The sequence below is a fragment of the Mytilus edulis genome, chromosome 1 (genome assembly GCF_963676685.1).
Source record: "Mytilus edulis chromosome 1, xbMytEdul2.2, whole genome shotgun sequence".
Classification (NCBI taxonomy): domain Eukaryota; kingdom Metazoa; phylum Mollusca; class Bivalvia; order Mytilida; family Mytilidae; genus Mytilus; species Mytilus edulis.
Window position 1 is genome coordinate 15,127,925 of NC_092344.1, and position 125,687 is coordinate 15,253,611.

At 32.5% G+C, this 125,687-nt stretch overlaps 2 protein-coding genes across 5 annotated transcripts; both read right to left on the reverse strand.

Annotated features, from left to right (window-relative positions):
• Positions 1 to 1,278: 1,278 nt before the first annotated feature.
• LOC139510762 (microphthalmia-associated transcription factor-like) lies at positions 1,279 to 64,002 on the reverse strand. 4 transcript variants are annotated; one of them, XM_071297292.1, is made up of 9 exons: positions 63,936 to 64,002; positions 53,027 to 53,411; positions 14,893 to 15,103; positions 11,057 to 11,290; positions 10,610 to 10,711; positions 9,882 to 10,050; positions 8,653 to 8,728; positions 5,001 to 5,148; positions 1,279 to 4,574 (listed from the first exon to the last, which is right to left on the reverse strand). In XM_071297292.1, exons 2-9 carry the CDS (start codon positions 53,314 to 53,316, stop codon positions 4,305 to 4,307), a joined length of 1,500 nt encoding a protein of 499 aa, XP_071153393.1. In that variant the 5' UTR covers positions 53,317 to 53,411; positions 63,936 to 64,002; the 3' UTR covers positions 1,279 to 4,304. The 4 variants fall into 4 exon arrangements, with proteins under 4 accessions (XP_071153393.1, XP_071153398.1, XP_071153400.1 ...); XM_071297297.1 differs by lacking the exon at positions 63,936 to 64,002 and adding an exon at positions 54,414 to 54,518; XM_071297299.1 differs by lacking the exons at positions 53,027 to 53,411; positions 63,936 to 64,002 and adding an exon at positions 22,252 to 22,500.
• Positions 64,003 to 88,515: 24,513 nt separating this feature from the next.
• Positions 88,516 to 112,956, reverse strand: LOC139524819 (electroneutral sodium bicarbonate exchanger 1-like). The gene is made up of 19 exons (XM_071319926.1): positions 112,846 to 112,956; positions 109,107 to 109,272; positions 108,022 to 108,182; positions 107,088 to 107,246; positions 106,518 to 106,651; positions 105,602 to 105,847; positions 105,015 to 105,161; positions 103,981 to 104,081; positions 103,348 to 103,522; positions 102,510 to 102,643; positions 101,650 to 102,187; positions 97,078 to 97,191; positions 95,572 to 95,736; positions 95,148 to 95,326; positions 94,364 to 94,436; positions 93,284 to 93,352; positions 91,632 to 91,808; positions 91,128 to 91,238; positions 88,516 to 90,219 (listed from the first exon to the last, which is right to left on the reverse strand). The coding sequence occupies exons 1-19, from the start codon at positions 112,898 to 112,900 to the stop codon at positions 90,058 to 90,060; spliced, it is 3,066 nt and encodes a 1,021-aa protein (XP_071176027.1). The 5' UTR covers positions 112,901 to 112,956; the 3' UTR covers positions 88,516 to 90,057.
• Between the last annotated feature and the right edge of the window lie 12,731 nt (positions 112,957 to 125,687).

Sequence of the window (125,687 nt, forward strand, 5' to 3'; positions counted from 1 at the left end):
TTTTCAACAGACTATCGGATTCCAATGGGAACCAATTGTGCCCCTCTTCTTCCAGACTTGTTTCTTTATCTTTATGAGGCTGACTTCATACAGAAACTTCTTAGGAAGAAAGATAAGAAGTTAACAATATCATTTAACTTTACTTTCCAAAATATAGATGAGGTTGTCTAATTAAATAATTCCAAATTTGGTGACTATGTGAACACATCTATCCCATCGAACTACAACTGATAAGTTGAGTCTGCCTCATATCTTGACTTAAATTTAGAAATTGACAATGAGGGTCGGTTGAAAACAAAACTTAACGACAAAAGAGGTGATTTCAGCTTCCCAATTGTGAACTTTCCATTTCTATGTAGCAACATTCAGCAGCGCCTGCATACGTAGTATACATCTCCCAATTGATAAAATATATTGATATGATATTCCCGGGCTTGTATTTCCTATAATGATTCCCTTGATAGAGTGTTGCTGCTCACAAGACGGCTATTACACCAAGAGTTCCAAATGGTGAAATTGAAATCATCCCTTCGTAAATTTTACAGGCGCCATTATGTGTTGGTTGAGCGTTATGAAATGACTGTTTCACAGATGATATTCAATATATTCCTTATGTCGTAACTACAATGCACTTTTCTTTTCCCCACAAATGTGACCTATCAAATTTAAACTATTTACTGTGCTTGTAATAACATGTGCAACACGACGGGTGCCACATATGGAGCAGTATTTGCTTACCCTTCCGGCGCACCTGAGATCACCCCCCGTTTTTGGTTTGGTTCGTGTTGCTTAGTCCTTTGTTTTCTATGTTGTGTTTTGTGTACTATAATTTGTCTGGTTTTTGTTTTAGGCATGGCTTGTCAGTTTATTTTCAATTTATGAGTTTGACTCCCTTTGGTATCTTTCACCCCTCTTTCAATGGTAATCTACTGTCATCCAAAATTTAAACCCGATCTTTAAAATACTAACAGATACACAGATGGAAAATACATTGCCTCCTGTTATAGCTGGCAAGACATTTCCTTGAAATGTCCATTGGATAATCACTAAAACATAAAGGATGTTGCATCATATTACAAATTACCTCTCACTTTTATTAACTGGTTCACTGCATAAAAGAACTCCATTCTTAAGTGAAACTAGATTAGCTTATAAGCCATATTGAGTTCAACATGATAAGCACTTATTATATTGTGAAAAGGCCTACCTAAGAAGACATTGTAACTTTGATTAAATTCTACCAAATATTTCTACATTTGTCAACTAAATTAAAACAAGTTTTATGTTTAATCTTTTATTCCATTCAAGTAATATCAACAGTTGTAGTATAAAATCTAAAAAAATTAAGACTCTAACTCATTAACAAACAACAGGAGGTTAGAATTGATCACACCATGTATCTAATATTCACATGTTTCATCTCTATGTTATCTCTATACAATTAGCACCAGCAATTGTCTCCCTTTCATCATCTGTAAATCAAATACAAATTGTCTCCCTTTTCTTCTAATGTAAATCAATACAAATTGTCAAATGATTACATACCTTGGAATAAAACTTACATTTAAAAGAAATATTCAAATAAAACTTGACATTAAATGCAATGTTCAACTAAAATTTTACATTTAAAAGTGTTCTTCTTCTATAATATAAAACCATCAAATGAAACATGGTGGTGTCAATTCTACCCCTTTCTTTATCAATAACAGTTTTTCAATTTTTGTATAATTCAACATCATATTTACATGTAAAATACAATCATTTTGTAACAACATAAACCTTTTCCATGATAATTTGTGTCCTTTTCTAACAAATCATAATTTTGAATGAAAAAAAATTAATTGTTCCATAAAACTTTGGTTTCATATAAATGTGAAAATTATAAAATTTACATACATTCATATGAAATATTTAACATTGTAAACATTTTCACTTGTATTTTCTGTTACATTGCAGTTATTTTAATCATAATTGATGTATACAACCATTTAACTGTATCAACGAAATGCTGATAAGTAATAAAAGCTACACTTTTTGTTAATCTTTTTGTCTATGTAGATCTTTGACTCTTTCAAACTATCTAACCAATAAAATTTGTTCTGAAGTTACTCTGAGTATTTCGAGAAGATTTTGTGATAAGAGTTGCATTAACATCAATTAATAACTGAACATTTACATTCTACAACCACTCTCTGAACTCAAAGGCCATTAAATTTGAAACCATTCATCCAAACCATAATATGTCCCTTAAACGGGCACATAAAAACTAAAATACTTAAAAATTTAAAGCAAAAATACTTCTTGCTGTCCCATTGCTTTTGGTAAATACAAATTTTTAGTTTCATTTTTTTCCAAAAGTATTAATGGCCTTTTGATGAACAGTACTACAACAGATCTACTTATTCCTCTGCAAAATATATTGTGGGCAGTGAAAAGTTGAGGTTTAAATGGTTACCATGTAAAGTCCACTTGCATATAATTGAAAACAACAGAATGACTTATGATTAAATTAATAGTTTAATCTAGACAAAAGCAAACGTTTACTTTCACTAAAACCTGCTGATTTTTTTAATTCTTTAGTCCTTTTTCTGAATGATATTCATTACAGTATAAAAATCTCCCATCCGAAAAAGAAAAAAAAAATTGTCAGATGGTTAAATTTGAAGTAAGAAGTCAAACATAGATAGTTCTTTTGAACAGTATGACAATAGTTCTTTTGAACAGTATGACAACAGTAAAAGTATTGTGAACTCATACAAAATTAAAAAGAAAATTATTACAATAAAACCACAAATCATAAACATGATTAAACCTAAATAAGTTGTTGATAATTGGATATAACATACAATCATCTAAATGAAATTACTTATATATTCTCAACTGAATTGAAATTATATACAAATGGTGTCCATCTTTAGTATGATGGACATTTTGATTTTCCAATATTTGCCTCTAACCTTTTCTCACAGACCATTGACGGTACGGCTACCTTGGTTTCAACACCTACTATTATAAATGTCAAACTATATGACACAGCATTCAATTCAAACATTTTTTTTTATCAATTTAGCCTAATTATACTATATCCAGTTAAAAGCTGTCTGTTCAAATTAAGTTAAACCAATTTTAGCAATTTTTTTCAATAACTATATAGAAAGTGAAGTTTAATAGAGTTAAAGAAAACAAAAGCAGTTGATATCTTTCTGATTTCCACTACTGTAATGAAATGAAACTTTACAATCAGTTCATTTATGGCCGACACATTGATGCATCTACATAATGACATATACAATAGCAAAGTGTATTTTAATCTGGAATGACTATTATTTTGATTTGATTAACAGTACTAATATGCAGTAAATTCATATGAAACTGAATAATAAATGGTGATCAAGCTTAATACATTCAAATTTAGTTTGAATATGTTTTTATGTCTATATAGTACATGGAGATCATAACAGAAAAACCTGTTCAAAGTAGATTTTTTAACACCAGGTCCTCATTTCAAAGCAAATCTTACATTTAAAATTGATCGTAAGTCATGAACAATTCAGTATCCTTAAGATCAATTTAAGACATAAGATTTTTTGAAAAAGGCAAGATTGAGGATTAATTCATTGTGTTTAATGGTAAAACTTGTCGAAACAACCACAATCTCAAAGAGGTTCGGTCTGAACAGGTTTCACTATATTTATTTTATGTACAAATTCAGCAACAATTCAAAAATATCTGATAACAAGTAATGATGACAATAACAATCTTTGAATATTTCTGTGTAGTATTGCACTATCCCTAAGTCTATTGAATGATGACTAAATGATAAAGACTTGTCATTAGGTCATAATTTAGCACTGCCAGAAATCATCATCTATTTAACAATAATTACATCATAACAATCTGATTATATACATATTTACATCTGAACCAACTTCAAACAGTTTAAAGAAACAATGTTAACAAATTTTTACAGCCAGGATTTAATTGGGTTTTGGAAAATTCTGCATTGTAGATGTAGAGTGGTAGATACTTTACTTTACATTTTGGTAGTCGATGCTGATTTATCCTAACCATTGAAGGCACTATAGACCAACAGGTCAGCTTTATAATTCTGGGCTAGCCCAAACTATAACTTAAGTACTTCAAATACTGAAGAATAAGTAATTTTGTGTACAAGTTTTAAGACAGGTCTAAATTTAGCACTTGAAAAACACTGTACAAAAACAGAACAAATCGTAATGAGTCTACTGATTAACGATATGCTCATGTAAGAGAGCTTACACATGATCTCCAATCATATCTCCTCATCAGTTAAATAAATCACTAGCATTGTTTACAGAATTAGGACTGACTGGGTTTGATGATAACATAGGATCTCCACTAACAGGAGAACTATCATCCATATAGTCTTCAAACGATCCATGAGAGGACGTCACTATCACAGCAGGTGCTTGTTCTATTTCTTGTTCAAAGGAATGAGGTTGGAAGGCATTTTGTGCTGACAAGTTGGCTAATTGATCTATATCATCCTTCATACCACTTGTCATTCCATTGGCGTTTAATACTAACTCAAGTTGCTGAAATAAAAATATAATTATTAACTAGAGTTTCTTCTCTTGGACCTAACCAAAGAATTGTATCACAAAAAAATTAAACAGTAACTACTCCACTCTGTAAGTTTTTGGTGGTTTTTTTTATAAATTTTTAAAAGGGACATTTACCTTTTTTTTTTAAATTAGGAAATGGACAATAAAAGTTCTAAACCACCACTTCTGTTGAAAAAAAAATCAAATTCTTAATTTCCTAATCAGAAAGGATCCTATTATAAACGAGGGAATATAAGTATTTATGTATTGTATAGTTTATGATGCTCAAACTGTATGCATACTAGACTATTGTTGTTTCTTTTTGTTATTGTCTTAATTATGTCTTATATTGTACTATGGTTTTTGTGAGCCCATTTAATGGAAATAAACATCTTCTTCTTATAAACTTTGTATTACCTGCATCCTCAGCATCATCTTTCTGTTAGCTGATTCCATCTTCCTCTGTCTATCTTCCACATATTTCAGTCTTTCTTGGTCTCTCCTGAGTTTTCTGATGTAATCTACTGATGCTTTCAATATACTGCCCTTGTTTTGTCTCATGTCTCTGCAAAAAATAACACAGAAAATAAGTATGAGATAATACATAAACATCATTTAAAACTATACTATATCTTTATTATTCTTATCAATGCCTTTGATTGGATGCACCCAATATTATTTGATCAAACTATGGATTCATAAAATTATGCTTTTTCATACCTCAAGCTACCAGAAATTATTACACCTTTCTATGTCATAAAACTTAACTCAGTACTTGAAGGATAAAATTTGTGCCCGAAACAACAAATCCAGTGTTTTGATTGGTTGATTCCTTAGTCTGTGTACAATTATCATACATAAATTTTATGATGGCAAGGCCTGATCTTAAAAGAAGCCAATGATAAAATAATGATAGTAACCTCAAAACAGCATCACTTTTTAAAGCCATGACAATTGTGTCAACAGTAAACCAAACCAAACTTTCACAATTAGGATGTATGCTCATTTACGCTTATTAAATGTTTCTAAGACAAACATTAGAGAATTTATATCTCATTCTGAATTGAAGACATTTTTTGCAAAAAACATATTTTAAACATTAGCCGGTCTACAATTTATGACAGATCTATCAAATTACTTTTGGTTTATGACAACAGATATTATCTCCCTTAATATAACTGCAATGTAGTACACTTAGAAACATAATCCAATGAAAGAATCACATAGTTATCACTAGGACAGTGAACTTTTCATGAATCATTCTCTCAAAAACACATGTTACCATTGTTTACAAAACAACCTGTTCCTACTGTAGGACAAATAGTAAATAGGACATATAACTATTGATTTGACATATATCCTTAGACTGTTTACTAATTTTTTAGAGCTTCTGTTGCTAAGAAACTCTATTTGACCTCAATGTTTTTGTTTACAAACATATTTATGACAGCTTGGCTTCTACTGTTATTAAATACGAAATATGAATCATATATAAAAGCACTTAAAACCCAGATGAAATATATCCCAAATTTTGGCTTTACATCCATCTTACTCTCGTAAGTCTCTTTGGGCTTGATTTTTTAATATTTTATATATCAAAACTGTCCACTTCATTAAAGAGAGTCTGTAGAAGTTGAAGATTGGGGAAGGGTGTCTTTATTCCTCTATTCTTTTACTTTTAAGGCCCTATTCTTCTACTTTAGACTCTTGTTGCCCATTCTCCAATATTCTTTCTTATTCCATTATTCCTGTTCTGTAATCCCTATCCCTCCCTACCTCTAGTCTAGATTCTACATGTACATGTGCATTTCTCATATTTTAAATCTTTTCCAAAAAATGTGTATGTTAACATCTATAACTTAGAGATGCCCCTTACTTTTATTCAATTTTAATTTTAATATGCTAACCTACTAAATCAGGAAATAACAATACACACAGTTACATATTAAAACTTTGTGCAAAGATCAAGGGTTAAATAAATCAAAGTTCTCAATATAATTTGATCAAAATTTATCATTTGATTGATTAGGAAATCTTAAGTGTAAACATGATAAATAAAGTGGTGTGAGGAATTCTGCTTTGTCCTACTTTAATAAAATATCAGAAGGAAATAACCCTGAATTATTTCTTTTGCCACAAGGACTTGAGGAATTTTCATTCATCACAAGACTTCAAACATTGCTTATAATCTAGAGCTTACAATGTAAGTGTAAACAAATTAAAAATTGACAAAATGTCACCTGATTCAAGTGGCTTGTTTTTTAACCTATCTGATAGCATTATGCCATACAGAAAATGTTACAACACTTGCCTCTGTGAAGAGATTTTTTTTTTTGGCACAATAAATTTATAGTTCCTTTTTATCGTTACATTTTATGACAATTTCATCATGTTGACCACCAAGCTTTTGTGTCAGTATATATTTAAATTCTCTCACAATTACACTTTTTATGTAGCTAAATTTCCTGCTATATTTCTGGTGTAATTTTTTTTAATGATCATTTATTTTAAAATGTAAAATACATAATTGCATGATGACCATGTCACTATATAGAATGTCATTAACATTTTATCGGAGAAATTAAAGTATTTTCTCATTCACAGCAAGTCAATATTGATTTTACATGTAAACAATCTTACTAAGCTTAATACTGTGACTTCTTCAATATTTGATTTTGGGGTTTTAAAAAAACCCTGCATACAAGCTTATAAAAAATGTGAACTTCTTTGAACATCTAAATTTATGGTTCACCTGTATCCACAAAATCAGTTGGTATACCACATGATTTGATTTTTGGTGTTTTATTTTTAAAGCACCACATTTAGGCTATTTTGTGACGACCAGTTTTTATTGTTGGAAGAAGCCAGAGTGCCGGAGAAAACCACGACCTTTGATAGAAAAACTGACAATCCTAGTCAATTAAGATTGGAGTCGAACTCACAACCTCAGTGTTGACAGGCTAGTGATTACAGTAGTAGCTACTTAGACCACTTGGCCACCAAGGCCCCTCCTCTAGATGATCAGAACTAGAAATCAGGTCCAGAAATCTATACTTCAATCCATCAATAGGCCAATATAATAAGGTACATGTACAATAATGTATAGGTGTACCAAAAGATTTATATCGATAAAAATAAAATGTTGAGGGATCTTAAAACCTCTTAGTCAGTATGGCATATGATTTATAGGTGCTGAGAAAAATGCAACAGGCCAAGTAAAAACTGGAGCTGTCTGTATAGCAAGATTTAAACCACCCATACATGCATTTAATTTAATGTCTTGATATAAAGTATTGAGACAATGACATTATGTTATTTTGTCCATATTTATTTCAATATTTGTTTGACATTCCACTTCCATTTTAGCTGATATCAATGTTAGAAGGCAATCAACTTTTTTGGGGTCATAGGTCAAAGGAACAATTATGATAATCTTACTGACAGAGCACCTTCCAATAATGAATCTGTACACTGACTTAAATTAACTTAGCGTAGTTATACTGCGATCTCCTGAGAATGGTTATGAACCAAACAGAAATAAGTAGATGTGAAGGGTTAAGTTCAAGGTTGGCATGACCTGATTTTGTAATGAGAGGCATTTCTATGATGCTTCTACATACAAAGTTTTACAAATCTTAGTACTGTGGTACAAAAGTAATGCACCATAAACAAAGCAGACAATATTTGATCATAGCTTTGAAGGTCTAAGTTAAGGTCAGCATGCCCGTAGCCAGGGGGGTTCGGACATCCCCCCCCTTTGAAAAAAAAGTACTGTTAAAGTCAACAATCTGTTCGAATAGACACTGTTAAAGTTGAGTTCGTGAGTCCAAATACTCTCCCCCCTTGGAAATTCCTGGCTATGGGCCTGGTCAGTATCATATTTCTGCATACAAAATTAGAAACCAGACAAAGTAAGTCAACAGCATGCAATCTGATTCTTTTAGAAATGATCAATATTTGAGCACAATTTTTATAACCCTGATACCTTGAGTACCGTAAATGTATCAACCAGTTTATATTGGATCTCTTCAATATGCATTCTCCTTTAAACCTATAAAATGATACTTACGGATCTATAGTCTTTGGTAACAAAGTTCCTAGTTCTTTAATTCTATCATTTATATTAAACCTCCTTCGTCTTTCAACTATAAAAGAGAGAAAAAAAAGAAATAACTTAGTGAATTTATGTTATTCTGAAATCTGAATAGTCAATTTACATGAAAAAAGAAACTACTCTGAATTCAATATTTTATGTGGTGTGATAATTTACTTTGGGTTAACCACAAAAATTAGAGTTAAACAAAATACAAATTTAATATAGGGTTTTATATAGAATTTGTTAAAACCCAAAAGTCCACCACAAAAAAAATACAATTTTTCTTTCATCCTCTTAAATTTATACCCACACAATACATGAATCCACAGTATTCAAGAAGTAAGATTAAACAAAACAAGTGTGGGGTGTGTGTCTAGGCAGTAACAAAAATATTCAAGATAACTAGTTGATATCTTAATGCTCTCAACAAGTGTTTTTATATAACCTGTCAAGGTCTAAATTGCCCCAAGTCGAGAAAAATTGTGAATAAATTCAAATATCAACAATCAGCAATCAGATATGCATGGGGGCATATTAAAGAATCCTTCTTCTTAAGATATTTCATTTGGTTATAAACCACTTTAGTCTTTATTGCAATAGATTTGTCACATTAGGTTAAGGATGCACAATTTTGAAAAAACAGATTATCATATAGTGAAATTTCCTTACTTAGATGACTTCCTGTCGTACGGTTATTAAAATGAACGGATGCCTCTACTTTGTCATTCAACTGATATAACACTTATTTGAAGAGAAACTTCTATCTTTATGAAATGTAATCTTAAATATGTACACCTGGTCTAAAAATACCAAATTTGTAAATGACAAAAAAGCATTGTGGCATTAATAAAAGGGTACTGCATAAGTTATTGGAAAATAAGTAAAAGAAAATATACAGCTTTTCATAAATGTATAATTGAATTTCCTAAAATTGTGTTTTTTTTATCTATATCAACAGGAAATGTGGAAAACTGTCATTATCCTACTGACAAAATATATGTAACAACACCACCACATGATATCTTACCATATATATAGTAGTTTCAAGATTTTCCTTTTATCGCTACAAATTTTTAGAAATCTATTATTTTTTTAAGCATAACTTTGAAATTGATGCAGCGATTACCAAAAGAAATCTCATTTTAGGTGTTGTCCTTTTTTTGTCTATCTTTCTGCCACATTATGTCTTGTAAATGACTTACTTTGATTGTGATTGTCTTTCTTTTGTCTGTCTTTCTGCCACATTCTAGCTTCTTCATCTGTCATAAAATCTGGAGTTGTGGCAGGCTGAAATTTGGCAGGGCAAGAGGATGGCTGGTTAGAATTTTCTCTTGGTACTTCATATATGTCAAATAAGTTGGCATGTGGCAACTGCAATTATAATTATCATTTTTAAACAAACAAAATCTAGTACTAGGGTTGTTTCTATGATCTAGCTTTTACAAGTACCCATTGGAATCCCATATCCAATACCCCCTTCCATTATTTATAGTAGATGATAATATAGAACCCCATGAAATTGAAAGAAGACCTAGAGTAATATTCTATTTAACGGGGGGTTAAAATATTTCAAAATTTCATTGGTTTTTAAAAAGACTGCTAAATGATTTAAGTAATTCAAATTGTTTTTCAAATCGTGATGACTAATTTTCAAGGGTCCATGTCATAAGTCAAGGTTAAAATTTCAAAGCACTTTTTGTAAATAGAAATCAGAAAACTCCTTTAAAATTTGGATAAGTTTGAATCATGTGTTATATATTTTTTTTTATCTGTTTACGACCAAAAACATAGTATTTGAATCAGAGTAAGACATATTACTCAGGCTAAAATATATGAGTAACAATTAGTAATATGCATTTCAACTGCATGACTATGATATAACACACGTCAACAGGAAAAATACAATAGTGAATGTAAGTGGTCCACTTACAGTAGATGAGAGATGGTCAAGAGTTGGTTCTATAAGGCTGAGATCACTGTCCAGATGAGGATCAACGGTTTGCAAACTAATTAATTCATTAATCAGTTCCATCTGGAAAAAAACAATGAATAAAATAAGATATTTTTAAAAGATACAAGATTTCCATCTTATTTTAATTATCATAATTTAAACATGTTAAAGTCATATGAGAAGAGTTTCTATATACTAAGCTGAAGAAAAATGCATTTTTGTGGATATTGATTTTATGATTTTGTCTGCATACTTTTGAATAGAAAATTTGAAATTTGTTGACATTACTATGGAAAAGTTAAAATTCTTTGAAAAATTTAATTCTGGGTTACCCTATAGACACTAAATCCACAATCATTGGTATCCAATGATTAATAATGAATTCACAGTATAAGATAATGACGGCATCACTCAACATATACTTACATCTGCCATTTCTGAGGACATGGCTGAACTGCTAAGGTCTGCCGACAAATTACTGTCCTGGTCCAATGGGACACTACCACTGAGTGTATGTAGAGGCTCTTGTGAGTGAGTTGAGACAGGTAGAGACTGTACGGATGTAACTTTGCCATGAGGATTACTAAGGAACATATGAATTTGTCGTTTCTTGCTCTCTTGGACATGGAACTGAGTGGGGTTTTGTAACTTTGACTCGACCTGCAAAATAAATGAATTCTTAGATAAAATTATATACATATATATATATTTTTTTTACTTTACTTTTCCTGATACTGAAGTTAAATTGATTTTCTTGCTTTCAAATTTTCATGATTAAATGAAACCTTAAATCTTATAAAAATATTAGTGACAGCTGGTTCTTACCCAAGATTTCTGTAGCTTGACTTCCATAATTTTTCCATATTTACTTATTTTAGAAGCTGTCTCTACACTTGACAAAACCACAATTTTCATTGTACATGGATATATGTATTTCCATAAATACACCTCCTTTAACCAAACTGGTACAAATTATCTATTCAATGGGACACCAGTGAATAACCTCATCGAGCAGTGTGCAGTGGGACAAAAGTTCATACACAGTTAAGAGGTTGCCTTGATGTACCATTAGGAGTTTAAAACAATCAACATTTGTTAATAGTCTTTAAAATGTTGACAATATATTTCCTGATTTAAATTTCCTCCTTCCTGTTTTAACCTTTTCATCTGTAAATAATTAGACCTTATATTTGAGGTGGCCATGAGGATAGCAATATTGAATTGCTGCAAATAATGATTAACTTTTGACTTACTAGGAATATATAAATACTATATGAAAATTTATATATATTATACTGTATATCTTTCAGGGTACAATTTATTTTAAGTAACAATAGGGATCAGGCAAACAGGGACATTAAATTTTTAACCAATCAAGTGTGAAAGATGGGTATGAAAGTAAGATGCCAACTAACTGTACATGTATCTGGTGCTGCCATAGAACAAGATAAGTAAAATCAGACAAGTTCATATGAAAACAAATAAAAATTAAATATCAAGTTAGAATTTTTTCATTTTTTGTACAGAGTGAGGGGAGCTTCTAGGACTACATTTGTTCTGTAAGATTCTTCAAATTTTAAATAAAAATAAATGATTTTTTTGTTGTTCAAGATGTTGCCAGCATTGTCATGATTAGACTACCTGTTTATACACTGTATATATATATACATAAACAGAACATATTTTGGGTCTGATTTTATACATCAGACCCACAGGTAATTAAAAAAAAAAAATTTAACAGAAATTCAATGCCAAGAATTCTACACAAAAAAATAATATTTTCCTGATCTTATGTTCTTACCTTTAAGCCCATGATAACTAAAAATATTTCCCATACAAAGTGTCTTAAATTTGATGAAGGACACCACCCCCTCATTAATGATACTTGATAGTCAGGACAGTTTATCCAAGGCTAACAACCTAATTACTATACAAGTCCACACTACATAAGCCTTGACATTCAAATTACAACAGGTTAATCAAAACCTTTTATCTCCAGCCACCTTTCTTCCCATCCCTAGGTTTATGCATGTCAATCATTTTATTGGTTGCTTTTTTTGTTGTTGTTGTGGATAATTTTTACATGGGAACTTGTCTACAAACCAGATATATAAAGCCATTTAAAATCTACAGGCATTTCTGACCTTTGCAGTCATATTATTCAGGCCTTGCGGTCATAAAACTTTTGAGCACTATTTTTGTACTCAGACTCAAGAATCAACCAATCAAAATGCTGGATTTCATGTTTCGACCATGATTTTTGTGCTCCGAGCACTGAGCAAAGTTTTATGACTTCAACCCATGAAATCATGTAACTGGGTACAGTGTATAAACCATTATTTCATTTTATTTTTATTTATCTTTTTGGGGGAGGGTTGTTGCCACATATATTTGTTTATTTGCATTAGCCATGAGGAGGACTTAACTCAAAAGAAGTTATTTCAGCCTTGATATGAAGATTTCCCTGATGTATGGCTAAAAAACACTGAATATTATGAACATTTGGGTTATAGTTATTGACATGTTTTATCTCTTTTATTATCTACACTATAAATGTGTTGTGTACTAAACATTGTACTGAGTTTGCCCATTAAGGGTCTTTATTGGAAAACCAAAAGTTATCTATCTTATCTGTATAAATTTGCACTGCGACTCTTTTCACAAAAAAAATCTTATGATGAAAATTTATTGTAACCTCATTAAAACAAAACAAAGATGACGTTGGGATTTTTTGTGTTGTCATTTCAATTGAAAAATAAAATGTTTGCATTGAGAACCCCCCTTCGCACAAAAGACCAATGCATTCAGGCAAAGAGTATAGCCCAGCAAAAAAAAATCTGAGAGCAAAATTCAACACCATTTATGTGTTACTTTTATGTAGGCCTATATCTTTAAAACATTGGATTGTTCCCAAGTCTGATGATGTCAATCAGTCAAAAGCTAGAAATTTAAGGATCCATCAAAAGGAACAAATACATGTACATGTAGTTATAACATAAAACAAGAAAACAGTACTTTTGTGAAGAAAATAATCCCATAATTACCCTGTCATTGGTAAGAGGTATAACATATTATTTCCTGTAGCCTTTGTCATGGACCATAGTGTACACAGAAAGGAAATTCATATGCACTTAATACATGTAGCTTTTCTATTCATCAAAGGAGTTTTTAAATGTCACTTCTTAAAATTCACAAAAATTGGCTATAAAAAGTATTTTTGAAGGATATAAAGGATGTTAAATATAAATTATACAAGTAAAATGTATAAATATGAGTTTTTTAATAGTGTTAATAAACTTTCGAATATGGCAAGAGTTAAGTCCATTCACTTAATGCACTCATTTAACATACACAATATGAAAAGTTACCCCATGGGTATAAATATAAGCATAGCCTAGGTCTTGGTACATTTGTAATATTCCTGTTGATTTGTAGCAGAAAAAAAACCATAGTTTTGATCATTTAGTGTGACAGGTACCGTCTTTTTTCTGGGGATGAAGACTGTAAAGTACATATATGCTGACAATTTATGTCAAAAGATGGAGAATAAAAAATTTGACAACAAATTTCAGTCCTAAAACTGCTTCTGAGACTTTGACCATTTACCAAGAACTCTAAGTCTAGTGTCTTTTCCACCCTGACCCATGATATCCACCACACGTTGGTTACCATCTGATTTATTGCTTAAAATATATTGTCTGGAATAAATTTTCAGTCTATTTATAGGTACTGAGACCTTGACCTTTTACCTACTACCTCTAACATTTTAAATGCAGATGTTATTTCATCAAGTGTCATTATCAAAATTAGTTTGGTGAAGATTGGACATATCCTTCAAAAGATAACTTCTGCAAATCAAAATTTTGTATAAGCTTAGTCTTATATTTCAGTTACTGTTGTGACATTGACCTTGACCTAATTACCCTAAAAACTGAAAATTGCAATGTCTCGAGTTTTACTGTTAAAAGAGCATTGGTAAATATGAACCCCCACAAAATGACAAAAAGATCAAGACATGTCTACTATATATTTCTGATATATTTGCTACTGAACATTAAGCCATCAACAGTTAATCGAATCAAGCTAATTCAACCCCACAATAAAACATGAGTATTTCCTTTAAAATGAAAGAACTAATCCAGTGTTAAATCCTGGATGTCCTGCTTCATTAATTGTCCAATAAAATGATTGGTAACTTTGTGTACAAAACCTGTATGTTGTTGTAGGCCTAGGGTTGCTACACCTTACTGTAAAACACTTACTTTAAGTATCTGCGGTGCTACATTTAAGTCGACATTTGAGACTGATGATGAGATAGGAAACTGTATGATCTTTGGTTGTGAAGGGGGAGGTTTGTATGACTGTGACATGGACTGGTTTCTTTTCTCCTCCGCCTCAATCTGCTGTCTCTGTAACTGTAACTTCATATTGGCTCGTAGAGGCATGTTTGAGTGTTTGATATCAACTTTTGGACTGCAAAGATAACAATATTGAAATAATTTCTTACACTTTAGATAATCTTTTGAATTATTGATTTAAATATTTGGTATATGCATACATCATTGTTACTTTGTACATGACAATATATCAATAAAACATATTGTTATCTAATTCATTCAGTCTTACATATTCATGTATAGAATTAAAATATGACCCCTATGAACTTAACAAGAACAATGTCAATGAGAAATCAATACAGTGTACTGAGAAACAATATAACTAAGTATATGACATGCTGTTTCCTGTTTATTCAGTACTGTACAAACTTTCTTTTTGAAAGTGAGCAGTTCCCTGGGGAAATTTCATGTAAATTTAAAAACTACCAGCATTTCACTAGTTTGACATTGTATGTCTTATTTGTCTGAAGCGGGCCTCTCTTTGGCAGTCAGTGTGCCCCCTTATGTAAACATGTTCAACAGCATCTATGTATTGAACCATAAATGCAAGTACGAGAACAAAGTTCAATTTTAATTTTAGAATGCTATATATATTAAACCGGAAACTACATGTATCAGGGAGGAAATTCTTAATATTACATACTAAAGATAAGATGAACGATCAAAAGATATGAATCTTTTATTCCTTAAATTTCAGCATATCATATGTAATATTTATAGCAAAATATGTGAACTTTGAAGTATTATGATAGTATCACTTGATGTCAATTGAAGTATTTTATAAGGTAATGTCTTTTGCAACAATCTACAATCATGACAATAAAACAAAGAACAAGCCGAGGATGTGAAAAACTAGATATATTACCTTATAGCCGGTTATTTTCATTGAAAGAGGCGGTTATTATTTTGGCAGATTCAAAACTATTATCAATACCTTTGCATGTACAGAAATTTATTTTGGCCATTTTTTCTGTCCTCGAAAATAAGCAAAAATTTACACCCTCCAAAAATAACCCGCTATACATTATATTCAAATATATATATAAGTTCTTAATGTCAGCTGACAAAATAAGAAATGACTACCTTGTAACTGGTAACTTCATTTTGACGAGTCTTAGCCTATACTTCCCTTTTGTACGGGACTTCCAGTTGGTACAATGCATCAACTACCACAGTATTTGATAGATGAATTTATCATTTGATTACATCTAGTTACGATGTAAACAAACCTATTTTGTATTGTGATAAGATGACTTGTGACCTTTGAAAGGGCCATCTTCCAAGTGAGAAGATAAATGTGTTATCGGTTACAGAGGGCCACCATCATGTCTGCTCACGTTTCAGTGAAATCAGTGCGTTATTGATTACAGAGGGCCACTAACAAGTCTGCTCACATTTCGGTGAAATCTATCACTTTCTAATAACCCATATACTGAGCACTTTTTACTTTTTTACTATGGACATACTAAAGTTAATAAACTTTGCATAAAATCATGTTCGTTGATGCATAAAATATTCAATTTTGTTTCTAAATGTGATCAATGAAACCAGACATTCATTACCAGATAATATTTGATAAAATTTATGCAAGTCATGTATCCATTTCACATTTTAATCTCATTAGAATTAAATCCATAAATTGCTCCCATTCTGATGCATCTCACATTATAAGGATGTGCGATATATCAGAACGGGAGCATTTGAAGTATTTAATTCTAATAAGAGTGTTACCCATTTCAATATATACCTAATATTTTAAAAAAAGAAAGAAAATTTTAGGACACTGATAGATGTCAACTTTTCAAACTTCAAGGTGATGTTGTCCATCCAAGAAACATTTATGATGGATATTTGAATAAATTCCCATTTCATGTTAGGCTTAAATTAAAATATTGTTTGTTTGCCCTTTACCGACCGACCCTATCAATTCGTTCCGCCTGAAAATCTTTTATTTGTATTTACCAGCAAGATTTTATTTTATTTTATTTTTTCGTTCCTACCAAAAATCTTATATTTGTATTTCCCGCTCAAAACTTTTTTACCGGAATCCTCGGGTTTTATCTTTACGTATAAGGTCCAGTCCGTTTGGTATCACCTGAGCGTTTGACATGAACACTTTCATTTGAAGTTTCAAAGCATTTGTTTGAAATCGATGTTGAACGCTTTCTGAAATCATGATATAAAGTACGTTACTCTGTACCTTTAAACTTAAAGAGCAGGGTTCATTTACAAAAAAGTTCGTTTGATACAAAAGTATTTACGTGTGTACAAACTAATTTGTAAACGGACGTTGTATTCTATGTAGGGATGGCCTTTTGTGATCGCATATCAGAATGATTATGTTAACGATGCCGCTAAATTATTTATATCTGACATGAACCAAAAGTTACAAAACCCTGTAAAATGGAGAATATCTGGCAGTAAAATCGCCAAGTTTTCCATACAGATCATTTATAAATGTGATGCAAAATACGTGACAATTGAGTTTTAAGTCTTATAGCATTTTTATTGGAAAAAAAGGCACACACGAAATTTGTAACACTCTAGGGACTTTTTCTACTAGTAATTTATGTCTGCCCGGACATTATCTTACCAGTACAAAGTTATCTCTTATATATTTTTTTTTCAAAACTAATAGTCCCAGCGGAAAACTTATTTGCAAAAACAAAGGGACAAAAAAATGACATTATGCAGATTTTGTATCTATAAAATAAAATATTTTACCTACCTGCCTACCCATGACAAATAATATACCGAGCCAAGTTATTTTTTTGGGGAAAAAAATAAAATATTTTATCTACCTACCTACCCTGTTTCAAAACATAGGGTCGGAAAAGGGCAAACAAACAATATTTTAATTTAGGCCTTATTTTCCCTTTATTTAAGTTAAGTCAATGATGTTTAATTTTTCTTTTAAATCAATATTCAATTGAATTTAACTGCTAGGTACATTTGTATATTAATCAGGTCTCACAACATGTCTGGTATATTGTGAAATCTAAAATTATGTGTGTGTGGAGGGGGGGGGGGGATTTTAAAGGGAAAACAATTCAAAAATTGGAGATTTGACCTCCTTATAAAACATCTTTCAGGAGAAAGGGATTTAAAAAGTGGTGCTCCATAGGTTTTGACCACCAAAATTTTATAGAGCCTTCACTATTTTAGTATTTTGCAATAGAACTTATAGCATGTATAGTGAGGTCCAACAAATTCGTTTCAAGGACGACCAGAGAAAAAAAAAGATGATGAGAATTCTGAAGAAGAAACTAGTCTTTAGATTTAGTTTAGAGAGAGATTTTCTAAACTTTTAAACTTTTAGAGAAAAAGATATTGTTAGGACTCCAACCAATATCCTAAGAGTTTGCACATACATGTACAATGCATCTAGTGCATAAGATATGCTTATATTTAAATTTAGTACACAATTAACAGTATTACAATCATTATAATCTACAGTGTATACCAACAAAATATAGATAACATTATAAATCAAATTAGTGAGTATTCAAAGAACAAGTGCAATAAAATATTTCTCCCATATTGCAAATGAAAAATCACAATATGCATGATAAGACTTCCAGAAAAAAACCCATATCAGACAAGAAAACATCATGACAGTCTTTTTTTCATGCATATGCTCCATCATGTACATGTACATTTTGTACATGTATGTACATTTTGTACATGTATCACATTTTAGCTAGTCTATCATTTATTTTTTGTACCATGAATGTGTACTGTAACTTGTCCTCACATCTATCTTTTCAAAACTCTAAATGGTTTGTAACTTTGCATTGTTTAAAATTAATCGATTTTGTGCTTTGTGTTGTAAATTTATAAATAAACATGAAAAATATTGAAACTTTTCAATGAATCAAAATTTATTTACTAAAAATACATTATAAGTGGGTTTATAAGAGCCTCAGCCTTTAAGCCATCTTTATAAATAAATTTACACAACTATACCCCACATGTAAGAGAATTGATGTTGAGGCAAAGAAGGGGCATTTTTGTACTAAGGGGAACACACTTTTTTCTTGAATTCTTTCATCATTCAAGTATTAGGTTATAAGCAAATTTGTTTATTCCAACTGGTATTTACAGTTTGTTCTTATGTTGAGCTGTCACATCGGTTTTCTTGGTTAGGGAGAGGGTACAGGGCTTATACACATGTTTAAAGATGCAATATTCTGTATGTAACAGTGCCAAGCCAGGAACCTGTATTTCAAGGATTGTCATTAGCTGGATATTTATTGTAAATGTTTTTTGTTTGTTGCTGTCATAAATTATTTTTATGTTGCACATTTTTTTATGTCAGGACCTGTAATATATAGTTGACTGTATGGTATGGGTCTTGCTCATTGTTGATGGCCTTAGAGTGACCTATAATTGCTCAATGTTGATGGCCTTAGAGTGACCTATAATTGCTCAATGTTGATGGCCTTAGAGTGACCTATAATTGCTCAATGTTGAGGGTCTTAGAGTGACCTATAATTGCTCAATGTTGATGGCCTTATAGTGACCTATAATTGCTCAATTCAATGTTCTTTGGACTCTGTTGGAGAAGTGTCTCATTGACAATCATACCAAATCTCCTTACTTGAGAATGTTATGCTTTTTTTTTGCCTTCAAATAATTGTTAGGCAACAGTTAGGGCAAATCTGATCAGTTTGTATTGTTCAAACAAGCTTGCCATTATCATGACCATCATGACAAAAGGTTTGATTTATCAGAAGTTACAAGTGTACATGTACCAGTTCTTATCAAAATCTGTGTTACATCTATCTATCAAGCAGAAATCACAAATTTCATTCCTTTTGAGAACATTCAAGGCACCAAAACAGTAAATTTTTATATGTGATAACATGATTGATTGTTGGTTGCTTTACGCCGCATGAGCACAAAAAGGTTATATCGCGGCGAGTATAGATGTGATAATAATTATGATTTATATTCTTTTTCATATCAGCAAGATGTCAATAATTGGAACTTAACCAAACTCAGTGTGACATTGAAACAAAAAAAAAATCAGAAATTTCATTTTATAAAATGCTTTAAATACTGATACATTGTGTATGTCATGTATGTTTTCCAAGTTTTCAAAGAATGAAATAATTTATGTTTTTCAATTTCAAATGTAGTCGATTCTTCATAAGGTAAAATTATGGAGAAGGTAGAAGAGTTTTATAGAAGAATGTCAATGTGTTTGTTCATTTTGCACATTTTCTTTTCTTCTTACCACACAATAGCAACATTTTTTGGTATGATTTGCCATACACATTTTTCATGCTGGATAGATAGTTTACCCAGATTGAAAGTTCTTCTGAGTGAAGGTAAACACACAAACCCAAATATAAAATACATTTATCAACTATCTAGCATGATTGGCTACATCCATATTCAACATGTTTAAATTGTATATACTAGATAAAAGAAGATGTGGTATGAGTGCCAATGAGACAACTTTCCATTTAATTTGCGACTGGACATTAAACAGACACCCATTTGATCACCAGAAAGATCAGAAGATCAATCAGTTATTGTGTGTTAAAGTGCACATGTACATGTATGTTAATGTGCATTGCAAATGATAACTGGTTAAAGACACTCCACTTTACTGAAGAATAAATGTAAGGACAGTGTAACAGTTTCTTGATGATTTAATTGTTTACTAAAGCCCTGTAACATACAGGACCTTAAGTGTCTGAACAAGTTACAACACAAATGGTCTTGTTATGGGATTTGCTCATTGATGAAGGCCATTCAGTGACATAATGTGGTGGTAAAGTTGTTAATTTCTGTGTCATAATGTCACTTGTGAAGAGTTGTGTCATTGGCAATCTCATTCTACCACAGGTTCATTGTTTAAAAAATAGAAATGTTCAATTCCAAAAGCACATTATATCAGCAAACATCAACCGCGTAAAACAACATGCCATTGAAGACTTGTATGCTAAAAATAAATGACAGAATAACTTAATGACAGACAAGTGTAAGACTATATGGCCCAAGCCAGCTGCCATCTAGTAGTACCATAAAAATGCAAAGACATATGTTACATTATCAACACATCATTGTCATCAATATATCACAGGTGCTTGAGGACAGGATCCTGTATGAGCCCCAAATAGTCCCTCCCCCTTTTTTTTATATATTTTTTTTTAATCATAAATCTCAGATTTTTCTATATATATCCCTTATTTGTACTTATTTGTACCATATATATACTAATATACCATATTTATACTCTAAATATGCATGTTTACTATCAACGTGAATCTCGACTATAGAGCGCTCTATAGTCGAGATTCACGTTGATAGTAAACATGCATATTTAGAGTATAAATATGGTATATTAGTATATATATGGTACAAATAAGTACAAATAAGGGATATATATAGAAAAATCTGAGATTTATGATTAAAAAAAAATATATAAAAAAAAGGGGGAGGGACTATATATATCCCTTATTTGTACTTATTTGTACCATATATATACTAATATACCATATTTATACTCTAAATATGCATGTTTACTATCAACGTGAATCTCGACTATAGAGCGCTCTATAGTCGAGATTCACGTTGATAGTAAACATGCATATTTAGAGTATAAATATGGTATATATTATGGCATCATTCTCACACCTTCAGACATATTTATACATCAAAAGACTCGTACAGATTTTCATTCTTCCCATACACAATAACTCAATGGAATCTTTTACCAACCACAGTAGTAAATACACAGACAGTCGACTCTTTCAGAGATCAGCTAACATATGCTGTTCTCTCCACTATTATTTAAAAAACTTCATCTCATGTACATAGTTTTAATCACTACATCTGTTCTTTGCACTGTTTGTAAATATAACTTAATTTTAATAAATAGGCCACGTATGCACCAGTTATTAATCATCTTTATTCAGATGGAAAACTGGAAAACTTAAAGAAGAAAGAAGACTATTTGGGGCTCATACAGGATCCTGTCCTCAAGCACCTGTGCAATATATTTACCTCCGATAAATAAAGATAAAAGTTCAAATATAGTCTAGGTCAACGCGCCCCCTTTTGTGGGATTGTAATTTTTCGTTCTACATGCAATAATCAATCATTAAAAAATCCGGGATTGAAATTTGAATAACTTGTTTTCCAGGTAATAAAATTTATGAAGTGAGGCCTGACATCACCTGAAATTATTTTTGTCATGTCCTAAAAAATTACCTTCCAATTATGGCCTTGCTCTGCAGTTTATAAAAATTGTCATCGTTATCCTGCTCAACAGACTCAAACAAAGAGTTGATATCTGTAACAATTCCAGAATCTCCCATCTAAGAATTCAATGCTTAAACAAATTTCTCACTAAATAATATTTATCTACAAACAAAATGTCGCCTTCCCGTTTCAGTTTAGTTCATTCGGAGCAAGGTCGTGTTCACGTCAGGTTTTTTATCCAATGAAAATTAATACTGTAAATTGTCGTCTATTTTTAGAAAATAACGTCAGGAAGGGAAAAACCAAAATTTGAGAGGTACCTTATGGGAAAAACGAGGTTTACCGCTAAATTTTGTTTCGCAGAAGTTTTAAGTTTTAAGTTAAGTCTTTTAAAACCTAACAGGTAGTTGCTTCCAAAAACTAATGTTTGGAAAAAACGAGTACTTATACACATTTAGGTAAGAATAAGAATAAGAATATTTTATTTCCAATTAAAGGGCCCTATAAAGAGCTTTCATGACATTACATACAAGTACGTAAGATTAGACATAAATTAGAGACATATAATATAGGAAAACAACATTGTTTAATACTATTATAAATGCTATAAAAGGCCAGGACAGAACCAGATAATACAATTTACATCTTTAAATTATACCATTTAAAATTATATACCACTCAAAATATGTATATTTGTGGCTAATTTGCATTTATTATTTTTGAACTTCTCCTTATCTCTAAATTTTGAGATAAATACTTTCCTAAACATTTATACACATTTAAATTTTCTTGTGTAAATAGCCATAAAAACTTTGAAAAATTGTCTAAAGATTGAAAATTATTACAATTTAGAGAAATTTCAGTAAAAAACTCGTTTCTGTTATCAATATATAGTGGACATTTAGTTACAAAGTGTATCTCATCTTCAACTTTATTTAAAGTACAGTATAAACATTTTCTCAGTGTCCTATTCACATAAAGTTTAGCATATCTATCAGTCTCAATCCTTAATGGATGTGCGCTTATTCTAATTTTACAGATTGATTGTCTCAATCTAAAATCTTTTAGATCCAAATATTTTTCAAAACAAAATAGAGTTTTAAAGGAAAATAGGTAGTAGGTTTACCTTGATCTGATTGTAAAACTTTATTTCTATTTTCCTTCCAGAAATGGAGATAGTTTTTATATAGCTTATCTTTGATAAATTTTGTGAAAGAGTAGATACTGGTTTTTAAATTACATGTTTGTATGCCCAACTTTTTTAAAATACAGTCTATACTTGAAAACCATGTATTCACTTTATTATTGTGAAGTTCTTTACTACATAAATATGCATCATATAATAACATGTTCTTAGAATTATCGAGTCGATGATAATATTTCAACATTGCTAATATAATATAAAAATACATTGGGTCTCTTCCTAGTTCAGAAGTCCGGGGAAAAAAAGGGGGGGGGGTCATCTATGATTGGGCCTCTGATCTCATACCTCCCAATTTAGTTTTTTTCACCAATTTTGTTGTACTTTTTTTTTCTTTTCTGTAATCGAGTATGCCAAAAAACAGAAATTACTGGTTGTCACAAATTGTGTTTTCTTAAATTTTAAAGTAATGGATTTCATCAACGAAAATTAGTAATGGCCAAGCTCTGGAAACACCAAATACAGTCCCTCACCTGGGAATTGAGCGGGGTAATAGATAAAAAAAAATTGGCAACAAAGAAGTTGTATCTGTTTGAATATAAACAACGCGAACAATTGTTTTTTGCAGTCCATGGGTTCAAGCTTCATAGTCTTAATGATACTAATCTAAAGTGTCTCTCCATCTTGTTAACTTCTATGTTATCTCTAGTTTGCTTTTTGGGCTTTGTTTAATATAAAAATACGAAAAAAACTGAACTCATGGAACAAATTCTGCATTTACGGCCAGAGTGAACTGCCATTGCTGGTTCTCTTCTGAATGCTATATATGTACTTTCCAAAAATTCATATCAAGGAAAAGAGGTTTGTGTTTTAAATTGTGGAAATTGCTAACACGAATACGAACTAACATCTTCTTATGAAGCATTATACCCTCCTTACGCAAACAAAAGAAAAACATGGTCTCAATTACTATTAACTTCTTTTGGCTGGAAAAGCTAAAGAAAATGATGCCAAAAAATCAACTCTTAAACTATACTTAATATATATTGAGAACACAATTATCGGCAAAACTCGATATTCGGTAAAGTCATGGTTAAGTCTCATTTGCTGCCACACGATTAAACATTAAATCTGATAGCAATTTTGTAAAGGTCTCACTTTATGCATCGATGTATTTTTCAATTTCTCGATGGTTTACACTTTATCTATTTCTGAGCTGAATGACATATCTCAATATTTTAGACATATAGTTGAAAACTTCAGATTTTCATTGAATAAACCGGATATAATCACACAAAAGCCGTTTTAAGGGCAAACAATTTTTACTTTGGTTTTTGAATTATAAGCCAAAAACTGCATTTAACCCTATGTTCTATTTTTAGCCATGACAGCCATCTTGGTTAGTTGGCCAGGTCATCGGACACATTTTTTAAACTAGATACCCCAATGATGATTGTGGCCAAGTTTGGTTTAATTTGGCCCAGTAGTTTCAGAGGAGAAGATTTTTGTAAAAGTTAACGACGACGGACGCAAAGTGATGTGAAAAGCTCACTTGGACCTTCGGGCCAGGTGAGCTAATAATAATTTAAATTCTTTATTTAAAGAGGGTAAACTCAGTTAGTTACAATAAACTCATCTTCCCTGAGGCTCTCACATACAAATTACAATACAATCAAAACAGATATTTACACATAGTTAAATTACAGTCATGTAGTTCAATGTATTGTTATGACTGAACACAAGATATGCTGTTTAAGATGTACATGTAGTCAAAAAATCAAATGAAAATAAAAAATATACAAATACATTGTAGCAAACATTTCTTTGCATGTAATATTTGACACTGGACGTTAAATACTCATCAATATACCCCTTAAATCATTTTATAAGAAAGTTGCAGGACATGAAATTCAGTTATCAACAATAATATCACTTTCGTCAGTATTTTAGTAGTTTGAGAGATACAGAATATTTACTAATTTCACGTGACTTTCTAGAACAGATGAGCAAGATATGTATCTCTGTGCTTTTACATGTGCAGGCTTGAAATAGTCCCGTACATTTTAACTTGAGTCGTCGTGGCAAATACTCTGTAATGTCAACCAATTAACGACCCAAAGGAATCCCCATGAAGAAAAGGAAACTAATAATAGCAGAAGAAACTCTTTGTCATACATTTTATCGAACTTTATCGATGTTATATAGATTATCTACATGTTTTCAATCGTTCAAAATCAATTGTAAACCATACAAACTTAACTTGTGCAAAGAGGGAATATAAAGTTATGGCACGTCGTCTTAAGCGAGAATACCAACGTATAGAGGGTAATGCATTGGACTTTTTGAAATATAGTAACCCAAAACTGTTTTATTCTAAATTTAGGAAAAGGACCGAAAAGAAAAATAATGTACCGTTACAATCTTTCTATGAACACTTTAAAAAATTGTCTTCTGTGAATATAGACAATACATGTGACGAAGATTTATTTAATAACACTGATGGCGATTGTGTATATCCTGAACTTGATGAAGTGATTACAGAGGAGGAGATTTTAAAAGCCATCCGCAATTTAAAGCGCAATAAAAGTCATGGAGAAGACGGTATTTTGAATGAATATTTTATAGAGTATAAAGATGTTTTTATGCCAATATTAGTCAAGGTTTTCAATGGTATTTTACAATCCGGTATATTTCCTACTAGCTGGGCCATTGCTATACTTGTGCCTATTTTCAAGAAAGGAAACGAAGACGATCCAAATAACTATAGAGGTATAAGTCTTGTAAGTAATTTCGCAAAATCATTTACTTCCGTATTAAATCAACGTTTGATGGAGTGGTCCGATTCTTTTGATGTCATTACTGACGCCCAGTTCGGCTTTCGCCCAGGTTTTGGAACTGTAGATGCAATTTTTGCCCTAATTTCTGTAATTTTTAAGTCCCTATCAGCAAACAAACGTCTTTCTTGTTGTTTTGTTGATTACACAAAAGCATTCGATACTGTTCAAAGGCTAATGCTATGGTATAAATTATCAAAAATTGGTATTCAAGGTAAACTTTTAACTGTTATTAAATCTATGTATACTAATGTGTCTACTTGTGTATGTGTTGATGGTTTTAATTCTGAATATTTTTCCAATGAATTGGGCTTGATGCAGGGAGAGGTGTTATCTCCCATACTTTTTTCATTATATGTTAACGATTGTGAAATGGCTTTCATTAATAGTAATGCCATACCACAGTGTAGATACTATTCTGTACGCTATCCGGAAGTCGCGATTTTCGAAGCGATGATTTCCAACTGGCTAACAGGACGGTTTTGCCTACGGTAACTTTTCTCATCATTTGTTTACTCCTATATCTACAAAGTGCTTTGAATATCTTCAAGGTATATATAGCATCATAAATATGAGTTACTGTAACAAAAACATGAATTAGAATATAAAATATTCGTGTGCATCACATCAACTTGGTAGAAAAAAGTGAAATCGATGAACAATTTTGCTCTCGTAGTACAAAGCAAATAATCTTTTATTGCAAATATTTGCATCAGTTTACAGTTAAATATATACTGTTTCAATATTCTTCTCGTATTTAAGTAGAATATTCGTATTTCCCATAAAAATATGTTTTCCTTGAGGATCCCAAAATAAATTACTGTACGATCAGTCTAGAACTGACTGTATTCTAGAAGTGATTTCAGATTTTTTGACTGTATGACCAGTCGTGATTTTGAAGAAAAAACAACAGCAATTTGAAGGTATATACGTGTATATGTGATATTATGAACTATCCAGGGAACTATAACGTGTAATTTCTTTCATTTTTAGACAATACAAATATATTTCTGATGATTTTTTTAGATGGCAAAATAACTGTATTTTTGTTCCATCAGTCTTATCTAAAATCAAATGCCTAAAAAGTAATACATGATTCGTTGGTGGACTTTGTAATAGTGTATCGATACAGTTTTCTGTTTATAGCTATTACATTTTTAAAGATTATTTAATGCATTAATCGAGTAAAAAATGGAGCAGTTTCAGAAAACTTTAATGATTGGTTTAAGAGGTGTTGGAATTACCTGATGGGTGCCCCCGTATAATGCAATGTTCAAGTCCGTATCTTATATAAAGTAACCCCATAAAAGATTTTTACTAAAATTCGAAATAGACGGTGCACAATACAGTCATTAAACGGGAAACTCCACACTAAAATTTACGACAAATGAGACGATTTTTCGTTCCCTATTGTTAATTTTTCATTTTTAGATGGTGATGTTCCTTTGGCACCATCTTACGGTGTTTATATTTCACAACTTGTTCGCTATGCCCGTGTCTGTTGTGACGTTTTTGATTTTGACGAACGCAACCTATGTATTACTGGTAAATTAATAAACCAGGGATATCGTTACCATAAATTACTTAAAACCTTTACTAAATTTGTCCATAGACATTTAAAGATTTGGTTTTGAAGTTTGATTGTACCTGTAGAAAACTTATTTCAAACGGGATAGCACATCCTCATTTTTATGGAAATGTTGTAAACCGTGCCCGGAAATTTAGAAATGATCCATGTAAACTTGTCGCTCCTTTAAATAAACTTATTCTAAAAGGTTACCTATTCAACACTGTAATAAGATCATTGAATATTGTTTTTATTGGTATAAATATTGATTTTGTTATCAGTAAATTAAAAGCTAACTAAATATTACTAGTATGTTATATACATATACATATTCATGGATCTACAATCTGTCGATACTTGTAACTTGGCATTGCACAAGGTCATGTTTTTCTCTGGCTGTTTATGACGTCTTTACACTAAATCCATTGGATGTTGGATGTGTATGGATTGATAGTTTAGTCTTAGATGCATGATTTTTTTATAAGTTGTTAGTGGCTTTGAACTAGCTGTCAGATAACTGCGAGTACTCTCATTTCTGTTCATTGCGTCTTTTTGTGTCGGGATGTATAAGTACCCGGCCACGTCCACTTGTATTTTTGTCCATCTGATGAGTTAAGCCTTTTTCAACTGGTTTTTATAGTTCATTCTTGTGTTGTACTGTTATATCACTATCCCAGGTTAGGGGGAGGGTTGGGATCCCGCTAACATGTTTAACCCCGCCACATTATTTATGTATGTGCCTGTCCCAAGTCAGGAGCCTGTAATTCAGTGGTTGTCGTTTGTTTATGTGTTACCTATTTGTTTTTCGTTCATTTTTGTACATAAATAAGGCCGTTAGTTTTCTCGTTTGAATTGTTTTACATTGTCTTATCGGGGCCTATTATAGCTGACTATGCGGTATGGGCTTTGCTCATTGTTGAAGGCCGTACGGTGACCTATAGTTGTTAATGTCTGTGTCATTTTGGTCTTTTGTGGATAGTTGTCTCATTGGCAATCATACCACATCTTCTTTTTTATATTATCATTTATGATAAGGAATCCGAATAAGATTAATTAATATTATAGTTATATCAGTGACGGATTCAAAAAAAGGGGATCCGGCAGTTTGAAACCATTTTTTAACTATTAATGCATTTGTATGGGAACATATATTTGAAATTCCCTTTTCTCCTGGATTGGACCCCCTCTCCATTTAAAAATGGCCGGAACCCCAATGTATATAAAGTGGTTTATGAGGAGAGGCGCTTACAAAACCGGCGGAACATATTGTACCGGTCCAACGGACGAACGGAAAGACGGACTTCTTTATCACTATAACCCCCGCTTGACAAAGTGGTGTACAATTGAGTGTCAAAGAGACAGCTCTACATCTTGTGAAGGAACTGTGATCTATTATAGGCTACAGTACGGCGTCGAATGTGTGTAAATACATGCATTTTTATATAACAACTAAATCTGTGTGTTTGTACACTTTTAAGTATAACGGAGGACATTTCTGAAACTTATATACTAGTATACATCAAACCTTCCTCTTATTTTAGCAACATTTAAACATCCTTATACTTAATGTAGTAAGTCGAGTACACCCTATTTAGCTAAAAAATGTTTCATAAGTTTTCAGGATGTGAATGTATTGAAATGTATTTGTGTTATTTAGAAAAATGCCACCTCCTAATGTATCGTAAATAACTTTGAAATCACTACTAGAATACAGTGGCATAAAGACTGATCATACAGTTTTAAAATATACAAGCGAGACTGATCGTACAGTGAGAAATTCAAACAAGTGTAATTTTCTTATTTCTGGCTTCAAAGATCTGGTTGAAACTTTTACCACCACTTGAAATATACTTCATTTAGTTAATTAAGTCTGGTTTTTACGTTAATTTGTACACTAAGAGGGTAAAAAGATTGTTTTAAAGTTCGCCGACTGATTTTTCTTAGTGATGCATTTGAAAATCTCTTGATTAAGGCAAAGATACGAATAATGAATGTGCGGAATTTAATTCTAAACCATTTGAGAATATCGATGTCGGCTGAATTAATCATTAAGCAATGTATAGATGATCAACTTACCGTTTAATTCAGTATACCCATCAAATTTAAAATGTGATCCAAAAAGTTCTCGCTTCGAAAATCGCGACTTCCGGATAGCGTACAGAATAGTATCTACACTGTGCATACCATATGAGATGAAAGAATTGAATTTATTTTTACTTATGTATGCTGATGATATGGTTATTTTCTCAGAATCTGTTTTGGGGTTACAAAATATGCTTGATACATTATATGAGTATACATCAAAATGGTCATTGAGTGTTAATATTGATAAAACTAAAATTGTTGTATTTAGGAAAGGTGGAAGAGTTCATGTTGATGAGAAATGGTATTATGATAATAAGGAAATTGAAGTTGTTGATAATTTTACTTATCTTGGTGTACTTTTAAATTTTAATGGCAAATATAATATGTTACAACAGAAAGTGTCAGAACAAGGTAGAAAAGCAATGTTTGCTTTAAGAAGAAATGTGAAAAGTATGTGTTTAAACTATGTCACTTTGTTATCACTGTTTGATACTTATATAAATTCTTTATTGAGTTATGCAAGCGAAATATGGGGTGCACATAAAGCCCCGGCAATAGAGAGAGTCCACATGAACTATTGTAAAAATATACTTGGTGTTAAGTTTTCTACTAACAATGTTATGATATATCAAGAACTAGGTAGATTGCCTCTTATTTTCGCAAGAAAATGTGAGATTTTCAAATATTGGTTTAAATTGCTAAATACTTCAAACTGTATATTGAAAAATTGTTATAACTACTTGTATTGTGAATTAGAGAGATGTCCAAATAATAAGTGTAACTGGTTGTATTTTATAAAGAACGAACTTTTTCTTATTGGTTTAGGTGATGTATGGTATAGCCAAAACCTTATGTGTGACTTGCCTGATGTATATGTTGCTGTCATAAAGCAACGTTTATACGATTGTCTAAAACAAGAACTTGATGCTCAGTTACATATGTCTCCAAAATGTTCTAATTATATATATATGTTAGATAATTTTTGTCTGCAATTTTATTTATGCAAACCAATTCCAAATGTTTACAAAAAATGTATAACAAAAATAAGATTAAGTAGCCACAACTTAGCTATAGAAAATGGAAGATTTTATGGTATAACAAGAAATAATAGAATATGTACTTTTTGTAAAAATGATATAGAGGATGAGTTTCATTTCATCCTCAAATGTCCACGTTTTCAAGGTTGTAGAACAATTTATATTAAGCCATTTTATTGGAAAAAACCGTCGATGTACAAATTTATTAAACTGATGAGTACTAATAATGTAAAAGAATTGTGTAATTTAGGTAAATTTATTTTTAGATCTTTTAAGCTTAGATCCGAAATGTTAAAATAATGTTTGTTTATCATTACAACACCTTCTGCTGTCACATGGTCTGTGCTTATGTATGTATTATATGTTTTATTGATGTTGATATAATTGTATACCTATAGTTTATATAGACTTTGGTAATAAAGATATATATTTGGTAGGAAATTCTTATAACTTGGCAAGGAGGAGAAAGACAACGTCTTCGTTTATAGTCAGATTTCGTAAAAGTAAGTTCGGATCGATAAAAAATTACATAAAGATAAAATTGAGGTTATATAAAAGAAGATGTTGTACTGATTATTGCCATTGAGAAACTCTCCAATATAGACCTGTCTAATGTTGTGTGCATGACTCGATATGTATGTTTTGTTTTACTTGTTGTTATGTCGGTTTTAAAAGCTCTTCAGAGCTTATGTTTGTAATTGCTTGCTTATACCGACTCTAAATAAAGCTTTATGTCTTATTATTATGACCAAATGGCACAGATGTTAAAAACTATATGTCATCGTATGGCCTTCAACAATGAGCAAAACTATGTCTAAGTACATGTATAAGTATCTGCAGGTAATGTTGACAATATATGTAAATATTTCGTCGTGTTTCGCTGGATCTTTTATAAAGTCTAGCACATAATTAATGAATGAATAATTCAGTGATTAGATGAGTACAATTTTCAAACTTAAATACAGATTACTTCAACTTTATATATATATGGTCGCTTTATTTTTTTCAGACTTTGACATTATCGAACACACCACCTACTCACTTCCACAATCATTTTTTTTGTGCCCCCTATGGACCAGCCTTTGATAATGTTTAATATATTTAATCAATTTGAAATAATTACTTTAAAATGTCTTTATCAGTATAAAATAACCCATTTCCCGGTGGTAATATGTTGTCTGGGTTCAACTTGTTCATAGTCAACATTACAATAATTAAGACTCTATTTTAGTGTTATGTTTAAGCAGCACATTTTTCAAAATTGTGTAAGCATTAGGAGTGGTCACTGTAAATGGGCCATAATGAGAGAAAACATTGTAAATTAGCAACTATAATGAGATAGTAAAATAAAAATAGGCCATACAAAACACTCAACCAGGTTCGCAAAGAGAGATAACTCTATTTGCATTTCAAATAGATTTACTACATTTTTACACTTTAAAGAAGTTATAGATATTTAATTTTTGTGATGTGATATCCTATAGAAGAACATTAAAGAGTGTCTTTCAGAGTAGTTTTTGTCAAAATTATGTGTAAAACATATAAAAACACACTTACACATTGAATATTTTAATAGTGTTGTTGTTTGAAAATGGATGTAATTTTTATTTCAAAGAATATGATACAGAATTGTTTATTTGTTTACGTATCCGACAATTAGTCACCATGTTGATGCCGATCGAAAACTTAAAAACTAAATTTCATTTGGTACTACCTATATATAGATCTGATTATCACAATGATTAACTGACCTTAATATTGAAACAATTGTAAGTAGTGTTCTAACTTATTCACAATATGCAAAGGAAGGTCGAACCGCTTGCTATGTTGGCAATCCGTTATAAAAATACTGCTAATCTTTCGAAATATTTTTGTATGCAGTATTTGTAAAATATACTTAGACTTATCCTAGTAAGAGTGAAAAATGTATCATGACATCGTTTTAATCTTTTTCTCTAAGAATATCAATATTCCTCTATCTGACTTGTGATCAGAGTATTTCGAAATAAATTCCTTGTCTTATATGACCTTGACATGCTATCATAGAATCCTTCAAATTTCAATACTTGAGAAAGTTCATCCGATTGTTTACAGTTATCTTGTGCTCTCAACAAACACTGATTTGAAGATGGTATCCCAGTAAGCCAAGAATTTTGTTTATCTACATAATGATTTCTTGTTTAAAAACCACACAAATTATCATTTCTATGTGAAATATATTATTTATACTCATCTCAAAATTACTTTACCAAAGTTTAAAGTTTAAAAGTAGTTTAGTTGAAATCTTTATTATGTAATTTTGAAATCAAAACTATAGAAGACTTTCGAATAAATACTTCAAATATTATAAAATTTAAAAATGATCTTTTTCTCAATGGAGTTATCAGCTTGTCTGTGCATAATAGCCCACCTGGTAAATATAAATTAAGTTCATGTTGATGGCTTTTATGTGTTTAGATGATAAAAAATCTCAAAAAGAAAGAAATATATATATATGTATATTAACTAACACAAATTGAATTATATTCTGTACTGGTCTCATCTTGAAATCAAGATCCCCATGGATTAAAAACAAAACACAATATGAATGACCACTGTTACATTATTCATGAAAAATGTTCCTCAATTTCGTGACACAGTGATCATAAACGGTTTTATAAGATTTTTTTAGAGCATGGACATTATTCTTAATTTCAATGAGAAACGAAAACCTAAAATTCGTTTGAACATCACATAAGGAATATTTCTCGTGCAATTATTTTATTTGATTTTGAACTCAAAAGGTTCTGACTGGAAAATTAATGTACATAAAATATCCTGCGGAGGCAGATATTCGTTACCAAGACGGATTCTAATAGTATTGCATATGCCATACAATATTCCCTACCGACAGATTGACGGTGTGCAGACATATAGTTCATTCTGCACCGATTGTTGGTGACCATATAGACATATTGTTAATCTATCTAGACATACCTTTTTGTCAACTGATGTTAAGAGACAGATCGAAAACGCGATATATTCCCTACATCTAAAATGACACAGACTAGAAACTAAGATTACTTATAACTGAAATGACAGATACAAGAACCTAAGATACCCAACATATGATAAGACAGATACTAGAACCTAACACTCTCTACATTTGAAATGACAGATACTAGAACCTAAGATTCCCTATAACTGAAATGACAGATACTAGAACCTAAGATTCCCTACATCTGAAAAGACAGATACTAGAACCTAAGATACCCAACATCTGAAATGATAGATACTAGAACCTAAGACCCCCTATATCTGAAATGACAGATACTAGAACCTAAGATTCCCTATATCTGAAATGACAGATACTAGAACCTAAGATCCCCTACATCTGAAATGACAGATACTAGAACCTAAGATTCTCTATAACTGAAATGACAGATACAAGAACCTAAGACCCCCTATATCTGAAATGACAGATACTTGAACCTAAGATTCCCTACATCTGAAATGACAGATACTTGAACCTAAGATCCCCTACATCTGAAATGACAGATACTAGAACCTAAGATTCCCTATATCTGAAATGACAGATACTAGAACCTAAGATCCCCTACATCTGAAATGACAGATACTAGAACCTAAGATTCCCTACATCTGAAATGACAGATACTAGAACCTAATATTTCCTACATCTGAAATGACAGATACTAGAACCTAAGATTCCCTATATCTGAAATGACAGATACTAGAACCTAAGATCCCCTACATCTGAAATGACAGATACTAGAACCTAAGATTCTCTATAACTGAAATGACAGATACAAGAACCTAAGACCCCCTATATCTGAAATGACAGATACTTGAACCTAAGATTCCCTACATCTGAAATGACAGATACTTGAACCTAAGATCCCCTACATCTGAAATGACAGATACTAGAACCTAAGATTCCCTATATCTGAAATGACAGATACTAGAACCTAAGATCCCCTACATCTGAAATGACAGATACTAGAACCTAAGATTCCCTACATCTGAAATGACAGATACTAGAACCTAAGATTCCCTACATCTGAAATGACAGATACTAGAACATGAGATTCCCTACATCTGAAATGACAGATACTAGAACCTAAGATTCTCTACATCTGAAATGACAGATACTTGAACCTAAGATTCCCTACATTTGAAATAACAGATACTAGAACCTAAGACCCCCTATATCTGAAATGACAGATACTAGAACCTAAGATTCCCTATATCTGAAATGACAGATACTTGAACCTAAGATTCCCTACATTTGAAATAACAGATACTAGAACCTAAGACCCCCTATATCTGAAATGACAGATACTAGAACCTAAGATTCTCTATAACTGAAATGACAGATACAAGAACCTAAGACCCCCTATATCTGAAATGACAGATACTTGAACCTAAGATTCCCTACATCTGAAATGACAGATACTTGAACCTAAGATCCCCTACATCTGAAATGACAGATACTAGAACCTAAGATTCCCTATATCTGAAATGACAGATACTAGAACCTAAGATCCCCTACATCTGAAATGACAGATACTAGAACCTAAGATTCCCTACATCTAAAATGACAGATACTAGAACCTAATATTTCCTACATCTGAAATGACAGATACTAGAACCTAAGATTCCCTACATCTGAAATGACAGATACTAGAACCTAAGATTCTCTACATCTGAAATGACAGATACTTGAACCAAAGATTCCCTACATCTGAAATGACAGATACTAGAACCTAAAATCCCCGATATCTGAAATGACAGATACTAGAACATGAGATTCCCTACATCTGAAATGCAAGATACTAAAACCTAAGATCCCCTACATCTGAAATGACAGATACTAGAACCTAAGATTCCCTACATCTGAAATGACAGATACTAGAACCTAATATTTCCTACATCTGAAATGACAGATACTAGAACCTAAGATTCCCTACATCTGAAATGACAGATACTAGAACATGAGATTCCCTACATCTGAAATGACAGATACTAGAACCTAAGATTCTCTACATCTGAAATGACAGATACTTGAACCTAAGATTCCCTACATTTGAAATAACAGATACTAGAACCTAAGACCCCCTATATCTGAAATGACAGATACAAGAACCTAAGACCCCCTATATCTGAAATGACAGATACTTGAACCTAAGATTCCCTACCTCTGAAATGACAGATACTTGAACCTAAGATCCCCTACATCTGAAATGACAGATACTAAAACCTAGGATTCCCTATATCTGAAATGACAGATACTAGAACCTAAGATCCCCTATAACTGAAATGATAGATACCAGAACCTAAGATTCCCTACATCTGAAATGACAGATACTAGAACCTAAGATCCCCTACATCTGAAATGACAGATACTAGAACCTAAGATTCCCTACATCTAAAATGACAGATACTAGAACCTAATATTTCCTACATCTGAAATGACAGATACTAGAACCTAAGATTCCCTACATCTGAAATGACAGATACTAGAACATGAGATTCCCTACATCTGAAATGACAGATACTAGAACCTAAGATTCTCTACATCTGAAATGACAGATACTTGAACCTAAGATTCCCTACATTTGAAATAACAGATACTAGAACCTAAGACCCCCTATATCTGAAATGACAGATACAAGAACCTAAGATCCCTTACATCTGAAATGACAGATACTAGAACCTAAGATCCCCTACATCTGAAATGACAGATACTAGAACCTAAGATTCCCTACATCTGAAATGACAGATACTAGAACCTAATATTTCCTACATCTGAAATGACAGATACTAGAACCTAAGATCCCCTATATCTGAAATGACAGATACTAGAACCTAAGATTCTCTACATCTGAAATGACAGATACTTGAACCTAAGATTCCCTACATCTGAAATGACAGATACTAGAACCTAAAATCCCCGATATCTAAAATGACAGATACTAGAACATGAGATTCCCTCCATCTGAAATGCAAGATACTAAAACCTAAGATCCCCTACATCTGAAATGACAGATACTAGAACCTAAGATTCCCTACATCTAAAATGACAGATACTAGAACCTAATATTTCCTACATCTGAAATGACAGATACTAGAACCTAAGATTCCCTACATCTGAAATGACAGATACTAGAACATGAGATTCCCTACATCTGAAATGACAGATACTAGAACCTAAGATTCTCTACATCTGAAATGACAGATACTTGAACCTAAGATTCCCTACATTTGAAATAACAGATACTAGAACCTAAGACCCCCTATATCTGAAATGACAGATACTAGAACCTAAGATTCCCTATATCTGAAATGACAGATACTAGAACCTAAGATCCCCTACATCTGAAATGACAGATACTAGAACCTAAAATTCTCTATAACTGAAATGACAGATACAAGAACCTAAGACCCCCTATATCTGAAATGACAGATACTTGAACCTAAGATTCCCTACATCTGAAATGACAGATACTTGAACCTAAGATCCCCTACATCTGAAATGACAGATACTAGAACCTAAGATTCCCTATATCTGAAATGACAGATACTAGAACCTAAGATCCCCTACATCTGAAATGACAGATACTAGAACCTAAGATTCCCTACATCTAAAATGACAGATACTAGAACCTAATATTTCCTACATCTGAAATGACAGATACTAGAACCTAAGATTCCCTACATCTGAAATGACAGATACTAGAACCTAAGATTCTCTACATCTGAAATGACAGATACTTGAACCTAAGATTCCCTACATCTGAAATGACAGATACTAGAACCTAAAATCCCCGATATCTGAAATGACAGATACTAGAACATGAGATTCCCTACATCTGAAATGCAAGATACTAAAACCTAAGATCCCCTACATCTGAAATGACAGATACTAGAACCTAAGATTCCCTACATCTAAAATGACAGATACTAGAACCTAATATTTCCTACATCTGAAATGACAGATACTAGAACCTAAGATTCCCTACATCTGAAATGACAGATACTAGAACATGAGATTCCCTACATCTGAAATGACAGATACTAGAACCTAAGATTCTCTACATCTGAAATGACAGATACTTGAACCTAAGATTCCCTACATTTGAAATAACAGATACTAGAACCTAAGACCCCCTATATCTGAAATGACAGATACAAGAACCTAAGATCCCCTACATCTGAAATGACAGATACTAGAACCTAAGATCCCCTACATCTGAAATGACAGATACTAGAACCTAAGATTCCCTACATCTGAAATGACAGATACTAGAACCTAATATTTCCTACATCTGAAATGACAGATACTAGAACCTAAGATCCCCTATATCTGAAATGACAGATACTAGAACCTAAGATTCTCTACATCTGAAATGACAGATACTTGAACCTAAGATTCCCTACATCTGAAATGACAGATACTAGAACCTAAAATCCCCGATATCGAAAATGACAGATACTAGAACATGAGATTCCCTACATCTGAAATGCAAGATACTAAAACCTAAGATTCCCTACATCTGAAAAGCAAGATACTAAACCTTAAGATTCTCTACATCTGAAATGACAGATACTAGAACCTGAGATTCCCTACATCTGAAATGACAGATACTAGAACCTAAGATTCCCTATAACTGAAATGATAGATACTAGAACCTAAGATTCTCTATAACTGAAATGACAGATACAAGAACCTAAGACCCCCTATATCTGAAATGACAGATACTTGAACCTAAGATTCCCTACATCTGAAATGACAGATACTTGAACCTAAGATCCCCTACATCTGAAATGACAGATACTAGAACCTAATATTTCCTACATCTGAAATGACAGATACTAGAACCTAAGATTCCCTACATCTGAAATGACAGATACTAGAACATGAGATTCCCTACATCTGAAATGACAGATACTAGAACCTAAGATTCTCTACATCTGAAATGACAGATACTTGAACCTAAGATTCCCTACATTTGAAATAACAGATACTAGAACCTAAGACCCCCTATATCTGAAATGACAGATACTAGAACCTAAGATTCCCTATATCTGAAATGACAGATACTAGAACCTAAGATCCCCTACATCTGAAATGACAGATACTAGAACCTAAAATTCTCTATAACTGAAATGACAGATACAAGAACCTAAGACCCCCTATATCTGAAATGACAGATACTTGAACCTAAGATTCCCTACATCTGAAATGACAGATACTTGAACCTAAGATCCCCTACATCTGAAATGACAGATACTAGAACCTAAGATTCCCTATATCTGAAATGACAGATACTAGAACCTAAGATCCCCTACATCTGAAATGACAGATACTAGAACCTAAGATTCCCTACATCTAAAATGACAGATACTAGAACCGTATATTTCCTACATCTGAAATGACAGATACTAGAACCTAAGATTCCCTACATCTGAAATGACAGATACTAGAACCTAAGATTCTCTACATCTGAAATGACAGATACTTGAACCAAAGATTCCCTACATCTGAAATGACAGATACTAGAACCTAAAATCCCCGATATCTGAAATGACAGATACTAGAACATGAGATTCCCTACATCTGAAATGCAAGATACTAAAACCTAAGATCCCCTACATCTGAAATGACAGATACTAGAACCTAAGATTCCCTACATCTGAAATGACAGATACTAGAACCTAATATTTCCTACATCTGAAATGACAGATACTAGAACCTAAGATTCCCTACATCTGAAATGACAGATACTAGAACATGAGATTCCCTACATCTGAAATGACAGATACTAGAACCTAAGATTCCCTATAACTGAAATGATAGATACTAGAACCTAAGATTCTCTACATCTGAAATGACAGATACTAGAACCTAAGATTCCCTATAACTGAAATGATAGATACTAGAACCTAAGATTCTCTATAACTGAAATGACAGATACAAGAACCTAAGACCCCCTATATCTGAAATGACAGATACTTGAACCTAAGATTCCCTACATCGGAAATGACAGATACTTGAACCTAAGATCCCCTACATCTGAAATGACAGATACTAGAACCAAAGACCCCCTATATCTGAAATGACAGATACTAGAACCTAAGATTCCCTATATCTGAAATGACAGATACTAGAACCTAAGATCCCCTACATCTGAAATGACAGATACTAGAACCTAAGATTCCCTATAACTGAAATGATAGATACTAGAACCTAAGATTCTCTATAACTGAAATGACAGATACAAGAACCTAAGACCCCCTATATCTGAAATGACAGATACTTGAACCTAAGATTCCCTACATCTGAAATGACAGATACTTGAACCTAAGATCCCCTACATCTGAAATGACAGATACTAGAACCTAAGATTCCCTATATCTGAAATGACAGATACTAGAACCTAAGATCCCCTATAACTGAAATGATAGATACCAGAACCTAAGATTCCCTACATCTGAAATGACAGATACTAGAACCTTAGATCCCCTACATCTGAAATGACAGATACTAGAACCTAAGATTCCCTACATCTGAAATGACAGATACTTGAACCTAAGATTCCCTACATCTGAAATGACAGATACTAGAACCTAAAATCCCCGATATCTGAAATGACAGATACTAGAACATGAGATTCCCTACATCTGAAATGCAAGATACTAAAACCTAAGATCCCCTACATCTGAAATGACAGATACTAGAACCTAAGATTCCCTACATCTGAAATGACAGATACTAGAACCTAATATATCCTACATCTGAAATGACAGATACTAGAACCTAAGATTCCCTACATCTGAAATGACAGATACTAGAACATGAGATTCCCTACATCTGAAATGACAGATACTAGAACCTAAGATTCTCTACATCTGAAATGACAGATACTTGAACCTAAGATTCCCTACATTTGAAATAACAGATACTAGAACCTAAGACCCCCTATATCTGAAATGACAGATACAAGAACCTAAGACCCCCTATATCTGAAATGACAGATACTTGAACCTAAGATTCCCTACATCTGAAATGACAGATACTTGAACCTAAGATCCCCTACATCTGAAATGACAGATACTAGAACCTAAGATTCCCTATATCTGAAATGACAGATACTAGAACCTAAGATCCCCTATAACTGAAATGATAGATACCAGAACCTAAGATTCCCTACATCTGAAATGACAGATACTAGAACCTAAGATCCCCTTTATCTGAAATGACAGATACTAGAACCTAAGATTCCCTACATCTGAAATGACAGATACTTGAACCTAAGATTCCCTACATCTGAAATGACAGATACTAGAACCTAAAATCCCCGATATCTGAAATGACAGATACTAGAACATGAGATTCCCTACATCTGAAATGCAAGATACTAAAACCTAAGATCCCCTACATCTGAAATGACAGATACTAGAACCTAAGATTCCCTACATCTAAAATGACAGATACTAGAACCTAATATTTCCTACATCTGAAATGACAGATACTAGAACCTAAGATTCCCTACATCTGAAATGACAGATACTAGAACATGAGATTCCCTACATCTGAAATGACAGATACTAGAACCTAAGATTCTCTACATCTGAAATGACAGATACTTGAACCTAAGATTCCCTACATTTGAAATAACAGATACTAGAACCTAAGACCCCCTATATCTGAAATGACAGATACAAGAACCTAAGATCCCCTACATCTGAAATGACAGATACTAGAACCTAAGATCCCCTACATCTGAAATGACAGATACTAGAACCTAAGATTCCCTACATCTGAAATGACAGATACTAGGACCTAATATTTCCTACATCTGAAATGACAGATACTAGAACCTAAGATCCCCTATATCTGAAATGACAGATACTAGAACCTAAGATTCTCTACATCTGAAATGACAGATACTTGAACCTAAGATTCCCTACATCTGAAATGACAGATACTAGAACCTAAAATCCCCGATATCGAAAATGACAGATACTAGAACATGAGATTCCCTACATCTGAAATGCAAGATACTAAAACCTAAGATTCCCTACATCTGAAAAGCAAGATACTAAACCTTAAGATTCTCTACATCTGAAATGATAGATACTAGAACCTGAGATTCCCTACATCTGAAATGACAGATACTAGAACCTAAGATTCCCTATAACTGAAATGATAGATACTAGAACCTAAGATTCTCTATAACTGAAATGACAGATACAAGAACCTAAGACCCCCTATATCTGAAATGACAGATACTTGAACCTAAGATTCCCTACATCTGAAATGACAGATACTTGAACCTAAGATCCCCTACATCTGAAATGACAGATACTAGAACCTAAGATTCCCTATATCTGAAATGACAGATACTAGAACCTAAGATCCCCTATAACTGAAATGATAGATACCAGAACCTAAGATTCCCTACATCTGAAATGACAGATACTAGAACCTTAGATCCCCTACATCTGAAATGACAGATACTAGAACCTAAGATTCCCTACATCTGAAATGACAGATACTTGAACCTAAGATTCCCTACATCTGAAATGACAGATACTAGAACCTAAAATCCCCGATATCTGAAATGACAGATACTAGAACATGAGATTCCCTACATCTGAAATGCAAGATACTAAAACCTAAGATCCCCTACATCTGAAATGACAGATACTAGAACCTAAGATTCCCTACATCTGAAATGACAGATACTAGAACCTAATATTTCCTACATCTGAAATGACAGATACTAGAACCTAAGATTCCCTACATCTGAAATGACAGATACTAGAACATGAGATTCCCTACATCTGAAATGACAGATACTAGAACCTAAGATTCTCTACATCTGAAATGACAGATACTTGAACCTAAGATTCCCTACATTTGAAATAACAGATACTAGAACCTAAGACCCCCTATATCTGAAATGACAGATACAAGAACCTAAGACCCCCTATATCTGAAATGACAGATACTTGAACCTAAGATTCCCTACATCTGAAATGACAGATACTTGAACCTAAGATCCCCTACATCTGAAATGACAGATACTAGAACCTAAGATTCCCTATATCTGAAATGACAGATACTAGAACCTAAGATCCCCTATAACTGAAATGATAGATACCAGAACCTAAGATTCCCTACATCTGCAATGACAGATACTAGAACCTAAGATCCCCTTTATCTGAAATGACAGATACTAGAACCTAAGATTCCCTACATCTGAAATGACAGATACTTGAACCTAAGATTCCCTACATCTGAAATGACAGATACTAGAACCTAAAATCCCCGATATCTGAAATGACAGATACTAGAACATGAGATTCCCTACATCTGAAATGCAAGATACTAAAACCTAAGATCCCCTACATCTGAAATGACAGATACTAGAACCTAAGATTCCCTACATCTAAAATGACAGATACTAGAACCTAATATTTCCTACATCTGAAATGACAGATACTAGAACCTAAGATTCCCTACATCTGAAATGACAGATACTAGAACATGAGATTCCCTACATCTGAAATGACAGATACTAGAACCTAAGATTCTCTACATCTGAAATGACAGATACTTGAACCTAAGATTCCCTACATTTGAAATAACAGATACTAGAACCTAAGACCCCCTATATCTGAAATGACAGATACAAGAACCTAAGATCCCCTACATCTGAAATGACAGATACTAGAACCTAAGATCCCCTACATCTGAAATGACAGATACTAGAACCTAAGATTCCCTACATCTGAAATGACAGATAATAGAACCTAATATTTCCTACATCTGAAATGACAGATACTAGAACCTAAGATCCCCTATATCTGAAATGACAGATACTAGAACCTAAGATTCTCTACATCTGAAATGACAGATACTTGAACCTAAGATTCCCTACATCTGAAATGACAGATACTAGAACCTAAAATCCCCGATATCGAAAATGACAGATACTAGAACATGAGATTCCCTACATCTGAAATGCAAGATACTAAAACCTAAGATTCCCTACATCTGAAAAGCAAGATACTAAACCTTAAGATTCTCTACATCTGAAATGACAGATACTAGAACCTGAGATTCCCTACATCTGAAATGACAGATACTAGAACCTAAGATTCCCTACATCTGAAAAGACAGATCCTATAACCTAAGATTCCCTACATCTGAAATGACAGATACGAGAACCTAAGATAACCAACATCTGAAATGACAGATACTAGAACCTAAAATCCCCATTATCTGAAATGACAGATACTAGAACTTAAGATTTCCTACATCTGAAATGACAGATACTAGAACCTAAGATTCCCTACATCTGAAATGACAGATACTAGAACCTAAGATCCCCTATATCTGAAATGACAGATACTAGAACCTAAAATCCCCTATATCTGAAATGACAGATACTAGAACTTAAGATCCCCTACATCTGAAATGACAGATACTAAAACATGAGATACCCTACATCTGAAAAGCAAGGTACTAGAACCTAAGATCCCCTACATCTGAAATGATAGATACTAGAACCTAAGACCCCCTATATCTGAAATGACAGATACTAGAACCTAAGATCCCCTACATCTGAAATGACAGATACTAGAACCTAAGATCCCCTATATCTGAAATGACAGATACTAGAACCTAAGATCCCCTACATCTGAAATGACAGATACTAGAACCTAAGATTCCCTACATCTGAAATGACAGATACTAGAACCTAATATTTCCTACATCTGAAATGACAGATACTAGAACCTAAGATTCCCTACATCTGAAATGACAGATACTAGAACCTAAGATTCTCTACATTTGAAATGACAGATACTAGAACCTAAGATTCCCTATAACTGAAATGACAGATACTAGAACCTAAAATCCCCGATATCTGAAATGACAGATACTAGAACATGAGATTCCCTGCATCTGAAATGCAAGATACTAAAACCTAAGATCCCCTACATCTGAAATGACAGATACTAGAACCTAAGATTCCCTACATCTGAAAAGACAGATACTAGAACCTAAGATTCCCTACATCTGAAATGACAGATACAAGAACCTAATATTTCCTACATCTGAAATGACAGATACTAGAACCTTAGATTCCCTACATTTGAAATAACAGATACTAGAACCTAAGACCCCCTATATCTGAAATGACAGATACTAGAACCTAAGATCCCCTACATCTGAAATGACAGATACTAGAACCTAAGATCCCCTACATCTGAAATGACAGATACTAGAACCTAAGATCCCCTACATCTGAAATGACAGATACTAGAACCTAAGATCCCCTACATCTGAAATGACAGATACTTGAACCTAAGATTCCCTACATTTGAAATAACAGATACTAGAACCTAAGACCCCCTATATCTGAAATGACAGATACTAGAACCTAAGATCCCCTACATCTGAAATGACAGATACTAGAACCTAAGATTCCCTACATCTGAAATGACAGATACTAGAACCTAATATTTCCTACATCTGAAATGACAGATACTAGAACCTAAGATTCTCTACATCTGAAATGACAGATACTTGAACCTAAGATTCCCTACATTTGAAATAACAGATACTAGAACCTAAGACCCCCTATATCTGAAATGACAGATACAAGAACCTAAGATCCCCGATATCTGAAATGACAGATACTAGAACCTAAGATCCCCTACATCTGAAATGACAGATACTAGAACCTAAGATTCCCTACATCTGAAATGACAGATACTAGAACCTAATATTTCCTACATCTGAAATGACAGATACTAGAACCTAAGATCCCCTATATCTGAAATGACAGATACTAGAACCTAAGATTCTCTACATCTGAAATGACAGATACTTGAACCTAAGATTCCCTACATCTGAAATGACAGATACTAGAACCTAAAATCCCCGATATCTGAAATGACAGATACTAGAACATGAGATTCCCTACATCTGAAATGCAAGATACTAAAACCTAAGATTCCCTACATCTGAAAAGCAAGATACTAAACCTTAAGATTCTCTACATCTGAAATTACAGATACTAGAACCTGAGATTCCCTACATCTGAAATGACAGATACTAGAACCTAAGATTCCCTACATCTGAAAAGACAGATCCTAGAACCTAAGATTCCCTACATCTGAAATGACAGATACGAGAACCTAAGATAACCAACATCTGAAATGACAGATACTAGAACCTAAAATCCCCTATATCTGAAATGACAGATACTAGAACTTAAGATTCCCTACATCTGAAATGACAGATACTAGAACCTAAGATTCCCTACATCTGAAATGACAGATACTAGAACCTAAGATCCCCTATATCTGAAATGACAGATACTAGAACCTAAAATCCCCTATATCTGAAATGACAGATACTAGAACTTAAGATCCCCTACATCTGAAATGACAGATACTAAAACATGAGATTCCCTACATCTGAAATGCAAGGTACTAAACCCTAAGATTCCCTACATCTGAAATGACAGATACTAGAACCTAAAATTCCCTACATCTGAAATGACAGACACTAGAACCTACGATTCCCTACATCTGAAATGACAGATACTAGAACCTAAGATACCCAACATTTGAAATGACAGATACTAGAACCTAAGATCCCCAATATCTGAAATGACAGATACTATGTAAAATGTGAAGAGTCAAAAATTAATTTTATGGTTCAATAAATTCAAAATAAATTATTGCCATTCATTATAAATAAATTTCTATCAAAAATAAAGCTCAAAGAACTTTTTATATTATTTATATTACCAATAACAACGTACACACATTTTGGCGTATGAATACACAACGTCAGAGTGGGCGTGTCGCCATAAAAATTGACAACATTGAGAATAAAACTTATAATTTTAACCAATCAGAAGACAGTAAATACACCAAATTTATTTATTCTCATATACACTTACATTTACCTTGATTGTGTTTATCAGAGGTGACCCTTAAAACTATCTCCATTTAGAAATCATCAAAGGTTCCGGCTTCTACAAATTGTCGATTATGAAATTGTATAAACATGCTTTTAAAAGATATCCGTTTATATTTATGATTTAACAATAAATGTGTTTGCCGGTAAACTATGAAAATGCATAGTCAGAAAAAATATCTATGTTAATGCAATTAATATTTGAACTGTGACTAACCCTTAAAAGGGACGTGCAACCATTTAAATATAAAGGAATTAAAATCATGTGCGCATATTCAGTCAATACATTTGTATGTTTAAGGTTTGTGTTGGTGAAAGCGTGAACAGAGGATCGCGAGGTATAATTTATAGTATGTTATTTTCACCTTCTTTTGACATGAACACGTTGCTTCGTCAGAACACTGCAAAACAAAAACATTTTGTTTAGACAATACCAGCAGATATACAAAAATGCTATGGAATTTTGTTTATGTTCTAAAGATGTCGTTAGCACAATGTTGAGAAGGATTCCCTCCCCTCTAAACAAAACTATAATTATCAAAACACCATCCAAAATCATGTGTTGCAAACACACACATCATAGATATAAGGCTTATTTGTATGTCAAACACGCGTTTAGTCAACAAAAGGCTTGTCAATAACGCATGAATAAAAAATTTAATAGGCCAAATAAAGCACAAAGTTTGTTTGTATACGTAATTTTAATTATTTCCCCCCAAAATCGCCTCTATCGAATAAATGACTGAGCACAAATATGCGATAAATATTTTTATCAAATAGATTAGTAAGATATGGGATATATAACTATTAAGTAATGTACATGTTCTGTTTGTTAATATGATCATCTTTATCTTCTTTTAGTCCACTTAACCTAAAAGCACAGTTTAAGCTATTGTTATCTCTTTGCTAGTCCCCCGCATCTCTGTTGAAACAACTAGGCCAAACTGGAGAACATTTGGAAACAGTGTGAACTAGTACATTTGACGTTTAAGTCAATGAGACAGAAATCCACCGACACGAATAGACATCTAGAGGTCAAAATAAGGTCATCAACATTAGACTGGTTTCCATATATATATATATGTTACGCACGAAAACGCAGAGAGTCTAATAAAAAAACACAGGGCATTTTAGTCCTGCTATAAACTATAATTGACCCTTATATAATACCATACGGATCACACAATTCCATATAACTTTGCAATATGCACCGTAACTATCTAAGGGTAATAAAGCACCTTATATTAAATACCTACCGATACTCCAAATTCATGACATATAATTCTGAATTTGTCATACGAGACGTAACGGCAAACACTCGCATACCGACACAACATAAACTGTAAGCCAACGGAATAACCACGAGTAATTTGGATTTGAATTTTTGATTTTTTTTAAGCACCGCCGTTTGGTTATTTCGTAGCGGTTAGTTTTTATTGGTGGAGGAAGCCAGAGTGCCTAGAAAAAACCACCGACCTTCGATAGAAAAACTTCCAATTATGTCAATTAAGATTGGAGTCGAATGCACTCGCACGAGCGTGCTTCTTTTACAATCAAATTAGAGCAAGCATACAGAAACTGCGTAATACTAGTATAAAGTATCAAGTATATACAAAGTATGAGGCACCCAGGTCATCACCCTGTGAAATATACAGGTATTTACAAATAATTTACGCCACCGCCGGATTGTAATCCCTATGTTTCTGGCGAGAAAAACATTTACAAGATTTATTGAGTACTTCAGTAAGTCAAAATATAGAGACAAGCAAAGAACAACAATAGTTGTATCTTGCTCACATTTCTTTTCTTCTGATATGGACGTTGGCTGATCTTTGATAGTCTGTTAAAACCCACTACTTTTTTTTTATATCTAGACGAACAATAGCTTGTCATATAGTATAGACAATTGTATCTTTTTGAATACTGAAACTTGACTTCTAGGTATATAACTGTCGTCGCTGTTAATGTCTCATTCATGTTCGTCGTGTATTTTATCTAAGACGTATTTGTACGGAAAGTTTTTTTAATAGGTACCATGCATTCCTTGGATTCTATAAATGCCCCTAAAGGGTCTGCAGGTCACCTCCAGTATTAACAATGGCACCATCAAGTGGTAATTGTCAGTAAATTCCGTAGTATAATTCACGTTGGAAAATATCACAATGGAGGGAACGGAGGACTAGATTGTTACTTAAACAAGGATTACATTGTCGTAGCCATCTGCGACACATATGTTATGATGGCGTTTGGAATTTTTGAAGAGATGACTGCAATTTTACCGTTAATACCCCTTGGTTCATTTTCAGCAGCTATTTTCAATCAAGAAAATCATGATAGTTAAAACAATTCCTGAAACATCGTGTCAACTATAGGAGATATACATTCTTGAATCACATAATAATGAGCTTCTAATATGTTGTTCCACAAAAATGGAAAGTAACAAATGAGAAAATCAATTGAAAATAATAAATATTATAAACAAAGTTGAATTGAAATATCCAGTTATCAGCCTCTAGTTACAAAACTTTGTGGAACCCATACATTTGATAGGATTGGTGTTGATGAATGTGGCCGTAATAAAACCCTACATTACATTAACGTAATTAAAATAATTATATGATAACAAAATATTGATAATACAGAGAAATGCTGATTAGGGTAAAACTGGTATACAAAATTGGAAAAATCCGGTTAGAATAAATATTGCAATACAATACATTTACATAGTGATGAGTATACATACTGTAGTATATTTTGTCTCAAATTTAAACTGATCAAAGATAGTGACTCGTTTGAAACATGCATGACGGTCATTGTCACAAAATAAAGTATATTGCAGAAATTGTTCAGTGGTTCGATGATTGCACATGGTTGTGTCGATTGGTGGCAATCTGGAAACAATATTACATGTGAATCTAAATAAAAGCGATATTTTTTATAAAATAAGTACCAAACAGATTTGGTTGGAATTGAGATAATCCCATTTACACACTAGGTGAAATGGTTGCCACTTCTGCATAGTTTAACTTTTTGACCATATTTAGAAAAAAAAAACATTTACAAAAATCTGATTTACAAATGATTGGATAATTTTATCCGGTCAGAATTTTCAGGAATGTGAAAAAAAGTCTGAAGATTATTTAAAATATATCGAATTGAAATTACCGTGTTTACTGTGAAATTAAAAGGAAAAACTAAATACATTTATATACGAGAGACGAGGAGACCCCTTAAATGCAAACTCTCCTTAAAAAGAATAAAAGGTATTCAAAGAATTTTTCAGAAGTTTCCATTGCATGCTTTGTGCGTTTAAGTTGTACTTCGTAACAAAGAACAGAGATTTATTTTTGGGGAAAATACGGGTATTGAGATGGAGGTGACGTAGGGTGGGATAATTTGTCACTGAGTCTTCTATCAAAAGATCCCAATAACTTACTTTTCCCATGTGACATTGACTTATTCTGTCTATCAGACAGACATGGTATGTAATGGGTATATCTTTTCATATTCTTATCATTTGAACGCCAAGTTATTTTAAGGTGGCATATCTACGTCTCTATATACCTTGTTCATGTTATCATCACAATATTGAAAATCAGGCTGTGACTCGAAGCAAAGTTACATAGAATTATAGAGGTCGTGGGCACTAAATTAGATACCGAGGACACACGTATTGACACACTAGAAACTTCTTTTAAAACGCAATTGCTCTTTTTTCAATAAATTGTTCCGAATGTTGACCTTTCGTATTAGAAACGTGCATTTGGTTTAAAAATAATTTGGTTGCTCCTTATTTTTATTTACATTTCAGTTAATGTTAGATTTTAAATGACCTATTAACGGAAAAAATAAATTACCAAGTTATATCTTAAATCATGTATTTTGATCACATATTTCCCCTGTTCTATGCCGTGAGGGATTTGGATAAAGGGTCTTAACCATCTTAATGTAGTCATTCAAAACTTGTATAACCACTGAAAAACGTCTGAATCCCATCGTTTCTCTTATTGAATTCCAGGAAAAGCTTTCTTGGGGTTTTTTTGTTTCAGGATCCACTCCTGTGTTTTGCAATGATTTGATCAAACTAGTGTTTGATATATACGAAAACATCGTAACCCTGGAATTTCTTAAGCAACTGGAAATTCATATTGAATGTTTTCTCCAGCATATCAAGTAGAAGCTTATCTTGTCTAACAGGTATATTTCTGACTATCCATCTTATTCTGATAGATGCGCACAAAAGGGTCTGTCCCATTTAACCTCTACGAATATGCTATAATGCATGGTCCTGATATTTGAAGATAGCATACGTTTATCGTGAGGATTATTTAACAATTCCAAAATGCTATAGTCTTCTCTACCGTCTATTAAATAACGCTATGAACACGCCTCGGCCATCGTGAAACAAAAGAAGATCGCATATAGATTTAGGTTTTTATACATGTAACGAAAGTGCTTATTCTTTGCTTTTGTTTTTGCTACATGTATGTTCTGATTTTGTGTCGAGGATGGATACCCCATATCCTTTGTTTTTCTACTATATACGCCTTAATTTACGACCAACCACAGTGGAACTATGACTATACACTCTTGTAGATCCCTGACAACCAGTGGATTCCAGTGTTGGAATTCGTCAACGCAATAAACAAATCCCTTCCCCGTTGATATGTTGTGGTTATTTTGTGGAATTGTGTACTTTGATGTTGACATAAGGTTTTTTTTTCAAAGGTTGTCCGTGATCATTTCATAAATCATTTTATTGATAAAATTATATATAGTACAGTCAGACACATGTATATTTGAAAACAAATAACTAAGAGTACATGCTACAATAATTTCACTACAGTGCCTACACACGAAAGATCTTGAGGTCTAAAATTAAAGAATAGACACGTCAAATCATATTCATAACTACTGCATATAAAACTAACTTTCACCGCAAATCTGTCAATATTACAACGGATTTTTTGTAGGTTAAAATATTCTGGATTCGAATTTACATAGGTAGTCAAAATATTTGTACTTTTTTCTAATTTGCATAATGTTTGCATGAGTATTAAAATCCTGATTTAGTGTCGAAAAATTTATAGTGGAATTTTTATTCACTTCCGTCAAAATATATTTATCTTGTTAACTTTTTTATGGTTATTAGTACCTTAGTCGCAATAAAGACCGTAAGGTATATGGAATCATGATTCAAGATGACTCAAAAATATAAGAGACACTGTATGTTCTAAATTTTGATATATCGTTGAGCAACACGATTGAAACACTGTAAGTCTATTATCACAGGGATCAAACAAGTTTGAGTCGTATATATTTAAGCATAGTTTACATGTATTCCCATATACCTAGTAATGGGTGCATGGTAAAAATTAGACTCGCTTACTTCTGGCTTAATTCCTTGTCATTTTGCGACAAAGAGTCGAAATTTCTTTATAAATAAGCTATGTAGATATACTTTGGGCTATTATGGTTTGGGGACGCACACAGTTTATCGTGTTCCTTCGGGACCTTCCTGTAAGTATAAACTTACTTGTATATCTATACTTTTATTGAGAGATGCAAAAGGGGAATTGCTCATTATAAATAATGAGATAGGACGTGATTATCTACAACTCAGAGGCAAAAGGATACTGTGCATTGTTTATTCTTATATAAAGGGTGATGAAAGTACAATTACTTTGTGACCATGTTGCTTCTTGGAAATAGTTGAATCTTACTTATGGGACATCGTTGGTTGAATGTAACAATGTATTTCTGAAAAATCGTGAACAGGACCTATCGTCACCGGAAAAACAAAGATTGCATGTCCTGTTTTATAATGTAAGAACCTTTTCAAAAATGATAATGGAAAAGCAGGTTTAAGTATAGTAGTACGGAAATCCGTATTAATCAATTCAATACACTTATAATATTGTATACATGTATTTAGAAGGTTAACAAGTATTTATTCACAATAATATGTAAAATAGACATTAATCAACATATTGCAAAACGTGCAAAAACATGCAGATTGCCATTGATTTGCGACTGTAGACATAACTGTCCGAAATTTAGCTTTTTGGGGATGTCATACTTTTGCAGTTGTATAACAAATTATTGCGCAATACTTACGTTTTGACGACTTTTATCTTATTTATTTTCTTCTTCATCTTTTTAGAATTCATCATTCTTCTGAACACTATTTTCCCATTTTTATTGCATTTTGCCAGAACAATAATTGGTTTATTATCAACATTTTCATATTCCGTTCGACACTCATTTTCAGAATTTTGGTTTTTCGTGGATCCCAAGTATGCAGTCTCCATAGGCATTGCAATGTCCCCATGTCCTTGTGGTAATGTCGGAGAATCGAGAGGCTTTTCGGAATCATATCCATTATTTATTCCGCATGTCACGACCATTTTGAAGAAAAGTTGTCCTCTTTACCTTCATTCGTACAGATAAAATTTCATAGTTGTGAGCGAATATTCGGTCACGCCTCCTATGGTTGATCTACCTATATAAACAAAAATTGTACTCGATTAATAATCTCATAGTAAACTATTCGCTATCTCCCAATTTTAATATCCAACAATACATGCCACTTTTCAAACATTGACTTTTAAAGATTATCCTTGGGTAAGGTGACCATCGTCCAAAATAACTTCTCTGGATTTTCCCCTCGGCTAAAACAAGACTACCAAATTCTTATTTACTTGTAATGATCTAATATTCTTGTAAGTGACATTTTTGAAGGCGGAAATAAGTTCATCTCGGTCATTAGTTGATTATTTTATTTACACATGTTGTGTCTTCTAACACCTGAATACACTGTTTTCATTTGCTAGATTTAAAATCATTACACGTTTTTTACCAATAAGTACCGGTACATTTTGTCAGGTGTATGTAATAAACACAAGCGATTGACACCAGGAACAATTAATGTTAAAAATTATATAATTAGAAAGATATCTTTTGCTTATGTTATTTGAATATTAAAAACGGAGAAATCCTCTCGCCTATACAAAATAACCCAGTCCCTAACTCGGTTTTTAATGGACCACCAGTCTGACTAACGCTTACATTTTCATTTCGGTGAAAAAGTTATGCTTTTCTTGAACTGAAAAGTAAACAAGTTTCTGTTATATGCTAGTTAAAACGTGTATTTCTATTTTTTTTATACTGTACTACAATTTATACATTGACGAATGTAGGAAGAGGTACGCATGATACCAGACTGAGTTGGATTTTTTTTACTGATCCGGGAGGGCAGACGCGGATCCAACACCATTTTGAAAGGGCTGGTTCGAACCCCTGGAGAACTATGGAAACGTTCCTATATTATTTTCTTTAAATAACAAATCAAAAAGGAAGGTTCAACTGACCGCACCATCACCCCCCCCCCCCCCCCCCCCCAAAATGGCTCCGCCAATGAAACGATGCAGCCGTCTTACGTTTAGTTTGCATAATGGATAGTACGACCTTTATACTGCAAAAATGAAGACAAATGTTTACTTACATATACGCCAGTATTCACTTTTGTGATATTTATAATGCATTTTATGATATAGTGTCTTTTAAAGCGGAGACGGAAACGATTCATTTTAAAATCTTAAAATGTATTGCACTTTAACAACATGTCAATTTAAAAGCATGCACACAATTATTGCTTACATTGCATTACCAACTTTTAAAAATCATAAGTAGCCAAGTTGATTAACAAGAAATAAGGTATACAACGAAGATGTGTTAATCATAATACACGGAAACATCACAAACAATTTAACCAACTTCAAAATATTTGACCATCTTTTCCATGAAATCTTTACTCTTTAACAAAGGGTTGTCAGCAATATCAACTAGCAATGAGTGTACCCATACGTCGGCCTCTTATATTGTATTCCCCCGCATCGAATTATGGGGTACGTACTTATATAATAAAAAGTGATGCATACGTCTACGTCCATCCGTCGCATTTTACTCTACAGATGATAAATAGAGAACTTTATCATGGAATTGATTAAAATGTATATGGATTCTTTTGGACCAATAAACAAAGTAAAGCTCGAATTGAGTCACATCCGCTTTTATCGTTACGTAGTTGTGGTCCTTGATTGTTGGGGGAAATTTCCCAAATAGAGAGCCATTAAACGAAATGGATTGAAATTTTAATGGAGTTTATATGGGGCCACTTATTACATGTTTTCGTTCGATTTCCGCCAATTTAGCATATACAAAAATGTAGTTTCAGGTGCAGAAATATAATTTAATATAATGTGATTGTTTTATTGACAACAAATTTGTTACCTTTTGAGGACATGCTTACCAACAGGCAATCGGTATTCCTGTGGGGAAAAAAACTGCGCTCTTTTTTTAACTGACTTGTTCCCCAAATCATATATGAGGCGAATTATATAATTATAGCTTTTCAGGAAGAATGAAAAGAAACTACTATTATTCCCGGTATCATTAACTACACGTTTCTCTACACAGATGATAAAGTCTCACTAAATTTCTCAAAATTGTTGACTATGTTGAGACTCATCTATCTCTTCGAACTTGAAATAATAATAAAAAAAAAAGAAAAGTGTGCCTCATAAATCTTGACTTACATTTAGAAATTGACAATGACGGTCGGTTGAGAACTAAACTTTACTATAAACGAGATAATTGCAGCTTTTCAATTGTTAACTTAAAAGTTCTATGTGGCAACATTCAGGTAGCACCTGCATTTTTTAAATGCTTGCTTTTCCTATCATTATTTCCATGCAAGGAAACTATCAAACCAAAAATTCCTAACGGTGAAAACGAAGTCATCATTCGGAAGTTTTATGAGCCCAATCATGAGTTGGTTGATCGTGATGATATCTCTATGTCACAGTCGACCAAAACTATATATATATATATATATTCTTTATTGCCTCCAGGAGGAGAGTGAAAATAATGAACATGATAAACACAATAATTAAACAATTGAACAAAATAAACAATTAAATTAAATCAGAAAATGTCATGATCAGTTGAAGTGAGTAAATTGTCAGTAGCGGATATTACAGTTATATTAATATTGTAGTAAAGTCCCAAATTTATGGATATATCGAACGCATATAGCTTGGAATGTCTCTAGTTGGTCGGTTTCTAGTAGAAAATTGTCCGAATTACAAGAAAGTAAATAATAAAATATTTCTTCATCCGACATGTTTGATAGGAAGATACTAAAAGTAATTGGATCGATGTTTATAATTTCACACCAAAAGTTCTCACGTGTTTCGTCAAGATAGTCACACGAAGAAATAGTATGAACTATTGGATCTAAAAACATTTTACCACATCTGTCACATAGAATGTATTGCCTATTGTCATTGTCTTTTACTATACAGCAGACAGAAATCAAGAAGTGTGCTTGTTTTCTTAGGTTAGGACGCTTCAATGCTATAGTCCATGCAGGGTGAGGTGTATAATCTTTTTTGATCATTTTAAAAGCAACAAAATCATCATCAATGTTAATACGTCTTGTCCAATTAACAATTTCGAAAGCGGCCACTGCAGTTTTGACAATGCGCTTCCATATTAGAGGTGTTGGGAAAAGTCCGGTTTCACAGAAATCGTTAAAATATGATGATAACTCATACTTCCTCAAGATGTTTATTATATCAACAGTAAATCCCAAATTTGAATAGCTTCCGTCGTTGTATTTAAAGTCGTTAACTCTACGAATTAATATACGGAAAGATATACTTTCGCACGGAAGATTACATATCCGTCCTAGGAAATAAAGTTTCTTTTCGTCCACATAACTTTCAATGCTAAACCAACCGATCATCGAAAGGCACATATCACTTCGTGTGCGCCGTGGTAAACCTTGAATGTTTTTGCAAATGTAGTGCTGAGTTCTTTCCAACATTAACCATTCAGTAGAAGTAAGTTTGCCCCATAGTTCACATCCGTACAACGCCTTCGGATAACACACTTGTTTTACGAATTTTGAACAAACAATAGGGTTTAAAATAGCTGGATGAACACCTAGACGGATTAAAGATATGACGGTCGCACGCAGTGTTCTGCAAACGTCTATTGTACGATCCATCGTCTTAAGGCACGTATACAGATTAATTCCACAATGTTTCGCCATCTTAACTGTCGATATTGGTTCATTATATAGAAGTACATCGGTTCCAGTTGTAGGTTTACCAAAATGTAAGAGCTGACTTTTTCCTGCTGAGAACGAAAAGCTCCAACGGATGCTGTACTCTTCGCAAATTTTTACCATAACTTGTGAAGATTGGCGATCAGTTGCGATTATTGAAATATCGTCAGCTTGAACAGGCGTGCTGGCGTTGAGGTCATGTATAAAAGCACCTTGTTGGCTGGACTCTAATTTGTCAATGAGGTCGTTGATAAAAATTAAGTACAGTTTTGCTGAAAGTACACTTCCTTGCCTAACACCACGATGCAACTTGAACCAATTTGACAACTTTCCACCAGAGAATACCGCACTCGTGAGATCAGAATACATATTATCAAGAAGACACCATAATTTTGCGGGAATGCCATATTCGTACAATTTGATGCGCAAGCCGTCGTGTGGGACAGTGTCAAACGCCTTAGTACTGTCTAATAGAACGATTTTGACGGGTCCGCCTTTTTCAATGTGATGAAATTTAACTTCTTGTAAATTGTATGATGCATTCATGCTACTCAGTTGTTTTTGATAAGCAACTTGCTGGTGATTCGGAAAATCGGGTCTCAATTTTGTAAGTTCGTTCTCAAGCAGTTTTTCAAATATTTTAGCGATACTTGGCACTAGAGATATCCCACGATATGAGTTAGTATCAGTGCGAGGTTTTTTTCCACCCTTAAAAAGGAGGAAAATAATGCTTTTTCGCCACTCACCAGGTATATATCCGCATTGTATTATCATGTTGAACAAATGATGTAGATGTTTCAAGAGTAATTTTCCTCCGTATTTGATGTGTTCATATGCGATACGATCATGGCCACACGCCTTGTTGTTTTTCAAATGCGAACAAATGTTAATGACATCAGAGTAACTAAATTGTAAATCATCCTTCTCGTTGAGAGTTCTATTTGTTTCACGAATGGTTGATACGCGGTCTGATATGTAGGTTTCACGGTCTGGTTCACTGTACACAGATTGCGAAAAAACGTTTTGAAAATGGTCATACCATATATTCATTAGATCGTTACTATCCGTAAATAAAGTGCCATCTTTCTTTAGAGCTGTACAGGTGTGTGGCTTCTGTTTCCGCTTATTAAGAATGATCCATATTGACTTTTGGTCAACGTCAATGTCATTTTCAATTTTCTGAGCAATAGCACTTTCATATTCGTCAATTGCGGATCTTTGAGCATCACGAAAAGCCTTTTTGGCCTGCTTGTAATGATTGAACGCATCGCATTTTAAATCATGGCAGTTACAGTTGTTTAACCATTCGATTCTTTTCAAACGCATCATGTCGCGCAAATGAGTAAGACTTTTATTCCAATATGGCTTTTGATAAGGTTTGAATATAGAGTACGGCAATGTCTCTTGTTCGGCTTGCTTAATTGCTGACACTATCTTATCGTAGTAATCCTCAATAATCAGTTTATTAATTTCGTGTCTTGGAAATTCGGACGTCCACAAGTGTTGTGATAATGCGAACGAATAGTCATTTATGTAACCAAACTTGCGTGCACGATCCCAAGAAACGGAACGAGTTGATTGTTCACCTTCAGTATGAGTGAGAACTGAGTTTTCTATTGTTATTGAACATAATATTGGTCGATGGTCAGATACTGAAAAAGGTTGACTATCTATAACTTTTGCATTTGACACTTTTCCAATTTCTGATAGTGGCATAAGAATATGATCGATACAAGTAGACGGACCATTATCGTATGATTGAAACGTTGTTACTGGTCCATGGCAAAACATTTGCGTATTTACTGAAAACAATTCGTACTCTTGTATTAAGGAATACATAAGCCTACTTCTTTCGTCGGGGTTAAATTTATAACGCGGGCCTTGAATCTTTGTATTGAAGTCGCCCATTAGTATGATAGATCCCATATCTTTATATACAGAACAAATTTCATGCAAAAGTTCAACATTATACTGGTACAGTTGATGAGGTTGAGTTGTAGCTGGTAAATAAATTGATAGAATAATGAAAGTTTGTACGTTAGGTAAGTTAACTTGGATGCCTATGATTCTGTCACTATCAATGTCTATTTCAGTAACAAATGAAACAATGTCTTTTGACACTAAGAAGGCTACCCCACACCGACTGTTGCATGACATTGATTCAGGATTATGCATGTCCACACCTTTTGCTATGGAGACAAATTTATTATCTATAGTGTTAAGTACATGAAGCTGGTATGTACGTAACCAATGCTCGGAAATAGCACAAATGTTAACTTTGTATTCAGCTAATAAATCGGAGAGACATGATATACTAGAAAAAAGTCCCCTACAGTTCCAGCACATCAAATTTAGATTGTTACATGCCATTGCGTCTGTAAGATGATATGGCGTCACTGAATTAAACTAGTGAACAAACAACACAACAGGTGCCACATGAGAAACGGGATATGAAAACCCTACCGGAGCACCTGCTTTGGCGATCGCTTTTATTGTGGTTCGAGTTCTCCTCCCTTTTATGTATTGCTTTGTAGATAATTATTGATTGTACTTTTGTCGATTTTCGTTTTTAATTTTGCCGTGATTCTGTGGATCTCATTTCAACTTAGAGTACTTTGTTCACTTTGGTATCTTCTGTATGACGTAACTCTTGTGTATTATATTAATGCAATGAGCACTTTGTTTAAAACTACATATCTCAAAATAAATTTCAAAAAATTATCCCAGAAAAAAGAAAACAACAGTTTAAGTTGAATAGATAGTTAACTAAAATTAGGCAGGCTCCTTTCTATATTTAATGTTAATTCTTAAACACTGTGGGATATTATGATTGACAATGAGAAAACTATCCTCCAAAGTTCAAATGAAGTGAATGTAAGCAATTATAGTCAACCGTAAGGCCTTCGACAATAAGAAAAAACCATACAATATAGTAGGCTATAAAAGGCACCGACATGAAAATTATAAAACAATTCAATTGAGAAAACTAACGACCTTATGCATAACAAAACCATTTACGGAAAACAAATATAACAGGCTTAAACCAACTAAAATCACTGCCCTTAAGCCTCATAACCTAGAAAATGGCACAGAAAGAATGTGGCGGGGTAATCATGTTTGTGAGCGCTAAAATCCTCCCTTAACCTGGAACTGTGACATAACAGCACAACATAAAAATAAACTATAAAAATCAGTTGAAAAAGGCTTAACTCATCAGATCGATTCAAAGAAAAACATCATCATAAAGACAGTCAGGACGTTGCAGGGTATATATTCATCCCATAACCCTAACATCAAAAAAGACACTAAGTGCAGATCGGAGAGTACTCGCAGTTACTAACAGTAAGAACAAAGGTATCTGGTCGTTCCGGCCCCAAACCGATCCGGCCCCAAGTCAATCCGGCCCCAAGTCGATCCGGCCCACGTCGATCCGGCCACAAGTCGATCCGGCCCCATAATAAAATATGAATAAACTATATTCACTATATGGAGGAATTTGTGACAAATTTGAACTGTATAAACGGAATTTGCAAAAAGTGTCGATGATGGATCACAACAGGTAAACGAAGTATTGAAGTACCAGTTAAAGAACTATTTTAAATCGATACGAAACTGAGTGTTAGTTTAGTCTTAGATGCATGATTTTTTTATTAGTTGTTAGTGGCTTTGAACTATAGTTATTGTGTCTATTTGTACAGCAGCTCCAATGATATTTTAAAATGTGAAGATATTTTCAAAGTTGACTTTGAATGTCATGGCGATTTTTATTTTATTTACTTCTCACACAGAGTAGCTAAATAAATATTTACAGTCCAATGGAACCGTAAAAATTTAACTCATCATTAATGTCTTGTTTAACCAAATCATTAGTCTATAATTGGTTTGTTTATTCAATAATTGTCTGATGATTGTGAACTAAGGTAATGCCAATCGTAATCACTTAATTCAATCAAATCCTGATTAATTAAAGTTACGTTATCAACAAGGTCTTTGTAGTTTGATCTTTTGTTTGGTGTTTGGTGTTTATATAATAATAATTAATTGTATTTTTTTCAGGTAACATCAGAGGCTTCTATAACACATGCTACACTTGTTTTTCTTTTGTAATATCGAATATAGTCAATTTATTTTTTCTTAAAATTGACAATACTTTGAATAGTTATGTGTAGATAAAAAAAAACAAGTAATATGAGTATCCATTATTCTTTATTGCAAGAAAATAACAAACCAATGACACTAAATGCACATGTTGGTCCCATAACACACAAGGAAAAGCCATTGTGATATAAAAACAAACGCATTCTGTCTTCTCTTTTATAGAAAGGACTAGGCAAATCAAACAACATTTCTCAATTTGAGAATTTAAAGAACTTTTAAAAAGAAAAACAAAATTTGTATGTATCAGCTTGGGGATCGGCCTGTATCGTTGTGTATGTAGCTATTTGTTATAACACAAGATAAAAGACGTATTGGATTACAGTCGGCGTTTTACGTTTCCGCAAAAAAAAGTCTACGTTTCCGCAAAAAAAAAGTCTACATTTCCGGAAATAAATACCTTACTTTTCCGCGAAAATAGTAACCATTCCGGAAAAAATATATTAAAGATAATTAATCTGAGTACCTTGAACCGTTGATTGTAGTATCATGAAATTTTTGTAATAGCAGTATGCATTGCGCATTTAAAGTCAATTTATCTACCTGGGGCTGGAGATTTAGTCTTCGGGTTGTGCACAAATCAATAAGCAGATCCCACATTTTGATAAAAAGTGGAAGTAACACAAACACAAGAGGAATGAAGTTGCCATTTTACACCCATGTATCGAATAGTTAGTCGTGCCATCCATGCAAATATCACTTGAGTTATTTCATTACATAGACAATCAAAGACATTTCAAGTTGGCGAAACACAAAAATATAACGATTCCGACATCATCATTATCTTTCACTAAGGTGAAACTTTCATATTTTTTTTTACTTTTAGTATATTGTAGATAGAAGATCAGAACCCTTTTTGTATGCTCATCTAAAGAAAATATTTTTCAAAGGCCTTTTTTTTTTATACCGTACACCGTACACCTTTTACATTATAATTAAAAGAAATCAGAAACATTTATGAATTACAGTTAATATATAGACAATAACTGTTTAGTGTCTTTAAATATCAGCTGTATTTGTACGAGGCTAGGAAACAAGGTGTATGCGAGCTTTTAGCGAGCTACTACACCTGTTTCGAGCCGAGTACAAATACAGCTGATATTTAAAGACACTAAACAGTTATTGTCTTTATCCTGCAATTAATTCTGTATATTGTTTGTGTTTTGAAAGACACAAAAACTAACCGTTATTTAGCATTTATTTTCGATTTGTAATCCCTTGAGGCCCGCGTAGTAAATTAAATATCAAAATCACACATTACGCTGAAGACGGGTTCGCAAAAAAAGAATCTCAAATAGTCAACAATGATACATCGTTCAAGGTGAATAATTATCTATTTTAACATAACAACTAATTTCAACAGTAAAAACAAATAACAAAGCATTGTCAAATTTGAAACAGAAGTGTACGAGTTGTCCTACGCTTCAGACTTGACATTCACTAAACATGCATGCTGAAATTGACATGGTTGGTTTTGTAACACAATCATACACATTCAAGTTTTGAAATCGACAATTGTCATCGTCATTGGAATGCAACTGGAATACACATTCTGAGGTCACACAGGTTCAAACAATACTCAGTCCGGCAGTGGGTGGAGCTTTAAAGCGATATCTGTATAGTATACAGATACAGCATAGCGATATCTGTAGGGCTGTATCTGTATAGTAGGACACTCAATTGCAGGATAAATATCTTTATTTTTATTCCTTATAAATATATTTTTTATTGGGGCCGGATCGACTTTACATATGGGCCGTGGGGCCGAAACCAATAACAACTTATAAAACAAATAATCTATCTAAGACTGAAATGTCAATCAGTACACATCCAACATCCAATGGATTTAGTGTAGAGACGTGGTGTAGTGCGGAGCCGTGGGTTAGTGGAGAGCCGTGGTGTAGTGGTCAGCGAATCGGACTACTAGCACAAAGGTTTCTGATTCGATCCCCGTTCTGGGGTGAAAAATTCAGGGACTGAATTTTCGGCTCTCCCTTGACACCATTTGCGGGTAAAGTCTTGAGAAACGATGATAGTCCGTCGGAAGGGAACGATAAATAACTGACCCGTGTGAAGAGAGAGCCGCATCTCTTGTACGTAAAAGACACCTTCGAAAAAGAGTAGGCTAATGTCGCTACAAGGCAGCACTTGCACCCATAAAGTGGAAATGGATTAATATTAGTTGCAATAACTTGTTTCCCAATCCACTATAAATATTTATGTTTAAACTAAATTTGCAGTCTTTGTATCTTAGTAAAAAAAAAGTTAAAATTTTAAGTAATTTGAAGTGGCTTAATCCCTTACTTGAAAATATGCTAGCAACACATATAGTTTACGCTATTTGAAATTCAAAACGTCTCCACAGACACGAGCATTACAGCGAACGAGTTTCACCGTCCCAAAAAAGAAAATAACAATACGAAAGAAAAATCATCCCTTTCATCTCAAGCTTTTTGTGTAGAATTTCTGGTGATAAAATCTAGAGAAGGACGGATTTGGTTTATTTTTAAAGTAAGTTCCTTTGGGTAAAGTTCAGTACATATGAGAACTCTTGATTATCTAACGAAAAAATATCATAGATAACTCTAGTGTTGTTGTTTTATCTTTTAAACTGCTATCGTTTTCATGCTATCAGCATAGAAACGATTTTTCTTCTTGAAAAGATAGGTCGTAGACCATTTTAAGGCATGTATTTTAAATAATTGTTTGGTATAAGATATAAAATTTAAAAACACATACCAAAAATCGCCTTTCTTTCCTTTAATGTTTATATGTATGATTTTATAAGGCAATTATAAAACGAGACACGTGATTATATATTGGATGAATGAATGAATCGTATGGGTCGATACTAGTCATGTGAATATTTCTTACGCACTGTCAGTAGTCAAGTGTTTGTAAATCATTCATATTTATAGACATATTTTCCAATGCTTTTTAGAACTACGGTACTTACAACGTCCAAATTGATTTGGTCAGAGTATATGTGTAAACAAATTTTGTTCATGTCATAGTGTTGATACTTTTTCGTGTAGTAATACAAAATAAACTGTTTCAAAATTTTATTTGATGCACCATTTAGTCCAATCTGGTAAACTATAGTGCTGTTATAAAACATGTACCATGTAAGGAGAAGGAATTGGCGTCAGAAAACATGTTTAACCCAGCCACATTGTGTATGTGCCTCTCTCACGTCAGAAGCCTGTAATTAATTCATTGGTTGTTGTTTGGTAAATCAATTTATTGTTTTGCACATTAATAATTAGGCCGCTAGTTTTCTCATTTGAATTGTTTTTCGTTTGTCATCTCGGGACCTTTTATAGCTCACTATGCGGTATGTTTTACTCATTGATGAAGGCCGTATGGTGACCTCTTATAGATGTTTATTTCTGCGTCATTTGGTCTCTGGTGGAGAATTGTCTCATTGGCATACACATCGTTTTCTTACTTTTATATGGCTGACAGTTGAAACTTTAATTTCCCCAAATAGGACTAAATAGTACAAGTCTTCTAATTAGAATAAATTATCCCTCCCCCTAAAAAAAGCCCATGAATAAAAAAAACCCAACAGCAAACATAACACATTGAAAAGACCCCTCCCCCGGGCCATGCGAAATACAAACAAAAGAACCCCAAAACAGAAAAACTTCACCAAACAAAAAAGTATTGCACAAATTGCAAGACATTTCTATAGTCCTGGGATAAACATGAACGAATGAATAATGTTGGGGTTATAAGTGAGGCTATTGATCATGAAAGTATAGTAGTCTTCCTTCTCGTCGAAGGATATGTGGTGAAATGTCTTTTAAATGGTTTCGTGGTTAGTCCGGTTCACATTAAATAGTAAATTTTTTTTTTCTGAGAAAAAAATGGGGATCTGCTAAAAGAGGGGCAAAAGATATCAGACAAACTCATAATTCGAAAAAAAAAATTACAACGCCATTGCTAAAAATAAAAAAGGCAAACAGATAAATAATAGTAGACAAAAACAACTTACAAAACTAAAGACTGAGCATCACGAACCCCACCAAAACTGGAGGTGATCTCAGGTGCTCCGGAAGGGTAAGCAGACCCTGCCCAACATGCGGCACCTGTCGTGTTACTAATGTTATTACAAACCCGGTTAATAGTCTAATTCGGTAGATGAAAATAATGAAAAGGGAAGGGGATTGTATTTACGACGTAAGAAACATATCCGATATCATCTGTGAAACGGTTATTCCATAACGGACAACCGACTCGTGATGGCGTTAGTAAAATTTACGAAGGGATGATTTTAACTTCACCATTTGAAAACTCTTGGTTTAATAGCTTCCTTGTGAGCAGCAATACTCTATCAAGGAAATCATGATAGGAATACAAGCGCGGGAATATCGTATCAATTGGGAGATAAATATTCCGTATGCAGGCGCTGATGCAATGTTGAAACATAGAAAAGGAAAGTTCATAATTGGGAAGCTGAATTCACCCTAATTGTCGTAAAGTTTTGTTTTCAACCGACCCTCATTGTCAATTTATAGATGTAAGTCAAGATATGAGACAGACTTAACTGTACCTGTTGTACCCTTTATCTCTAGTTCGATGGGATAGATGCATTGAACATAGTCACCAAATTTAGATTATTTAGTGAGAGAACATCATCTATATAGCGGAAAGTAAAGTTAAAGGATATTTGCTAACTTCTTATTTTTCATCCTAAGAAGATCCTGTATGAAAGCAGCCTCGTATTAATAAAGAAACAAGCCGACAAGATAAGGGGCACAATTGGTTCCAATTGAAATGCCGACAGTCTGTTGAAAAACACGTCCTCCGAACGTAACAAATATGTTTTCAGTCAAGAAAACAAGCATCTTGATAATGTCAGTTTCAGAGTTTTTTTGCTTGAATCAGTGTGATCCTTTACAAAGTAGGATTTATCCCCCCTGGCCATTCTTTATATATATATATATGAAACAAAGCAATACCAACTCTTTCAATTTGTCTTTTAGTTTGGAATGGGGAATACTTGTGTATAAAGTATAGAAAAGTCAAATGTTTACTGCCATTGCAAGATGAAAGAGTCTTAGATTCTATGTATTCTAAAAGATCATTGGATTTTATTAGTATTTACATCTAGTCTGATTCACGCCACCTGTAATAAGCAGTTTCACAATAAATTTGAAGCCCGGCTTTGATCGCTGATAAAATAGATGTAATTTTTCAGATATGAAATATGTTTATGCAATTGGGTTTATTTAGAATAAAAAATCCTATTCACTTTCTGCATTTAGCTTCAAATTAACGTGAAAATTTGATAGTATAGAATGGTATGTTATACTTTCTCAGTAATTCGTTTGAAAATCTATGACTTAATTACATGCATTTAATTCATATTTACTGTCCTATCTTAAAACGAAGTCACAGAGTCCGTCTGGTATCAACAAGAAAGCACGAATTTTCGTGCTATTCATACCGCAACTCAAAATATCATAAAACAGCTAGCACCGAATTGTGTATAGCCCCAAAAGGATGATTATTTATGTCGGCAATTTCCGTGTTAATCATTATTTGATGGTAACTACTTGAAATGATACTTTTACTTATTTTGTTCGTTTTTCTTCGCCTCAAAGCCGCCACCCCGCGTGTGGCTTTGTACACGGTGGTATTACGGGGCGCCGAATGGGACTCTTGTGGTTTTGTACAAAATTCAATTCTGTCATAACAAAATCATTTTTGTCTTACAAAACTATGAGCTACAGACTTGTTTTGTGAGAACTTCAATTTTGTGATGACAAAATTCATTTTTGTAGACAAAATTCATATTTGTCATGACAAAAGTCAATTTTGTCTAAAAGGTATGCAAATATAAACATATGTGAGACAAAATTGACTTTTGTGAGACAAAATTAACTTTTGTGAGACAAAATTGACTTTTGTGAGACAAAATTGATTTTTGCGAGACAACAAAAGTAAATTTTGTTAATTTTGTTGAGACAAAAGTAAATTTTGTTAATTTTGTTTAGACAAAAGTCAATTTTGTCAATTTTGTTGAGACAAAAGTCAATTTTGTCAATTTTGTTGAGACAAAAGTCAATTTTGTGACGACAAAATTCATTTTTGTGACGACAAAATTGACTTTCGTGAGACAAAATTGACTTTCGTGAGACAAAAATCAATTTTGTTGAGACAAAATTCAATTTTGTCAATTTTGTTGAGACAAAAGTCAATTTTGTCAATTTTGTTGAGACAAAAGTCAATTTTGTCTCACAAAAGTCAATTTTGTCAATTTTGTCAATTTTGTTGAGACAAAAGTCAATTTTGTCAATTTTGTTGAGACAAAATTCAATTTTGTCAATTTTGTTGAGACAAAAGTCAATTTTGTCAATTTTGTGGAGACAAAATTCATTTTTGTCAATTTTGTGTAACAAAAGTCGATTTTGTATGCAAATTAGTTCACAGAAACCAAACTAAACTAATTTGAATACAAAATTGACTTTTGTCGCCCAATTTTCAAATTAGGTAACAAAATTCAAGTCTGTGTAACAAAAATGAATTTTGTCATGACAAAAGTGACTTTTGTCCGCTGATAGATAATTTTGTATGACAAAATTTTAAATTTGTAGTATGATACAAATTTTGTTAAACTGAACTTATTTTTGTTGAACAAAAGTCACTTTTGTCCGTACAAAATTGAATTTTGAGTACAAAACCACAAGAGTCCCATTCGGCGCCCCGTAGGTATAGTATATCACTGAATTATGATATGTTCAACCTGTAAAAATTTACCTACTAAAAATATATTTGATAGGTTAACTTTGAGAATTTATCATGAACCAGGACTGACTGTAAAGTAAACCCTTTTCGTGGAGTAGAAATGCACTGCAAATGAACAGTGCATGCTAATTCTTAATAGTTAGTCGATATATTTATTTAAAAATATAGTGTAAATGTATAGAAATTATGTTTTGGACCAGTAATAATATCGCTATAATACCATGCAATGGGAGATAACCGAAGTTTTCTTGATAATTTTGCAGTTTACAGCTTTTCCCCCGCCAAATTCATTTAATACCTCATGAATGTCCTTCGATGCTTTTTGTTACAGAAAGTAATATAATTGTAAATAGTATACCGAAACTGTTTCCAAAAGCAACGTGTAGGCCCGGTTAACATTTCATAGTTATAAGAAGATGAGGTATGAGTGCCAACGAGTCATCCATCCAAGTAACAATTTGTAAATGTAAACCACTATTGTAAGTTCTTCAACACGGAACCTTGGCTCACATCGAACAGAAAGCTATAAAGGGCCCCTAAATGATAAGTGTAAAACCATTCAGACAGGAAAACCAACGGTCTAATCTATATAAAAAAACGAGAACAGAGAAACACTTATGAAACACATCAACAACCGTACTATATCTAGCTAGACTGTAAATGATATTTTGATTCTACTTAATGTTCCATTTCGTAAACTAATTACGAAATTTAGAATATATCATCATAATCTAGAACTTTTATTGGTTAGCTATGTAATGTAAGTACCTCAATATCTTAGACAAAGTAGTTTTTGCTCTAAGAATCACAGGGACTCGGTTAGCAGATTCACATTTTTTAATCGATATTATTCGATATTTTTCGTATTTCCTGTCTATCTGTATACCATTATTTTAGTTAAAGATATGTATAGTAAACTTCGTTTTGTTATAGAACAAAGAAATATTGATATCAACTTTAAATAAATTCAGTTGATAATGAAATACAAACATACTTGAAATAGGGAAAAAAAGAAAAAAAACATTGATTAAAAAAATCTGCTAACCGAGTCTATGTGTTAGGAATTATTTAGATGACGTATTTAGATTCTTCTTCCATTTCGAAAGAAATAATACAAGAAACAATTACTTATCTGAACTGCTCTCATAAAATACTTGAATTTACTTACAAAGAAATCAACACCATAATACTAAATCCCATCAATTTTGAACATGTATAAAGTATGGGTTCCTTTTTCAAAACGTCATAGGAAATAAGAAAGGGGACTCCTGTGAAATCATTGTTGTAAAAATTGTTTTATATATAAAAGTAAATATGCGTAATAAGGGATTATCATTAAGCACTGGTTCTTTCAGGGATTACGTGTAATTCCTTGTCATTTATCCCATATTCATCTTAAAAAGGTGTTTTTAAATGCTCAAATAATTTATCATGATAATTTATTAACTTCAAAGTTACGATTTCCATTTTCCATGTTATATAAGAAAGATTTATCTAAAAGTAATGTTACATAATTATAATCATCAGTTATGTAAAAATAAGAAGATGTGGTGTGATTTCAGGTCTTTTTAACTGTGTTACCCCCTTGGTTTTTTCTTTTTATAGAAGCAGTCTTTTAATTTTATTTTCAACATGCCAATTATACAATTCTTCGTAATTTAAAGTTCTTTATCATCTATTGTGAATGCCATAACGCTGTCACATCCCAAATAAATCTGATACACCCATATCTATAAATTTGATCAACTGTTTAACCATAGATGTAATACCACATCTATGGTTTAACTCATCAAATATTATAATATCAGAAAAACTATGTAATTTTTTCAAAGTTATAAATGTGAAATTCAGTCCTCAATGTTAATTTTATTGTTCACAAATGCATGTGATAATTGTACCTTATAGTAATATTTATGTATTTTCTCCATAACTATGTAATTGTAGTTTTATGAGAAATAAAGTATTCGTATTCGTATTTAAAAAATAACAATGTAGTTTTAAGTTCACAATAAGGTTCCTCGAAAACTACTTGCATGTTTAATAAAGGTATATCATAAATATATACATATCGATTTTGTCATTAGCAAAATAAAACATAACTAAATTGTATCTTCTTTTGAGGCGGGATGTATAGAGACACAGACACGTTAATTTTTATCTCAATAGAAGTCGCTCCTCACTATCATCCTACTACCTGTCGATACATTTATTTTTGGCATTGCACAAGTCATGTCTTCTCTGACTGTTCATGACGTTAAAATACTAAATCCCTGGGATGTGTTTTAGTTGATTTTAGTCTCTGATGCATGATTTTTTTTTATTAATAATTGTTTTTGGCTTTTAACTAGCTGTCAGTAACTGCGAGTACTCTCAAATCGTATTTTCTTGTTAATTCGACCTGTTGATACTGTTTATAATGCTTTTTTGTTATTTTATATTTATATGGATCTTGTCTATATACCAGCTTTGATTATTTGGAATATTTTCTAAGTTTCACTTCTTCTTACTACATTTGTGTAAACTTCAAGATTTACCTGTATTTTTTTAAAACCTTTTTTTTTTCTAAAGTGAATATTTTCGAAGGGTTAAATATTTCGCAGTAGTGTCTTGACATGGCTTTGTTTGGACTTGTTTGTTTGCTTTTTGGCCTTGAATGTTTGTCCCTAATATTTTGTTAACTGTGCATTTGCATTCAGATATCGCAGATCAAATTATTCGTTCATAGTATATTAATGTACGTTTTTTGATTGAGTTAAGCCTGCCAATTGATATTTTATCGTGTGTTTTTCTATGTTGTGATGTTCTGCTATTGTTTCAGAAAAAGGGAGAAGGTTTGGATCCATGGTCATAGTTATGAATTAACTGTTTACAAAACTTTGAAATTTTGAAATGCTAAAGCTTTACTACCACAGGAATAGATTACCTTAGCTGTATTTGGCAAAACGTTAAGTAAGATTTGGTCCTGAATGCTCTTCAACTCCGTACTTTATTTGGCCTATTAAACTGTTTTTAGATGCGAGCGTCACTGATGAGTCTTTTGTAGACGAAACACGCGTCTGGAGCAAATACAAAATTCCTAAAAAAGTATCTATGATGAGTTTATTTATAACCACTGGGTCAAGCCAATGCTGGTGGAGATTTCATTTAACGAGGGTATCACCAGCCCTGTAGTCAGCACTTCTGTTTTGACACGAGTTATTATTGATAGGGTCATAATTATAAATTAACTGTTTATTAAACTTTGAACGTTTGAGATACTTAGGCTTTACTACCTCAGGAATAGATAACCTTAGCTGTATTTGGCAAACATTTTAGTAATTTTTGGTCTTTGGTCCTGAATGCTCTTCAACTCCGTACTTTATTTAGCCTTTGTTTTTTTTAGATTCGAGCGTCACAGATGAGTCTTTTGTAGACGTTTCGCGCGTCTGGCGCAAATACAAAATTCCTATCCTGGTATCTATGATGAGTTTATTTACCTATTTTGTTGTGAAGAAAATACGAGTCCGCTGATCCTTAATAGTTTTTATTGCGAAAGCACATCAGAAAACTTATTTTCTCATAGTTGATCTTAAAAACATATCTAGCTGCTATTGTTTCAACTACACAAATTGATTCATGTATAAAATTGATCTATATGTAATCTGACAATTTTCCGCAAAATATCTCAAAAAAATAAATGCTATAAAGAACCGGTGTCGCTTATCTAGGTCTATTTGTATAATGAACAATGGACTCTATCCAACATTGTTGACAAGAATCGAATTAATGACAAAATATTGTTGATCTTATATTGCTGATCATTTTGTTTGTTTGTTTAAGCCCCAGTCCCACTAGACCACGATCGCACCACGCTCATCGCGATCTAAATTAAATTCAGATCGTGGTGAGGTCGCGGTATGAGCGGCATGAAAATGTAAATTTTCGTTGCTTTCACGATGCTACTACTTCCTCCTTACGCTTCTACAACGATCCCGCTACGATTATAACACGTTCTCACCGCGCTTATTCTGCGACCTTACTACGCTTATCAAAATCTTTCTACGCTCATCACGTTCTCACTACGACCATACCACGAGTTATCCGATTGCAATACGATTTTACCACGCTTCTACTGCGATTATAGCACGTTCTTATCACGATTACACTACGTTCATACCGCGATCTTACTACGCTCTCAGCAATAACGTCAACATCGTGTTCCATATCAATACAGTATCATTCCTTCAGTTCTATTTCTGATTAATACGTAGATTTCTCGAAAAAAAAATACAGTCATGCCACCAAAATCTACATGTACTAGAACACGTGGGCGTGGTGTTAGGGTTGATGTAGAGGCAAATGGAGCTCTGATAGTAACGAATCTTGATCAAGTAGAGATGTCGGACCGAGCAATCCGACCTAAATTACAACCTATTGCTGGTCCATAAAGCTGAAATGACGATATTTTAGTGAACGATAGCAGATATGAAACAGATGTGTCAATAGATATAGGAAGATGTGGTATGAGTGCCAATGAGACAACTCTCAATCCAAGTAACAATTTTTAAAAGTAACAATTATAGGCCAAGATACGGCCTTCAACACGGAGCCTTGGCTTACACCGAACAGCAAGATATAAAAGGCCCAAAAAATTACTAGTGTAAAACCATTCAAACAGGAAAACCAACGGTCTAATCTATATGAAAACAAGAAGCATGGTTGAGCCGTTAGAGAAAATGGACAAGAAGTCCCAATTACATACAGACAAACAAAACCTGGAGAGAATTAATATATTTTATGGGAAAATGACAATGAGAATAATGGTCGTAGTATGAACGTAGTCAGGTCGTAAGAAGAGCGTGATGAGGACGACAAGGGCGTGCTAGAATCGTACTATGGTCGTTAACAGCGTGGTATACACGTAGTGGAAGCGTAGTTTGGTCGCGGTGAGAACGTGATGGTCGTAGTGAGGTCGTAATAACGTCGCAATGAGATCGTAGCGCAGTTTTTCCGAACTTAGAATCACGCTTTCGCTACGCTCTCACTACGATGATACAGCGACCTTTGCGATCTAAGTGCGCTCTCACTACGCTTCTACTACGACCTGATTTCGCCACGACCGCACCACGATTGTTTTGAACATGTTCAAAGTTTGCCACGCTCATCACGATCTTGAAGACCTCACCACGACCGTGATACGACCTTACTGCGATCTACACGATCGTACTACGATCATTAAAATTTGCATTTTTTTCACAGATCGTAATGCGATCGTGGCCTAGTGGGACTGGGTAATTAGTTTCTGCTCAAAACACAAAAGGATAAAAGGAATCCTAATGTAAGGGCAATCACTATATGAAGAGTGTAAGTTTACTTATTTTAACGGAAACATGTGGCCTTACTTATCCTTTTTGTAATCAAAGTATTCTTTTATCTATTATGATTTTTATCATAGAAGGCAAAGTGCAAAAAAAAATGGTAAAAATCGACTATAAAGGATAATAACTCCTATAGTCGACAAAAAATCACTATATTTAAGACAGATATATAAGACAAAAAGGCGATAACCCAATTAAGAGTCGACTGACGATTTCGACCATCATACTTATTCGTTGATCGTGTCTTGCTCATTATTTTTGCAACTTAAAATAACTCTCTATTTAAAATAGTTTTCTAAATAAAAGGCAAAATTCAAACAAAACTGATGAAACTTGTCATTTAAGGTGGACCAGCGATATCTATTTCCTTCGATAGAATTATTCATATGCTTAAACATATTTTAATAATATAGATATATTAATAACTAGAAAATTAAAAGCAAAACAGGTGTCATCGAACTTATTTTCTTGCTACAAGTAAAAAATAAAAATTCCACTATCATTCCAATATAATTTTTAAAAAATACCACAAAACTTATCTCCCCTTAAATAGATGAATTGTAGAATTTCATCTGTTTCTGCAACAACAAATGTCAGTTTTATTTAATAATGTTGATACTGACAAAATTAATAATGGAGTGTATGAAGAGGCATTTATGTACGGTTTAATTGGATGTTTAAAAATGGAGTGTATGAAGAGGTATTTATGTTCGGTTTGGATCTTTCAATGGCGAAAATATAAGTTTTGTCAATTTTCAGAAGAAGGAATCTATTAAAAAAATATTTTAACAGTTATTTTGTTCTTATCAGACTATTTAAATACGCTGTAAAACATTATATTACTTACCTGTATGAATATTTGTTTGGTGAAAGATGTATAAAAATGTTTTTGAAAAACAGTTTTTAAAGAACAATATTCTGGTGCAAGAGACTGAAGGTGTCATAGCATTTATTTTTTTACTATTGTGTTGGTGATATATATCATTATACCGTAAAACATTGTCTTGTGATATTTTAGTGTAATATCTAATATATCTATTGTAAATAAATGTTAAATAATTGAATAAGGATAAAAAAAAATATTGAACATTGAACATTATTGCCCTGTCATATATCTTCTAATTATAATGGTTTTCAAATTAATAGACAACACTTACATTTTACTCCTCTGTTCTGACCTGTGTTCTTGAATTTTCTTGATATAATTATTAACACTATTTACAAACTTTGACATTAAAAGTCTATACACAAATAAATATCCCGCATGGTATAGGTCTTACACCCGTAAAATACTGGATCGAAGAAAAAACGGGATGAAATTGACAGTAGATTTGAAACAAACTTCATACTACATGCTATCAAAATAGTGCTGGAAGAAAAAACGTTTTATTTCGAAAGAAAAAATACAAACAAATTAAAGGTACAGCCATGGGAACTAAAGTTGCCCCCACCTACGCCAATTTAGAGATGGGATATTTAGAGCAACAGATGTATCGACAAATATCTGTCCAATTACGACAAAAAATTCTGCGATTATGTCATTCAGTTTTGGAAAAGATATTAAGTTGACTGCATAATATTTTGGAGCAGATCAGATTTTATAAAATTTTATAACTTTAAAGATCTTATCAAATTCTTACATCCGTCGATCAAATTCACCATGGAAACCAGTGACACTCAACTACATTTTTTAAATTCTCATCTTGAAATCAGGACGGACATTTCCCTTCATTAATTTGATCATTGTTTAAAACCTATTATTCTATAAAGATCTATAAACGGTTGTTAGAATTGGGGAATTATTAATATTACTCCAAAGATTTTTGCAAATACATACTATGGGTCTCTAAATTATGTACTAACAAAGGCGTTGTAACAGAACTTGGAAGACAGCCATTAATATAGATATGTTAAAACACATTATCATGTATTGTCCGTGACGGACTGGAAAATTCATCGTCAAACTTGCTTAACAATGCATACAAGGACTACATTCATTTGCATAGCATAAATAAAGGTAAAAACTCTTGGTTTACAAACCTATACTTTTATAGTGAAAAATTAAACATTGATCTGACCACTTTTAAAACATTAATTTAAGAAATCAGTTGAAATCTGTTTAAAACACAGGGGCCGGTTTCACCAAGCTATCCTAAGACATGTCATAAGATATATCTTAGGACATGTCTTATGATCCTCTTATGACTATCCTAGGACATATCTCAGACCTCGTCTCGAATCTGTCTTAGGATGAAATTTGAAAAAAATAGGCAGGACAGGAGTTTTGAGTAAAAAAAAAAGGCAGGATGAGAAACTTGTTAAAAAAAAAAGGCAGGATGACAATTTGTGTAAAAAAAGTCAGGATAAACTAGTAAAAAAAAAGGCAGGACCGAATAGAGTAAAAAATAAAAAGGCAGGACAGAGATTACAACTAAAAAAAAAAGCAGGACACAATTTTTCATCCTAGCCCCCCCATAAAAATCAAATGGTAGCTCCCTAAGACATCCTAAACTTGTCGCAAGTTTTTTAAAAATTTTAGATATAAACATTGATTTACGGAAATACTCATGTAAATGTAGTATGTCTTTACCATAAATTATACTTTAAACGTATTGATTAAATGAAGACCTAATTTGCCAAATTAATATTAAAATAATTGTAATTGATATATGAATTATCGATAAATAATACACCAATATACATATGAAATTTTTAATACAATATTAAGAAAAAAAGAATATGATTAGATGACACTTTTTTGGTACAAGTAAGTTGAATTCTATTTACTCTGTATTGGTTATAAAAGGTTAAAGGATAAAATCGTGCATTCTTGATATCAATACATCGAATTTTCATTGTTGCAAAATCATGATAATCCGTCAATCTATAAAGATTACATTATAAGCAGGAACGGGAGAATAGATAATTAAAAATTATAAAATGAATTGCAAAATTGATATAAAAAAATCAGTGTAATTTATATAAATAAACGTTTGAGTATCCTAATACCATCATATAAGACACCTCTCGTGTTGTCTTAACTTTATGACCAACTTTAAGAGATATCCTAATTTAGGACCACTTTGTGAACTCCACTTAGGACTAAGATATGTCGGAAGACTATCCTAAGACATGTCTTAGTCCTAAGACAGCTTCGTGAAACTGGGCCCAGCTTTTTAATGGCTTGGAATGAAATACTATTGTCCGATTACGGGGCGACGAATGGGACTATTGTGGTTTTGTACTCGAAATTCAATTTTGTTCGGACAAAAGTGAGTTTTGTTCAACAAAAGTGAGTTTTGTTCAACAAAAATGAGTTTTGTTCAACAAAAATGAGTTCAGTTTAAACAAATTTGTACCATACTACAAATTTAAATTTTGTCATACAAAATTATCTTTCAGTGGACAAAAAAAAAGTTACTTTTGTCATGACAAAATTCATTTTTGTAACACAGACTTTACTTTTGTTCCCTTATTTGAAAATTGCGCGATAAAAGTCAATTTTGTATGCAAATTTGTTTTGTTTGGATTCTGTGAATTAATTTGCATACAAAACTGAGATTTTGTCACAAAATTCAATTTTGTGTTTATTTTTGTGTAGACAAAATTGAGTTTTGTTAAACAGAAGTAAAAATTAACACAAAAGTCATTTTTTTTGGTCACAAAAGTCAATTTTGTGTCACAAAAGTCAATTTTGTCTACACAAAAATAAACACAGAATTGAATTTTGTAATGACAAAATTCATTTTTGTAGACAAAATTCATTTTTGTAGACAAAATTCATTTTTGTAGACAAAATTCATTTTTGTCATGACAAAATAAATTATTGTGTTTATTTTTTAGTTGACAAAATTGACTTTTGTGACACAAAAGTCTACTGATGACAATGTGTCTAATGTCTACAAGTTTCGTGATGCGGGATCCGAAAATATGTGTTGACATTTCAATATTTGCACAAAAAAACATACACATAAACTGCAATTAGTTGATTAGGAACATTAAAATTCGCATTATATATCGTCCTGATGTTTTGGAATAAAACTTTGAACTTTTTGCACAATCAGCACAAGGCAATCGTTTTTGGTTTTTTTTCCATTTTCTACGTTTACACGTGATCATCAGGGAGGCGTTTTTTGATTGCATGCAGCCAGCTTCAACTGCAATCAATGACAATCATTACCTCGTGAATCCAAAATTCTATCTAAATCTGCCAATGGTTGAGAGGATGATTGGAGTCAGGATCGAAACCATTGCCTTGTGATGGTGAGTTCTAGCGCATGTTATTCAGCATCGTAACGTCGTTGGACAAAGTGATATGTTAGATTAAAAGTTGCTATATTAATGATAACTTGTCTTTTACATTTTTACTTGTGAAAAGGAGTTTAAATATCTTTAATGGACTAGACGGCTGCACATATTTTTTTTAGAATCTTTGTCGTTCAAGACTTGGTTGGTATTATACGCCATAAAGTCGTCCTTCATTCGGTTAATCGGGTAGACTTATCGTACGTGACAGAATACATTTACGCTGATCACGTAGATGAGAATGGTTTTGAACGTACGACCTTGACTCCCTATGAGGGTTTTACCGCATTATCGAATTCCAATAGGATCGTGGAGGCAATACGATACAATTTTTAACATCAAAAGCTGTGAAAGTTCCGTCGTATATGCGAAACATTTTAGAGAAAATAAAAATTAAAAATGATCAATTCTTTTCAGATGGCTCAAAAATGTAATAATTGTTTAAAGATCTTTAAAAAGAAAACGGCAAAACTTTAAAGGCGATACATTTGCGATCTATAAAAAGACACAAAAGACACAATATCATATTTTTTTTCATGGAAAATGGTTCAGATTGTTTAAGAACAAGAAAGACCTAATCTAATTTTTTACCATATTGTTTATGTAAGACAACGCATTCTACTGATGACGGTGGATATAATATAGATGAGTTATACATTTGTATCTTTTTAAACAATATGTTACAAATTTTTCATGAATTGTACAAATTAATATGCTTTTTCTTAAATAATTATATAAAACTATAGATTGTGTTTATGGACTTTTTTGGACTGATTCCGATGTGTGTCTATTTTGTGATAAACTTGGGTTTAGTTTTCTGTAATTAGTTAATATTTCAGTTTCATTATATATATCTCTTTCATATTCATTTGTTAACATTTACTGTTTGCAATAGCATTAAGTATTCTATATAATAAGGATGTTCTTATCCCGTGCATAAAAACAATGCCGTATTTGTCAAAACCTTTTCAACTTTTAATCTTCAGTGCTGTACAACTTTGTACCTTTTTCACGTTCGATCTTTTATATCTAGGCGTTATGTATTCAGGTTTAGTTTTCTGTAATTAGTTAATACTTTAGTTTCTTTGTGTATATCTCTTTCATATTCATTTGATAAAATTTACTGTTTGCAATAGCATGAATTGTTCTATATAATAAGAATGTTCTTATCCCGGGCATAAAAACAATGCCGTATTTTGCGAAACCTTTTCAACTTTTGATCTTCAGTGCTGTACAACTTTGTACTTTTTTCACGTTCGATCTTTTATATCTGGGCGTCACTGGTGAGTCTTGTGTGGGCAAGGCGCGTTTTTGGCGTATTGAATTTTGGACCTGATGCTTTTTGTTATCTATTAATCATGTTTTTCTGTGTCTAATATGTTCTCCTGTTTGTTTGTGTTGTGGTCCTGTGGTGTTGTGTTGTCGTTTCGGTGTTGTATTTAACTTTGCCATTAAAGTGCGAGGTTTGGCATGCCTTAAAACCAGGTTCAACCCACCACTTTTATTCCCCTTTAAAAGTGTCCTGTACCAAGTCAGGAAGATGGTCATTGTTATAATATTGTTCGTTTCTCTTTGTGTTGCATTTTGACGTTGAGTCGTTTGTGTTTTCTCTTATTTTTGAGATATTGAGATAAGACGTGGCACGGTACTTGTCTATCCCAAATTCATGTATTTGGTTTTCATGTTACATTTGTTATTCTCGTGGTGTTTTGTCTGATGATTGGTCTGTTTCTGTGTGTGTTGCGTTTCGGTGTTGTGTCGTTGTTCTCCTCTTATATTTAATGCGTTTCGCTCGGTTTTGGTTTGTTACCCCGATTTTGTTTTTTGTCCATGGATTTATGAGTTTTGAACAGCGGTATACTACTGTTGCCTTTATTTATATCATTATAATATTGTATGTATGTGGCGTAAATATAAAGTTTTAATCCTGGTATCTATGAGTTTATTTATACCATTATGATATTTTATGTATGTTCATACCATTATAATTAGTTATCAAAAGTACCAGGATTATAATTTTATACGCCAGACGCGCGTTTCGTCTACATAAGACTCATCAGTGACGCTCAGATCAAAATAGTTAAAAAGATAATATTGTATGTATGTTTATACCGTCATAATATTGTATGTATTTTATAAATATGTTATTATTAGAATTTAGAATCAACGACCAGACTTTATCATCACAAATACACCAGCTTCCCTTTACTTTTGATACATGTAAACGGAGTTTAGAAAACTTACCTGGACTGTCTACAAATCTATAGATTGTGTTCTATTCCTAATTGTGTGAGTTTTTTTATTCCTTATTGTGTCAGTGTTCTATTCCCAGTTTTTATCAGTGTTCAAGTCCTAATTGTGTAAGTGTTATATTCCTTATTGTAACAATGTTCAAGGAGTCTGGATTCGAATCCCAGTTGAATCAGATGCTCGCATAGAAGAAGCACGTAATGTCGTAACACTATTTATATCTCCGTTTTGAGTTACTTGTAACAAGTTTCCTTCCGCTCTTTTCTTTTATCTTGATTTGTATATTCAAAATGGATTTACTCGAAAACTGATAGAAACCGATAATATTTTTTTTTGACGATAAGCACACAGGACTCAGGAATTAGTACAAACATGAATGGCTCTGACTGTGATATGTCCAGATACAGTTATATGTTGCTGTCATGTTTCCCCCTAGAAGTAACGAAAAATAAGTCTTGTCAATTTAAAGTCTCCAAATATACCTATTGCAATGTTATGCAAAGATGTGTGCAGCATATTAAATAAATGGTACTTGATCTCTTATGATCATATTTGATATCAAAAGGCGTTATCAGAGCATTTAGAATCAGAAATACAAAAATCATATAGATAATCGCATTTAAAAAAATAAAAAAAGTAAGCTATTCATCTATTGTTTTCATAGTATTTGAAAAAAGTTACTTAAAATTGTAATGTTCTGAGAATATCAGTTCTTTCATTCATATGAACCTATGGTTGCTAATGTTTTGTTTATATATCGTTTAAATAATGATTGCTTTAATCTAATTATAAAAAGGAATAGTTGTGAATTTAAATTGTACTTGAGAATAATACAGAGAAACAGAAATACATAAAACAAGTAACAGTAATGAATGAATAAATAAATTAACTTATTAAAAAAAAAAAAAAAAAAAAAAAAAAAAAAAAATAATTGAATTAAATTAGAAATAGATAGATAAAGAAATAAAGAAATAGACAGATAAAGAAATAAAGAAATTTATTAATTAATTAATTATTTAATCAATCAGTCAATTATACCCGGACTTCTAAAGTTCGGTATATTGAAGAATTATTTGTACCTTTTCACACATGATGACACAAATAATATTCTGCATATCTTTAACATTTCCTGGTTTCAGTCCTTTTCTGTCTTTTTCTGATCAAAACGTACCTATAGCAAAAGAGGTTACATTGATGATATGTGCAAAAGTATAGGCATAAAACACACTTGGTCAATCATTTCAATGCGCTATTTATATTTAAAATACGTTTATAGAAATATAGAAAACTTCAGTGCAAAAAAGTACACCGTTCGATTGTCATGTTTTCAGTACATCAATAAAAGATACTGATCTGATATTTCAATTCGGGACTCCATGTATACATGACAAAGGGCTCCGTTTACACTAAACTTAGCATTACGCAAGCCAGTAATAACTGCCTCAATACGTATGTCCTGTATTCGGAGCACAATATTTTTGATACGGATCTTGGGTCCGGGGTACATGGATACATATTACATCGGGGCGAAGGTCTATATGTGGGGTGCTTAACAATGTAAAGACTAAAACTTATTCTAAGGTACAGCACAATTTATTTTATTTAGCCTTATAATAAATAATCCGGATGAAACAGGTTGACACAGCGCTTCTTCTATTTAGAAATGAATCCTAGTGGGATAACTGGTGAAGCGACAAACAATAAAAACTAAAAATGTTAAAAAAACCATGTCGGTATTAAACCATACTGATTAAAAGTTATTTCGAATAAACTCGTCATATAGATACTAGGCTTCACATTTTGTACGTCAGCCACGCTTTTAGTCCCCAAAGGACTCACCAGTGACCCTCGAATATTAAAGTTTAAAACTCATCAAGTACGAAATTGAGGAGCATAGAGGGACCAAACTCCCGAAAGATTTTAATAAACACAGCTAAGGTTAAACCATAATAGTTTTTAATTATCTGTCAAACTATGCTATTTGCCTATTCATGTTTTGCCTTATTTCACTATGTATCGGGTGAATTGTGTTGGATAGATATAAGAAGATGTGGTATGAGTGCCAATGAGGCAAATGTCCATCCAAGTCACAATTTGTAAAGGTAAAATATTATAGGTTAAAGTACGGTCTTTAACACGGAGCATGTGCTCACGTCGAACAGCAAGCTTTACCAGACCACAAAAGTTCTAGTGTTAAGCCATTCAAACAGAAAAACCAATGAACATCAGGTTTCTGATTTAGGAGAGGGGCAAAAAATGCAGCGGGTTTAAACGTTTTGATAAAGGTACCAACCTTACCCTTACCTGGAACAATAGTGTAACATCATAACATAGAAAGATACACTATAAAATATTAATTGAAATGGCCCAACTCAATCAAAAGACATATGATAACAAACAAGTGTATATACACTGAACTAATAAATTTGAGAAGCTGGAGACTCTGATATTTATTTAAAGGTAAGCCTTTGATGCATGTTGATTTTTTTTTTATACAATTCACTTATAAAATCCTATAACCTCTTTCCATACCCCATTTAGAGGGTCATTGTCCTTAGCATAATACAATTTCCCTAATTCTAACTTATTTTTAACAACTAAGTTTGAGAGCACACCAGTCTGCACATCATCCTTGGAGCTTTCAGTATAAAGTTATTTTCTTTGTGTTAATATAAAGTTTGAAAAGTTATGTGTGTTCAACTTAAAACTTTCAAATAAAAACTTTAAAAAAGAAAAAAAGGAAACATATATTATTCATAATAAAAAAAAAAAATCACTGAAGTCGTCTCAAATTTGTTAAATGATTTGTGTTTTTTTTATGAACTTTGCATTTGTCAACTGTCAATGTTAAAAAGACAATTTGCCGTATGTGACCGTAAAGGTATCGGTATATGAATCGATTTATTCCAACAATTTTCTTGTGACAGCACTACGAAGAAAATTTCCTTTTATTTTTTTTCTTCTCAAGAACCATTCAGTTGCATAGCCGTATATAGTGATACTTCGTTTTGTATATTAGTTTATATGCAGTCACACTTCATCTGGTATATTCGTGAACATAAGGGTTATTAGGGATTTTGTATAGAGACAAATTCATATGTGATATATCTATGGAAATAGGGACATAACATTGATATCAGACTGGGAGTATGCTGTTTCTCATATAATTTATGCATACCGTTTATTCAATCGTCCTCACGATTAAGTTTCTGGAAATAAATCTACAAGATTTCATCTTACAAAATTTATTGTGACCGTTTCATTTATTACCTGTCTTAATAAATTGTTGTACTAATTAACTCATCAAAGATACCAGTCTTATAATTTTGTATGCCATACGCTTATTTAATCTACATCAGACTCATCAGTGATGCTCTCGAATTAAAATATTAAAGGCAAAATAACCCACAATTAAGAAAGACTTTGCCAAATACAGCTCTTTCCATACACCAGTTAGATGATCTATAAAATTATTAAAATATGTAAGACAGCTGTATATACTAATTAATTTCTGATTTTCAGAAAATGGATGCATTTAAATTGAAAACGATACTACAACGATATGATATAACCATTTTATATCATATGATATGCATAATTACGTATTTATTGACTGATAATATGAAAGTGCACGAAATGATGGTCTTTATAAATGATGACTGGTTATACGGTTGGGTGTTTTCTCTGGTTACACTTAATGTTTTATGAGTTATCTAACAGGTGATTGTCCAAAATTTGAATAATTGTTCAATTTACAAAAGCTTTTGGTTTTATGGCTGTCTCACGTTTTTGTTTATGACATATACAGTGCATGGCCAAAAGTATTCGTCATCTGCATCTTTTTGCTGTATATTTCATATAAAAAATATTTTCCCCAAAAAATATTTGAGAGGCATTTCCGGTTGAATTTTTTTATAAACAAGGCCTTCAAAGACGGAGAATTATCTAAGGAATATTTGTTTATTTTGGTCCTAGTTTTTTCTAAAGTTGTTTTTGTTTTTTCTTGATGTGAACACAGATACAAAAATTCAATTTGGTAGTCTTGTGTTTATCTTGTGAGAAAATGATAATAAATGATCAACAACAAAATACAACCAAATTATGAAAATTCTGCTTCTATTGGTACCAAGTTGCAATAAATCAAATCAGAAATAACCCCAAAATAATTATTTGAAAAAGCGAAGTTTTATATGAATATATAGGGAAGAATTTCAAGTGACGATTACTTATGGCCAAACTCTGTGTATTTGTCAGGAAGTTGTAACGAATATTACATCAATCACATTTTATAGCAGCAACAAAGTCGTACATTTGTTCTTTAATTCTCTGATGTTTAAAATTTTAAATCACCTGCTATATTTATCAAACAACCTTCAGTCTTGCTTGATGAAACTGGTTTATCAATGTTTCCGTTTTAGTTCGATCATAACACTCTTTTGTATAAGCTAATTCTCAGCTGACTACTACACTTCCTTTCAGATAAGGGAAAACGTGATTAAAAAATAAGAATAATTAGTATGTGAAACATGGATAATTTTACACATTCTGAAACATCTAATTTAGTTGAAGAGACTACGGGTATGAGCGACGGGTGTCAAATGTGGAGAAGGACCTGCCTACCCTTCTGGAGCAACTGAGATAACCCCCAGTTTTTGGTGGGGTTCATGTTGCTTGGTCTTAGGTTTTCTATGTTGTGCCTTGTGTACTGTTTTTTGTCTGTTTGTCTTTTTATTTTTTAGCCATGGCGTTGGCAGTGTATTTTCAATCTATCATTTTACATAAAAGTGTTTCATCGTGAGATCCAAAGACTATCAATTTATAATGCTAGTTCATGATTTTCAATAAAAAGACTAAATGTCAATACCCACAAAGAAGTGACTGTGTACCGATCATTGATTGCATTTGTTATTTTGTAATACAATCCATCACCAAATTCCAAGTCTACTGATTTCCACTCCAGTTGTATGATTTTCAATGAAAAGAACAAATATGGCCTCTGGTTTTTTTTTTATTAGGGCGCATACTTTGTGATGCAATTTATCACAGTTTCTTCTGATTTATTTCTAAAAGTTTTGCATGATTTTCATTTAAAGATGAAATAATGACACAAATAACTTAAGTTAAAACAAAATTTTAGCAATGCCATATATCCTTGGTTACCTAGTCTTCTCATTTCCTTTTTATACCTGTACCTGTTTTTTTTCTATTAAAAAAAGAAAAATTCACACTTCAGGAATAAAGATATTCTTAGTCAAAGCTGACTAAAATATAGGTTCTGCAAACGTGAGTTGCAATTCAAGTATTGTTGCGCAATTGCTGAGAAAAATTTAATAGTCACATGGAGCATTTGTGGGAGACCTTTTAATTTTTGAGAAAAAATTATGTAACCTCTATCATGCAAATTAATGTTTAAAAAAGATCAATCTTTAGTCTTTTTGTGATTCTTTATTAGATTGATTCAATGTTTATACATATTGAAGAGATCCATATAGAGTTGCATCTGCAATAATCTACTTTCGTCTGAAATTTTGTTTATAATTCAAAGATTTACAAATATTTCCAAGATCCAAACAATAACTAAAACACACGTATATTAAATTCAAACCAACCTTAATTATGCCTCTACATTAAACTTTAAGAGACCATATTAACAGATGCAAACAATTCAAATATACCAACTTGACAATGTGTTCCTTCTCTAAAAAGATTTATTTCCTTTCTTTTTTCTGAAATTGTTCTGCTTTTCTGATTTAAGCTGTTTTTGTACTCTTTGGTTGGGTTCTTGTCTCTTAAAAACATTTCTAATTTCCATTCTTAGTTCAATTTTGACGTATATAACTTACTATCTAATTCCTTGATTCAATGGATTTCGTATGGTGATCATGTCTTTGAGATTCATTGTGCTTAATAATAAGTTGAAACTGATTTCGTGAAATTTTATACATTAATTGTGTCCTATTTATTTCTATTCTCATTTGAAGGTGAATGATCCGTGACCAGCTGGATTAAGCTGTCATATCTAATTATAGTATTTTGACGTATTAAAACAGGAAATACAAGTGCTTCAAGTTATCTAACTTTTAACTTTTAACTGGGACAAAGAAGGTGTTATATTTTGTCCCAACAATTAAACAGTATACATTGTCAACTAAAACGATCAAGTTACTGTAATACACATTTATCATTTAAAGTTTCTTTTGATGTAAAATAGTAAAATATCAGCATAATTTGAGATCATATGAAGGACGAATAGATGCAGGTCAAGGAGGATAAAAATCGGAAGTACTTAAGTACTCAACTTTTAATGGTATATATACATGCACCAGACGTCTGATTCACCGGCTATCGTAGATCTTAATTCTAATTTAAATTTGTAAGCATTGTTAAGGGGAGGTTAAGGGTCGTTCCAAAGAGTGAAAATGCAAAAATGCTAAAATTGTCCTTAAAAAAAAAATAAATTATGTAAAAAGGTTCAGTTACATTTAAAAAAGTAATTTGTGACTGACAATTACATCACCAAAATATCCGACTTATTAAAATGGCGATATTAAACACTAGTAAAAAATAGTTGATGACAATTTAAAACAAAATCACCAAGTCCAAATTACTAGCATTCAACTTCATGCTTAGATATAGATTTTTACATAGGGCATTAAACATTTACTTCACTCTGGCAGTTAGGCGACCAACAACCGATTAATCTAAAAACAACTACGACCTTGGGTACCCTTGAGGGTATCGCATGGTCGTAAACTAAACATCTGAAGCCATTGGTGCAAACGTTTTTTTAACTTGAAATGTTTCTCGTTTTTCGTTTTTTATATAGAATAGACCGTTGGTTTTTCCCGTTTAAATGGTTTTACACTAGTAATTTTTGGGGCCCTTTATAGTTTGATGTTCGATGTGAGCCAAGGCTCTATGTTGAAGACCGTAATGGTTTACTCTTATTAATTGTGACATGAATTGAGTGTCTCATTGGCCTTTATACCTTATCTTCTTAGATCTATAAAGTATCAGTAATATAAGAATTGTTGTCGTAGAAGAAAAGATTACTGTAATTGTTAACGTATTTGTTGAAATTCTATACTAAAATTTTGGTATAATAGTAACTGGTTTATCTCTTTGATCATGACAATGTTTGCCATCATTCTTGGTGGCTTTCATAGTTGGACATTTGTATTACAGGTAGTAACAATTATCGGAATTCCAATGGGGACTAACTGTGCACCACTTATTGCGGACCTGTTTTTGTATTGCTATGAGTTTCAATTTATGACAAAAATAAGCAAAGACCCATCGAAACAACATCTGATAACAAATTTAATAATACTTTTAGATATTTGGATGATATTTTGGCTCTCAATAATGACGACTTCAGTATGTGTATTAAAGAAATTTATCCTGCTGAACTTACTTTAAATAAAGCTAATACTAACAATGAACACTGTCCTTTCCTCGATCTTGATATCTATATCACTAACGGAAAGCTGAATACTAAAATTTATGATAAAAGAGATGATTTTTCATTTCCTATCGTTAATTATCCATTTTTAGATGGTGACGTCCCCTTGTCACCATGTTACGGTGTTTATATATCTCAACTTGTACGATTCGCTCGTGTATGTAACAATGTTTTAGATTTTAACGAGAGAAATTTATGTATTACCGAAAAAGTATTACACCAGGGTTTTCGATATCACAAACTAGTCAAAACAATTACTAAATTTTATCATCGGTATAAGGACATCATTCGTAAATATAACTCAACATGCAGACTTCTTATACGTTTAGGTATTTCACATCCAATTTTTTATGGAAATATTCTTTATAAAGCACAAAGGTGTCAGTATTCACCTCAAAAACTAACAAAACCTTTGAATAGACTTATTAAGAAGGGATATAGTTACGATACTGTTGTCAGGTCATTAAAGATTGCATATTTTGGCGTTAATATTGATTCATTTATAGGGTCTTTGCATCGGAACTAAACACATTTATTCAAAAAACAGTTGTTGGCATGACACGGGTTATGTTCTTCTCATATATGTTATGATGGTATGATACTAAACCCATAACGGGAAGGATTGTGCCTGATGTTCATATGATGAAATCATAATCTTTCAGTCAGTTTAATTGAAGTCTGGAGCTGGCATGTCAGTTAACTGCTAGAAGTATGTTGTTATTTATGTATTATTGTCATTTTGTTTATTTTCTTTGGTTACATCTTCTGACATCAGACTCGGACTTCTCTTGGACTGAATTTTAATGTGCGTATTGTTATGCGTTTACTTTTCTACATTGGCTAGAGGTATAGGGGGAGGGTTGAGATCTCACAAACATGTTTAACCCCGCCGCATTTTTGCGCCTGTCCCAAGTCAGGAGCCTCTGGCCTTTGTTAGTCTTGTATTATTTTAATTTTAGTTTCTTGTGTACAATTTGGAAATTAGTATGGCGTTCATTATCACTGAACTAGTATATATTTGTTTAGGGGCCAGCTGAAGGACGCCTCCGGGTGCGGGAATTTCTCGCTACATTGAAGACCTGTTGGTGACCTTCTGCTGTTGTTTTTTTTCTATGGTCGGGTTGTTGTCTCTTTGGCACATTCCCCATTTCCATTCTCAATTTAACAATGCAATAAAAGTAAAAAAATAATAAACCAGACATCATTTGTTTTTTTATTATAATATCAAAACATTTCAATACAGAATTTCAATGCGAATTATTCATATTTGACTTGCTGTCAGACGAAGTTCGTTCCTTTAAGTAGCACCATCTATTGAACAAAAACAATTTACTAATTAACTTATACAAACTTTGACTGATTATGAGAGTAATAGCTTATCCTGCGATACATTCTTTTGCTTGATGAAAAACAGAGGGCAATAGCTAGTATCAAAGGGAAAACAAACTTGCTATTACAATTGGTACCAGCCATTATTTAATTGTTCATTATACCGAACAGAACAACTTTCTCAAAAGACTATATACACCACTTTGAAAAAAACAAAATACTAGTCATATAGGCATGCACAAGATTCACTATTAGGTTTATTTTTGCCTGTGTGGTATTTGTCAATATTTTGTTTACTGTAATAAAGGCCAGGAATTTCTATGCATATAATTAACGCTAGCTGAAATATTTTACCGTACACCAAAACAATCCCTGATTGTAAAGGCGATGACAAAATGATGGCTAATAAGACAACTCTTCAAAACTAGACTAAATCACACAGATATTCACAACTTATAGGTAAATACAGCTTTACCATAAACTAATAAAAAAGACATGTCACTATACCAGTTGAATAAATGCAGGTTTTTTTTAATTTTAAATATTTTTTTTAAAATTTTTTTTAATTTTTTTTATACATTTTTTTTTATTTTCAAGATGAAACATGTGAAATTAAATAATACAATTTCTATTTTTTTATAATGCAACTTTAGAATTTAGATGAAGCATACCTTGATAGTATAACTAAAGTTGAAAAATGAAGAAAAATAGAGATTTCATAATAGTAAAATGTATAGAAAACATATAGATTTCCTGTTATGTTTAACAACACTAGCTAATTAAAACACAAAAAACATCAGTTTACTGCTGAACTACTAGTATGAATAATAGACAATCTTAAGATGATATCCTGATATAAAAAGTTGATATGACCAGTGTGACCAAGCGGAATATGTACATACTAAGGTTACAGTCTCTTCAATTTACAATAATTCTTTTAAAGAAAGACTTGCATTGATTAGTTTTTAAGGAAGACACATATGAAAATAGAAATTAAAATACTAAACTAATTGTTAATCAATCATATTTACTGCATATATGTTTATCACATTGCTTATAAGATGTCTTCTTAAAAGCGCATTTAACTTTAATTCATTGAAAAAAACTTCCAAATCCACATGACGAATTATACGTTTAAAGTTGCTCTCACATTCAAGATACGTTGTTTAATATTTAGATAAAATATTATGATAACATGTGTATAAGAAATTCATTTTAGGTTGATGAGAAAAAAATATTTCATTATTAAGAGATTTTTTAATTAAATATCACATTTCTCTTATATTTTAACATAGAATGTCACATTTCAAATTTTAGTAATTCTTTGATATCTTAAGTTAGAATGCCACATTTCAAAGTTTGTATTTCTTTGATATTGTAAGTTAGAAAGTGACTAAGTCACATTTCAAAGTTTTGTGTTTCCTAGAGCTGTTGTTCTCTGTTTCACGTCACATTCCTCGTCAACATAAAAGCTTGGTTTAATTCCGTTTTCTTTGTCCTCTACTATTGCGCTGACAGAATCAATGCTGCTAAATGTTTTATATGGAACATCAATTTTCTCGTTGTCCTTTAAAAAAGTAAAAGACATAATACAGTATTTATATGTTAACGGCAGATTTATAAAAGGTATGGTTTCTATATTAGTTAATCAATACACCATTCAATTAGCTTTCAGCAGTTGCAACCATTCTGTAATAGCCATGAACGATTAAAGGTATATTAGATTTAAACCTGTTTAAGAGACCACTTGTACTAAGCAAAAACCTGTGTTAAAAGACCACCAATTTTAGATCCCTCTGTAGAACATTTCATATAAATTGAACATGTATTAAAAGACCACCTGTTTAAATAGACCACTATTGTTGGTCTCTTAAAACAGGTTTGACTGTACTTAGTATATCAGATGCTCTTCTTACACTAAATCTTCATTGTCAAGGACTAATCTGCTCATTTTACATTGATCGGTTTTAAATGGTGTTTCAGGTGTTATCAAGTCTTAATGTTGAATGATGTTTCAGGTTATCTTCCTTATGTCGTTTATACAATACCGTTCTCTTTTCACGGATATGACTTACCGAATTGTACTTATTACCGGCTTTGTATTAACATGAGAAATAAGACGTTTGCCTCATGTGGAGCAGGATCTGCTAACGCTTCCGGAGCACATGAGATCAAACCCATTTTTTGATGGTTTTCGTGTTGCTTAGTCTTTAATTTTCTATGTTTTGGTGTGTGTACTATTTTTGTCTGTTTGTCTTTATTTCGTCATGGCGTTGTCAGTTGATTGTCGATTTATGAGTTTGAAATGCTGTTGTGTCGTAGTTCTCCTCTTATATTTGATGCGTTTCCCTCAGTTTTTGTTTGTAAACCGGATTTGTTTTTTTCTCAATCGATTTATGAATTTGGAACAGCGGTATACTACTGTTGCCTATATATAGTTCGACAATGGACATTATTATGTTTCTATATATGTACCTCGTTGTGAGACTTCTTTTCACTTCCTGGAAGTAAATCATCGATATATTTCAGCTCATGATTTGTGTAAATACACTCCAGTACTTTTCGTACTATTCCAGTAGCTAGCACCTACAAAAAAGTATAAAGTAAATCATAATCGAAATTCATTATAGTACTAATATCATTTAATGTCTGTGTATGTTGAGCAGATTGCAGTAGCCAACTATAGAATTATTCATATACAAATACATAGGATCGCATGTTAGAATAATAAACATATTAGCGACAGAATTCTATAAGGACTTTTTTCATACAACAAAATTATACAACTGGTTTGTATGTTAATACTATTTCAAATAGATGTCTGCTTTTTTTTATATGCGTAAACGACATAGATTTGAAGAGCAGTTAGAAAGTCATAATACAGACATTAGTTGGTATATGTTATTTTAGTAACACACTTCTTCTTTTTAAGTTATGAAAAGTTAGAATTTCGACCGATTTTTTTTAATCAAAACTTACCAAAAGTGGAAAGGCAATGGAAATAGATTTAATGCTCTTCACGACCCACAATAGCACCAAACAGATTATCTGGATGATGGTAAAGATATGAATTCTCCACAACTGTACGTGACGAATGTAAGGCACATCGGGTTGGTATTTCCGTGGCTGTAGGAACAAGATCAGACGATCCACGAACTAAAAAGAAACAGAAAGAAACGATTGTCATTGAATATCAAAGTTTTACATTTCATCATTCTTTTTCTACTTTTTACTGTACGCTTCGTTATTGGATATTAATGTGAAATTTATGACAATAAACAAATGATGTGAAAGGGATAACAGTATTACAATTTAATTCTGATGACAAGTTTAATTTTATTATTATGAAATGTGATGATACCCAAGTTGTATTAGCCAAGACATTGCATCTAATGTGTAAACGTAGGAAGATAAAATCTATACTGTATGTATAATTGAATTTAACGAACATTTCTTTGTATCATATGAAAGGTTTTATTATTTAAGTATTCATTTAACATTATAGCATATAATTTTTTAAAGAACGAAAGTGTCTCATATGTCTTTAAAAGCAGGGATCTAATAAGTAATATGATGCTCGATATGATGATGTCTATATCATATTGTGACACTATAATAAACTATTTACTTACTTTTTTACTTACATACTTACTTACTCAATATATATTAAGTTATTTTTAGTTAAAACTATTGAACTGATAACTGAATGAGAATAATTGATCATTAAGTATTAACCTCCTAGTCTTTGATGGTGTGATGTAGTTTGAATATTTCATCTGCAATTATCTGCATTTTATATTGTATCTGTTTAAATTTTGTATTTGTTTTACTTAAAATTATTAAGTGAGAATTCTGTTTATTTTATGTACTCTGGGAATTTTATCGTCAGTATCATAGTCCAAGATACAAGACTGATGCAGACAGGTTTGGATCAGGAAATGATGTATGAATGCTTTAGCTATTGAAACAACTATTCACCAAAAAGTATAACCACACAAATACCAAATTCCGATGAAAATTCAAAAGGGATAGCTCCTATTCAAATGGCAAAATCAAAGGCTCAAACACATACAACGAATGGATAACAACTGTCAAAGAGATAAAAGACAAGAAATGTGAATATTCACCCATCTACCGTTGGAACTTATACAAAATGCACAGATAGAAAATGCGATAAGGGATGTTATTTAGCACTCGATGATTATACGAAATGCGTTCGGTTATCAGTCAAAAACGCAAGTCACGTGGGTAGAAATGTCTTCGGCAACATACACCGAAATGTCCTCATGACCATTCGCTGTAATAATATGTAACAACAATATATATAATATGCCTTTCTGTTTTGCATTTTCCTCGGAGTGATTTTACTTTTATCCTATAACGATAACAAATGATTATATTACTACAATATGATAACAATTACGATGAGGTTGAAATTGTGCCATTTATTCATCATCAGTACACGAACATGTCGCAGAAAATAATATATCTATGTACCTTAACCTTACTTTCCAGTATAGAAATACGATTTTTTTTCTGAAACAAGTGCATGTGAACATCCATCAGACTTGCGGTCATGTTCAATTCTTCAGTCCTTCGATTATTTTATATGCAGTATAATAAATACTCACCTGTTGTCCCCGCAATGCCGAAAATCCCATGAAGAAAAAGACCCCATATAACACTGGCATTGGTATAATCTATAAATAAAAAAAACATCATAATGAAAAACATTCTTTAAAGATGTTTCTTGGATTCTCTAAGAACGGAATGTTCAATTTTATTTAGTAAAATTCTTAAAAGTGTGTTAAATCCCATAACAAGAAAAATATCTATCTACATACAAACCTATATTCCCACATTCCTCAGGCATAGATCACCTCAGCTGTATTTGGCAAAACTTTTAGGAATTTTGGTTCTCAATGCTCTTCAACTTCGTACTTTATTTGGCCTTTTTAACTTTTTTGGATTCGAGCGTCACTGATGAGTCTTTTGTAGACGAAACGCACGTCTGGCGTATATACTAAATGTAGTCCTTGTATCTATGATGAGTTTATTTCCATAACGTTGCCAATAATCATTTTCATAATTTGATGTAAAACAGTACTTTTAAAAATCATTCATTTAATGTTTCCTTTATTCGACTATAAAACCTAAGAAATCAAACAAGTTGTTTTCACTTTATGTTATACAAACAAGTGAGAGGTTTGTCTAGCTATAAAGCCAGGTTTAGCAATCATTTTCTACATAAGAAAATGCCTGTACCAAGTGTGGAATATGACAGTTGTTATCCATTCGTTTGATGTGTTCGAGCTTTTGATTTTATCATTTGATTAGTGTCTTTTCGTTTTGGTTTTTCCTCGGAGTTGAGTATTATTGTATTTTAGAACAAGGTTGTACTGTTTTATGTTGATTGCAGTTGATATCAAATAGTTCGTTTCTATGAGTGTTAGAGTTTGTTTTCGTTGCACTTCAGTGTTCCTGTGGTTCCTTTGTTTTTCTCTTATAGTTGTTGTGTTTCGCTCGGTTTCAGTTTGTAACCCACATTTATTTTCCATCAGTCGATTTATGACTTTTGAACACGGGTATACTACTGTTGACTTTATTTACATACATATTTCTGTATATGTACCTAACAAACAGATTACACATGAAGAAAATCAATACTTGAAGAAAATCAAAAGTATAAAATAAGGGTTTCAAAAACCTACCCTAAGAACACTGGTTATGAGTACGGCCAAACCACTTAGTATACCAATAAATAAAGCTGTCACTCTCTGTTCTCTGTATAAAAATGTAAACAAATATTAGGATAACGGTATATTAAAAACACGTATAGAAATTCAAAAAATAAAATAGAGATTACACTATTGATATCCATGAACGTTTCTGCAATAAAATTTGTCGACATATTGTAGGTATTCCTATGGGTACCTGTTGTGCCCCTTTAATAAAAGACTTGTTTCTGTGCTGTAACGAATCACAGTTTATGGCCAAACTCAGTAAAGATCCCTCTAAATTCCATTAAATTGATCAATTCAACAACACTTATTGTTATCTTGATGAGTTTTTTTTTTGTTAAATGATAAAGAATTATCTAAATATATTGCCGTTATCTACCCATTTGAACTTTGGTGGATTTTGTCTTATTGGGAATCATATCACATCTATTTATTTTTATAACAATGTGTCATGATTTTTTTTCTTCATTTTTTTAAATGATCGTGCAATAAAAAAATTTACATGAGAAGAGAGAAAACAGGTAGAACTGACTGATAGTTCATTGTAACACGTAACAATGGGCTTACATCGGAGACACACGCCATTACTCGATCACATGGGAAAAAACTTAGGCAATTCATTCCATACAAAATAAGCAGTATACTATTGCGGTAGCATACGCATTAAAATGTAAAAGTAACGGTACATTTATCAATTAAAGCACTGAACTTGTGGAATTAGATAAAATATAAAAATCTGATTAATATTTCTAACCTGACTCCCAAAAACACTGGTTTTTCGCCAGGAGCTGTACATTCAGATTCTTTCTGTAAACTTTGGACATGAGCAAGTGCAGACACAGTGGCAGCTACGTACCATGGAAGACCAAGCAATGAATGAATACCCACAGTAATGGCAACTATAAACATATCTAAATGGTAACCAACCCCTTTCTGAAAATAATACAAAATACCTAAATTTACCACAAAATGTGTACGTTATCATGAACAAATATAAGTTAAATTTCCTTGGAACAGATCAGCTTCAATTGGATTATATGTATTACTTCTATTATTTTTGCGCAACTTTGAGGATAAATTCAAAAAATCAATAAAAATGCGATGTGAAATTAATTTGTTAACTAATGTGTATATGAGTATTGAAAATAATCCTGTCCATCTTGAACACAGAAGCTCACCTGTAATTTATGTTCTTTTCTATTGACAATCACAGCAGTAATTTGTTGATCTAAAAAGACTAAGATTGTTGAAAGTGCAGCAGGAACACTAGCAGCTAAATACAACCACCACGGGTTCTTGTCACTAAAGGGACTAATGATCCATCCACGACCTGGTCTTGTTGGCTATACAAACAAAATGTAAAAAGTCGTTCATTTATGTATTAGCGAGTATTTTTTATTCATTATGACACATTTTTGTACTTTTGCCGTTTCCATTTAATAATTTTAGTTTGTTGAAAGAAGACCATATCAATATTTCTATATGTTTCCTATTAACTATTTAGCTCTCAGACTTGTCCATCAATGCAACATTTAACCTTCCTGTAAGTTTTAAATTGTTTTTCTCCATACAAGTCTAGTGCCTACAAAGTAATGGTTGTTGTATTTATTGTGTTTTGTATTGTATGTACCTATATATACTTCCATTCAATTAAGCTCATAAGGTACAAATTCATCCGCCATGAGGAAAATCTTATGATTATTAATTTTGGTCTTAGCCAACAGAATCAACTTATGACAAAAGATAAGAAAATATTTTCCTCTTATATTCTGCCATTGTTTGACTATTGTTGTAATATATCTGGGGTAGTTTTTATGAAAGTGGAATACATAAATTTAATAAGTTATTAAAGAAATCGGCTAGGGTTATAGTAGAAACTAACATAATGACACCCTCCAGTTAGTTTTAATAGTTAAAAATGATAAAATGTGTAAAAACTAATTCAATATCAAAAGGCAAATTCTTGTATCTAAATCATTAAATGATATGGTTCCTAACTATTTTCAAATGAACTTTCATTTTACTGGTAATCAAAATTATAATTTACATTCAGCTGATGAAAAATTATTAAACTTCCAAAGCCAACTTGTATTTTTTGTTTAAATGTTACAAATTTTTCATAAATTGTGCAAATAATATACTTTTTCACTAATATCTATATACAATTGTATATTGTGTATAATATATCATCATAATACTGTATAGACTTATTTATATTATTATTATTTTGAGAATTCTCAGGGAGATTAGTTTTAACTAATGGGATTAGCCTCTAGAAATAAAGATTATTTATTTAATTATTTGATTTACTGTTCTCTCTTTTTTTTTATTGTGACGTCATCACCGAATGACAGTTTTCACAGAATCTGTACTTACAACCAACAATACAACTGGTGCAACATGAAGCGCAGAATCTTCGTACATTTCCGAATTGATCGAGATCCCCCATGTATTATTGTTGTTTTCAAGTTGCTATGCCTTAATTTATTAATGTGGAGTTTGAGGGCTTCTGTGTGTATCTTTTATCGGATTTCGTTTCTCTTTATCTTTGACATATGAATTTTTATTGTCCTTTTTTTTTTTTTATCTTCCAACGACTTTATACCATTTGATCTTTTTAAAGTTCGTTATAGATAAAGATTGTTTATTTGTTTTTCAACAATTAGGTTAACATAAAGACGTACCTTGAACTCACTGGGTACAGTTAGTTTTGGTGTCGGGAGACCTAGAAAATAATCAAGCAACACCATGGAAACAATGGCTATCAACACACTGAAGTCACTTACTCTTTGACGAATCTACAATGGAAATGTCACCCATGTAAAATTTCTTCTTAATTCAAACTGTTTTAGTATGGATAATTATTCATTTTCTTAAAATATGTCAATTGAAGTTAATACGGATTCACTTCGTTTGTATTCAAATAATGCTCATATAATTATTATAGTTTACGTATTTATTGACAAACACATGTAGATTAATGTATGATACAAGTTGCTTTCTTTAAAAAAAGAAATGCAATCGTAAACCCAAATGCTTGTTTGGCATTATATATATATTAGATAATTGTTTAATAAAGATGTATTGTCTTATATTACTTTTGTTGTGCATAAGAATTAGAAACTGACATTGCCTGTTTAGTGGTTTAAATAATGTAATACCGGCTTCACACATCAACGTATAGATCCGACGTACGTCGGCCGAGGTAAAAAAAATCATGCACGCTACCAAAACGCTAGTAATTTTGATGCATTCAACCTGTCAATCATATATATCTGTATCGTGTGCACAACGAGCTTACAGCGTGTATTGGGTGTGCGTAAAGCGTACCTTAGCGTTTCTCCTGGTCTTCCTACATTCCCAACTGCAGGTCTGTCTATATGTGAATGTTTGTCAATAAGTCTGTCACATTCGGTCGTCTGTTTATATGTTTACCAGTCCGTCTATGTCCACTGGTTCGTCTACATGTTCACTAGCTTTGAAATAGCTTTCGGTAAGTGCGATTATTTCAGTGATTTGTGTCTATTGTTTTTATGTAAGTGATTATTGTGCACCGTACCCATAATTTTAGGGACGCGAATTGCAACTGATATTTTACAGTTTTTTCTTGCGATGTGTTGTCCTTAAGGTTTGGTTCATTTGGGAGGGTTGGGTTTATGGCCACCACATTGTTTATGTGCCAATGTCCATTCTAAAGCCAGAAACATGTAGTACAGTGGTTGTTGTTCATAATTCATGTCGGTCAAGTTGTTTTCGTAAATTATTTTGTTATCAATAAGGCTGTTTAGTTTTGTTTGATTTTTGTTTTTAAATCTTAATGGTCGAGGCATTTAATAGCCGACTAAATAGTAGTTTTTTTTTCATTTTTGAAGGCCGCTCGGTGGCCTTTAAAGACTTACTACCACGTCATTGTAACTCTGGTTGGTATTTGTATCATTAGTGCTGGACCATGGTCGATCCTATATGCACCTTTGAGACAGGCGGGATATTTTTGTAGATCTTGTACAGCTCAAACTAATGTGAGTAGTTCCTGTACTTCTATGTCTAGTCCCATGTTGCATGGTTAGAGAGGGTGTAATATCTTCTGTAGGTTTGATGAAGTTTCACCCGTATCGGACTTCTTTTCCTAAATGAAAGCTTTAAGGCGACGAGTATTTTTGTATGCAATGTTCTCTTAACGTGTCTAAAACTTATCTGTAGCGTTTTCAACGCTCGTGTAGCGTGTATATTATGTGCGTGCAGTTTACAGGTACATGTATATATACGTTTGACAAACGCTTGAGCTGAATGATTTTTTTTATGTTCCATTAAAATTTTCCTGAAGTAAAAGCGTTCACCAAGCGTATACCTTTGCATTTCGACGTACTTCAAACTTATGGAACGCGTGTTTAAACGCTTGCGTAAAGTTCCTCTTGTGAGCAACTAAGTTACGGATACGATGATACGGACTTTGTTAATTTTCTTTTTTGACTGATTGTTTTACATTGTCATTTCGGGGCCTTTTATAGCCGACTATGCGGTACGTGCTTTGCCTGTTGTTGAAGGCCGTACGGTGACCCATAGTTTGTATTTCTGTGTTATTTTGGTTTCTTGCAGATAGTTGTCTCATTGACACCAAACCCGATATCTTCTTTTTTTATATTCGATATCTTATCGCCGACCTGGTTAAGTCTGCTTAAAATGCATGCATGATTCATTTTTAGGTTATCAGTTGTAATTAAAGTGGCACATTTAATTCGTTGTTTCATTTCTTACATCTGCATGGTCAAATGTGTATTTTTTTAAAATAAATTTTAGATTTAGATTTCAGTCACGGTTATTTTTTCCCCCTTCATATTGAATATCTATACTTATCAGTCGCATTTTAATGACGAAAAGGATTCAGAGGTTATTAAAAAAAGTAAATAATGTTGCAATATTTAAACAAAGAAAATAACTTTAAATTTGCAATATTAATGAAAATAAATACGGACATAACTTTCATAATTAATTTTAACGTTATTTTCAATAAACGATTTTTTTTAAAATCCTCGTTTTTACACCTATTTGAGGCACGTATTTATGATTATATTTCCATGTCCTTGGTCTATCCTAGACGTAAAATTTCAAAAAGTGCTAATACTTTTTTTAAAGATATTATTTTTAATTGTTCTCGTTCAAAATATTTTATTTTTTCATATTCAACTAGAACACACCCGTGATATTCGCGGGTCCGTGACGGAATTAAAGTATATAACTATGCGCAAGCCTTATTTTAGTATTAGCATTGTCATCTGATAAAGTAATGCCAATTATAAGATACACAGTTTTCTCTGCTTTCAAATCTTTCTGTTTGAACCCGTCGAACTGGAACTTATAAATTATTGATAATATTAATTATTTGGAAAACAAAAGGTCCTGGAATGGAATATTTTTTAATCAACAGCATTGTCCTATATTAGTTATAAATAAAGTTGAATTGATTGATTCGCTGTTTTACGTCATGCCCGCTAATAGATTGAAAACTGTACCTATATGCCTTATTTTAGTCCAGATTTTTAGTATTCGTATTGTTATCTTAGAAAGTCTAACTGATTAAAATACTACAATAGGTAACAATTTGACAATTAAGTAGTGTCAACCCTGTGATTATGACCCGTGTAATACTATATAGCATATTAATCCCGAATACACCGTTTGGTGGTGCGCCTGTCAGAGGCGGAACGTACAGATAATCGATAACAGGTGAATATACTATTGGTATCGGTATCGGACTCGACCCGGAACTTCTTAATTATTGGCAATATTAATAACGTGGAAATCAAAAGGGCCTGGAGTGGTGTAATTTTTAATGTACACCTTTGTACTATATTAGTTATATATAAAGTCGAATTCTTTGATTCGTCGTTTTTACGTGATGACGGCTGACAAATTGGACCTCGTAATTTTAGTATTATAGATATCTATTTAATTTTATTTTTAATAACCATTTTTTTTTTATTAAAGTTGCAATATTTAACCAAAAAAAATAACTGTAATTTAATCATATGCAAGAAAGACTTCCCTTTAATTTCAGTATAAAAAAATAAATAGCTTGCTTTTTACAACATGTACATCTTCACTAAACGTAAAATCTAAAATAAAATGCTACTAAAACTCTTTCTAAAGATTTTATTTTTAATTATTCTCGTTCAGAATATAAAGCGCATTGTTTACATGAAATCTTATCTCATATCTAAACACAGCTGGTTACATCGTTTGACTAATTAAAATACTACGCATGTAGGTTAATATTAGCAGCTTGTAATCGTGTGCAAGAAAATATTATATCATAATAAATTTCAGATCATACGTAAAATATCTCTATAGCAACTTAAGATGCTAATGCATATTCAACAGATTTGTAAGCTATTGCGCATGCATTTGAAAGGTGGTCATAGCTATTGCGCATGTATTTGAAAGGTGGTTATAGAAAGACCAGAAGTGTTCCGACTAACATCCGGTGTTCCGAAAGACTACATCACTCGTCCAATATATACTGCGTAAACCCTCAGGGGTTTACGCAAAAAAGATTATCATTGGTCATCTCAACTCGATTGCTTTTCTCACTTTCGCTGTACCAGCTCAAGCGAGAAAATCAATCTCGTTCAGATGATCAACGATAATCTATAAATATAACCCATTGACTGAACATCTGAAGCTAGGTCCGAAACCAAGTTGCAATAAACAAAATTTAAGGTAGATGGGGTGTCTAAATTATAACCCATAGAAAATAATTATTTGCCAAAATGTAGTTTATATCATGCTTTGAAATAAAAGAAAGAAAAAAGAATTGGTCACGGGCCTTTGTTTCTCGCTACAGGTTGTACAAAATTGACAAATTTTGTATAGATTATGAATGGAAACCCCAATTTACTGCCATAAAACAAAAACTACACCATAAAATTTTGAGATAAAAGTATGAGAAGATAGCTCTAATATTATGCTTCAAGATATAACAAATTAAAAAAAAATGGGGTCACGGGACCGTTTTTTTGCTACATAATAAAATAGGTAAATTCCTAACACATTTTTTTATATACATCTCCTCCATCAATATAAATTCAAGTATGCAGAGGTGAACCGAATTTCAGGAAATCGCTAGAGTTGAAAAGATTTTTGAAAGAAAGAAAGAGAGAGAGATAGAAATATTATATATATTTTCAGTTTAGATGGAGAGAATTGTGTATAAGAGGGGTTTCCTTTAAAAATAACACACAACAGCAGGGAATACTTACTACATTTGGAAACAGTGAGCTAGTTTTGAATGAAATCAATAAGACTGTTATTCCAAAAGTTCCAGCAAATAAAATAACAGACAGGAAAAAAACATCTCCATAATATTGTTTAGGATCGCAACCCCAGCTTCCACCGAACTCACTACACTCGGCTGGTGTCAGACCATTCCAGTTGATACTTATATTGCTGGTTGTAAAATTTTCTGTTCCTGTGCACGTATAGTTGGTAAAAGCACCATAGGCGAGGGCCCCAAGCGCTGTTGTGACGTTTTCATTACATGTACTGCTACATGAACAGTTGAAAGGAATAGGGTCATCGGGATGAAAGTTAACAGGATAATCCTTTTCTATCTCAAATAATTTCTTGAAGGCCTCCACAATAAATATCACTGCAATCAGTGTAGCAAAACTGTCCTCTGTGAATCGAGTGATATACTTGACGCATGAGCTTAGGTTAAATATGACTATAATAAGAATGAAAAGTACAGTCCACATTCCTACCCAGAATCTCGCCGGCATAAAATCCCAATCATTATCTCTGCAATTAAAGATATGTGAAAAAACATATAAAATTCATGACCATTATCTCTGCAAATAAAGACATGTTAAAAAAACATATAAAATACATGACCGTTATCTCTGCAAATAAAGACATGTTAAATCATGCTATATAAAAAACACCAATAAAAGCGCAGTTCCTTAGCTTTTTGTGTGTGTGTGTGTTGTTTTTACTTCTGTTGTGGATAGACTGATTTTGTGCCATGTATTGATACCCAATATCTTTTGTTTTTCTATAAACATTCATTTTTTCTATTACATAAAAAGATCACACCTTTTATTAGATAATGATATATACTTACTTGCATAAATTATAGATGATTGTTTCCAACACTAACATGGGACCTGTGCTTCCTAAAATATTCATTGGTTGTCCTCCACATAAGGCGAACAAGACACCAGAAACTGCTGCTGCAAAAATACACTCCATCACTCCCTAACAAAAATATATTTTCGTTTAGGACTGGTCTAACCTGCATAATGATTCTTGTATTGGCATTGGTTTCAAGTTATATCAGTCGGTACAAAGTAATAGAATGGCATATTCAATTATCTAACAAAAGTTGACCGATTTACAATAAGATTTTTTAGGACTTTTATGTCCTCCTTGCTCTTCAACTTCGTGCTTTATTTAGCCTTTTTAACTTTTTTGCTTCGAGCGTCTTATGTAGACATCTGGCGTACATAGTTTCAATCATGGTATCTTTGATGAGTTTTCTCTCAATCGATTGATGGCTTTTGAACAATGATATACAACTGTTGTCTTTATTTATTTATGACTGATCATATTGTATTGTAGAGTTGTATGAAAAAAGTAAAAACACAAAAATTCTGAACTCCGAGGAAAATTCAAAAGGAAAATCCAAAATCAAAAGGCAAAATCAAAAGTCCAAACACATCAAACGAATGGATAACAACTGTCATATTCCTGACTTGGTACATGCATTTTCTAATGTAGAAAATGGTGGATTGAACCTGGTTTTATAGCTAGCTAAACCTCTCACTTGTATGACAGTCGCATTAAATTCCATTACATTGTCAACGATGCATGAACAAAACAAACATACTCAAAGAGTAAATATGTGTCAGTATTAGAAGCAATATTAGAATACAAACTATTTCTGTTCGATAAAAACTCACCATGTACTGATCTGTAGCTTGACCAAGCAATCCACCAAATGTTACGTTTGGTGTCAAGGTTCCAAGGAACACATAGACAAATGAAGCAAAACATTGTATATGTAAGGAATCCTTGAAGTCAGAGGGATAATGTGGAATCTTTCGTTTTACATCGTCTATTAAACCCTTGAATGGTCTGCAAATATAGAACAAAACCTGTCATTTGCATGATCCATCCCTTACACAGCAATATTTTGCTGATAATGCGTCTTTCGCAGATAGACCAGCTTTTACTCTGATTCACATTCAATAAGGAATAAATGATAGATATTTTTTTAAATGTCCTGTACCAAGTCAGGAATATGGCAGTTGTTATCTAATAGTTCGTTTCTATGTAGGTTGCATTGCCGTTTGTTCTCGTTGCACTTCAGTGTTTCTGTTGTTTCGTTGTTTTTTCTCTTATAGTTGATGCATTTCCATCGGTTTTAGTTTGTAACCCGGATTTGTTTTATCTCAATCAATTAATGACTTTTGAACAGCGGTAAACTAATGTTGCCTTTGTGTAAAAGATACATTTATCGAATGCTGGATTAAAGTGTTAAACGTCAATTTAAACAATATTTTAAATTGTTCTGAAAATCAGTACAAGCTTACATTTTTGACCACGAGAGTGCCGGGTCATCTATACTGTGTCCTTCTTCTTCTGCTGGTAAAAGTTTCCCAAGTAACGGATTAACTGAATTCTTTCTAAAATTCTACAAAAGAAAATAATATAATGTAATACATGTTTCATCCGAATTAATGCTCCATTTGATGCCATAAATATTAATATGAATCGATCTTTAAAAAAAAAGATACAATCAGAAAATATAACGTAAAGCATGGTACTAATGCTAGCAATAAACTCATCATGGATACCAGGATTGAAAGTTTGTATTTGCGCCAGACGCGCGTTATGTCTACAAAAGAATCATCAGTGATGCCCTAATCAAAAGGCGTTAAGAAAAAAATTGAAGAGCATTGAAGACCAAACATTCCTATAGGTTTTGCCAAATATAGCTAAGGTAATTAATCTTTTCTTGAAGTAGAAAAGACTTAGTATTTCAAAAATGTAAAGTTGTAAACAGTAAATGTATTATTATGATCATATAAATGATAATTCATGTCAGCACAGAAGTGCAGACTACTGGGCAGGTTAAAGGTTTAATTGACATGCTTGCTTTGTTTGTATAAATGTTTGCTAAAAAATTGTAATTTAGATTAACATATGTAATCAATAGATACGCGGGGCTTCAACTTGCATACATTGCTTAGATTCCAAAAAAACATTTATAAGTATTTGAATTCAATCTGAAAACCTGCCCATCTATTGATAGCAGATGTCAATCTTAATAACAATGCTTGAGCAAATATTTGTCCAACAAAGCAAGCGAGTCAACAAAACATCCAACTTGCTAACATTAAAATAACAGTTTTAACTATCGACTGTATTACTAGTAAGTCAACACTGAGGTTCAGAAAGTACAAATTCCACAGTTGCAGGTGAACTAAAAACTGACTGCCACGGAATAGTACAATATTGCTGAAAGAGATGGTCATCACCAATCAATCAATCATATGATAGAACTGAAATCATATACCAATAGGCGTGTTGACAAAACTTAAAAAAAAAATTGGAAATACAATACCTGAGATGGAACTTTCGAAGGTGGTTCGAGACGAATTTTTGGATCCCATTCCCCAGGTGGTAGAACCGTTACTTGTTCCATGAACTCGTCAACACCAGCCAAGAACTCTTCTTTATCAAGACACTTGTAAGCTAATTCACGGAATATCTACAATACGATATACAAGACATATATTTCTACGGAATATATAAAATTGTATATACAAAGATGAGTATCTAGAAAACAAGATTGAATTTCGCGGAATGTCTAAATACAATATACACATATGGAATATGTCAGAATTTCTAAACTTTAATACATACAGATAAAGTATCTGGAATAAAATATACACACATGGAATTTCTACAGCGTGTCTGAAATACATGTTAGCAAATGGAATTTTCACAGAATGTTTAAAATAAAATTTACATAATTGGATTTCCAAATGAGAAGCAACCAACGTTTTCAAATTCTTTAACATTTTACTGGTTTCTAATTCATCCAAACCATTTAAACGATGCATGATAATGAAATGATAATGAAAATAAATCATGAATTTAATACTAAAATCGGTCATTATAAAGAAACGGAGAAAAAGAGAAATCTACCTCATCAACCATCATAGTTGATATGCATCTTCCGAGTTCCATTAGCTGGGTCATGCTTCCTTTCGGTCCGAACATAAAACAAACAAAGCGTGACGGCAATGCCACTTCTGTTACATCACCAAGAAGACGTGGCTCTTTTAGCCTCACAAAACCAATCAATCTCTTCTCAAGCTCTTCAACTTCTCCGACCATAACATTGGCAGCCTCGGCATCTTTTGGTATCTTCCTCATAAAGTTCAAGTTGGGCTAAAAATATTTTGCACAATTATACTTTATTCAAGTATATCAACATATTATCAAGTCTTTTAAAACAATGTAGATGCATTGGTTCTTTGAGTTACGAGAAAATAAATGGGCAATCGTAAGGATTTCAAGCATAAAGAAAATAATAAGTTGTGTTTTTTCATGATCCAGATATTTCTGTTAAAATTGTTTTCATTTATAGCATATAATGTCACAGGACCCAAATTGCACCTATTCAACAAAAATAGCTGTGTAAATCTAACACGTTTTCCTTGAGACTAAGCACTTGGTATTATTATGATTTGACATTTTACACGTCTTTCAACATAGTTGAATATAGGTCAAATATAAACAAAACGTTCACTGTAAATATCAACAGATAAAGTGAATCTATGGAAACGTCGTCATGCGACGTTCTCAAAAAGTCATCTTTTAAAATGAGCAAATTGAATATGGAATCCTCGATCGTTATGAAGTTGGATCAAACCCATATTTCTATGATTCAATATTGATTCAATATAAAATTAAATTGATATAACTATATAGTAAACAAGGATACATTTACAAAAATAAACACAGACCGCAAAACATTTGACTGGATAATAAAAAAACGTAGTTGAAAAAATGTCAAAATAGGTGCAATTAGTGTACCGTTATGTTATGTATATCTAACCTTATAACTGGGACTAGTTGGGTCAATCATAAGATCTTGTGAACTTGGAACACTATGCAGTCCAGAGCTATCCATACTTGCAAGACTGGCACTTGATGCAAGTTGGAAACCATATCCTCCCTTTTCTGCCTCCGCTGCAAATATTATTAATAGATTTAGATGGGGAGAAAAAGGAACACTTTGGAACAAATGTGAGCGTCCATTTCCTTATTACTTTTATTCCATTTAACACCCAAATTTTCATTTTGGATGATCAATTGATTATATGTATATTTATTATCATTTCCTCGTACCACATAATGTTTTCTTTGTTTCAGTTTTGTTGGTATATATTTAAATAAATAGATCATTTAACGGTACAGGTCACAAATTATTCTATATACAAGACTATTCATGGATCAAACATTAGTAACCCTGAAAAAAGACAGCATATCTACGAAAGCATAGTGGAAAATGAATTTCATTAAAGTTAAGAAAACATGTAATAAATAGGTGTTTACATTTATAATTAACTAGGTTTATTTTTCAAAACAGTTATTTAACTTAAACATAGACGAAATGATCTCGTACATCTCTCATCAGCAATATCAGACAGAGTTCTGCTTCCTTTAGGTGCCTTCGAACGCTTGATATGGCTGTGTTTATGTCCCGCCAACATTATATCCCTAAGATGTGGGCGTAACCTTGTATCCATATCATTCTGATCCTGCCATTCTTCAAGGAGCTTGTCTATAGTTTAAATAAAAAGAAAACAAAGTTAATATATGTTAAGTCCTAAATCAGGAACCTGATGTTCAGTGGTTGTCTCCAAGTTTGAAAGGTTTTAAACTAGTAATGTTTTGGCCCTTTATAGCTTGCTGTTCCGTGTGAGGAAAGGCTCTGTGTTAAAGACCGTACTTTGACCTACAATGGTTTACTTTTACAAATTGTGACTTTGATGGAGGATTGTCTCATTGGCACTCATACCACATCTTCTTATTTCTATATTAGATAGTACTTTTGTCTTAAAACAATACAAGGAACTGAATCTTTTCGTGAAGACTCAAACATCTATGATTATATTTTTTTAATGGACATGACAGAGACATCAGTGACTAGTACATTGGATTTATTAATGAACTGATAGCTAAATTCATTTGAAGAAAATACATATTTTAATCCATTGCTGAAATCTAGTTTAACGTTTCTCCTGTCTAAAATAAAATAGGCAGGTATGAATTCTTTTTTAATTTGTTATTCTTTTTTTACCTTCAATTTGGTTCCGATTCACTTACAAAAGTGCCAATTAAACTAAAAAACAATGCTTTTATAGCTTACTATGCGGTATGGGCTTTGTTCATTGTTAATTTCTGTGTTATTTGGTCTCTTGTGGAGAGTTGTTTCATTGGCTATCATACCACATCTTATTTTTTATATGGTAGACCTGGTAAAGCGTTTCAAAATAGCTTAGATAATACAACTCTTAATATGAGTAAGTTTTATTTTTATGTAAATAGTACCTCACCATTGACATTAGATAGCGAATGGGCATCATGGTCTAGTGTAACAACGCCATCCACGAAAGCACATCGCAATTCAAACAGCGAGTGCATAGACAAAGAGGCAACATGAGGCTTGGACCAGCGTTTTCCTCCTTCTTCCAAATTTTCTTCATATTTAACCCACCTGTTTCAAAATATAGCTGACAAAATGAAAAAATATGGAAAAATATTCCTTTTTAAGATTTTTAGGTTTCTTATAAAATGGTAAACATTAAACTACCAAGTGATTCAATTGAATAGAAACGGTAGTATCTTTATATTTGATATCTCAGTGACCGTAGCTTATACGAAATTAAGAATCAGCAATCTGTATCTATTAAAATGTATGTAATTCATTCACTATTCTGATCAAATCGACAATCAATCAATCATCAATTCAAAATATAATAACAATGGAATAAATTGATAACAAAGTATGAAATATGTAATTAAATGACGCTTTAGATAACATGTAATGTGAAATTCACCAATCATCTTGTGGTTCGTTTGATTTCAGCTCTTACTTTGGTAAAAATCAATTATGATATCAAATACTCACTTTCCTCTGAATTTCCTATTGTAATTTCATGAAAAATGCTACTTTGCCTGATGATGTTACATAAAAGGAACTCACCTGTTTGCATATCATTGGAAAAGAACGATTGTTTTCTGCATATCGTCTACAAATCATTAGATTATATCATCAAATATCGTCCAATAGGATAGTTCTCCACTCTCAGAAGTTAAATTGTAAATATTTGAAATGCTCGACATGCCTCGCGTTTTGAAGGGCAATTTCAAAGGTCTCGAGTGGAGAAATATCTCTATGCAGTGGTATAATCTAGAGCTAACCTTGTTGATCAGTTCTTTTGAAATTGGTCTTACTTTGTTGATTCCTCGCATTACTTCTGTTTAAGTTTGTCTAAACATAGTGGTTTTACCTTGTCGATTCTTTCCGTTCAAATGGGTTTAAAAACTTTTAGTTTAACCTTGTCTATTCCTTTCATTTTAATTGTTCCAAGGATCAAATGTCTGAATTATTCAATTTGGTCTTAAAGTTTATTTTTACCTTGCCGATTCTTTCCATTCATAGTTATCATAATGTTTCCGAAGAACGTCTAATTCACAGAAAACGCTGTGAGCTTTATGCGAAACTTCTCTTCTATTATTGTTGATTATTCTCTGAACCCAGCCCGTAGGAGCATATTCAAAAGGTTGATCATGTAAGGTGCTTCCTAAAAAAAATAAATCAATTGAAAATAATTGAAAACTATCAATTTGTCTCATGAAAAATCATACCACATTTCCTTATTTTAATATGTTAAAGTATGCTAGAACCGACAGATTATAGATAGTTAAGAAATAAATACTGCATTCACAGAACATAATTCTACACGACAAATTAGATATATATAGAAAGTCTTTTAAGAATTAACGTATATGATTCTCGAAAAGCGTTAAAACACTATACAAATTCTGATAGAATGATCTTGCGGGGGAAAACTGTACGATCTTAATGATGCGATTTCGCGCCAACGGATTAGATTTAGCCGTGGCATACGGAATTGGTGATGTGGCTCTTTATGATAAAAACTACATAGTGCATGATACTTTCCCAACTGATCTTGATCAGCATTGGGTAAATACGGAAAATCAACCCATGTCGATAAAAATCAAAGATCGAGTAATACGAACGTTTCGTTCCTCCAGTTTCTGAGAAGGATATCGAAGAACTCGTTTCTACTCAAACGATTGCTAATACCGGAAAAATACTAGGTGCTCAGTTATAGTATTTAACGAGTGGGGGTCAGAAAGAGCTAAACACGACGAAAAAATTCCAGATTTGCATCTCATGAAACCGGAGAGTGTGGATTTTGGGCATGAGCGGTTTATTTTGGAAGCCTAAAATAAGAAAGGAGGCGATAACCAACCAAATCTCTATATTAAATCGTGTGTGGTCTACTCAGACCCCTCAGAGACATGAATATGCACATGGATGAGAACGATGGTCGCTTTGCTCCATTCAGGCGTGTATTTGATGCAATTAAAGATGAAAAATTTTGTTGTCCACAGGACTAGGAACGAAAACGCGCAGAGCCGATCAAATAGCACACGAGGATGAAGAACTCTTATGGGTAAACAGTGGGTTTTTTGAAAGAGTAGTGCTACAACTTTACAATACACCGATTTCTTTTATAATTTTCCCCGAGTGACTTTATTCTCCCTAGACCAAGCAGTGTTGTGGTCAATGATAGTAATGGTCAGTCGGACGATTGATATCTTCTTTAGTATGGCCTTTGAGGTTTCTTAAAAGCTGAGACCACATTTTAAAAGAAAACAGCAGATAAAGGCAGTTAATTCATTCAAGAGGCATAACGTCAACTCTCTGATGAGAGATTTTATAAGAAATTAAACAGCGACTCCACCCCTCAATTCAACAAAAAGGTCAGCACAAACTTGAAAATTATGTTTGAAAAGGATCATATAAATGAAGACACATTTAAATATCTAAATCCTGAAAGATTAAAGCCGGGCGTTTATATCTTTTTATCTTTTTCCCAAAATACACACAAAGTAAATAATCCAGTTAGACCAATTGTTTCGACCAATGACCACCCTAAAGAGAAAAATGTCAGAATTGATTAGACCACATGCAGAAAATTTATCATCCTATATACTTAGTACAAGACATAACACTCTATTTTAGGGAAATATAATCCTTGAAGCCTCTCCCACCTGAAACAATGCTTGTCTTTCTTGATGTTATATCTCCTTATACTAGCATCCCCTATGGCGAGGGTATTGAAGTCTGTAGGGCAGTCTGTAACTCCCGCAACACCTTACATCCACCAACTGAATGTCCAGCTTCTAACTTTTGTATTGATGTGGTGGGTTAACGTTCTCCAAGTTAATGGGACAGCAATGGTAACAAAGATAGCCCCGTCTTATGCCAATACTTTTATGGGGAAATTAGAACAGCGAATTCTTAATTCCTCTATTTATCCACCCCTCTCTTGGTTCCGCTTCAACAACGATATTGACATAAAAGTGGAATAATACTGAACAAGAACTAAATTTGTTCATTGAGCTTGCCAACGATGCTCATTCTTTAATAAAATTCACTTATAAAATCTCTGACTCTTAGATCTCATTTCTTGACACACTAGTACGCAAGTGAAGGATGGAATTATCTTAACATATCTGTATTGCAATCCTACAGACGAACATCACTATCTTTCACCCTTGAGTTGTCATCCTAAAAATTGCAGCTAGAGCTTCCCTAAAGCCAGGCCATGCGAAAATAAAAGAATTTTGCCCCACCAATGATACTGCAAATACTAGTAAGCGACTACAAGAACTTTGCCGATGCCTACAAAATTTGGACAACAAATGAAAAGAAATTGATAAAGGTTTCTCTCGTGCTAACGACATCAGCCGAGATATATTTTACAATATAAAGACAAATGGTCAACAAAAGAGTTTCGTTTGTGCCGACTTACAGACCCAAATTTGACAAGTTATCACACATAATCCTCGAAAATTGGAAAGAAAGAAAAACCATCCGAAACTTTCCAAGATCTTTCCCGAGCCACCTGTACAGGTTTATCGTAAGTCCAAAGTAAAGACTTGCTGTTTCGAGCTGATTGATCCTCTAAAGCAGCATTTTCATTTGTTGTCTATTGTAAGAAATGCGGAAACAAACGATATCTGACTTGTAAATAAATAATGAATACCTAGACTTTTAACATTCACTCCACTTGTAAGGAATACATCATATTTTGCAATGTTAAGGCTACAAATGCTGAATATTTTCTCCAGTGTCAATGTGTTAAACAATGTGTTGGCGCGTCAGCTAGAACATCTATTTCACTAACGAATGAATGGCCATTGTTGCAAACCATACCGTCTCCCTGATCATTACAATCATATACCACAACACTGTTTGGTATTGGGAGGATAGACTCACTTTGGAAATAATTTGATTAAGAAAATTTAAAACCTTGTTACAAAATGTGATCAATGAAAATATGTAGTTCTATTTCGAGCCTCGCTTTTCATTCAGTTTTATATGACATTTTACTGCGCAGTCTCTTTGCTATTCTTTTACCTTTGCCAAATCTTAAATTCTTGAATAATGCCAGTTTAAATCGCAGGGTTCTATTCATTTTGGTATTTTTAAGTACGAAGCCACGTTCAATTGCTTAATCTTTGTCAAAATATTTTTTTCCGTTTTTGTCATTATCAAACTGCTGTTTATTTGGGGTGTTCAAATACGCAGCCTCTGTTGTAAAATTAAGTCTTCCATTATACCTTTTACAATGATGATCACAGAAGTGAATGTTTTCAAATATATTCGCAAAATCAAATAAATAGTACCCGACTACTCATGATCATTTGGACAGACATTTACTTTCAAGTCATTTTCTTATAAAACGAAAAAATGCATTTCATACTGACCTTTCATGTGTACTCTATATATCATACTGAACATGCATGAAATGTTTGCAACTGGACGTTAAGCATCCCACAATCAATGAATTCTCGATAAAAGTTCTTCCGCGTACCAGCCGTAATGTACTTCACCGGCGTTAATCAATTCTTTTCCGATTGTTTGTTTCGATGTGTGCATATTAATAATGATGAAAGGGAGTAACCTATTCCTTTATTCAATTACACGAAGGGCTATTTAAGAATGTATTTACATCGTACTTGAAATAAATAAATGAATTAAAAAAATGAATATTTTTTTTAAATCGTTCTATTGAAGAAGCATTTTACATATTCACACAAGATGACAAAAAGCTTACTTTGCATATCTACAATATTTCTTGGATGCAGTCCCTTCCTGTCTTTTCTGATCATGATGTTGCTGTAAAGAAAGCTTTATCCTGGTGATCCACTTATAATATGCAAAAGTATAGGTCTAACTAAAACTCTGGGCCAATCATTTCAAAGTGCTATATATACTTAAAAATACGCTATTAGAAATATAGAAAACTACAGTGCAAAAAAAAGGTAAATCGTGTTTCGATTGTCTTTTGTTTAGTACATCAATAAAGATGATAATCTGATATTTCAATTCGTTACTCCATGTATACATGTCAGAGTGCTCCATTTACACAAAACCTATGATTACCCAAGCCAGTTATAACTGTCTTGGTACGCATGTCCTGTATAAGGATCACCATACATTTGACACGCATTTTTTGTCCGGGATAGACACCTATAACATCAGTACGAAGGGGTAAATATGGAATGTTAAAAAATATTAAGGAATACAATCATAATAATGTACAGCGTAATTTTGTTTACGAGCTTGAGGGCAAATAAACAGGACGAAACACACCAACACAGTTCGCTTCTTCCAGATAGCTATAAATTCAAGTGTAAAAACTGGTGAAGCGAGGAAAATAAAAATTTGATAAAGTTAAAGTCGGAATTAAACACACATCAGCTGTCAAATTAATGTTCAACGATTTGACTCATGGTCTCATATTTAATGTTAATATACTAAATCATATATTCAAATACAATAATTCTGAAATAAACAATTAACAATGTATGGACTCAATAATATATCAGCATTTCGTGTGTATTTTAGTCTAGGTGCTATATAATTGACCCTCGAAATTACATCCGAAGACTGTCGACGGTCATATAACCCGATATAAATATAAACATACGTGTAAATAGGAAGTGACCGCGTGCAATTGAACTTTTTTAATGTATGTATGATTTCATGTTATAATTAAAAAGTAATACGTAAATCATCGTTTTTACCTGTAAGTGAATGAGTTTGTTTAGATCGAATCAGAAAACGAAATGATTCCTGTTACACTTTCAATGTTGACATATTTTTTTAATAACAGAAACAGGCTTACAGAGATGGGCTACGCATGAACTAGGCGTGTTCATCTGTTAAAAGGAAAAGAGTGTAAATATTGAAAATAAAACAATTGTAAACCATTTGATTGACTGATTCGATCCACAAAAGCAACAGTTAAAAATGATGATTAACACATTTTCAACATATAGTATGAAATCAAACATACCAAGAAAAAGTCATCAGTCTCCGGAGTACTTGGTTCGTTTATTTTGGACTTTTTTATAATTTGGATATACGTTTAGTATGTTATATCAAATAAATATGATAATTTGAGTCAAATCAGTGAACATGAATTTGACAGCTTGTGCCCCTTTAAACTGGAAAATTATAAGTGTTATATTTGGTTCCAACTTAAAACATTTTGCATTGTCAACTTAAACGATCAAGTTACTGCAATACAAATTTATCATTTTAAGTTTCTTTTGATAGAATTTTTTTTACAATCAGCATAATTTGAGGTTATAGGAAGGACAAACAGATTCAGGTCAAGGAGGATAAAAAAAATCGGGACTATCACTATATCTCCAATTATTTTAATTTTTATTTAAATTTTAAATCATTGTTAACGGTCGTTCCAAAGAGTGGAAATGCAAAAATTGTCTTTCAATAAAAAAAAATTATGCACAAAGGTTCAGTTACATTTGATTAAGTACGTCATGACTCAAAATTACATCACCAAAATATCAGACTAACTTAAATGACAATATTTAACACTTATATCAAAAACGTAGTTGATGACAATTTAAAACAAAATCCTCCAAGTGCAATTACTAGCATTCAATTCATGCTTAGATATAGCTTTTCACATAAGACATCAAACATTTATTACACTCTGGACGTTACGCAACCAACAATCAATCAATACAGCTATGACAGAGGGCGAAAGATACAAGAGGGACAGTCAAACTCGATCGAAAATAATTGACAACGCCATGGCTAAAAAATAAAAAGACAAACAGACAAACAATAGTACACAAGATACAAGAATGAACCCACCAAAACTGGGGGTGATCTTGTCAACGTATATTTGTTCCTAATAATATTTGTTCCTGAAGGAAACAATATTATAATAATATTTGTTCTGCGGAAATTTTGTCATGGAATATTTTTTCCTTCTGTATTATATTTGTTCCACTAATATTAGGAACTTATCTTATATGTTGATGAATATAACAAATGTTCCTATTTTGTTGAAGTTTAGTTTACACCTAATTGATTATTATATAAATCAAAACAGATTTTAAATGCTGATTATATTCTAAACCAAAACAGATTAAATGCTAATTATTTGATTATTATGTAAAATGAAAAGTGTTAATATGAGTTAGATATATTCACCTGTACACAACACCTGAATGTATACTAAAACATGGAGGCTGATGAGTATGAGAAAATATTTATGTTTTGAAATGATGGGACATATGTTGAAGGTTAGTAAATAATGTTTATTATAACAAGTTCAGCTGTGAAATATAAATGTTAATTCTAATGAGAAAAGTATCATTTAAAGGTCAAATATGCATACCAGTAATTGTCGATAATTCAGAAATGATTATTCAATGTCTACAACATTGGGAACAATTATTCCACATATTCATGATACCTGTTCTTATAATAATTGTAAATACCAATTCACCATTTCGGCAGTAGTAATGGATAGAATATAATAATATTTTTGGGTCGGAAAAGATATTATATAATATTTTTTTCCAATCAGGAATAAATATTACATAATACTTTTTCCATTCGGAATAATTATTACATAATACTTTTTCAAATCGGGAATAAATATTACATAATACTTTTTCCAATTGGAAATAAATATTACATAATACTTTTTTCCTATCGGAATAATTATTACAAAAGATTTTTTCCATTTTTTTCTTCATTTTAATGAATGATATGTCATAATGATAAGAGTCAAATTGTAATATCAGTCATAAGAAAAAATTTCCACCATAATATTTATGCCAAAGATAATTTATTATGTAATAAAACTTCCTTGTGGAATTTATTTTATGTGATAAAAATTCTGAGTCATCGGTCCTTTTATTATGCTGATGGAATAAATATCACATAACAATAATTCCAATTGGTACTTTTGTTACATAATAAATTAACTTTGGAATAAATATTATGACGGAACTTATATTCTGTGATAATCCCAGGTGCTCCGGAAGGGTAAGTAGATCCTGCTCCACATTTGGTAACAGTCGTGTTGCTTATGTTATTACAAATCCGGTACACAGTCCTACTCGGTAGGTCATATTCGGAAAAAGGGACGGGTATTGTAGCTACGACATAAGGAACATATCCGATATCATCTGCGGTTTCATAACGGTATACCAACTCGTGATAGCGTCCGAAATTTACGAAGGGTTGATTTCAATTCACCATTTGGAACTCTTGGTTTTACAGCATCCTTATGAGCAGCAACCCTCTATTAAGGAAATCATTATAGGAAATACAAGCCCTGGAATATCGTATCAATTGGGAGATATATACTCCGTATGCAGGCGCTGCTTGAATGTTGCTACATAAAAATGGAAAGTTCACAATTGGGAAACTGAAATCATTACTTTTGTCTCTTTACCTCAGTTTTAGTTTGTAACCCAGATATGTTTTCTCTCAATAGATTTATGACTTTCGAACCGCGGTATACTGCTGTTGCCTTTATTTGTCTTAAAGTTTTGTTTTTGGTCGACTATCATTGTCAATTTCTATATGTAAGTAAAGATTTGAGGCAAAGTTAACTGTATATAGTATCCTTTATCTCCATTTCGATTGGATATATTCGATCAATAGTTATTAAAGGTATTAGGATACTAGTTTAATACGCCAGACGTGCGTTTCGTCTACATACGACTCATCAGTGACGCTAAAATTAAAATAGTTATAAAGCCAAACAATTACAAAGTTGAAAAGCACTGAGGATTCGAAATTCCAAAAATGTGTGCCAAATACGGCTAAGGTAATCTATTCCTGATATAAGAAATCCTTAGTTTCTCGAAAAATTTAAAGTTTCGTCAATAGGAAATTTATTAAAATGACCATATAATTGATATTCATCTCAACACCGAAGTGCTGACTACTGGGCTGGTGATGCCATCGTCCACCAGCAGTGGCATCGAGCCAGTGGTGGAAATAGCTATCAAAGGTACCAGAATTATAATTGTATAAGACATTATTGATACAGACTGATCTTTAAAATAAGGAGGTATTTTCGACTGAACTAATTTATAATGAAGGATATTTCCTAACTTGATGCCATCGATACCTTTGTTGGCAAAGGAAGGTTTAAGAAAAGATCTTTTCTTTTTTTCATCTTGTCCAATGCGAACTGGTTTGAAAAGTCTGTGACTTGCAATATCCGAAATGATAGCTGGCAACTTAGTACTACAACTGAACTTGAACTATCTATCATAGTTCGCAATCAAGTGTATTGAACATTAACAGGCCGTTAGTTTTCTTGTTTGAATTGTTTTACAATTGTCATTTAAGGGCCCTTTATAGCTTACTATGCGGTCTGGGTTTTTCTAATTGTTGAAGGCCATACATGGACCTAAAGTTAATTTTTGTGTCATTTTCGTTACTTGTTGAGAGTTGTCTCATTGGCAATCATACCACATCTTCCTATCTTTATAAGCACATCATGCATATAAATGTAGTAATACCTAATTAAACAAAGGACAAACCATGTAGTAAGAAATAGCACCGTCACTAATGGTTTAATTAGCCTTGGAAAAGTATATTCCATTGCCAATAGTCTCTTAAGATATGAAATGGTTCAACTCCAACAAAAAGTTTTTTTCACGAACTTCTTGACAAGCAGGATATGTTACAATTACAACAAGTTTGGCTATATAATTACAAAAAAAGAATAACGCAATCAATATAACTTGAACTTTTTTGCTTTTATGAGTCAATGATAAACCACTGTTTCCGTTTGGTATACTAAGACGACAAGGTGGAATTACAGTTTATAGACTGACCATGTTTGTTATATAATCTAAACTTCCAGATTGAGATACAAAACCTTGAGACATTACATTTGCTTCAATAATATGTATCTTCTCTCAAGATGTATAGATAAAAGATTGGAATCGAGACGCTTTATAGAAACTTTAAAATAAACGATACTACAATATCAAAGAACCACCACAATTATGGTTGCAAGCGACTTTAATAATGCCTACTTATTAAGACTTTATAAGAACCCCAAAGATAAAAGATTAAAACATGTTTTAATCCACCATTTCTAAGTCAGGAATATGACAATAATTGTTCATTAGTTTGATATGTCTGAGCTTTTGGTTTTGCCATTTGATTAAGTGCCTTACTTTTAAAATTTTCCTCGGAGTTCTTCTGTGGTTTTACTTTTTTTTTTTGGTAATAAGATCAAATAAAATGTCTATCTAATAACTCATCTGATCACACGTATAAGAAAACATATTCAAAATAATTGACTTCATACTGAGTAAAAATCTCTAAAATGATAAAACGTTAAAAACACCTTGTACCATTATCCTGGGTCTGCTGACCTCAAAATATAATTAAACGAAGGCTTTCGAAAGTCAAAAATCGATTGACAGAAAAAAAATCCGGGTTACAAACTAAACCGAGAGAAATACTTCTTGATATAAAGTTGTGTGAAGAGGTGTCGTTTCCAACAGCAGAATAAAGCTTTAATTGTCAATAAAAAAGCGACATCATCTTTTGAAACAGTATACAGTTTTATGATTTTCAGTATCAATTAAACGGTTTCAGATATGTTTTCCATCAAGAAGACTGGAAAAAGGTATATATATAAGTATACAATTTATGTGTTATGTATGATATGTTGAACCTTATAGGGTTTATAGGAAAGTGAAACGAAGTTTTACGGACACCATCACGAGTTGGTTGACCGTTATGGAATAACCGTTTCACAAATGATATCGGATATGTTCCTTACGTCGTAACTACAATCCCCTTCCCTTTCATGAATGTGACCTACCGAATTAGACTATTTACCGGATGTGTTATCACATAAGCAACACGACGGGTGCCACATGTGGAGCAGGATCTGCTTACCCATCCGGAGCACCTGAAATAACCCCTAGTTTTTTGGTGGGGTTCGTGTTGTTTATTCTTTAGTTTTTTATGTTGTTTCATGTGTGGTGTTGTTTGTTTGTCTTTTTCATTTTTAGCCATGGCGTTGTCAGTTTGTTTTTTGACTGTCCCTTTGGTATCTTTCGTCCCTCTTTTTCAGAGTTTCCGACATACAATAAAATATATGATGTTTATGTTTAAAAAAGTATTATAAAAAATACCAAACTCCAACTTAAATTTAAAAAAGTCCGCTGAAACTGACAAAAGCCAACCAGCGAAACGAATGAAAACTCTACAGCCGGGTTTTTATATGATTTCCCCATTTCCATTATCAAATATATTTGCAATTATTTTACTTTACTGCAAAACATCGTCTATAAGTTGAGTTACTCCTCTTTATCTAATGTCTCTTCATTAAAGATTTATGTTGATTATTGTCCTTTCAAGAGAAAGAATGTGTTGGTTATACTTGACTGTATAATAAGACTTCTACAAAGTTGGGTTTTCTTTTGACCGATATTCTTTACATTCTTAAGCTTAATGCTAAATGACATAAATTGATATTAAACTTAATTGTCCGACAGTTTGGGATATATAGCACATGCTGTACATTATAAAATAGTTTTCTAGATGTTATTATATGACATCGGCTACTCAAATAGATACTTGCCACACGAATGTCTTTTCCAGTTCTCTAATTAGTTATCAAAGGTACCAGGATTATAATTGAATACGCCATACGCACGTTTCGTCTTCATAAGACTCACCAGTGACGCTCAGATCAAAACAGGTATAAAACCAAACAAGTACTAAGTTGAAGAGCATTGAGGACCCAATTTAAAATTTTCATAAAAGCTTTCTATAATCCTGTGTATTTCATATTTGAATAAAGTTTTTCTATACATTTTTATATTGATAAAACACTAAGTATATTTTATATTAAAATGCATTACTATGCCATATTCGAGTTTAGATATATACGTTTAATATGTCTATCAATGAACACTTACACTGTGACTAAAATTACTATTTACATTTATTATTATAAGTTTTATTTCACAAATAAATCAAGTTATCCATGTTGTCATTTTCCTGAGTTTTTCTAGTTTTGCCTATATCATACAAAAAGAACAAGTATTACCCTCACGACACTTACCAAAGAGGAAATCCTGGATAATCATAGGTCTGTTCTTTGTTCCTTTGGAAATTCAACCAAAGATGAAGAACTGGATCTTCCATCACTGTATTGGATACCTAAACTACATAAGTGTCCTTACAAACAACGGTATATTGCTGGGTCTTCCAAGTGCTCCACGAAACCTTTTTCTAAATTATTAACATCTATTTTATCAGCAATCAAAGACGGGCTTCAAAGTTATTGTGAAACTGCCTACTCTAGAGGTGGCGTGAATCAGATGTGGATACTTAAAAATTCCAAAGATCTTTTAGAGTACATACAATCTAACTCTCTTTCATCTTGTAACAGTATTAAAACATTTAACTTTTCTACTCTTTACACAAGTATTCCACATTCCAAACTAAAAGACAAATTGAAAGAGTTGGTATTACTTTGTTTCATAAAAAAGAATGGCCAACGTAGATACAAATGTTTTGTCTTAGGAAGGGATAAATCATACTTTGTAAAGAATCACTCTGACTCAAACAAAAAATTCTCTGAAACCGATATTATCAAGATGCTTGATTTCTTGATTGACAACATATTTGTAACGTTCGGAGGACGTGTTTTTCGACAGACTGTCGGCATCCCAATGGAAACAAACTGTGCCCCTCTACTTGTCGACTTGTTTCTTTATTATTATGAGGCTGACTTCATGCAGGAACTTCTTAGAAAGAAAGATAAGAAGTTAGCAATATCCTTTAACTCTACTTTCCGCTATATAGATGACGTTCTTTCACTAAACAATTCAAAATTTGGTGACTATGTGGAACGCATCTATCCCATCGAATTGGAGATAAAGGATACTACAGATACAGTTAAGTCGGCTTCATATCTTGACTTACATCTAGAAATTGACAATGAGGGTCGGTTGAAAACAAAACTTTACGACAAAAGAGATGATTTCAGCTTTCCAATTGTGAACTTTCCATTTCTAAGTAGCAACATTCCAGCAGCACCTGCATACGGGGTATATATCTCCCAATTGATACGATATTCCCGTGCTTGCATTTCCTATCATGATTTTCTTGATAGAGGGTTACTGCTCACAAGGAAGCTATTAAACCAAGAGTTCCAAATGGTGAAGTTGAAATCATCCCTTCGTAAATTTTACGGACGCCATCACGAGTTGGTTGACCGTTATGGAATAACCGTTTCACAAATGATATCGGATATGTTCCTTACGTCGTAACTACAATCCCCTTCCCTTTCATGAATGTGACCTACCGAATTAGACTATTTACCGGATTTGTAATCATATAAGCAACACGACGGGTGCCACATGTGGAGCAGGATCTGCTTACCCTTCCGGAGCACCTGAGATCACCCCTAGTTTTTGGTGGGGTTCGTGTTGTTTATTCTTTAGTTTTCTATGTTGTGTCATGTGTACTATAGTTTTTCTGTTTGTCTTTTTCATTTTTAGCCATGGCGTTGTCAGTTTGTTTTAGATTTATGAGTTTGACTGTCCCTTTGGTATCTTTCGTCCCTCTTTTATCTATGTACTAGTAACTTAACTCATCATTGCTACCAGGATGTAAATTGTGTTAGCCGGTCGTGCATTTCTTCTACAAAAAATCACCAATGATGCTCAGATTAAAAAAAATTAAAAGGCATAATAAAGTACGAAATTGAAGTTCATTGTGGGCCAAATTCTGAAAGGTTTTGCTATATACAGCTAATGTAATCTATGCCTGGGGTACACAAACCTCAGAATTTCTAAATATTCAAAGTTTTGTTAACAGTTATCATGATAATCATGTCAACATAGAAATTATCGTTACTGGGTTAGTGATTCCCTCGGAAGAAACCTACACCAGCTTGGGCTCCGACCAAGTAGTAATGTTTAAACTAGGAAGTTTCCTCAATGGTCTTTAACTTTGTATTTGCTTGGCTCAATAACTATTTTGTTCTGAGCGTTGCAGATATATAAAGCTGATAAAGTGTAACTCGTGTATAGTGATGTTATGGCGGCAACGCTAGTTTGTCTATATCACAGAAGGGCCGAAGTGGCTGAGAGTCTAAGTAGTTCTTCTACTTTATCAATTATCAGTCAACACTGATGTTGTGGGTTCGAGTTCGCATGTGGGAGGTTTCTTAGACTCAAATCTCAATTGTCTAGGAATATTAGTTTACCTGTCAAATGTAGGTTGTTTCCACCAAAACAAGCTCAGTAAGCAACTTTTAAATACTGTGGATTCGTTATTATTCGTTGGATATCAATTTCGTGGATTTGTTGGGAACACGTGAACCACGAATTATAATGTTCAACAAATAACAATTTTTCTATGGACTTTGAATGTAGAGATTGGGGGAAATAAAAAAAATCAAATACCCATGAAAATGCAAGTTTTCCTCAATCCACGACAATTGATACTAACGAAAATAAATGAATCCACAGTAACATACATTGATTAATTAACTAAAGGAGTAGGTCCCAGTAAGACCCCTTTTTGGCCCCAAAATATAGCAGTTTTACAAAATTGTTAAAATGTAAACTTTTACTTATTTATTGGACAGTAGAATGCTTCTGCTACATAAATATGGGCTCTTTTTGACGATACAATGCATATATATCGGGTACTAGCACCATTAAGTCATGCTAAATTACTGAAATCTTCACAATTCTAACTTTTAGTTAAATTTTAGTGTAAAACGAAAGTGGCCGCAGTCGTGTTCATCCTTAATATTGAAATGTAAGTTGTATTTTATGATAATACATAACATATATAAAGGTTGAGGATGAACACGGATGCGGCCACTTTCATTTTTGACAGAAAACCATCTGAAAAGTGACATTTTTCGGCATATTTGGTAGATTTTTCATATTTGAACTTGAATCGGATCGTTTTTAATGACTAAATTAGTGAAAATCTTTCACATAACCTAATTGATTCAAATGAAATAGACACTTAAGTGTTTAAAAAGTGGTCAAAATCTTTCGTCAGATGAACTTGAAATTTGAGGCCAAAATCGGTCCTTACCGGACCTTCTCCTTTGTTCTTCAAACTTAAATCAAAATCTGATGAAAAAATGGTTCAAATCCATTTCACGGTTCTTCTGATTTATTATATTGTGTTTATTGCCATTTTCAGTATAATTTGCTATTTCATGGCGATTAGTTTTTATTGGTGGAGAGAGCAAGAGTGCCAAAAGAGGGAACCACGACCTTCGGCAGGAAGACTGACAGTCTCAAAAGAGAGAAAGATACCAGCGGGACATTCCATTTCGTAAGTCTTAAATAAACTGACAACGCCATGGCTACAAAAAGGACCAACAGACAATCAATAGTACACAAAAAACAACATAGAAAACTAAATAAAGACTTAGCAAAACGAACCCTACAAAAACCGAGGTTGATCGCAGGTGCCCCGGAAGGTTGAGCAGATTTTGCTCCACATGTTGCATCCGTCCTGGTGATCATGTAAATACAAACCCTGTTACAAATCTAATTCGGTGGGTCACATTCGTGAAAAGGAAACAGGATTATAGTTACGACATTATTAACATTTCCGCTATCATCTGTGAAACGATAATTCGATAACGGTCAACCAACTCGTGATGGCCTCGGTAAAATTTAAAAAAAAAAGATAATGATAACCTCACCACCATGAAGTCTAGGTTTAATTACTTAAATATTGTAAATTTAGAAATTATTGCGAAAATGCGACAAGGTTAGAATCGCAATAATGTGAACTCGCATTTTGAAATTTTGTATATCAATTAAACAGGATTTTTCTCAATATATCAAAAATTTAAATTGCATTTTAGACTAAAATGACAATATCCCAATAATAAATGTACCCAATAATATCTGAAATAAAGAGTAGTTTCCTTGTGAGCAACAACCCGTTATCTAGAAAATCATGATAGAAAATACAAGCCCTGGAATATCGTATCAACTGTATTAACTGGGAGATATATACTACGTATGCAGGTACTGGTGGAATGTTGCTACCTAGAGGAAATTTCGCCATTGGAAATCTGAAATCGTAAAGTTTTCTTTTCAACCGACCCTCAGTGTAAATTTTCAGATGTAAGTCAAGATATGAGGTAGACTTAACAATATCTGTTGTATTCTTAATTTCAAGTTTGATGGGATAGATGCGTTCGACAGTGTCACCAAATTTTGAATTATTTAATGAGAGAACATCATCTATATAGGGGAAAGTAAAGTTAAAGGATACTGCTAATTTCTTTACTTTCTTCCTCAGAAGTTTCTGTGTTAAGTAAGCCACATATGAATAAAAAGAAACAAGTTGACAAGAAGAGGAAAACAGCTAATTCTCATCGGAATCGACTGCAAACGTAGCATATGCTGTAAATCAAGAAATCGAGCATCATGATAATGTCAGTTTCAGGAATTTTTTTGTTTAAATCGTTGATTCTTTCACAAAGTAGAATGTATCCCTCCCTACGACAAGATACTTATCTATGTTGGCCATTATTTTTTTATGAAACAAGGTAGTACCAACTTTATCAGTTTGTCTTTATGTTTGGAATGGAAAAGACTAGTGTAAAGTGTAGAAAAGTCAAATGTTTTAATACTGTTTGAAGACAAAAGCGTCTTAGATTGAGTGTTCTAAAAGATCTTTGGATTTTTTTAAATATCCAGATTTCAGATTATTGTCGAGCACACTTGCCACTTACCAGACTTAAAATCACAACCCAAGTCTTTGACAGGCTAGTAATACAGTAGCTGAACAACTTAGACCCCTTGGCCACGGAGGGCCTACAAATCAAATCAAATCAAATCAAATATATTTTATTGCTTCAAGAAGTGTTCAGTCCGGTTCAAACTACTATAAAAGTGTTTGTTGGTAAATTGGCATCAATAAATGAAAACTCAGAATGGACCTTGTGAGAAACATGTCTAACAAGTTTTTCTTTTCATTTCATTTTGATTAATGGATTTTGAGAAGAAATTCAAAATAAGAAATGTTAACAGATCATCAGAAGATAGACACCAAGTGAAGTTCCTTGAAAGGTTTGAAAGGTCAATCTTACAAGAGGGAATGGATAGGGGACAATTGGTTTCCTCTAAACCAAAATCTGAATTTAAATCTGTTGAAAGAAAAGTTAAAGCTGATTGAAACACTTTTCTTTGATAATCTGAAAATAGTTAGATCTGTCCATAGCCTTTAACCCATAGGTAACCAAATCAACAAATTAGTTGCACATGCAGTCTTAATTGAACTTAGTTTTAGTGATGCAATAACAATAGGGCTCTCAAATTCATGAGCAGTGTTCCTGGCAAGTTTTATGTTACCTTACTTTTACTTTTACACTGTGGTAAAAATATAGTGAATCCCAAAGTAAATATGTACGGTCTACAACAAGTATGTTTAATATGATTACATAAATAGTCAGCATGAATCATGTTCATGTCAGAGTGAAGTAAGTTTATGCTTTATTTCTTATTAACCTGCATTAATGAACTTTTTTTTTTACTAAAAGAATTCTTTTTGTTACATGTAGTCATGAACGTGTTAATTACG

Excerpts from the sequence above, each read along its gene's own strand:
- LOC139510762 (XM_071297292.1), bottom strand. The coding sequence starts at position 53,316 with ATGGTCGTGACATGCGGAATAAATAATGGATATGATTCCGAAAAGCCT. Across the intron at positions 11,291-14,892 it reads TAGCACCGCAGATACTTAAA|GTCGAGTCAAAGTTACAAAA; the intron begins GTAAGTGTTTTA and ends TTTATTTTGCAG. Across the intron at positions 10,712-11,056 it reads TGTCCTCAGAAATGGCAGAT|ATGGAACTGATTAATGAATT; the intron begins GTAAGTATATGT and ends GTTTTTTTCCAG.
- LOC139524819 (XM_071319926.1), bottom strand. The coding sequence starts at position 112,900 with ATGATCAGAAAAGACAGGAAGGGACTGCATCCAAGAAATATTGTAGAT. Across the intron at positions 104,082-105,014 it reads CTTCGAAAGTTCCATCTCAG|AATTTTAGAAAGAATTCAGT; the intron begins GTATTGTATTTC and ends TTTCTTTTGTAG. Across the intron at positions 91,809-93,283 it reads CGGCATTGCGGGGACAACAG|TTCGTGGATCGTCTGATCTT; the intron begins GTGAGTATTTAT and ends GTTTCTTTTTAG.